Below are 124,428 nucleotides of genomic sequence, written 5' to 3'. Positions count from 1 at the left end.
AATGGCCGACCCAAGGCGGATCGCCGTCACGGGCGGCGGCGCCGTCGCCAGAACACGGCGGAGCCGCCGTGCCAGAATTTTAAAATTGGCCGAAAGGGCCCTGGGTCTGATTTGGGATTTTTTGGGGACATGTGCAGGTACCGAAAGTGTGTTTCAGTTTCTGAAAAAAAATTCAGAAAATCTAGGGACTGTCCGTAGGTGCAGTGAGAACCCGATTTCAGACTCCGAAACAAGTAAGGATCTCTCACTCTATTTTATATTACGGCATTAAAGCTTAATAAATGATAAAATGGTATTTATGAATTAATAAATATGTATAATTAATTAAGGTTGCTAATGGAGCTCGAATTTGATGTATTTTCGGTCAGTTGTTGTTTGATTTATTTTACAGTTTTAAATGCAGTATGGTGCCTGATATGTTTATTCTATAGTTTCGTATGCATGAATCACGATTTCATTTATCATGATTTGAATTATTATGAACCCGATGTTGTGTTGCCTTGTTTGGTGTCTATTACTAGTTTACGTGTTTATGTTTGATTAGATAATTGAGATTAGAAAAAATAGAAAAAGGTATGTGAATTGATAAATAGATAATGTCGACAGCCTAAGTAGATATCCTAGGAGATGGTGGACGGACCGGGTCTTTAGGGAACCCTACCGAGAACGTGGTCTCTCATATCGGATGGGGTATGGAAACTTTATGTGTTTTGGCGCCCATACCGGACGGGGTATGGGGACGGCCCGTTTCACCCTCATACCGGATGGGGTATTGAGGTTTATGGTTTTGGCGCCCACACCGGACGGGGTATGGGGACGGCCATTGAATTAAGTTATTAATGTGAATAGTTCGCGTGTAGCGGGGACCCCTATGGATCCCTATGGATACTAGTAGGCTGATAAAATAGGAAAATTGTTGCCTGATGATTGAAATACAAAAACATGATATGTGTTATGTTACAGCGTGTGCGTGATCTTATGATATTTATGATGTAATTATTTTCATAAATTATTTTCATGAATCTCACCGAGGTAGGTGGACAGTAAAGGGTTTTATTATTGATAAATGAGTTTGTTATAAACTATGTTCAATTGGTCATTTTTTGTTTTCTATCAACCTTTACTTCTGTGACAGTAAGATAGTGTGATGTCTTTACTGGGTTAGTGTAACTCATTCCTTACTTAACCATTTCAAATCAGTAGGGCTTGGTTCCCGAGCCCGTTTTGCAGGAAGACGGCGAGTAGAAGCTAAAGAATTTATTAGTCTTCCTTATAGCATTCATTCATAGTATTTCCTTTAAGTTAGTTTATTCTTTCATACGTTTAATTCGTTTTGGTTATTGTGTAAGGGATGTTAATCATAATATATTTTATTTTGCTTCCATACTTAGAATAAATATATACATTTTTTTTTAATTTCTGGGGCTGTTCCAGTTGGTATCAGAGCTGCGTTCCTCGGACCCGTCCCTTACACAATAATACTTAGAGGAATACCAAACTGAGAATTATTACTCAACCATTCCTTGTGAAATACAGGTGCAGAGAGATGAGGAGAGGGAGACCCTCACTAAACCGAGCAGCCCGGGATGATTCGCTTTGGGAGGATGTTGACAGAATATTTGAGATACTCGAAAGGATCATTGCTACTCAACAAGGTCGAGAGGAGAGAAGGGAATTACCCGACCCTCCCCCACTACCACAGTTTGAGCCACCGTTGCAGCGAGCGGATCCCGAGCCACCCCGGCAAGAGCCTGCTCCTCCACAATACCACCTGGCACCACTGCCGCAGTATAATCCAGTGCCTCAGCCATAGTTTTGCCTGACACCGCCATAGAATGATCTGGTGCCCCTTCTATATCAGCAGATGCCACCACACGGCCCCCCAGTCTATCCTCTGCCTGGCCCAGTCCCTCTTCCATGGGACCCAACTCCTTCCCTGATTGACCCGGGCTACGTAAAGAGGTATATGAGACTAAACTCTTCCACTTTTGCAGGGGAGTCCTCTTTTGAAGATGCCTAGTACTGGTTGGCGGAGACAGATAAAGCTTTCAAGACCTTAGGAGTAGTTCCTGAGCAGAGGGTTACTCTTGCTTCCTACATGCTAGTGGGGGAAGCAGATCGTTGGTGGGAGCTCAAACAGACCACCCTGCCCACGCCTGTCACTTGGGAGCAGTTCCTAGCAGCCTTTCATGCTGAGTACCTCCCCGAGCACATCCAACATTTAAAGGAGACGGAGTTTGTTCGGCTGGTACGGGAAAATATGACAGTGTCGGAGTATGCTCGTAAGTTCCTAGAGTTGGGCCAATACTCCCATGAGACATTGATGGATGAGGGCAGAAAGGCCAGGAGGTTCCAGTGGGGCCTCCGCCCAGAGATCAAGCGGCACTTATTGGTACTAGAGCTCAAGACATATTCAATTTTTCTCGCAAAGATGCAGATCGTGGAGACAAGTTTCAACACCCTTTCCCAATCATCAGTGAGTCACAGACCCTCAGTTCTACCCACAGACCAGCACCTACTGCGCCTGTCCTACAAAATAAGAGGCCCAGATTGGCGATCCAGGCTCCCCCTCAGGCTCTAGGGGCTCACATGGCAAGATCTGTCAACACTGCGGCAGGAATCACGGGGACCAACCATGCTATCGCCTCAACAACACCTGTCGCATATGTGGTAGTGTCCAATACTATGCGAGAGAGTGCCCGAGGAACTAGAACCAAGGAAGACCTCCTTTTCAAGTCAGGGTTTACAACCTCACACAGCAGGATGCCGACGCCAACCCGAACGTGGGACAAGGTATGTACACTATATGTGACCATATTGCTCATGTTTTATTTGACATTGGTGCATCGCATTCGTTTATTTCACATATTTTTGCTTCTAAACTTAATGTATCACCTGATAAACTTGATTCAATGTTGTTTGTGTCTACTGCTGGGGGTGAAACACTATTAGGGGAAGTTGTCTACAGGGCTTGTGCCGTGGAGATAGCAAATAGAAAACTGAGTGTAGACCTAATAGGGTTAGACACGGGGGATTTTGATGTAATTTTAAGGATGGATTGGCTAGCGGTGTATCACGCCACCATAGATTGCTTTAACAAAAAGATTGTATTCAATCCTCCTAATGAGGAGCCATTTACAAATTAATAAAATCATTTGATACTTATTCCTTGATGGCAAGTTTCTTTAATTTTTAAGTTCTTTAACCTTGCTATTTTCTCTAACTAGGTAAGCCCAAGAAGGAAATTTATATCCAAGAAATTCTAGTAGTCCAAGACTTTCCAGATATGTTTCTGGACGAAATCCCTGGACTGCCAGTGGACAGGGAAGTTGAGTTCACTATAGACCTACAACCAGGCACCCAGCCCATTTCGGTTGCTCCTTACCGCATGAGCCGCGTTGAGATGGAAGAGTTGAGGAAATAGATCACTGAATTGCAAGATAGTGATTTTATTAGACACAGTATGTCTCTTTGGGGTGCCAGAGTCACGTTTGCCAGAAAGAGAGATGGAACATTTAGACTGTGTATTATTATAGAGGATTGAATAAGGTCACAATCAAGAACAAATATCCCCTTTCCAGAATTGATGACCTCTTCGATCAGCTACAGGGTGCGCAAGTCTTCTCCAAAATAGACCTGTGATCAGGTTACCATCAGGTGAAAATAAGAACAGAAGACATCCCCGAAATGGCCTTTCGAACTAGGTACGGACACTATGAGTTCTTGGTTATGCTATTTGGGCTAACCAACGCCCCGACCATCTTTATGGACCTGATGAATAGGGTCTTCAGAGAATTCTTGGATCAATTTGTTATTGTGTTCATCGATGACATCTTGGCATACTCAAAAAGTAGAGAAGAGCATGCTTACCATCTAGCCCAAGTTTTGCAGGTCCTTAGAAAGAAGAAGCTATATGCAAATTTGAGTAAGTATGGATTCTGCCTTGAGCAGACCGCCTTCCTAGGACACATCATATCGAAGGAAGGAGTATTAGTGAATTACGAAAAGGTTGAAGTGGTACTTGGCTGGAAAAAGTTGACATCAGTCAAGAAGATCCGTAGCTTCCTGGGAATGACAAGTTATTACCACATGTTCGTCGAAGGATTCTCTAGTCTAGCGGCTCTCCTAACCCGGCTCATAAAGAAGAATGCCAAGTTTGAGTGGAATGAGGACTGTGAGAGAAGTTTTTCAGAATTAAAGGAGTGACTGACCACTGCACCCGTATTGGCTTTACCGAGTGGATCGGGGGGATATACAGTTTATAGTGATGCCTCCTATCTAGGCCTGGGTTGTGTCCTGATGCAGCATGGGAAGGTCATAGCCTATGGGTCCAGACAGTTAAAGAATCATGAGAAGAATTACCCCACCCATGACTTAGAACTTGCTGCAATCATACACGCCTTGAAAACCTGGCGCCATTATTTACACAGAGAGACCTTCCAGATCTATATCGATCATAAGAGTCTGAAGCACATATTCACTCAAAAGGATCTCATCATACGTCAGAGAAGGTGGATGGAACTCCTTAAAGACTATGATTGTGATATCTTGTATCATCCGTGTAAGGACAATGTGGTAGCAGATGCCCTCAGCAGGAAAAGTGCAGGTATCTTACCCACTTAATGGTTTCAGAACATAGGCAAATTGGGGCCACACAACAGGTTCGGCTTCAAGACTTGAAGAGAGTCGCATGTTTGGGCTGTCTGACTGTCCAGCCCGAGTTAATACAAAGAATAAGGGAAGTCCAGTCAGTCGACCCCACCCTAGTAGCCCGTTAGAATGATGCAGAACAGAGAGCGAGCTCAGAATTCTAAGTCTCTACTGATGGGTTACTCCCGTTCTAGGACATGGTGTGTGTTCCAGATGACAGTAAGTTAAAGAGAGACATCATGACAGAGTCCCATAGCTCCAAGTTTGCCATGCATCCTGGAAGCACCAAAATGTACCAAAGCCTTCGACCTCGATTTTGGTGGAATCGGATGAAGAGGGACATAGTTGACTTTGTATCCAAATGCTTGTTATGTCAGCAGGTCAAGATAGAGCATCATCGCCCAGGCGGGTTACTTCAGCCCTTACCGATCATGGAGTGGAAGTGGGAACATATCGCCATGGACTTTATAACGGGATTATCCAAGGCACGTTCAGGACATGATGCCATGTGGGTAATTGTTGACCGGCTTACCAAGTCTTCCCACTTCCTAGCCATCAGGATGACCGATCCCTTGGACAAGTTAGCAAGAATGTATATCGGAAAAATAGTCAGATTGCATGGAGTTCCAGTGATAGTGGTATCCGACAGGGACCCCAGGTTCACTTCTCGATTTTGGAGTAGCTTTCAGCAGGCCATCGGAACAAAGCTGTCTCTCAGTACTACCTTTCATCCTCAGACGGATGGACAATCAGAAAGGACAATCCGTACATTTGAGGATATACTCCGAGCTTGTGTTCTTGACTCTGGGGGCCATTGGGATGATCATCTACCCCTGATAGAATTTGTCTACAACAACAGTTACCAAGCGAGCATTGGCATGGCTCCGTACGAGGCGTTATATGGGCGCCCATGCAGATCACGGATTTGTTGGGAAGAAGTGGACGACGGAAAATTGTTCGTCCCGGAGTTGGTGGAGGAAACCACGTCTAAAATAGTTAAAATCAAAAAGAACATTCAGACGGCTCATAGCAGACAGAAGAGTTATGTGGACACCCGGAGAAGAGATTTAGCGTTTGAATAAGGCGACCGGGTGTTCCTTAAGGTCACTCCTTTAAAAGGAATTAGTAGGTTCGGCAGGAGGGGAAAACTGAACCCCCGATTTATTGGACCATATGAAGTCTTGGACAGGATTGGTACTACCGCCTACAGACTAGCACTGCCTCCGGAGCTCTCCAAGGTCCACAATGTGTTCCATGTATCCATGCTACGTAAGTACAACCCGGACCCCTCTCATGTCTTGGCTCATGAACCGCTTCCACTCTAAGAGGACTTATCTTATGAAGAAGTACCAGTCGGTATCACAGACAGAAAGAGCAGAATACTCTGCAACCGAGAAATATCATTTGTAAAGGTAGTGTGGCAGAACCACTCGCTAAGGGAGGCTACTTGGGAGCTAGAATCAGACTTTAGAGCCCAATATCCCCATTTGTTCGACCAAGAGTAAGATGCAAATTTGGGGGACCAAATTTCTTTAAGGGGGGGAGAGTTGTAACACCCAAAGATTTTTCTTTTATTTATTTTTATTTTTATTTTATTTTATTTTATTTTATTTTATTTTGGAATTTTGTTAATTTTATTTTATTTTAATAATTAATTTATAAGGTTTTAATTTAATTTAATTTAATAGAAATAAAAATAAAAATAATAATAAAATAGGGTAAAATTATTTTTTAGATTTAATTGAAATTGAATTTGGGAAAAAGGGGTGAAAATTTAGATTCTGGGAATATTTTTGAAAAGAAAATCGAAAATTGGGGGGTCAAAACGCAATTTAAAAAAATAGTACCACGTCAGCAGCCCGGTCAGCAGTCCCGGCCAACCAAGACATGCCGCGTGGCAGGGATGCTGACGCGGGAAGCCACGTGGGATGGAGACACGTGGGCGATCCGCGTGCGCGCGATCGAACGAGCCAATTCCATTCCCGTGCGCACGGATGGCCCAGATCAAAAGCGCGCATGGACGGCCCAGATCTCACGCGTGCGGACGGTACAGATTTGATCACACACGGATGGCTCAGATTGCATTGCGATGGACGGTTTAGATTTATTTTTAATTTAATTGCGATCGGACGACTTAGATTAAATCATGATGGATGGCTCAGATTAAAAGGGGAGGGTTATAAATAATGGCATCCATGCCCAACCCCAAACCCTAGCCACCAGAACCCTCACCGAAGAAGACGACCCAGCCATCGGAGGAACTGATAAATGGAAAAAGGTATGTGAATTGATAAATGGATAATGTCGACAGCCTAACCAGATATTTTGGGAGATGGTGGACGGACCGGGTCCATAAGGAACTCTACCGGGAACGTAGTCTCTCATATCAGACGGGGTATGGAGACTTTATGTGTTTTGGCGCCCATACCAGACGAGGTATGGAGACTTTATGTGTTTTGGCGCCCATACCGGACGAGGTATGGGGACGACCCGTTTCACCCTTATACCGGATTGGGTATTGAGGTTTATGGTTTTGGCGCCCATACCGGACGGGGTATGGGGACGACCCTAGAATCAAATTATTAATCTGAATGATTCACGTGTAGCGGGAACCCCCTATGGATCCCCATGGATACTAGTAGGTTGATAAAAGAGAAAATTTGTTGTCTGATGATTGAAATACAAAAGTATGATATATGTTATGTTACAGAGTGTGCATGATCTTATGATGTTATTGTTTCTCATAAGCTGTTTTCATGAATCTCACTGAGGTAAGTGGACAGTAAAGGTTTTTATTATTGATAAATGAATTTGTTATAAATTATGCTCCATTGGTCGTTTTTGTTTTCTACCAACCTTTACTTCTGTGACAGTAAGATAGTGTGATGTCTTTACTGGGCTAGTGTAGCTCATTCCCTACTTAACTATTTCAGATCAGGAGGACTTGGTTCCCGAGCTCGTTCTGCAGGAAGACGGCGAGTAGAAGCCAAAAAATTTATTAGTTTTCCTTATAGCATTCATTCATAGTATTTCCTTTAAGTTAGTTTATTCTTTCATATGTTAATTCGTTTTGGTTATTGTTAAGGGATGTTAATCATAATCTATTTTATTTCGCTTTCGTACTTAGAATAAATAGATACATTTCTTTTTTATTTCTGGGGCTGTTACACGAGCCCGGTACATAGGGAACCCTACTGTGAACGTTACCTTAGTCGGACGGAGCTAGGAAATTCCTTAGCAGCAAAGTTTGAGAGATATGGTTCACTCTTATACCAGACGGGATATCGAGGCAATAGAATATTTGATGTCCATTAACGGACGGGGTTTGGGGATGACTAGTTAATTGTTAAAATTGGATATTGGGTTCACAAGTAGGGAAACATCCTTATAGACCCTTAAAGGTACCCGTAAGCAAGTAAGAAAGGAAAATTGTCACTTGTTCTCTTATGTGTGAAAATAAAAAGTGGTGTGGATATGAGTTTTTATAGGTTGTTTTTGGAATACTCGTAACGGTATGTATCAAACAAACATCTTTATGCTAAATCTATTTAATTAAAACAAGGGCTTCATTAGCCGTTTTTCTGATTTTTACCAATATTCAATTTTTTGTATCTGTGATTAGTGTGATATTCTTACTAAGCTAGTGTAACTAGCGCTTTCATTAACCATTTCAGATCAAGAAAACTACTATCCAGATCCTGATCAGCAAGAGTTATTTATTCGTTTAAGTGTTAGTGAATGTTGTCATATGATACTTATTTATTTATTTATTTTTATTTACCATTTGACTTTTAGAATAGACATTCTCGTACATCTATTAGACATTCTAAATTATTGTGTAAAGAATGTAAACTCTAACTGTAAATTCATTTCTTTTAAGGTTCTGGACTGTTTACATAATATACATTTTAAACTTGAAAATTACATAATGAATTATGTTTCTGCCAATTCGCTTAATTTACATGTAAGAATTATATCTATAACGATCCCAGAAATCCAAAAGGAAGTATATAATAATTTAAGTGTGGAAGTAAAATAAAATGTTAAGGTTTACATCCCTTATACAATAATTTAAAAGTATTAAACAAACATTACGGAATGAATTCTCTGAAAGAAACATAAGAAATGAGAAAAAAAAAAGAAAATATAAAGTATCTAGTATTTACTCGCAATCTTTGTAACATCCAACATTTCATTATTTTTATTTTTATTAATTATTATTATTATTTTTATATAAATATAATTATTATTTATATAATTTTAATTTAATTTATTTAATTTTAATTTGATTTAATAAAAATAAAAATATTAATAATAATAAAAATGGTAAAAAATTAGTTAGGAATTTAATTGAAAATAATTTTGGAGAAAATGAGTAAAAATTTGGGTTCTAGGGTATTTTTGAAAGAAAAATTAGAAACCAGTGGCCAAAACACAATTTAGAAAAGCTGGTCAGCAGCCTCGACCAACCAGGACGCGCCAGGTGGCAGAGGCGCTAACGCGGGAGGAGCCACGTGGGCGATCCGTATGCGTGCGATCAAACGGTTGAGATCCGTTCCCGCGCGCACGGACGACCCAGATAAAAAACGCGCACGGACGACCCATATCGAATCGTGCACGGATGGCCCAGATTGAATAGTGATGAACTGTCCAGATTCACTCCCTATTTAATCGCGATCAGACAGTCCAGATTACAAGCGATGGACGGTCCAGATCAAAAGCGGATGGGTATAAATAACTCCATCCGCACCCAAACCCTAACCCTAGTCGCTAGAGCCCCTCGCCAGAGAAGACAGCCCAGCCGACGGGGAGCCGACCATCGCCATCCACCGCAGTACCGGAGCAATTTCTGACTGCCAAACGAAGTAAAAATTTCCCCTCTTGCATGAAATTCAATTTTAAACCTACCCATGGCTAAATCGGAGTGAAAGAACCAGCTGATTGGCCAGAAAACGCCGCCGAAGCTCAGCGGCGCTGTCGCAGGGTGTTTCAGAAAATGCCTCAGATGAGGCCCTTTCCGATTCCCGTTCGATGTGATTTTTCCACCGTTGTGACCACTGTTTTCTTCTCTACAGGTTGACCGAAGCAAAACACCCAACCACAATGTGAGCCGGAGGAGCCGCCGTACCGGAGAGCCCTACCGTCGGTGAATTTCAATTTTCTACATTTGTTCGGCCCATCAAGGGTCATAAGTCTGTTTTCTCATAGGAACCGGTACAAGTTCGGCTGAATTCAGCCTAAAACGCCTGAAAACAGCCAATCTGAGGCGAATCGCCGCCGCGGGCAGCTGCACCGTCTCCAGAACACGGCAGAGCTGCTGTGTCGGAATTTCAAAATTGGCCGAGTAGGCCCTGAGTTTGATTTTTGGATTTATTTGGGACACTTATAGGTACCGTAAGCGCATTTTAGTTCCCGAAGAAAAATTCAGGGAACCCAGGGACCGCCTGTAGGTGCAGTAACCTTCCAGTTTTCGGTGTCGAATCAAGTAAGGACCCCTCATCCTATTTTCTATCATATATGTGAAGTTTGAATAAATAATAATATTGTATTTTGTACAAATTAAATAGATATGCATAATTAATTATGGTTGCTAATGGAGCCCGAACCGGATATTATTCTCTGTCGATTTCTGTTTAATTTATTTTACAGTTTAATTGCTTTATGGTATCTGATTTATCTATTCTATGGTTTTAAATGCATATATCACTGCTTACCTCACTACTGTTTGATTTTGGGAATCTGAGATATGGTTGTATTGTTGGATGCATGTTACTTGTTTACATATTTATGTTTAAGTTGGTAACGGAAACTAAGGACAAATAGGAATGGGATATGATCTGATAAATAGATAAGATGACAGCCTCATTAGCTATCCTGGGAAATAGTGGATAGACCGAGTTCATAGGGAACCCTACCGTGAACGTTGTCTCATACCGGACAGGGTATAGAGACTTGATCATTTGGCGCTCGTACTGGACGGGGTATGGGGACGATCTGCTTCATCCTCATACCGGACGTGGTATTGAGGTTTAATGTCTTGGCACTCATATCGAACGGGGTATGGGAACGGTCTTGGAATTAAAATTGTTAAGAAAAATGGTTCACGTGTAGTGGAGACACCGTATGGATCTCCATGGATACTACTAGGCTGGTGAAACGAGAAACAGTGATGATTAGTTATTGTTAATGAATACGAATTTATGATATGTTCTATGTTACTGATTGTGTATGAAGTTATGATCTATATGATGTTATTGTCTTTATAGGTTGTTTTCACAGGTTCTCCAATGGTAAGAAAAAGGGAAAATGGTTTTATCTTTAATGAATGTATTGGTTTAAAATTTGTGCTCCATTGGTTGTTTTTGGTTTTCTACCAACCTTTACTTATGTGACGGTAATATAATGTGATGTCCTTACTGGGCTAGTGTAGCTCATCCCTTATTTAATCATTTCAGATCAGGAAGACCCGGTTTCCGAGCCCGATCTGCATGAAGGCTACCAGTAGATGCTAGATACTTTATAATTTTCTTTATTTTTTGAGTTTTTTTCAGAGAATTTGTTTCGTGATATTTGTTAGTACTTTTGAGTTATCGTGTAAGGGATGTTAACCTTAACTTTTATTTCGCTTCCGCACTCAAATTATTATATCTATTTCTTTTTAAATTTCTGGGGTCGTTACAATCTTCTTGCGGATCGGGCTCTGGAACTAGGTCCTCTTGATCTGAAATGCTTAAATAAAGGATGAGCTACACTAGCTCAGTAAGGACATCACACTATATCACTGGCACAAATGCAAAGATTGGTAGAAAATTAAAACAATTAATGGAGCACTAAATTTAGCAAATTCGTTTACCAATCATAAAATCATTTACCATTTACTTACCATTGTGAAATTTATGAAAACAAACTATAGAAGCAATAATATCATACAGATCATAACTTCATGCACGATCAGCAACATAGAATATATCATAAATTCATATTCATTAACAATAAACTAAATCATAACCGTTTCTCGTTTTACCAGCCTACTAGTATCCATGAAGATCCTTAGGGGTGTCCCCGCTACACGTGAACCATTTCTCTTAACAATCTTAATTACAGAGTTGTCTCCATACCCCGTTCGGTATGAGAACTAAGACATTAAATCTTAATACCCCGTCCGATATGAGGGTGAAGCGGGTCGTCCCCATACCCCGTCCGGTATGAGCGCCAAATGACCAAGTCTCCATACTCCTTCTGGTATGAGACAACTTTCACGGTAGGGTTCCCTATGAACCCGGTCCGTCCACCATCTCTTAGGATATTTAGTGAGACTGTTGTCTTATCTGTTTATTTGATCATACCCCTTTCCTGTTTTTCCTTAGTCCCCGTTACCAAATCAAACATAATCACATAAACAAATGAACATGCGTCCGGTAATATAATCATATCTTAAATCCCAAAATCAAACAGTGATCAAGTAAGGCAGTAATACATACATTTAAACCATAAAGCAGATAACCCAGATACCATCATGCTTTTAGACTGTAAAATAAATCAACAGAAATTAGAAGGAAACAATGTCCGGTTCAGGCTCCATTAACAATCCAGAATTAATTATGTACATCTATTTAATTTGTACAAAAGACCGTATTATCATTTATTCAAACTTCAAATCTATGATAGGAAATAAGGTGAGAGGTCCTTACTTGATTTGACACCAAAAAGCTAAATGGTTTACTACGCCAACGAGCAGTCCCTGGGTTCCTTGAATTTTTCTTCGGAAACTAAAACGTGCTTACGGTACTGGCGGCAGGGCTCTCCGATACATTGACTCCTTCGGCTCACGTTGCAGTTGGATGTTTCGCTTCGGTCAACCTTTTTTTGGCAGTCGGAAAAGGTTTCGGTGCGGCGGGGGGTGGTGGCGGTCGGCTCCCCGGCAGCTGAGTTGTCTTCTCCGGCGAGGGGTTCTGGCGGCTAGGGTTAGGGTTTGGGTGCGGATGGGGTTATTTATACCCATCCACTTTTGATATGGGCCGTCCATCACTTTGATTTGTACTGTACGATTGCGATTAAATACAAAATGAATCTGGACCGTTCATCGCGATTCAATCTGGGCTGTCTGGGTGCGATTCAATCTGGGCCGTCCGTGCGCGTGGGAACGGACCTCAGTCGTTCGATCGCGCGTACGCGGATTGCCCATGTGACTCCCCCCCGCATGGCCTCCCGCGTTAGCGCCTATGCCACTTAGTGCGTCCTGGTTGGTCATGACTGCTGATCGGGCATCTGACGTGATGTAATTTTTTAAAATTGCGTTTTAACCTCCGGTTACTGATTTTTCTTTCAAAAATACATTCAAAACCCAAATTTTCACCCCTTTTTTCTAAAATTATTTTCAATTTAATCCTTAATAAATTTTACCCATTTTTTCATTAAAATAAAATAAAATAAAATAATAAATAATTATATTTATTAATAATAAAAAAATAATTAAAAGAAAATAGAATTTAATTGGGTGTTACAATATCATTTTAGAGTTTTTTTTTCTTCATATTATTATATTTATGAGTGAAGGGAACATTTAAATTATGATCAAACTTATAATTTTAAGTGTGTATATATATATATATATATACACACATATATATACTTATATGGATTGTTCTTATGGTGGGTGCGGCCACCTCTAGAAAACCCACCATCTAGTAGCCCCACTAATGAAAAAGAAAACCAAAGAATCATTTATGCCATTTTATACTAACTAGTAACTTTTATTTTCTTTTATTTTTTTTCCTTCTAAGATTCTTACAAGTAATTTACTGTTTTATTTTTATTTTTCATCAAAAAATTATTTTTAAATTAATTAAATAAAATGAGTTTTAAAGTTCCCGGGTGACCATTAATTAATTTTAATTCTCTTATTATACATAATAAAATTATACCTTAAAATTTTGTATACTATATAAAAATCTTCAAATAATTGAAATGAATAAATTTTAACGAATTTATTATATTTTTTAATTGATTATAATGCGAGATTATTAGTTATAGAATTATAATTTAATCATTTTATTTCGAATAAATACATAATACAATTTAATAATTATTTATTATTAAAATAGTTATACAATATTTGATGCTTTAGAGATTGATTTGCAACGAAAAAATAATTAAAGATTAAGTAATAATAAGTAATCAAAAATTGAGAAATTTGTTTAATAATAATTATTTATTATAAGAGTAAAAATGAATTAAAATTTTACATGCAATTTATAAAAATTAAAATCTTATTTATCATATTTGGTAAGATGATTAAAATTATGCCTTATTACATATTTATATTTAAATAATTTGGAACTTTAATATTTTTTAAACTCAAACAGAAGAGAGAGATGAAATTACTAATAATTTAATTAAGGTAAAGTTTTATATTAGCTTTTGATTTATAATACATGACAAGAGAACTCTTATTTAATTTTAATAATTAAAAAATAAAAAAAAAAGCATTAAAAGAAGTAATAAATAAAATAAAATAAAAAGTGGGTTCTTTTCTTTTAATTTTTATTTATTTTTTGTAATTTTAAAATAAAATATTCTAATTTTATTTTTCTAATGTTGAAAAATCAGACAACAGAATAGAGCAGCCTCTATTATATATAATAAGAGTGAACTTTTACATAAGTTGCAGAGTTACAAACCCCCATACCCTCCAATCACATCTCACCGCCTTTAACCTCTCCTCCTTTTCTTCTTCCTACCCTCTCTCTCTCTCTCTCCCTCTCTCTCTGTATCTTCAATGATTTTAGCAATACTTGATTCGCTCCTTGTAGCTTGGTAGCTTACTTTTCAGCTTAATCTATACATATACACGGGACATAAATGTTGCTGCTGTAGATCTTTGGTTGATCATTTCAGATACTTGTCTTTTTTAATTTCTTTTTTCTTGCTTGCTCGGTCCTCAAGGAGAAAAAGGAAGAAAGAAGAGATTTTTTTTTTTTTTTTCAGGTTATGTCACTGTTTCCTTTCCTCAGACTGCCAGCTATTCTCATCTGTTTTTCCAATTTAGTGTTCCATTTTCAGCCTTTTGGGTTTCTGTTTGTTCTTGGGACTTTCCATTTTAAGCCCTTTTTGGGTTTCAGGTCTCTGCTTCCTGTTCCTTTTCCAAATCGGGTCACTGAAAAAAAGGGTTACAGGTCTTCTGCATGGCTTCTGTTTGTTTCCCGAGAAAATCAATTGGGTGTAGATCTCTATTAGTGTAATTTTTCATTTATTTTAGTTAATTAAATTTGGAAAATTTTCCTTTTTTTTTTTTGGTGGGTCTTCCTAGATTCCTTTAATTATGTCTATGCACATAAATAAAGCTATTCTTATTCCTTTCAAATGCGTCTTGATTTAACATTGATAAATTTTTTCTTTCTTCTGATACCCCATTTATCTTTCTCTCTTGCTCTGTTCTTCCCCTTTTCTCCAACCCCACTTCTGGCTCCCCCAAATCTGAAAAACAAACAAAATCCTCATCTGGGTACCCTTGAATTCTCTCCACTTCATCCCCATGTCCACGTAACTTCCCCGAGAAACTCAAAGTAATGAAGTATGAAATGGAAATTCTTTCACCAACTTCATATCTTTCCAGCTCAAGTTGGCTTCTTGAAGAGAGCAAGAACCCAACAAAATGGACTCCTGAAGAGAACAAGATGTTTGAAAATGCTTTAGCAGTTTACGATAAGGATACTCCAGACCGGTGGCACAAAGTTGCAGCAATGATTCCGGGAAAAACTGTAGGAGATGTGATCAGACAGTACAGAGAACTAGAAGTAGATGTGAGTAATATTGAAGCTGGGTTGATCCCCATTCCAGGTTACAGTACTTCTCCATTCACATTGGAGTGGGTTAATAATGGCTACGATGGGTTTAAGCAGAGTTATGGGGTTAATGGGAAGAGATCTTCATCAGCTAGGCCTTCTGAACAGGAGAGGAAGAAAGGCGTGCCATGGACTGAGGAGGAGCACAAGTAAGTTTCTCAGTTCATACTATACTTTTCTTCTTCAGTATTAATGGTGGGTGTTTGTCTTATATATGTTGTGTAAATATGTTGTACTCAAAAGTATGTTAAAAATTACTGCATCTTACTTGTGTAGTTATGGAGTGTTAGTTATAGATTTTGTTAGATTTTTAAGCTATTAACTTCAGTTATTCTTTGCTTATATATATAATGTATTTTTTATATTTTTTTAAAACATTAATAAACATTCTTTTTAATGTTTTATTTACATATTATTTACATATTACTGCTCTATAAATTTCTTCTATTTGTTTTAAAATAATACTGATATTTGACCTGTTTGAAATATGAATGAACTACATATTCTTTTTAATTATTAGAATTGATTAGCTAAATGAAATAATTTTTCAGTTTTATTGATATTTAGTATTCTTGGTAGAAAAATTTTGAATACACCAACTTGATGTGAGAAAATTTGTTCTTAAGATTAACTTAGAGGGAAAAAGGAAATTCTGAATGCATTATCTCGTCCAATGTGAATGAACAGGTTTTATTAACGAGAAAAATACTTAATCACAGGTCTTACATAACACTATTCATTGAAAGAAGATTTCTTTTATTGATTTTTTATTTTGGGTAGTTGATTTATTGATTTTTTTTTATTTATTTATTTGGGTTGTGGTGATTTTGATCATAAATTGTTCATGATTGTTTGCAGGCTATTTCTGATGGGTTTGAAGAAGTATGGGAAAGGGGATTGGAGAAACATCTCTAGGAATTTTGTGATCACTAGAACACCAACGCAGGTTGCAAGCCATGCTCAAAAATATTTCATAAGGCAACTTTCAGGAGGAAAAGACAAGAGGAGAGCCAGCATTCATGACATAACAACGGTCAATCTCGACGACATGAGAACTCCATCTCCGGAAAATAAGAGACCAGCTACACCAGACCAAGCTGTAGTATTTTCCGGGCAGCCTAATTCCGGTAACAACTTAGCAAGAACACATTTTTCTTGGAGTCAAACAGGCAGCAATGGAGCCAACACTATGAACTACAATTCTTCAATGCAGGCTAATAATAGTAATAACAATAAGATGGTCATACCCTCAAATTCTCCCTATGGAATTCACTCTCATGGGCTTAAAATACATGGCCAGAATCTTCACAGTAGAGGTCCTGCTCATTATGATTCTTACTATGGACCTCAAAATCTGATTTTCCACATGAATTCTGGTCAGCACTATTCCCATTGATGATATAAACATGTCATATATTTTTTTATTTGGAATTCTCAAATTACCCATTACGAAATTATCATGTTGTTGTGTATTTTCTTTTTTCCTTCTTGGGTTTATGTGAATATGTTATCAAGAACTTGAATTTCAAATTCCCTGAGATGAAACTTTCAGAGGGAAGATTCTCAATTGTTCTAAAATTCTATTGAATTATGCGTAAGAAGGCGGTGGAGAGTTTATCCATGAGGACAAGTTTAAGGGCATGTTACCCTACAAAAAAGCTATATAGGATTGTAAGTGGTAAGACCCTAGTTGTTTATTAGTATTAGAATGTATCTATATATATATATATATATATATATATATTGATCACAGGGTGATTTTTATCCAACTACTTTGATACCTTTAGATGGGTACCTCTATGATAAGATTGGTATTAATATGTACCTTCACTAAGTAAACCTATGGAAGAATTCATTTTCATTTGGACATCCAAATACACACACACACACACATATATATATATATATATAAAACGTATTGCATTAGTATGTACCTTCAATAAGTAAAGCTATGGAAGGATTTACGTGGGTATGGAGATGTATTTATATACATGTACATATATATAGAGAGATGTTATTATTTTATGATGCCTTAAAATGATCTTGACTTGCTATAAATTAACATTCGTAGTAATTAATTAGAGTAACATATAGTAACTGAATTACTACATAATGTCAAAAAATTATTACATAAAACTAATATGAAATGTTAAGAAGTTATGATAGAAGTATTATGCCTACCAGAGGTTCTTTATATTTATATATATATATGTATATATATAGACATAAATACCCAGATGATGAGCATCTTTTCTTGAGTTAATATACATATGTACATACATACATACATACATATATATACATATATATATTTATATAAAGCATTGGCTAATGTATAACCCAAATGAAATACAAAAAGAATTTGGAGATTAAATTCTAATTTATAAATCTAATCCCTTTCACTTTTTTATTTTATTACTTAAAAATATCTTTTTTGAAATAATTAATTTAATAAAATTTAAAAATTATTAATATGTAAAAAAATATAACTTTTAAAATCTAATGCCGGTGCCAAAATTCAAGACAAGAAAAGAGAATCCAATGTTGTTACTTTTTTTTTTTAATATACATATGTACATACATACATACATACATATATATTTTAATTTTAGATGTTTGGATTTTTTTTTATAATAAATTAAATGTATTTATTTATTTCTCTCCAATGTTAAATTTTAAATTATTATGTGCTTTTGTTTTTTTTTTAAATAATTAATAAGTAATTGAGGAATTCATGATTTTTTTTAAAAATTAATGTGTATATATGTATATACATATAACTTTTTTTTTAAAATTTTTTAAAACATAGATTATGATTCTAAGAGTACGGACACAACCCTACTAATTAATACCATAAAGTTTTTCACTGTATCCCTCATTGTGGAGACAAATTACATGTGTATATATAATATGTATGTATATGTGTATATATATATATATATATAACTTTTGTTTTTTCTTTCGATAACAAAAGTGCTATTATTGATTTTTTTTATAAATCTACTGTGTCACCTCAATTAAAATTTAATCAGTTAAAAGACGTATTTTTTTTATTTAAATACTATATTTTTTGATAGATAATATTTAATTTAATTATTAAAAATCTTTTAACATATTTATTAATTAAACTCTAAATTTTATTAAATTAAATATTATATTTCACTTCATTACATATTAATAAAATAGTAATTTTATATTTATAATAAATATGAAACTGTAATATTTAAATAAAACATAAAATTTTAAATATTTAAAATACTAACATGATGCATAACTTTTTTTTTTATTAAAAAGATTTCTTTACTTAGATCCAACATTATTAAAGTAAACGCGTAAAAGTTCATAAATATCTTAACAACGAATAAAAAAAATGTTCCGAATTTGGTTCAATTTTTTATGATTATAAATTTTTTGTTATCGTATAGGCCGTTATCTAAGTCGGTTAAAAAGCAAACATGGTGGCTAATAACACAACATAAAAAGCTCGTTCTCGACTTGTATTTCATGTACGAAAAATGCTAAACTCCTAATATTACTTGTAATGCTAATTTAAGTGTTAATCATATTATAACTTTTTTTTTAGAAAAAAATTGTGGGTAATATTATATATATATATATATATATATTTTTTTTTTTGCTAAAGAAATGTTTGGATGGTCTTATAGATTCTCTTTTGGCTAAAAAAATTTTAAATCTTGACTTTAAATTTCCTTCATTCTTTTTAGGGGAAAAGTATCTCCTCTCTTTTATTTTTTTATTTAGTGGATTTTGAACTATATCATCATCATTCAAACAAGACAAATTAATTAGTAATCATGATTACTTTGTTAAATCCATAAAAAGATTTGTCAAAACAAATGCATTTCTTCTTTAATTTTCATTAATTTATAGTAATGGGTTTAATTCTCCACCGTTTAAAATTTCTAATTATCAATTATGTATTTGTGATAATTGACATCCATATCAATCTCTATTATAATGCTCATTGATGTTATGGTGTGAATATTTTTCTCACAATTATAAAAGTATATATATATATATATAAAACATATGTTCTTATTTTCATTATTTAAATTTAATTTTCGTAAACTAATTTATAAAATAAAATTTTAAACGCACGTGATACAATATATAGAAAATATTTTAGAATAATTTAAAAAAAAATAGTAAAAAATTGATTTAAAAAACATAAGTATGTTTTAGTTCATACTAAAAACTGAATCAGACTGATAAATTTGATCTGCTTTTTTAATTTAAAAGTTAAAATAATAAGTACATAAATAATATGGATATATTCTTTAATATTTAAAATTAAAATATTAATATATAAATAATATTTTTAAAACATTAAATTTTTAGAGTAATTTCTCAATCTTTTTAAACCTAAAATCTAAGAATTGAATTGAAGATTTTCAATGCGGTCTAGTCCAAATTAAAATTATACCAATCTTGTTTTTAGTCGAAAAAAATTTATATTCGATTTTAATATGATCTGGTTAAATTCCGGACCCAAGCTTAACCTTAATCTTAAAAATAAAATACAAATGTTTTGAAGAAAAAATTTCAAACCATGTCATGATACTTACATAAAAAAACATCACTTGCAAATCCTTGTCACTTGTTTGGTTGCTAGCTACTTTGTGCCATTTCCCTATTTAACTTTCTTCTCAATATGTCATGAATTTCCCTAGTAAACCAAACAATGTCACCTCTCTATAATTGTATATATATATATTCATCCCTACCTTATACCCATCAAAAAGTTAAAAGAATAATGCAAAAAACATGATGGGCAAAATTGTAATTTCAATTATAACACTTTTTCTTTTTTTTGCTCTTCTCTGTTTGGGTCAATATAAAATGACAAAACTAATTAACACCACCTTTTTCAAAAGGAGAAATCTTTCTGCAACTTGTATGAAAAAAAGAAAGAAAGAGCACCCATTAATTTCTTTATTCTTTGTTTGGATGATCGCTATATATAATCTGGTTTCATCTCTATGCCTTGTATCATGTCATGTATACTTACACTTTCGGTCATCTTGTTTGTATATTTTCTGCAAAATATTCTGATTCCTATATATATATATATAGCTTTAGTGAATATCACAGTACTCATCTTGAATACCCATTGTAGCGCCCGGAAAATTAAAAAAAAAAAAGGGGGGGGGGGGCGGGGGGGCCACGTCAGCAGCCACGTCAGCAGACTCAATCAGCAGTTCCGGCCAACCGGGACCTGCCACGTGGCAAGACCACGTCGATCCGGGTATGCGCGATCGGACGGCCCAGATCAAGCGTGCGATCGGACGGCTCAGATGCAATCGCACGGACGGTCCAGATTCAATAAAAAACGGACGGCCCAGATTAAATCAAAATGGACGGCTGAGATCAAAAGGCAAAAGGGTATAAATAAGACCCCCACACCAGACCACAAAACCCTAGCCGCCTGCCCTCGCTGGAGAAGACGAACCAGAAGCCGGCCGCCGCACTGGAGGGATTTCCGACCGCCGATCGAGGTAAATTTTATACCCCCAACTCGTTTTTCCGCGCTGATTTCCCCTGTGGCCAAATAGGAGCCAAAATTCCGGCCAAACGGCCGGAAAACACTGCCGAAACCCAGCGGCGCTGCCGCGCCCCTCCTCGGTTTTTGCCTCCGATGAGGCCCTTCCCGGCCTCCGTTTAATGCAATTTTTATATCACCGTGATCACCATTCTTTTCTCTACAGGTTGATCGGAGCCGAATTACCAAAACACGAACTTCACCGAAGAGCCGCTGCACTCGAGAGCACTGCCACCGGTAAGCTTCGGTTTTCCGTAATTTTTTTGCCCCCCGAGGGCCCTAGAGTTGTTTAATTGCAAGGATCGATGCAAGTGTGGCCAAATTCGGCCGGAAACGGCCGAAAACGGTCAAACCGAGGTGAATCGCCGCCGCAAGCGGCGACGCCGTCGCCGGAGCACGGCGGAGCCGCCATGCCGGAATTGCGATATTGGCCGAAAGGGGCCCTGGGCCTAATTTGGGATTTTTTGGAACACGTGCAGGTACCAGTAGTGCGTTTCAGTTCCCCGGAAAAAATTCAGGAAAAATTAGGGACAGCCTGTAGGCGCACTGTGAAGCCGTGTTCGAACCCCGAAACGAGTAAGGACCCCTCACCCTATCTCTTATCACGGTATTAACGTTCAATAAATGATAAAACGGTATTCCATGAATCAGCGAATGTGTGAAATTGCTTAAGGTCGCTAATGGAGCCCGAGTCTAGTGTGTTTGTCGGTTAACTGTTATTTGGCCTGTTTTACAGTTTTAAATGCAGTATGAGGTTTGATGTTTTCATTTTACAGTTTCGTGTGCATATTTTACTATTTTACTGATTATGGATTGAATGACTGGGATATTGATGCTGTATGTTTGTCTGTTTGGCATAAATTATCGTTTTGCTTGTTTGTATGTGGATTGATGATGCTGACTGAGGAAAAGGGGAATGATAGATTATGTAAATGGGTAATTGTATAATGTGGTCAGCCTGACTAGATATCCTGGGAGATGGTGGACGGACCGGGTCCGTAGGGAACCCTACCGAAATTGTGGTCTCCCATACCGGACGGGGTATGGAGATCTTATGTGTTTTGACGCTCATACCGGACGGGGTATGGGGACGGCCCATTTCACCCTCATATCGGACTGGGTAATGAGGTTTATAGGTTTGGCGCCCATACCGGACGGGGTATGGGGACGGCCCTGGAATCTGTTTTTCAAGTGTTAAGGGTTAACGGGTAGCGGGACCCCTATGGATCCCCATGGATACTAGTGGGCTGGTAAAAGAGGAAAAATATGTTGTGTAACGATTGAATTACAAAAGGCTTGATAAGTATTATGTTATACAGTTCATATATGATTTCATGATGATAATAATGTTATTGCTTTCGTATACTGTTTTATGGATTCCATCGAGGTAAGTGGATGGTGAAGGATTTATTATTGATAAAAGAATTTGTTGTAAATTATGCTCCATTGGTCTTTTTGTGTTTTCTACCCACCTTTACCTCCGTGACGGTGAGATATCGTGATGTCTTTACTGGGCTAGTGTAGCTCATTCCTTATTTAATCATTTCAGATCAAGAGGACATCGTTCCCGAGCCGGTTCCGCAGGAGGACGACGAAGGGGACGCCTAAAGACTCCATAGTCATATTCGTAGCTTTTACTTTCAAGTTTCTCCTTTAGGTAGTTTGATCTTTTATATTTTGTGAGCACGTTTTTGGTTTTAGTGTAAGGGATGTTATTCAAATTTTGACTTCGCTTCCGCATTTGATATTTTTAATATACATTTTGTAACGGCCCCGGAAATTTAAAATGAAATATGTCTATTAAAAATGTCAATGCGGAAGCGAAGTCAAAATTCGATTAACATCCCTTACACTGAAACCAGAAAAACGTGCTCAAAATATAAAAGATCAAACTAACTAAAAGAGAAATTCGAAAGTAAAGCTATGAATATGACTTTGGAGTCTTTAGGCGTCCCCTTCGTCGTCTTCTTGCGGAACGGGCTTGGGAACAATGTCTTCCTGATCTGAAATGATTAAATAAGGAATGAGCTACACTAGCCCAGTAAGGACATCACGATACCTCACCGTCACGGAGGTAAAGGTGGGTAGAAAACACAAAAAGACCAATAGAGCATAATTTACAATAAACTCATTTATCAGTAATAAAACCTTTTACATTCACTTACCTCGGTGAAATTCATAAAACAATATACGAAAGCAATAACATTATCATCATCATGACATCATATAAACTGTGTAACATAATACTTATCACGCCTTTGCAATTCAATCATTTCACAATTACTTTTCCTCATTCACCAGCCTACTAGTATCCATGGGGATCCATAGGGATCCCACTACCCGTTACCCTTAATACTTGTAATCAGATTCCAGGGCCGTCCCCATACCCCGTCCGGTATGGGCGCCAAAACATATACGGTCTCCATACCCCGTCCGGTATGAGAGACCGCATTCCCGGTAGGGTCCCCTACGGACCCGGTCCGTCCACCATCTCCCAGGATATCTAGTCAAGCTGACCACATTACACAATTAACAATTTATACAATCTTCCATTCTTCTTTTTCTCAATCAGCATCATCAATTCGCATTTAAATAAGCAAAACAGTAATTCATGCCAAACAGACAACATACAGCATCGGTATTTCAGTCATTCAACCAATAATCAATAAAACAATAAAATATGCACACGAAACTATAAAATGAAAACATCAAACTTCATACTGTATTTAAAACTGTAAAACATGCCAAATCACAGTTAACCGACAAACACACTAGACTCGGGCTCCATTAGCGACCTTAAGTAATTTCACACATTCGATCATTCAAGAAATACCGTTTTATCATTATTGAACTTTAATACCGTGATAGGAAATAAGGTGAGGGGTCCTTACTCGTTTAGGGGTCCGAACACGGCTTCACAGTGCGCCTACAAGCTGTCCCCAATTTTTCCTGAATTTTTTCCGGAGAACTGAAACGCACTACTGGTACCTGCACGTGTTCCAAAAAATTCCAAATTAGGTCTAGGGCCCCTTTCGGCCAATATCGCAACTCCGGCACGGCGGCTCCGCCGTGCTCCGGCGACGGCGCCGTCGCATGCGGCGGCGATTCGCCTCGGGTTGGCCGTTTTCGGCCGAATTCGGCCACACTCGCATTGGTTTCTATGAATAAACAAACCTACGGCCCTCGGGGGGCCAAAAAATTACGGAAAACCGAAGCTTACCGGCGGCGGTGCTCTTGGGTGTGGCGGCTCTCCGGCGAGATTCGTCTTTTGGTGATTCGGCTCTGGTCAACCTGTAGAGAAAAGAATGGTGATCACGGTGATATAAAAATTGCATCAAACGGAGGCCGGGAAGGGCCTCATCGGAGGCAAAAACCGAGGAGGGGCGCGGCGGCGCCGCTGGCTTTCGGCCGTGTTTTTCGACCGTTTGGCCGGGATTTTGGCTCCGATTTGGCCACAGGGGAAATCAGCGTGGAAAAACGAGCCGGGGTATGAAATTTACCTCGATCGGCGGTCGAAAATCTCCCCGGTGCGGCGGCGGGCGGCGGCGGCCGGCTTCTGGTTCGTCTTCTCCGGCGAGGGCAGGCGGCTAGGGTTTTGTGGTCTGGTGTGGGGGTTCTATTTATACCTTTTTGCCTTTTGATCTCAACCGTTCATTTTGTTTTAATCTGGGTCGTCCGTTTTTTGATTGAATCTGGGCCGTCCGTGCGCGCGATTGATATGGGCCGTCTGATCGCGCGCACGCGGATCGCCAACGTGGCTCGTCCCCAGTCGACGTAGTTTTGCCACGTGGCAGGTCCTGGTTGGCAAGGACTGCTGACTGGGTCTGTTGACGTGGCGCGCGTTTTTTTTTCCCCTCTTTTCGGGCATTACAACTCTCCCCCCCCTTAAAGAAATTTGGTCCCCAAATTTGCCTCTTATTCTTGATCGAACAGATGGGGATATTGGGCCCTAAATTCTGATTCCAGTTCCCAAGTAGCCTCCCTGGGCGTGTGGTTCTGCCACACGACCTTTACAAATGAGATTTCCCGGTTGCAGAGTATTCTGCTCTCTCGGCCCGTGATACCGACCGGTACTTCTTCATAAGACAGGTCCTCTTGGAGTGGAAGCGGTTCATGAGCCAAAACATGAGAAGGGTCCGGGTTGTACTTACGTAGCATAGATACGTAGAATACGTTATGAACCCGGGAAAGCTCAGGTGGCAGTGCAAGTCTGTAGGCAGCGGTACCAATCTTGTCTAAGATTTCAAAGGGTCCAATGTATCTGGGGTTTAATTTTCCTCTCCTGCCGAACCTACTAATCCCCTTGAAAGGAGTGACCTTAAGGAACACCTGGTCGCCTTTCTCAAAAGCTAGGTCTCTCCTCCGGGTATCTGCATAACTCTTCTTTCTACTCTGCGCTGTCTGAATGTTCTTCTTGATTTTAACTATCTTGGACGTGGTCTCCTCTACCAACTCCGGGTCGAACAATCTTCTATCGCCTACTTCCTCCCAACAAATCGGTGACCTGCACGGGCGCCCGTATAGCGCCTCATATGGGGCCATGCCGATGCTTGCTTGGTAGCTGTTGTTGTAGGCAAACTCGACCAGGGGTAGATGGTCGTCCCAGTGGCCCCCGGAGTCAAGAACATAAGCTCGGAGCATATCCTCAAGCGTACGAATTGTCCTCTCTGACTGTCCATCAGTTTGGGGGTGGAAGGCAGCTTTGTTCCCATAGCTTGCTGGAAATTATTCCAAAACCGAGAAGTAAATCTGGGGTCCCTATCAGATACCACTGTCACTGGGACTCCATGCAGTCTGACTATCTCCCGGATATACATTCTTGCCAACTTGTCCAAGGAATCAGTCATTCTGATGGCTAGGAAGTGGGAAGACTTAGTGAGTCGGTCAACAATTACCCATATAGCATCATGTCCTGATCGTGCCTTGGGTAGTCCCGATACGAAGTCCATGGCGATATGTTCCCACTTCCACTCTGGAATCGGTAAAGGCTGAAGGAACCCACCTGGGCGTTGATGTTCTGCTTTGACCTGCTGACACACCAAGCACTTAGATACAAAGTCGGCTATATCTCTCTTCATCACACTCCACCAGAAACGAGGCCGCATGGTTTGGTACATTTTTGTACTCCCTGGATGCATGGCAAACCTTGAACTATGGGACTCCGTCATGATGTCTCTTCTTAACTCACTGTCGTCTGGGACACACACTCTGTCCTTGAAACGAATCAATCCGTCGACAGAGAGCTGGAATTCTGAACTCACTCCCTGTTCTGCATCCTTCTTGCGGGTTACCAGGGCGGGGTCAACTGACTGGGCTTCCTTTATTCTTTGTATTAACTCGGGTTGGACTGCTAGGTGGCCCAAACATGTGGCCCTCTTCAGATCTTGCAGTCGAACCTGCTGCGTAGCCCCAATGGACCTGCATTCTGAAACCATCAAATGAGCTAGGGTGCCTGCACTTTTCCTGCTGAGGGCATCGGCTACTACGTTACCCTTACCTTGATGGTATAGGATGTCACAATCATAGTCCTTGAGGAGTTCCATCCACCTTCTCTGACGCATGTTGAGATCCTTCTGAGTGAAGATGTGCTTCAAACTCTTATGATCAGTGTAGATCTGAAAGGTCTCTCCATACAAATAATGGCGCCAGGTTTTCAGGGCGTGTATGATTGCGGCAAGCTCCAAGTCATGAGTAGGATAGTTCTTCTCATTACTTTTCAGCTGTCTGGACCCATATGCTATAACCTTTCCATGCTGCATCAGGACACAACCCAGGCCCAGGTAGGAGGCATCACTATAAACTGTATACCCTCCTGATCCACTCGGTAGAGCCAGCACGGGTGCAGTAGTCAGCCGCTTCTTCAATTCTGAAAAACTCCTTTCGCAGTCCTCATTCCACTCAAACTTTGCATTCTTCTTTGTGAGTCGGATTAGAGGAGCTGCTAGACTAGAGAACCCTTCGACAAACCAGCGGTAATAACCTACCATCCCCAGGAAGCTACAAATTTCCTTAACTGTTGTCAGCCTTTCCCAACCAAGTACCGCTTCAACCTTTTCGGGATTCACTGATACCCCTTCCTTCGATATAACATGTCCCAGGAAGGCGGTTTGCTCGAGCCAAAATCCACACTTACTCAACTTTGCATACAACTTCTTTTCCCTGAGTACCTGTAGGACTTGGGCAAGATGATGAGCATGTTCTTTTCTACTTTTTGAGTAGACTAAGATATCATCAATGAATACGATGACAAATTGATCCAAGAACTCTCTGAAGATCCTGTTCATTAGATCCATAAAGATGGCCGGGGCGTTGGTTAGCCCGAACGACATGACCAGGAACTCATAGTGTCCGTACCTGGTTCGGAATGCCGTCTTGGGGATGTCTTCTGTTCTTACCTTTACCTGATGGTAACCTGATCGTAGATCTATTTTGGAAAAGACCCGTGCACCCTGCAACTGATCGAAAAGGTCATCAATCCGGGGAAGAGGATATTTGTTCTTAATTGTTACCTTATTTATCCCTCTGTAATCAATGCACAGTCTCAACGTTCCATCTCCCTTCCTTGCAAAAGTAACCCCGGCACCCCATGGGGAAACACTGTGTCTAATGAAACCACTGTCTTGTAGCTCAGTGATCTGTTTCCTTAGTTCTTCCATCTCGATGCGACTCATTCGGTAAGGAGCAACCGAGATGGGCTGGGTACCTGGCTGTAAGTCTATGGTGAACTCAACCTCTCTGTCCGCGGGTAGACCGGGCAGTTCATCCGAAAATACGTCTGGAAAGTCTCGGACTACTGGAATCTCCTGAATACAAACTTCTTTCTTGGGTTTACCTAGTTAGAGAAAATACAAGATTAAGGCACTGGGGATTAAGACAACCTGCCATTAGGGGAAAATCAGTACTGAATAATTTTATTAACTTGTAAATGGCTCCTCGTTGGGAGGGTTAAATACAATCTTTTTGTTAAAGCAGTCTATGGTGGCGTGATACGCCGCTAGCCAATCCATTCCTACGATTAGATCAAAATTCCTCGTGTCTAACCCTATCAGGTCTACCCTCAGTTCCCTATCTGCTATCTCCACGGCACATGCCCTGTAGATAACCTCTCCTAGCAATGTCTCCCCCCTAGCGGTAGATACAAGCAATAATGAATCAAGTCTATCAGGTGATACACAAATTTTGGAAGCAAGAACATGTGAAATAAAAGAATGTGATGCACCAGTATCAAACAAAACATGAGCAATGTGGCCAGAGATAGTATACATACCATGTACCACGTCCGGGTCTGCGTCGGCGTCCTTCTGGGTAAGGTTGTAAACTCTGCCCTGAATTGGAGGCCTTCTCTGATTCTGGTTCCTCGGACATTCCCTTGCATAGTGTTGGGCACTGCCGCATATGCGACATGTGTTGCTGAGGCGGTAGCAGGGTCGGTCCCCGTGATCCCTGCCGCAGTGTTGGCAGATCTTCCTGCGTGCTACCCCCGTAGCCTGAGGAGGGGCCTGAATGGCGGGTCTGGGCCTCTTACTGGGTTGGACAGGCATGGTAGGTGCTGGCCTGTGGAGCGGGGCTAAGGGTCGGGAACTTCCCGCTAGCTGAGGGTGGGTGTCGAAACTCCTTTCTATAATCTGCGCCTTTGCCAGGACTGCCGAATATGTTTCGAGCTCCATCACCAGTAAGTGCTGTCTAATCTCCGGGCGGAGACCCCACTGGAATTTCTTAGCCTTTCGGCCCTCATCCGTCAGTGTCTCCGGGGCATGTCGGCCCAGCTCCAGGAACTTACGGGCATACTCCGACACTGTCATGTTTCCCTGGACCAATTGAGCAAACTCCATTTCCTTTAGGTGTTGGATGTGTTTGGGGAGATACTCCGCGTGGAAAGCTGCTAAGAACTGCTCCCAAGTAGCTGGTGTGGGCAGGGTGGTCCGCTTGAGCTCCCACCAGCGCACTGCTTCCCCTATCAGTATGTAGGAGGCAATGGCAGCCCTCTGCTCAGGAACTACTCCCAAGGTCTCAAAAGCTCTCTCAATCTCTGCCAGCCAATATTGGGCCTCTTCAAAAGAGGATCCCCCTGCAAAAGTAGAAGGGTTCAGCCTTCTGTACCTCTCTATGAAGCCGGGGTCGATCAAGAAATGAGCGGGGTCCCGAGGTAGAGGGACTGGGACCGGCTGAGGGTGAACTGGGGGACCCTGTGGTGGCACCTGCTGATGTGGTGGGGGTACTGGAATGTGCAGTGGCGGCACCTGCTGGTGCTGTGGCTGTGGTACCGGGTCGTACTGCGGCTGTGGTGCCGGGTGGTACTGTGGAGGAACAGGCTCCTGCCGGGGTGGCTCGGGATCAGTCTGCTGTAGCGGGGGCTCAACCTGCGCTAGCGGAGGAGGTCCGGGTAACTCCCTTCTCTCCTCTTGCCTTCGTTGGGCGGCTACGAGAGCTTCCACCATCTCATATAATCTGTCTAAATCCTCCCGAAGTGAATTATCTTGAGCCGCTCGGTTTAGTGGGGGCCTTCCTCTCCTCATTTCTGTGTACCTGCATTCACAAGGAATAATCGAGTAACGACCAATCGGTGAGTATTTCTCCAAGGAACTATTGTGTAAGGGATGGGTCCGAGGAAATGCGGCTCTGATACCAACTGTAACGGCCCCAAAAATTTAAAATGAAATATGTTTATTAAAAATGTCAATGCGGAAGCGAAGTCAAAATTCGATTAACATCCCTTACACTGAAACTAGAAAAACGTGCTCAAAATATAAAAGATCAAACTAACTAAAAGAGAAATTCGAAAGTAAAGCTATGAATATGACTTTGGAGTCTTTAGGCGTCCCCTTCGTCGTCTTCTTGCGGAACGGGCTCGGGAACAATGTCTTCCTGATCTGAAATGATTAAATAAGGAATGAGCTACACTAGCCCAGTAAGGACATCACGATATCTCACCGTCACGGAGGTAAAGGTGGGTAGAAAACACAAAAAGACCAATGGAGCATAATTTACAATAAACTCATTTATCAGTAATAAAACTTTTTACCATTCACTTACCTCGGTGAAATTCATAAAACAATATACGAAAGCAATAACATTATCATCATCATGAAATCATATAATGTAGTACCCGGAAAGGAGGAGGAAAAAAAAAAAAGCCACGTCAGCAGGCCCGGTCAGCAGTCCCGGCCAACCGGGGCCTGCCACGTGGCAAGACCACGTCACTCCGAAGGGTAGCTACGTTGGCGATCCGCGTGGGTGAAATCCGACGGCCCAGATCAATCGCGCGATCGGACGGCCCAGATACAATCGCACGGACGGCCCAGATTCAATCAAAAACGAACGGCCCAGATTAAAACAAAATGGACGGCTGAGATCAAAAGGCAAGGGGTTATAAATAGAACCCCCACACCAGACCACAAACCCTAGCCCCCTGCCGCTCGCCGGAGAAGACGAACAAGAGGCCGACCGCCGCCACCCGCCGCCGCACTGGGGAAATTTCCGACCGCCGATCGAGGTAAATTTCATACCCCCGACTCGTTTTTCCACGCTGATTCCTCCTATGGCCAAATCGAAGCCAAAATCCCTGCCAAACGGCCAGAATACGCGGCCGAAGACCAGCGGCGCCGCCGCGCCCCCTCTCGGTTTTTGCCTCCGACGAGGCCCTTCCCAGCCTCCGTTCGATGCAATTTTTATATCACCGTGATCACCATTCTTTTCTCTACAGGTTGACCGGAGCCGAATCACCAAAACACGAACCTCGCTGGAGAGCCGCCGCACCCGAGAGCGCCGCCGCCGGTAAGCTCCGTTTTTCCGTGATTTTTTGGCCCCCCGAGGGCCCTAGGGTTGTTTTTTCACAGGGACCGATGCGAGTGTGGCCGAATTCGGCCGAAAACGGCCGAAAACAGCCAACCCGAGACGACTCGCCGCCGCTGGCGGCGGCGCCGTCGTCGGAGCACGGCGGAACCGCCGTGCCGGAGTTGCGATTTGGGCCGATTGAGGCCTAATTTGGGTTTTTTTTTAAACACGTGCAGGTACTGTTAGTGTGTTTCAGTTCCCCGAGGAAAATTCAGGGAAAATTAGGGACAGCCTGCAAGCGCACTGTGAAGCCGTGTTCGGACCCCGAAACGTGTAAGGACCCCTCACCCTATTTCCTATCACGGTATTAAAGTTCAAAATGATAAAACGGTATTTCTTGAATTAACGAATGTGTGAAATTGCTTAAGGTTGCTAATGGAGCCCGAGTCTAGTGTGATTGATGATTTACTGTTATTTGGCCTGTTTTACAGCTTTAAATGCAGTATGAGGTTTGATGTGTTTATTTTATAGTTTCGTGTGCATATATTACGTTTTTATTGGTTATGGGTTGAATGACTGAAAAACTGATACCGTATGTTGTCTGTTGGCATGAATTACGATTTGCTTGTTTAAAATGTGAATTGATAATACTTACTGAGGAAGAGGAAAATGAAAGATTGTGTAGACTGATAATCGTATTATGGGGGTCAGCCTGACTAGATATCCTGGGAGATGGTGGACGGACCGGGTCCGTAGGGAACCCTACCGGGATTGTGGTCTCACATGCCGGACGGGGTATGGAGATCTTATGGTTTTGGCGCCCATACCGGACGGGGTATGGGGACGACCCATTTCACCCTCATACCGGACGGGGTATTGAGGTTTATGATTTTGGCGCCCATACCGGACGGGGTATGGGGACAGCCCGTTTCACCCTCATACCGGACGGGGTATTGAGGTTCATAGTTTTGGCGCCCATACCGGACGGGGTATGGGGACGGCCCTGGAAACTGATTATGAATGTTAAAGGTTAACGGGTAGCGGGACCCCTATGGACCCCCATGGATACTAGTAGGCTGATAAATGAGAAAAGAATATATTGTATAATGATTGAATTACAAAAGGTGTGATAAGTGCTATGTTTTACAGCTTATATTATTCCATGATTATGATAATGTTATTGTTTTCTTATATCGTTTTCATAAATTCCACCGAGGTAAGTGGATGAAAAAGGTTTTTATGTTAATAAGCGAGTTTGTTGTAAATTATGCTCCATTGGTCTTTTTGTGTTTTCTACCCACCTTTACCTCCGTGACGGTGAGATATCGTGATGTTCTTACTGGGCTAGTGTAGCTCACTCCTTATTTAACCATTTCAGATCAGGAAGACATGGTTCCCGAGCCCGTTCCGCAGGAGGACGACGAAGGGGATGCCTAGAGACTCTGTAGTCATACTCATAGTTTTATTTTCGAGTTTCTCTCTTAGTTAGTTTAATCTTTTATATTTTAAGTACGTTTTTGGTTTTCGTGTAAGGGATGTTAACTGGAATTTTGATCTCGCTTCCGCATTTGATATATTTAAATACTCATTTCATTTTAATATTTTCGGGGCTGTTACATATAAACTGTGTAACATAATACTTATCACGCCTTTGCAATTCAATCATTTCACAATTACTTTTCCTCATTCACCAGCCTACTAGTATCCATGGGGATCCATAGGGGTCCCGCTACCCGTTACTCTTAATACTTGTAATCAGATTCCAAGGTCGTCCCCATACCTCGTCCGGTATGGGCGCCAAAACTGTAAACCTCAATACCCCGTCCGGTATGAGGGTGAAACGGGCCGTCCCCATACCCCGTCCGGTATGGGCGCCAAAACACATACGGTCTCCATACCCCCTCCGGTATGAGAGACCGCATTCCCGGTAGAGTCCCCTACGGACCCGGTCCGTCCACCATCTCCCAGGATATCTAGTCAGGCTGACCACATTACACAATTAACAATCTATACAATCTTCCATTCTTCTTTTCCTCAATCAGCATCATCAATTCGCATTTAAATAAGCAAAACAGTAATTCATGCCAAACAAACAACATACAGCATCGGTATTTCAGTCATTCAACCAATAATCAATAAAACAGTAAAATATGCACACGAAACTATAAAATGAAAACATCAAACCTCATACTGTATTTAAAACTATAAAACAGGCCAAATCACAGTTAACCGACAAGCACACTAGACTCGGGCTCCATTAGCGACCTTAAGCAATTTCACACATTCGAATTCAAGAAATACCGTTTTATCATTATTGAACTTTAATACCGTGATAGGAAATAAGGTGAGGGGTCCTTACTCGTTTAGGGGTCCGAACACGGCTTCACAGTGCGCCTACAAGCTGTCCCCAATTTTCCCTGAATTTTTTCCGGGAAACTGAAACGCACTACTGGTATCTGCACGTGTTCCAAAAAATCCCAAATTAGGTCCAGGGCCCCTTTCGGCCAATATCGCAACTCCGGCACGGCGGCTCTGCCGTGCTCCAGCGACGGCGCCGCCGCATGCGGCGGAGATTCGCCTCGGGTTGGCCGTTTTCGGCCGAATTCGGCCACACTCGCATTGGTTTCTGTGAATAAACAAACCTACGGCCCTCGGGGGGCCAAAAAATTACGGAAAATCGAAGCTTACCGGCGGCGGTGCTCTTGGGTGCGGCGGCTCTCCAGCGAGGTTCGTCTTTTGGTGATTCAGCTCCGGTCAACCTGTAGAGAAAAGAATGGTGATCACGGTGATATAAAAATTGCATCAAACGGAGGCCGGGAAGGGCCTCATCAGAGGCAAAAATCGAGGAGGGGCGCGGTGGCGCTGCTGGCTTTCGGCCGTATTTTCCGGCCGTTTGGCCGGGATTTTGGCTCCGATTTGGCCACAGGGGAAATCAGCGTGGAAAAACGAGCCGGAGGTATGAAATTTACCTCGATCGGCGGTCGGAAATCTCCCCGGTGCGGCGGCGGGCGGCGGCGGCGGCGGCCGGCTTCTGGTTTGTCTTCTCCGGCGAGGGCAGGCGGTTAGGGTTTTGTGGTCTGGTGTGGGGGTTCTATTTATACCCTTTTGTCTTTTGATCTCAACCGTTCATTTTGTTTTAATCTGGGCCATCCGTTTTTTGATTGAATCTGGGCCGTCCGTGCGATTGCATCTGGGTTGTCCGTGCGCGCGATTGATCTGAGCCGTCCGATCGCGCGCACACGGATCGCCAACGTGGCCCGTCCCCGGTCGACGTGGTTTTGCCACGTGGCAGGTCCTAGTTGGCCAGGACTACTGACTGGGTCTGCTGACGTGGCTGCTGACATGGCGCCCGTTTTTTTTTTTTTTTTTTTTTTCGGGCATTACACATTTCATTTTAAATTTCCGGGACCGTTACACTTATGATATATATGAGTGACGAAGCTCTATCCTGCAGCTATAGAGAGTTGTATATATTCATATGTGTTTATATATATATATACATATATATGTAGTTTAACTTGTGTGAGGTATATATTACGTGTAGCAATGAGTACTTTGATACTTTATGCCCAATGAATTTTAGTTGTTAAATTTTAAATATTTAATATAATGTTTTTATTTTTACCAGTTTAGTAATATTAATATTAATAATTATTAATAACATAATTTAAATATTATATACTTTTATTTTTGTTATTTCGTAATTATTCTAATAAATTTTTAAGACTAATGGTTTGACCTATGAATCGATGGTCAAATCAATAAGTCATTAAACCGATTCTAATAATTGTGATAGTGAAAGTAAATTGACCACATAACTTTGGTATTTTTGAGACCATCCCCCCTTATTAATACTAATTTTTTAACTTTAATAATTATAAAAAAAGTCGTAATAACTTTAATAATTTTAATTTTATTAATTTTCTAAAAGAATAATTTCATTTAATATTTTTATTTAATCGCTCTCATAATATTATAAATTTTTTCTGAAATAATAAAAATTAAATAAATTATTAATTTATTGTATTTACTCCCGTTAAAATAATTTAAAAATTAATAAATATTTTTTTATTAAAATTATAATAATTTAATAAAATAAAATTTAATTTGATTATCACAATCTCACAGTATACTAATAAATTAAATAAAATATTATGTATTAATTACTATCAGTTTATAATATAATTAAAGGGTAATGAATTTTTTTTTTTTAATAAAATTTAAACTCCTACCTTTCAAAAGTTTATTTTAAAAAATTATTTTGTTTTCTTACCATTAATATTTTATTAAAATATAGATAAAATTTTATTTATTTATTTTTATAAAATTAGCTGTAATCAAAGTAGAAATAATCGCTTTTAACTTATTATACAGCTTGAAGTTACCTTGAATATGTTTGTAGCTTCACTGGCCCCCAGAAATCTGAGATTGATTTGTTGAGGGATGGTGGGGGCTAATGTTATATATATACATATATATATATATATACACACACACATACACACATAAACATATATATATATATATATGTATAGTGTATATATCGAAGAGAAAAGAGTAATAAATCTCAACTGTCATTAGTGCTCATGCCCTCAATTAAAGGGCTATGAAAAAAAAAAAAAAAACAAAAGGAAGAAGACAGAACATACCATGATCAATAATATTATTAGTTGAGGGGTAGCTGGTGATTTGGCTGGAAATCTCATACTCAAAATCTTTCATGTTGTGATTTGATCTCTTTTTTGTGACCTGACTATTATTATTATATAATCCATGGCTAAGAAAAATCAGGTTCTGTCAAATTCTAATCTGCATATGGGTAAAAATCAAAATCTTTAACAACTGAGTAATTTGTCGGTAAGCAAGTATTGATTTGTAAATCAGATTTTGCGTACGGGTAAAAAACCATAATTTATAGAAGAGTATATTGTTCTAGAAGTCAAAGATATAGAGTATAAAGAGTGCAATAGTATCTAACAGAGCTAGAAATTGAAGATTTGGGGAAAAAGAAGACATGAATAGAGCTATTAAGATCTAATGGAGGTTTTTCCATTATTTTGAAACTCTGGAGACCAGACGAAGCTGAGAGAAAATGGCAGAAAAATAATGTATGCCATGATGAATGTATTAACACTTCTTGTAAATAATGAATCTAGTTTTGAGCATATCCTACACTGCAAGTTTCTGTCTTCTGATCCATGACACGGAATCCAACTTACAAACTTATTTTTATGCTCTTGGCATGATGAGATCCTCGAAACCATTAGGTTAAAAGCTTCCTCTTGCATGTCAACCCGAAACCAAGAGGAAACAAAGGGTCATATGAATTAGCTTTCGCGTTCATTGGCAGCTGTTCAACCTTTCTGAACCATGAGACTGGTAGTTTACCCGTGAAGTCATAATCTCCGAAGATAACATCAGTTATTCCCTCTCCTTCGCTCCCTGGCAACCAAGCTGCAATCAGAGCATCTACTTTTTCCAATACCTGTGGCTCCAGAACTAAAGGTCTCCCAGAGATCAAGATTGCTAAAGTGGGGATTCTGTCAGCAACCAAACTTATTACTTCACTTCCATCAAAAGGGATCACAAGCTCTGAATTATCGCCCAAGGTTTCTGCATACGGAGGTTCGCCAACAGCTACAATGGCAAAGGAAAAATCTTGACGCCTTAATGTTTCTTTTGATGGATTTTGTTCATAGATTATCTCTGTCTTGTCTCCCACTGCTCCTTTAACAGCATCCAAGAGTGTTGAGCCTAAAAAGTAACAAGCCCATGGTTCAGTATTGATATGAACTTAAAAAGACATTGAAAATTTATTTTGTAATATTGTAATGTAAGATGAAACTACGAATAGAAAATTAGAAGAAGATCCAAAATATTAATATAAGAACAGCAGCCATGTTAACTTCCACTACTTTCAGGGGCAGGTTGACGGACAAAGATAGTTCAAAAAGTAGAAAGACACTTTTATGCTATGTTTGGTTCTTTTCCATGTAGTTTTCAATCAATTCTTAGTTCTAATTCTCATGTTATTGATAATATATATAATTTAAATGTAATTTGTTGTCTTTGGATTCTAATCAGTCTTACCTTGAACTCCTTGACAGCAAGAATTTATCTCTCATCTTGAAATGTAGGAACTGAATTTTTACCCACTAAGGAATTTAAGACGGGTGTATGACTCAAACAAAAAAATTATCTTGCTGTTATGTATACTGAAGCTAATATCAAAATTATAACTAGATATTGATTAAAGATTGAATAGAAAGAATATCAGCTTGTTTACTTGAACCAAAGGCCGATCGTTTAATTGATATGATATTCTTTCAAGAAGAAGGTAAACAAGTTGTTTAAAGCAGAAACTAGGCCAGATTAATTTAAGAGAACTAAATACTGGAATTGCGACATATTTTCCCAAAACTTAATTACGGGCAGACACTAAGCATAAATGCAAACAATCTTCTGGTCATGTACTAGACAAATATGTATAAACAGTGTGTGTGCAAATATCTCCTGCATGTCCTAAATTCATTGACAGGAAGGTCGGGATTAAGGAAGATGGTAAATCCATTTAAAGAGACAAAAGTGCATAAAGCCATGCTGCTTACCGACTGTAATCCTTCCGCTGCCTCCAAACCAAGTAGCTGTCCACCCTCCACACTGATATCCCAGATTATCAGCATGTGTTCCAACTACTAGAATTTTCGTAGCATTTTTATCTAAGGGAAGAAAAGGTTCATGTGGGCTTTTTCCATTCTTTAGCAAGACTAAGGACTTGCGAACTGCTTCTCGGGCTAGGTCTCTGTGCTCCTGAAGACAAGTCAGAAAAAGACATACTGAATCTCAAATCTAAAATACTGACCATGTAAAGCTACCACAGTGTCTAAGTTGATGCTTTTCTTAAATTAGGCATTGACATAATCAGAAGGCCACATAGTTCAATTTGGTTAAAGTGGAGGGATTTTGTGCTAATGATGACAACACATTCAGATAATGTAAAATAAGGTGAATAGATTTTATGTTGAGTAATTTGGACTTTACCTTGCAACCAACAATATCTAGCAAAGATCTATCGGTGAAGGGATGTTCAAAAATACCAGAAACAAACTTCACCCTCAGTATTCGTTCGACAGCATCATCAATCCTAGAAATTGGTACCTCCCCTGATTCTACCTCAAATGTCAAATCCTCCACAAATTGTTCGTATTTGAAAGGCACCATCACCTGCAAAATTTCTTTCTTAGTTAGTGAAATTGAGGAGTAAATTACAGGAAAGATGCCTCTTCATGGGTGGTATACTCTACCATGTCAATTCCTGCATTAACAGCAGCAGCAACAGAGTTACGGTAGTTTGAGCCTTGAGGTTCGGTTATTCTGTCAACTCCTTCCCAGTCAGAAACAACAAAACCCTGCAATAGAACATTCCATGAAATTTACCACAGTGTAAAGCAAGTGTGGTTTATAGCAATTGCCTTCCCACATAATACAAAATCTTGAATTTTGCTCTGCCACTAATTCTAATGTTCAGGATGCAGTCGCTCATACTTGATCATTGAGTAGCAAGTTAGACTTGTCATTTAAATAACCAACAATCTCCTTTGACGGGAAAAAGCTTATTGTACCTTAAAACCTAGCTTATCTTTCAGAACTTCTGTCAAGAGAAAACGATCAGTATGTAGTTTACTGTCATTCCAACTATTATATGATGCCATAACCGTAGAAACTCCCTGAGAAATACAGTCCACATAAGGTGATATATGGATCCTCTCTAAATCATCATATGAGACAATGGTATTTCCCTCATTTATTCCTCTATCAGTACCCCCATCTCCAGCAAAATGCTTGGCACAAGCGATAACGTTTTTTCTGGAATTAAACAAGTAGATCAATGAGATTTTTTTCCGAACAGATATGACTTCTATTATTGATCTTCTGGTATTGCTAACCTATAATCAGAAACAAAAAAGAGAAAGAGAACTTTTGAAACAACTGATGTGAAAGGGAGGTGTAAAGGCTTCCTGATGGTACTCTCTAGTAAATAAAAACAAAAGTCTTGCTATTCAGAAATTTATAGAACCACAGATACAAAATTTTCTTGGCTGTTTACTTTTATTTAAATCTACCATTTATGAACCCAAGGAATTTAGCAAAGAAAGTATTTTGATGAAGAGAAACAGAATTTTGGGGGAAAAAAAAATGATGTAGAAGGGAGCAAATTTTCAGTGAAGACTTCCTGATGGAAATCTCCAGCAAATAAAAGCAAAAGTCTTTCCATCCAGTCCTGCAGGAAATTGGAGACTGTAATATCCAGATATTTACAGGACTACAGAAATAAAATTTTCTTGACCGTTTAATTACTATTTAAATCCACCATTTATGGGCCAAGAAAGTTAACACAGTATTTTGATGAAGAATCATAGCACCTTCCAGCTACAAAAGGATAGCCATTTGGGTGTCCTTCAGGTGGCTGTCCCTGCAAACCTGTCACAATGCATGCCATCTTCTTAACAACTTCAGTATCTTCGCTATAGCTTTCATAGCATCGTCCCCATCTTGGATCACTGCACACCTGTTAGAACCCATAAACATAAGCTGCTCAGCATTCTATAGTTCTTATATTTTGATTTCTGAAATTTAACAAAGCACCACAACTTCCTGGGTGCGTGTGATGTTTTGACTACAAAGATTAACTAAAATGAATTCATCAACAGATATGTAAATGAAATTAATGGAAGAAGGCTTTAATTAATTCAATAAAAATCCAAAAGCAACCATCCACCAAGTAAAAGGTGCAAGATTGTTGAAATTTGAGATTTTTTCTCTCAAATTTGAGGTCTTGTGTTTTACCATAGTTCAGATTTTTATCTTTTGATGAATTAGACAACAAAAGATAAAAATCTAAGCCATGGTGGCTTCTCTGGCCAAGAAAAACATTATACGAAATCGTTGCTGTCAAGCCCTTTATTAAGTCCAATTATCTATAGAAAACTCACCCTCCATCCTGAGCAGATCCTCCATCATTCACTCCAATCACCATTGATTGCTTTATCCATCATCTAGACCTTTTATCTTTCGCTTATCTAGATGCCACAAATGTACAAGCTTTATTAAGAAAGCTTAGTTTAATCCTAGATTGCTTTAGAGCCTAAATACGTAATTTGCCTTCTTTTGGTTATCTTTATTGTCCTGGACAACAGTACAAGACCTCTATGTACTTGAGCTAATTTAAACAAAAAATTTAGACTTCGCAACCATTTTCCTTTTCTGCTTTAGACTTTTTATCTTTTGCTTATCTAGGTGCCGAAAATGCATACAGCCCTATTAGGAAAGCTCAATTCAATCCTAGATTGGTTTAGAGCCTACAAAGGTATTTTTCTTCTTTTGGTCATCTTTGTTGTCGTGGACAAAAACACAAGATTTCTATGTACTTGGGCTAATTTAAACAAAAAGTTCAGACTTTGTATCCACTTAAACCAATGAAGGTTAAGACAAGAAGACCTATAAAATCATGGGTAACAATTGGCATGTGAAGCTATATGCAAAGACTAGATCATTTTAGGTAACTCAAATGAAATAATACTCTTTTGTTAAGTGATCAAGTCACTGCGTAAACTTGGAATTGAACCTTAAATTAGCTCCACAACCACCTCTAAGCGCCAAGGAAGTTACCACCAAGTTTGCCACTAAATAATATTAATCTCAAGAGAAGCTAATAAGCTTTAAAATTACTGTAAACTTTCACACATGATCCTCGTTATGCGAGAAGCTACCTTCTATTTCTTCTTTTTTTCTCTTGATAGGAATAAGAATCAATAGATAAAACAAAGAATTCGATTGACCAATTCAACTTCATCAAAATTTATTTATAAATTATTAGGAAAGAATAAAAGTAATTATTCCGATTTTATTGAAGCTAGAATCAAAAGATTCTACTAATTAGGATAGATTATAGAATAGATTAAGATAATTAAAAAAGCGTTAGTTAAATTATGATCCAGAAACAAAAAAATAATCAAACAATCGTTCGATGAAAAAGATAGAAATCACCCATTTTTCTTACTTGGGAATAGCCAGCTTGGGCAATCATTTAACCAAATACAACCATTTTCTTTTCTTTTGAAACCAAATATAACCATATCAAGTACAAGGTAATGACAAGAAACACAGAAGTAGATTAAAATCAATTTCCACATCTACATGAATCAATTTATTTGTGAAAAGTCTATATGAAATCATTTGTTTCGGAGAAATATGGGATTCTTTTTTTCACATAATCTTCAGGTTCAACCACTACGAACCCCCTAAAGAAAGCTGGTTACATTTGTAGAGACTTACAGCCACACATGGAGCAAAAGTCCACGGAGCACCGCTTGCCCTAACTTCAAGAGCCGTTGCAACCCCGATCCTCTGAACCAAGTCTGCATCTCTATTAAAAAAATTCATCTAATTAGCATACATTGTAAGAAGATTGACATGGAGAACAGCTACAAAATAGTCCTTTATCTTGCTTATATTAAAACTTCCGCTGCCGTAACTAAATGGTTCAACTTTTTTTTTTCCACTTAGACTACGTTTGAACAAATCAAGAATCAATGTGGAACTTATTTCCAAATATACACTTAGTTTAAATGGGAGAAATTTAAATTTTGGAATCACGGAAAACTAGATTTCAAATTCTATCAGAACATGATTAAGAATTACAAAACTAATGATTTCAAATTCCATTAAATTTGATAAAATCTATTAGTCATTGTTCTAATTCCACTTAAATTTCTTTCTGATATCAATTTTTATCATTTTAAATGAAGTTCGACTCATTTTTAATTAACTAGTGATGATTTTCAAATAAATTCCACAAAATTTGTTTAATTTATTAAAAACAAAGCCTTACACTCCCTTACACTCCTAGATCATCTTCATTGACCAAATAAAAAAGATACACGACATACGAAAGCAAGAAATTGATAAAGCTAACCCGGTGGCTCCAAGGCCAACATTTTGAGGGAAAATGGTGGCACCATAAACATTGTTGTTGCCATGAACTGCATCAACCCCATAAATAATCGGTATCCCAAGCCGTGACTTTAACGCTGACACTTGAAACCCATCAATCATATCCGCCCAATCAGATGACTCCGCCTTCTCAAATGGCCCACTCCCTCCTCCACTTAGTATACTCCCTGCAACCGACACCCACCAACTTTATGAAAAAATCCCCAAAAGAAACTTTAGGAAACCTAAACAGTCATTTTCTTTTAAGCTAATGATTCTGAAATATAACCAAGCGAATGCAGTCATACATGCACATAGATCTATATATAACATATATATATATATATATATATATATAGTTCGAAGATTTACCAAAGCCGAGGTTTTTAATGTTAGAGGGAGTGGCAACTCTGCACTCAATCTGGGTCATTTGGTAGATCTTATCTTTGAGGGTCATTCGAGAGAGAAGGTCTTGGACTCGAGCCTCCACGGATTCATTTGGGTTCTTGTAGACGCAATTCATCATTTCCCCTGCTTTGCTCGTCTCTCCTTCTTCAACAAATCAAACCAGAAACAAAGAAGAAGAAGAAGAAGAAGAGAGCAACTGTGGTTTGTTCTTCAATTGCTAAGCCAGAGAAGTTCCTGCTCTATGATTCTGCGTGAGAGAGACGATTGGTTGCGACTTGGGAGTAGTTGAGATTCGCTAATCAGAGTCGACGTTGCAAGCTGTAGTTCTTCGGTTGACTACTGTAGTAAAAACGTTTTCAAGTAAACGACAACGTTTTGTCAAAATTACAACATTAAAATATTTCAATTATATTTTTTAGAGTAGGACAATTTATTAGATATAATTTTTTAATAAAAAGAAATAACAGTTTTTAATTTTAAAAATATTTATCTCTACTTAAAAATTATACAGAACAAGTTCTCCACAAAATTAAAATAGCAAAAACCAATTAATACGACAATACTCCGATTATACAAAATTTAAGATTTATATTTAAAATAAATCCAAAAATATGATATTATTCATTAAAATATATATATATATATATATACTTAGTTCAACTGAGAAAGCATGGAAAATATATTAAGATGTTATATAAAAATTTTATATCAAAAACATAATTAATGAATTTTTAAATTCTATCAAAGTTAATAAAATTTACAATTAATTATTTTGATTTTATATAACACTATTTTTTATTTTTTTAAATATTTTTATAAATTTTAGTGTGAATAACATGTGAATTTACAAATAAGTTCAATTAAAATTTTAATAAAAATGTTAAATTAAATTATGAATAACAAAAACTTTTAATTTTAAAAAATATATAAAAGTTTAAAGCAAGATAAACCCTTTAAATTATAAATGTATACGTAGTTTCAAATTAAAATAAAATAATTTTTATGAAGATAATTTTATATTTTTCTATTAAAATATAGGTTTAAATTATGTCATGTGCTTTATGCACGTTTTTATCAATAGATTATGATATTATTAAATGTGTTGTTAAATACGTAAATATTATTTAATTATTAAAATATGTAAATTTTATTTTAAAAAATAATATAAAATAACGTTTTTAAGTTTTTTCAAAAATAAATATTTTTACAAATTATTATCCGCGCGCGTGTGGCTTCTGTCAAAGGTTCGGTCATGTTTGTTGTTGAGTTCCAAGAATGTTGAAGGTCAAACCACATGGAGATATTTCGGGAATTCCTCCGGTCAAACTTAAATTCCTCTCAGTTTCCTGTTTCGAAATTCTCTGTTTTATCTTTATCGTCTTCCCGATAAATCTCTAAGTCGGAATTCTACTCTGAAGTCAAAACCCGGAATCTCCATAAGATTTTTGGTCAAACCTATAGCTACAATCCTACTGTAACTCTATATCCGACTCCATGTTAACGAAGTATTCTAATATTACTTGTATGAATACGTTTGTTTAGTTGAAGCTCTTTACAGTAACCCATAAGAAGAAGTACTGAAGAAAATTATTAAAGAAAAGTTCAGTGTAAGCCGAGAAGAAAATCAAACATGCCAGCCGTCGCGCTGGTTGAGTCTGGTGGCGGGTCGGTGTTTCCGGCCAAGCTTACAATGCAGGTGGTCGTCTGCACCATCATCGCCGCCTTTGGTGGTCTTATGTTTGGTTATGATATTGGTATTTCAGGTATGTCTATCTAATATATATACGTATGTGTGTGTGTGTGTACGTATGTAAGACTGGAATGATATATGTATATATAATGGCTGTTACAGGAGGAGTGACATCCATGGATGATTTCTTGATCAAGTTCTTTCCCAGTGTATATGTGAAAAAGCACGCAGCTAAAGAAAACAATTACTGCAAATACGATAACGAGTATTTGCAGCTTTTCACATCTTCCCTCTATCTCGCCGCCATTGTCGCTAGCTTCGGAGCTTCTTTTGTCTGCAAAAGATTCGGCCGAAGACCCACCATTCAAGTCGCCTCCGTCTTCTTCGTCCTCGGCGCAATACTCAATGCCGCCGCCAAAAACCTCGCCATCTTGATCATCGGCCGTCTTTTTCTCGGCGCCGGCGTTGGGTTCGGTAACCAGGTAACTAAACTTTAACTTTATAATTTCTAAACAATATATTTATGTTTGAAACTGTAATAAAAATTCGAACTTTAAAAAAAAATGCAGGCAGTACCATTGTTCATATCGGAGATTGCACCGGCAAAATACAGAGGAGGACTTAACATCTGTTTTCAGTTACTGATAACAGTGGGAATTTTATTAGCCAACATTATAAACTATTTCACATCAAAAATTCACCCAAATGGGTGGAGAGTATCCTTAGGCTGTGCAGGTATCCCGGCGGCGATTCTCCTCTTCGGCTCTCTGATCATCGTGGAAACTCCGACGAGTCTGATCGAGAGAGGAAAGAAAGAAGACGGCGTGAGAACTCTGAAGAAGATCAGAGGTGTAGAAGATGTTGAAGAAGAGTTTCAAGCGATTTTATACGCAACTGAAGTAGCCAAGAAAGTGAAACATCCTTATAAAGAGTTAACAACAAAGCGTCGGAATCTTCCTCCATTGATTTGCGGAACAATTCTGCAGGTTTTTCAGCAGTTCACCGGCATTAATGTGATCATGTTCTATGCTCCTGTGCTGTTCCAGACAATGGGATTCGGAGGCGATGCATCACTGTTGTCGGCAGTTGTGACTGGGTTGGTTAATGCAGCATCAACAGTAGTTGCAATTGTTACTGTTGATAGAATTGGAAGAAAAGTTCTACTCCTTGAAGCAGCTGCTCAGATGCTTGTTTCCCAGGTAATTACTTTATATAATTTATTTTGAATATGACTTGATTCTGTGAATATTTTGATAAATATTTAAGGTATATTGTAGAAATATTCATGAAAGTTCTAATACTTTATTTATATAATAATTTACAATTCAATTGGTTTTGCCTATAAACATCGGCATTTTTAATGAACCATGTTAAATCTTATATTTTTTTATTTTACTCTGTACTTGATAAGATTGTGTGCATGTAAATACTTATTTTCTCAATATTTATGAAAAATATCATATAATTTTTTATCTGTTATACAATGAATGATAACATATATGTTTGTGGTTTAAATTTGTGCAGTGTATAATGGGGGCAATTCTAGCAGCAATGTTGAAATCCACCAATGCTATTCCCCATGGATTTGCAGTGCTGGTGGTGGTGTTGGTGTGTGTTTTCGTGTCTGGATTTGCGTGGTCATGGGGACCATTGGGATGGTTGATTGCGAGTGAAATCTTCCCGTTGGAGATTAGAAACGCAGGCTATTTCTTCGCGGTGAGCATGAACATGTTTTGCACATTCATCATAGCTCAGGCCTTTCTCACCATGCTCTGCCACATGAGGTCTGGGATCTTCTTCTTCTTCGCAGCATGGATTGTGGTGATGGGAGTTTTCGTGATCTTTATGTTGCCTGAAACAAAGGGTGTTCCAATTGACGAAATGGTGGAGAGAGTGTGGAAGAAACATTGGTACTGGAAGAGGTGGTTTAGAGATGAAGATTGTAGCCAGGAAGAAGAGATGAAGGAAGTTCCAGCTGCTGCAACCGAGGATAAATGAGTTTATAAGAATCAATTTATATACTAGAGGTTGCGGAAACTTTCGATCTTCTCTATAAGAAATTGTAAATTTAAGTCAGTTCTATGTGATCCAAAAAAATTTTTAGATATTGTTTTCGTTGTAGAGAAGCAGAAATGGCCAGCTAAACAGTTTCTAGAATTGATTATTATTTTTCAATACATAAATAGTTTCTGAAATTTTCTATATATTCTCTTCTACCATGTAACAAAATCATCCATCACCTTGCATACTGGTTGAGAAAGAGAAGAATCTTGTAGAAAATTCATCACATGGATAGTTTGTCTTAGAACTCAGGTTGATTGTGATTATCTTTCAACTGTTGAGTTATATATTAAAATTAGAACAAAGCATCATATAGCTATTTCAGAAACCAGATTGGGTATTACTAAAATCTTCAGTACATAATTACACTAATGTTCATATGCCAAGTAAAAAATGAAAGTTACTCAATTCACTTTGTGGAAACTATATATCTCCTGAATCTGGTGAAACGAACAGTTAATCTCACATAAATTCTATCATTCAAGTCGTCCATAAAACAAAAATAAGCATGTCTTCAAGAGTTGTTTAACTATTAATCTATAAATCCACACATGTATTCAATCCACACATTCAGCTAAGTAGACTTTGGACACGAGCAACATATTAATCTATAAATCACAAATTTGGTCTTTTTCTATCAGTATTTTAATAAAACTGTTTTTCACCATTGTTATTTAAAAGTTAAGAGAGTAATAGAACACCAGTACAATGATACACTTATCTACAAGTTTGATGTACAAATACATAATGATTCAAACCAACAAAGACATGCTAACTTCTCATACTACCGGCCATGCTATAAGCTGCCATAAAATAGCAAGTTAGCAACAAGTAAGTCCGACAACATCAGCCAAATTCTGTGTTCCTACTTTTCTCCTCTCTCCCATTTTATCTGTTCGGAAGAAGGAGCCCGACATGGTTTGCTATACTGTCTAATGTACAATCCACAATGCTATAAAACTACATACTAACTTTTCTTAAAGTACACAGGTTAGCGTATTTGCAGCTCCATACTCTGTGCTCTCAGAACTGATGAGTTCAAAGATTTCAAGGCCGTTTAGGGCAGGAAATTGGAAAATATATTACAAAAAAATTTCTATTTTCAGAAGACAAATAAAAAAATTGTGTTTGGGTTATCAAAAAGGAAAACACTTTTGTTAGAAAACTTTTTGTAAATTTTGAAAAATATCCACACAAAAATTTCTGATTTTCTTAGAAATAAAAAAGGAAAAAAAAAAAATCAGAAACTAAACAGCCAAACTAGTTTTTCAAAGCCTGATTGGAGGAGAGCATATATCACTTTTTGATTCACCTAACAACTTGTGAAGTGCAAACCCTTATTTTGCTTCTGTATGATCATCTTTCCCCTCTGTGTTTAGTGCCTTAACTTCAGATTCTACTGGTTCTATCAGTTCTGTACCCATATCAATGCCATCATTATTCAATTCCTTTGATTCTCCTTTTGTATAATCGGGTACTGTTGGCATTGTAATATCCTCCTGATCAATCAACTGTACAGATCCTTGAGTACCCATCTCAATGCCATCATGATTCAATTCCTTTGACTCACCTTTTGTGTCATCTGGTACTGTTGGCTGCACAGATTCTTGAGTATCCATCAAATTGCTGTTATCATTCAATTCCTTTGGTTCACCTATTATGTCATCTGCTATTTTTGGCACTGTAATATTCTCCTGATCAATTAACCTTACAGATTCTTGAGTACTCATCTCACTGCCATCATCATTCAATTCCTTTGATTCACCTTTTGTGTCATCTGGTACAGTTGACACTGTAATATTCTCCTGATCAATCGACTGTACAGATTCTTGAGTATTTTCTGCACCATTTAGACTATTATTTTCTCCAATTAAACTTGATATATGGGCATTGACTTCACCATCTGCAGTATCTTCTGGTTCAGATTCACTACCTTGTGCAGGTAACAACATTGTTTCTGGCATGGCTTCTTCTACTACTGCCTCTTTTGCACTCTGTGATGTGCTGAGATGGGTCAAGTTCTCCTCATAAGTCATCTTTTCTGATGCTGGTTCATTCTCATCAGACATGCTGACAACAACTGTTGTAGAATCATGAAGAAGATGATAGGGAGGTTCCTGCTTAACATCACAAAGGAGACAAATAATAATGAGACTTTTTAACAAAACCAATAACTGTTGTTGTGATAAATGCAATTTATAAGAATATATATACACTTGTTAGAAAAGGACATGAAATTTATAGAAATTCAGAAAAAAAAAAAAAACAAAAGTTTTAATTTCGAAGCTACCTGGTATAGCATATTTGACAATGTTACCTTTTCTTCAACAGCAGCAACCGAAGAGTCTATTTGATCAGCTTCAAATGTCTCTTTTGATTGGTAAATGGAAGCATCATGTTCTTCTGAAACATCGGATTCACCTGGAACATTTCCAATGGCTTCAAAATTTTCCTCACCGTCAGCTAGCTTTGTTTCAACTAAGATGCCTTTTTGTTCACGTAAATTTCCAGAATTGCTCTCTTCAGTGGTAACTGAGCTCACATCTTCATCATTTACCTTCAGTGGGTCACTATTAACTTCATCCGACTTTTCAAAATTTCCTTCAACATCTTCAGCATGTTTTGCATTAAAAATCTCTTCATGTGGTTCCACAATGTTAACCTGTTTAACAGAGAAAAGATATTGTTCTTCACCATTTTCAACAGACTGTAATGTTTCTTCATCTTTGCTCTTTTGCATTGCTAGATCATCCATGCTGGTAGTATTGTTTTCTTCAGTTAATTTCCCAGGAGAATGTGCAGGTACCTATTCAATTTCACAAAAGATTCTTCCTAATTCAGCATTTATGCACAGGATGATTAATTTAACTATTTACATAGACATGCTTAAAAAAAATATCTAAAGAATCATATGCAGATGAAAAGTATCAAATTAAAAATTTATGGAATCAAGACAGCACAATAACAACTAAAGGAGAAATTGTTTAAGTATAATTTTCAAATTATTTGCTTGCCATTACCTCCTCTATGTCCTTTGTTCTGAGGATGTGTTGATTAGAACTTCCATCTTCTGATTTTGATAGCTCATGGTTAGCTTCCTTTACCATGGCAGATGCTTCATCATTAGATTCGTTCTGATATCCAGATGGTTCCTGATCCATAACCGAAGCATACATAAGTCAAGCTATACGATAAAAGGAAATTTGGGTTCCCATATACATGAAATTTTAGTAGACAATACTGGAAAAGATATTTTCAGAATGAAATGTAGGATAAAGAGGAACAAGAGATCATATGAAAATGAGAGAATTTCTACTAAAGATAATATATAGATTCCCTAGACTTATTAAACACTTAAACTTCACAGGCTAACCTAGACCTTAATATTAATTTTCTTTCATGATGTATTGCATAAGCATATTACTAAATTGATACCAACCCATTTATCAGAATCGCTATTATTGGATGGAGAAGTTACTGAACTCTCAACCAAATGCTGTGTGCTTTCAGGTACATTTAGAGATAAACTTCCAGATGGCTGCCCATCCAATGAATTATCTCCTGCAGCATCCTCTGCATAAGAGGGTGGGCTGTCCATGTGGTCCCATTCCTCAAAATTCAACAATGACGTTTGATCTGTTGGGATTAGATCTACTAATACAGACCTTGGTGATGAACATGAACTTGAGCTGGTAGAAACTGCTTCAGTTGATTGTTCTACCTGCATAGTTAATGAAATAGAATCATCAAAAGTGTGGCCAATTCCAGAAACCATCCCTTCACCATAAATTTCCTCAACTCTGCTCGTGCAAGCTGCTTCGAAAATTTCATTTCCTTGATTTGGACTTCGGTTATCTCCTTCAGTATTGTTTGAATTGTCATCTTCCCTGATCTCTACCTCACTAGATCCTAGGTTAACATATTCAGTAGGCTTTGTCTGTTCATTTAAAGCTTCTTCCTCATTTAATGTTAACTCATTATCATCCCTGTCTTCAATTGGTTTCAAGTCCACCTTCTCGTGGATGACTGGCTCATCAAAGTCATAAGTGACCTTCATCTCTTCAGCAGATTTCTCAACACCATTGGAAAACTCCTGCATGATATCCAAAAGCTGCAAGTAACATTGCAAAAGAAATTTAATTACTTACCATATCCAGAGATAATAGATATTTGAACAATTCAATACTTAAAATAAGTACCTGAACATCTGGCACTTCAGAGTAAACATGAGGAGGTGGGAGAATGACTGGCTCATCTGTAGTATGCTGTGCTTTCTCTGAACTTCCAGGTGAGAAAGCATTTAAAGAAACAGAAGGCCTAGGGTCCACTATATTTTGAACTACTTGTATGACATGTTCCTGTGTTTTATTATCCATATTCATAACATGGCACTGGTCCTGAATCTTTTTAGATATTTCAGCTCTTAGAGATGACAATGAGCTTGTGTTGTTAAAATCTTGTTGAGCTACTTCTGCTGATGCTGTTGATGATTCAATTGGATCGACAGGTTCCTTGTTGATATCTGAGATTTCTCCTCTTACATCATATCCCTCACTTACCTCAGTTGTTTCTATTAGATTTGGTTCACCTTCCTCCATCCTTGGTAACTGATATGAGGCTCCCCATATCTCCTCGCTTCCAGAAGCAATATCTTTCTCAACATGATCCCCATCATATGTACATGATTCTCCATCAGCAGATAAATTTCCATCAACTGTTGGTGGAGAACCAACTTCTGAAACTTCCACTTGCAAATCAGACGCAATGGAATATGATGGGGTATGACAAGACATCTTACCTTTATAGTATCCGTGCCCATCATTAAGTTTGTGTGTATCATATGAATTTTCATACCCACTTATGAATTTAGGAATTGATCCATGGAGAGAGGTCTGGAAAGAATCACCAAATGCAAATGGATACTTGCTTACTCTTCGATTTTGATTTTCTGAAGTTTCAGTTTGGCTAAAAAAACCAAAGACCTGCTCCCTATCACTTGGCGAACTTGAAGAGTTTGACTCACTATCCTCATTTCTTATTGAATCAGTCTCCATTTGGACTTCACTTCCATTATTAGTTCTTGATTCGATGTGGTAGTTGTCTTCCCTGACCTCGCTGTTGTTGTTGTTTCCACTTCCTGTGGGCTCTTCGTGAATGACTTCCAAGGATGGAACTATCTCGTTGAGAGCTCGGCCTCCTTGATTAACAAAATCATGATTGTTTTCAATATTGGAAATGGGTTCACCCTCTTCAGTTATTTGTTCAACAATGTGTTTTGGGCCTTCGAAACCTGTAAGGGAAGAAATGAATGCTGATTCATTTTCAAAGGTAGTAGTGACTACAGATTTATTTACTGTGGGACAAATAAAGTAAGATGTAAGTAGTGTTAAATAAAATGGACAAGAAAGAACTATCTTACCTGACTGCCTTCTATATCCAAAGCATCCTGGTCTTTCTGCAGCCCATTTCTCAGAATTCAAATAGGAATCTGCTTTAGGATCCTGCTGGTCTTGCATAGGCTCTGATGGGTAAAGACCTCTGCAAAAGCTCTCATGCCTGCAGAAAAACATATCCTTCTGAGGAGCTACAGAAAATTCTTGTTGGAAACTATCTCCCATGAGATCTGGTTTTTCTTCTTGTGGGTCATAAGGAAGGTCAAAAGGGTTTCTTGCTGGTAACAAGATTGGAGGGGCTGAACCAGGCGTCTGTAAGCAGTCATCAGGGTTGTCTGGAGCATCAAAAGGATTACTTCTTGTGACTAAAATGGGAAGAATCTGGCCTGAAGGAACAGTGTCCATGTCTATCAGGCTTTTCTCAGCTGTTAGCTTGAACAATTTCCTTGCTCTTCGTCTCGCAATGAGGTTCTCCAGCCTTCTGTTTCTCTCCAGCTCAGAAATCCCGAGATCCATAAGGTTTTTCTGGTCATCTTCTGTCCATTCTACGGCCTTATTCCCATCTTCATGCACATCTTCTTCATCATCATCTTCTCCCAAGCTTTCTACCTCTGTCTCACCACCACCACTAGTGAGTTTTTCAGACAGCTCTACAGGACCATCAAATGACACCATATCAGGCTTTGAATTCTCAGAATCCAAAACCATCCCATCCTCACCACCATCAGATGAAACCAATCCAGGACCAAAAGAAGAATTCTCATTCTCCATTTCGATTGCTTTGGGTGACTCCTCAAACACAGGTTTTCTGCCAAGCAAATCATTATATAGAGTTGTCAAGATTACCTTATCTTTCCTCTCTTCACCCTCTTGTGGATCCCAATCTGTGCTCATCTCTTCGACTTTTCTTCTGGCATTTCGTCGAACGCTTCTCTGAGGCTTTAGGTAAGACCTGTCTCTTCTTTGTACAGCTTGATCTGCTGAACCAGCCATGGATTCAATAGATGATCCCCCTTTCTCCTCTTTCCCATCCTTGAATACATTCTGAAAATTGACCCTTCTCGAATTCAAACAATTTTGGGCATAAATAACAGTACAGAACAGGACCGGAGAGGAATATAACAAGAAGTAGAACACGGAAGGAAGGAAGGAATACAGAAGGAAACATAAAAACAAAACGCCTGAAAAAACTGGATGTTTCCGTACAAATTTATAAGTAGTGGTCACAGAAACTCTAAAAACCCTCCATAAGAAAAGCTGAACATTCTTACCCTCAATACCCATGTTTACTTCTTTCTGTAATCTTGAAATTCAATTAATAAAAACTAACTTGATAAAGACATAGAACTCGGAAGCCACCCTCTAAACTCGGCTGCTAGAGATCATAAAGTGAAACTATGAAACAAATATATAGAACAAACAAACCTGCAATTTCAAACATCAGAAATGAAACTGGATTAGGTTTTTGGATGAAACTAAACATGGAATATTCAATGTAAAGATCTCCGACGACTGATACCAGAATGTAAGAAAAATGAATAGGAAGGAGGTGAGTCTTATCAAAGAAACAGACAAATCTTTTGCTTTGTTCGCAGTAGCTTTGGCATATTGGGGATTTTTCAATTTTAGAAAATCTTTGTCTGGTTGACAGCATCTTGAAGATCCTCTAATTTAGGGCTTGCCTTTTCTATTTTTCTCTTCCCTGATTCATGGAATGCAAACGGACAAAATAGGAAACAGGTATATCTTAGGAAAACGAAATCGATAGCCCAAAACTTGAAGGGAATTCTTTTTTGTTTTGTTTTACTGACATGGGCCTCTACTTCTGAATCATTAGCAGAGTAGTCCTCGCTTTTTCTTGTATTTGCTTAATGATCCCTAAAATCTATCTTTGTTTTTTTTTTTTTCATTTTAATTTTAATAAGATAACATTAGATATACCATATAATACCTAAATAAACTTATACCCAACATTTATTACAAGCTTTTCTTTTTCTTTTTTGGGTTTTCATTTGTAAATAAAAACATATACAATCACATAACTCAAATTTTCTTTTCTTTTCTTTTTTTTTTTGGGACATTGTATATCTTTGATTTAATTTTTGAAAAATGATACTAAATTTTTATTCATTTTAATCAAAATAAACCATTGAAATTTACAAATATAATTTTTAAAATTAGTAAAACTCAATGTTTATTTACCACCAAGAACTCCTTGATTTAATGAGGACATTATACAACGCTTAAATAAAATTCAAAATAAAATTCTTACTTAACACAAACACTAAATAAACTATTCTTTGAGATATTATTAAAATTCGTTAATTGTGATTTTGTAGTTAATTAATATTAAAAATTAAATTCTAGAGTTCTTACAATACAGTAATTTAGTAGTTAAAATTTTTAAATTTTATTTAAAGATCGTGAATTCAAAACTTGTTAAACACGTAAAAATTATCGCTTTATGAGCGTATTATGAGTTAACGATAATAAATATGATAATATTTTATTTAACATGATGTAATAATACTTGATTTAGTATGGTAAAAAATTTAACTGTAACTCGTTAGTAAAACGGTAGAACTGTTAATCAAATTAAATTAAACTGTAGTAAATATTTCGTGCCGGTTATATTTCTTTAATTGAAATAATCATAACGAATTTAAAATCCGATCCAACATTTTCTTCAATTAAAAAGAATAGTATAAAATTAACATTATAATCATTATGAGTATACCTTATCTAACAAGTAACTTACATCTTCATGCTTTTAAGTAACTTTTATAGTTAATTATAACAATGAATTTGTATTGTTTGGAAAAAAGTTACTTTAATATTCTTTATTTAACAATAATTTTTTAACTCCTAATATATTTTAATTAAAATTTCAAAATTTGTTTACTTTGAATTCCTTTAGAATTTTATTTATAGGCCGACCTATAAACCATCTTGAGCCCAAAGGCCTTAAAAATCTAAATCTAGGGCCTCAATTTTTCCAAGCATGTGGTCACCAATGAAAATCAAGCATGTGGTCACAAGTTCCCCAAATGCAATCTTCCATTTATTTCCCCACACGTGTCGCAATCAAACGGCAGCTTCACGATCCCTCCAGTAACCGCGATGCCCAGAATCATACTTCTCCCGCTGATTTTCCTCCAATTTATGAAAACAGCCTGAAAGATAATCCACATAACGGAAAGTCGACGGTAAGGATCCCATCTCTCTTCTAATCCAACGGTGTGTATTGCATGTTGAGTTCCTTCACAATCTATCTCCATCCAATTCCCCCAGTGTCCGCCAGTCAGGTATTCTCCAAAAATTCTGCACGTACAGAACCCACATCCTAATTCGTACAATATTTACACGGCTATGTATTTATAACGTGGATAATTCCGATTTCCGTTTCCGATCTTTTGGATTTCTAGGGTTTTTCACATATGTCATCGGTTGAGTTTCTGCGACCAACAATCTATAGTAAGTTCCACGCGAGTTCGAATTCTAAACTATTATACTTACATGGGTTGAGCTTCTTCCACAATCATTCTAGGGTTTTTCACTATAACGTGAACCGGTTTTGCTGCAACTCATCCTCCTTCCCTGTAACGAGACCGTGCAAAAATTTGATTAAGATCTCGAGGAACCACGAGAGGTTCGATCTCTGGGCAAGTTTTTTGAAGAAGCACAGAGTAAGAGAGAGCAGGATCGTTGCTTGTTCCCAAGATGGTGATTCCAAGGCAGGGTCGAGTGAGAAGAGCGGGACGGAAGGGAATCAGAATCCATCGAGTTCGGGTTCGAAGCAGAGGAGAGAGAAGCGAGGGAAAGGGGGGTTATGGTGGTCAAAGGGAAATAAATGGCAGTGGCAGCCGATTATTCAAGCTCAGGAGATGGGGGTTTTGCTTCTGCAATTAGGTATCGTCATGTTCGTCATGCGGTTGCTCCGGCCCGGTATTCCATTGCCCGGGTCGGAGCCAAGGACGCAAACCACCTTTGTCAGTGTACCATACAGTGAGTTTTTAAGCAAGATAAATAGCAACCAGGTCCATAAAGTAGAGGTTGATGGGGTTCATATCATGTTCAAGTTGAAAAATGAAGGAAGCGGACAAGAGAGTGAAGTTAGCGGCGCTAGCAGGTTTCAGGAATCGGAATCGTTGTTGAGGAGCGTAGCACCCACGAAGAGGGTTGTGTACACGACGACGAGGCCTACCGATATCAAGACTCCATACGAGAAGATGCTCGAGAATGAGGTGGAGTTTGGGTCGCCGGATAAGCGGTCCGGTGGGTTTTTTAACTCCGCGCTGGTAAGTTATCGGTGCTCAAGTTATTTGGGTACTTAAGCAACGAGATGCGTAGCTAATATGGGCTTAAGTTAGTCATAAGAATTATGTGATTGATGAAGCTAAGTGCCCAAATTCCAACGTTGTCGATTTTCGCCATTATAGTAAACTGTCTTAACGAGAAGATATAACCATTGCTGTATCAAATACTCATCAAAGTTACGTTGCAATAATGGGTTGGACTTGGTCCGGTTATGTCATCCATTCCTCTGGTGTACATTGACATATGTGGAAATGGGTATCTAGTAGTTTTCTACCTGCAACTAGTAGACAAGCTAAGGGCTAGATCAGTATCCCTTTCGCGTGCAATTCATTTTTTTTTCGTTTTTTTTTTGTTTTTCCTCAGCTAGGAGCTGCATTCTGCGGAACCGTTTCTCATGGATGGATAAATTATGTTACTTGTGTAAATGAAGAAAGGGTCTTTCTTACAAACCTGAATAATAATTGAAATTGACAAAAAGTTGGGAACTTGAACCTTTTCTTTCTTGATTTAGAAAAATTGTTCACTTAAGATATAAGGTTTTTGTATCATGGTCTTTGCTTTGTTATTTGCAGATTGCTCTTTTCTATATTGCTGCTCTTGCAGGTCTCCTTCACCGATTCCCTGTAAGCTTTTCTCAGGTAAGAATCTTTATCCTACTGCTGTCTATGCTTTGAAAATTATGTTATCTTTTAGATTCTCAGGGCATTAAAAATATATGCAGCATTCTGCTGGCCAGCTTAGACACCGCAAGTCTGGTAGTCCCACTGGAGGAAAAGCATCTGAACATGGGGATACAATTACTTTTGCTGATGTTGCCGGTGTCGATGAGGCCAAGGAAGAGCTAGAAGAAATTGTGGTAAGCTAAATATTTTGCTGCTCCAATTTTTGTGCTTGTTACCCATCATATTCTTGTAGTTAATGCTTTTTACCCCATTGAGGACATTGTTTTATATGCTGATGTTTATGGCTGCAGGAATTTCTTAGGAATCCAGACCGGTACATTCGTCTTGGTGCTCGTCCTCCACGAGGTGTTCTCCTGGTGAGTTGAAACAAAAGAGAATCAGGGATGAAACTAAGTTTCTAGTGATCACCAAGATTGATCTTTTGGAACCTATGATATTATTTATCATTTGGAAACATCAATTGCTGGATGGGAAATCTCTTGCACTAGAAAGTATTTGGTGCTTACCTTAACAAACTTTTGTAGTTATTCATCTGAGTAATTTTGATTTGCAATAGATTAGAAGTTCTTTTGCAGCGTGTTTCTAAAGTTTCAAATACTTTAATCAGTTTTGTTGGGCCAGTATATTTGGATGGCTCTTATGATAATTTCAGAGGGTAGACTCCATAGGATGGCATTTTAGTCCTTGGAAACTATTATGACAGATTTCGAAGATTGCAACAAATTTTTGATCTTGCAGGTGGGCCTTCCTGGGACAGGTAAAACTCTTCTAGCAAAGGCAGTGGCTGGAGAGGCTGAAGTTCCCTTCATAAGTTGTTCTGCAAGTGAGTTTGTAGAGTTGTATGTTGGCATGGGTGCCTCCCGTGTTAGAGATCTCTTTGCACGGGCAAAGAAGGAAGCACCATCAATCATTTTCATTGATGAGGTTAGGATACTCAGATTTGTTACTGTCATTTGAAATCTGGTTTCACTTCTTGACAAATGTCACAATCTTATTGCTCCTTTTTTCCAGATAGACGCAGTGGCAAAAAGTCGTGATGGTAGGTTTCGCATTGTCAGCAATGATGAGAGAGAACAAACTTTGAATCAATTGCTCACTGTAAGCCCTCCTACATAGTTGTGTTTGCATGATCATATGCACTTTGATCTTCCTTTAGTGCATTCTTTCCCTATGGGGCGAAGCTAATCTGTTTGAAGTTTGGTTGCAGGAGATGGATGGATTTGACAGCAATTCCGCTGTCATTGTTCTTGGTGCTACAAATCGCTCGGATGTCTTAGACCCTGCACTTCGTCGACCTGGACGATTTGATCGAGTGGTTATGGTCTGTATAATGCTCTAGTGCATTTTTCTGAATGCTAAGCAGCTTCTTCTGGAACATCCTCTTAGTATTTTCTATATGCCTTTTCAGGTAGAGACACCTGACAGAACTGGAAGAGAAGCCATTTTGAAGGTACATATTACCAAGAAGGAACTTCCTTTAGAAGAGAATGTTGACCTTGGTGATATTGCCTCTATGACTACTGGTTTTACCGGGTATTCGCCTTCCATCCTTTTCATGGAATCAGAAGCTATTCCCTGTTTCTCACTCCCTGCATGTGGCTGACAGATTTTGAGCGTCCTTTTTTTTTGGGCATGGTGCAGGGCAGACCTTGCAAATTTGGTAAATGAAGCTGCTTTGCTGGCTGGAAGGAAGAACAAGCTTGTCGTTGAGAAAGTTGATTTCATTGAGGCTGTAGAACGAGCTATAGCTGTAAGTGCATCTCTTCCTCCCTCCTCAACGCTCCCTACTTGCCCCCAGGGTCCTTATCCTCTTGCATGTGCTATGTTCATTCTGTTTGTTGATTGTGCATGTGCTGTGGAACACTAGGTAAACTTGTTTTGCTATAAAATTGTAATTTAAAAGTTTCTCTTGTTCATTGCAACTAGAGAATGTTTCTTATGATGTGAGCATCGCTGGGAGTCTGTATTTTCACTCTATACTGACAGAACAGATGATTGAACTTTTTCTTGTTTAATGCTATGTTGTATGCCTCTTTTCATTTAAAAAATTGAGTAAATATTCAAATTTAGATTAATGGAAGAGAACTTGAGAGGTACTTCTCGTATCTTATAGGGGATAGAGAAGAAAACTGCCAAGTTGCAGGGCAGCGAGAAGGCTGTGGTTGCAAGGCATGAAGCTGGTCATGCAGTAGTTGGCACTGCAGTGGCAAATCTTCTTCCTGGCCAGCCACGTGTTGAGGTAAATTCTGGCCATTTATTTCTGGATGCTCAGAGTTTATTTTTTCCTTTGTTGCCTTGGTATATGTTTTGATTTACTGGCAACACTAGGTATTCTGGCGCCACAAAGAATATATTTATGCACGTGTAGGTCGATCCCACCATATGATATATCTCAATCTGCTTGATGATTATTTTTATTACTATATTTATTTTTCCTTTTCGGTCGAGTATTCATGTATGCATCATTGGATAATATGGTAACATCTATTATTTTACATGATTTTAGAAGTTGAGCATTTTGCCAAGGTCAGGAGGAGCATTGGGTTTTACATACATTCCTCCAACAAATGAGGATAGATATTTGCTCTTTGTTGATGAGTTACGTGGACGTTTGGTTACTCTTCTTGGAGGTCGTGCAGCCGAAGAAGTTATTTATTCAGGCCGTGTTTCAACTGGTGCGCTTGATGACATACGGCGGGCAACTGACATGGCATACAAGGCAGTTGCCGAATATGGGCTTAATCAGACAATAGGCCCTGTATCTTTGGCTACACTTTCTGGTGGAGGGATTGACGAGTCTGGAGGTGTTCCATGGGGAAGGGATCAAGTACTATATTCTTTTAGTTCCTTTGCCATTTTCCTTCTTATCTCCATCATAGTGAAAATTGATTCTCAGTAACTGAATGCAACAGGGTCATCTGGTGGATCTTGTTCAGGGAGAAGTCAAAGGATTATTGCAATCCGCTCTTGATGTGGCACTTTCAGTTGTGCGTGCTAACCCAACTGTTTTGGAAGCACTTGGTGCTCAACTAGAAGGTATTCGTTGCCACCTACATTTCATTAGAAATTTAGCCACCAGAAACTTGATTGCCATATATGTCATATATGCTTGGAGTGTTAAAGCGAAGTTGCATCTCTCTTTTTCATGTATTGTTTCTAAGAATAAATTTGTGCTGCTGTGAGTCTGGCATGTTACTTTTCCGCAATATCCTTGAATGAGGAGGATTATGTTCTTTTGTAAACTAAAAAGGAGCATGATGTTATTCATATTGTTATATTGACGGAGTCCCCTAATTGTTCTTTCTTATGAGGGGACTCCCCTAATTGTTTTCAGAACTTCCCATTTATACGAGAGGATTCCCCTAATTGTTTTGAGCACTTCCCTTTTGTATGAGTGGGGAGTGCCAATAGTGTGTCTTTTATATTCTATTCTTGATACTGCTTTTATACCCACTGGTTAATTAATTGCTTGTACTCAATTTTTCCTGGTGTTATAACAACTGTCTTTATCCAGCAAATGAGAAGGTAGAAGGTGAAGAACTACAAAAGTGGTTGAAATTGGTAGTGGCACCACAGGAGCTCGTAATGTTTATTAGAGGCAAGCAGGAGTCTCTTCTACCACTACGAGCAGGCTCTAGTTGACAACTACAGCTTGTCCTCAATGACAGAAACGTGAAAGAGAGGTTAGCAACTCATTCAAGTGATTAAGACATGCAAAAGGACCTTCCCCATATTTGCATGAACTCGCCCTACTCTATGCATCTGTATATTTAACAAGCTTCGGCTTTGTTGATACCACTACCAACCAGCTTGTATGTTCTCATTGCACTATTTTCGAGCAAAAACCTAGAGGAAAACAGGAAAGTTGGAAGATTTGTTGCATTCAGAGCTTTTGCAAGCATCTCACGCCCATAATCAAAATGTGGATACATGTGGATTAATTCTCTGTGCACTGGCTATTATTTTCAGTTGATGATAGTTTTAGGCTACTGGGAATTGTAATGGGTATTAGGCTGTATAGTAATAATATCCCTGATGATTTTCCTGTTTTGTTTGTTCCTAAAGGCTTAACTTACTGCAGAGAACTAATCTGCATATTTAACTTTGGAAATTACACGCATATACAGAAAATTCTTTTTCTTGGAATTTGGAGTCAATAGCATCCGTAAGTTTGTCCCTTTATCTGTTTTCCTAGCAATCACTGGCAGTCTTGGGCTTATTCTGTGAGGCAATTTGTTTAAATTTCTTGGTACTATCAAAATTGTTTGGAAATTTTCCTTTCCCTCGTGTAAATGTTCGGTATCTGATTTTGAGTTCAAGCAGATACAAGTTAAATATCGGGTTTGAATATGTTTCGGATTTAGTAGGAGGTTGACATAAAGTGCATGTTAAGTTGAACCGAGTTTAAGATGCTCACTAAAAATCTTGTTCAGTCTTACTGCAGCAAAAGTTGTGTTTCAGAAATATTAAACGTCAAAATTATTATATTGTTCATATTTAGTTAAAGATTTTGTCTAAGTTCATAGCACTTTGTTGATATAATAACATATACCATTGTATGTTAACTTACTTACAGTAAAATATTAAAAAATTACTGGAGAAATATTAACCTTTGGATGATCATAAGTATTTCTGGTGCCGGTATTTTATCCAGAAAGAAATGAAGGGCAGGGATGATTTTGGTCTGATATTTCTGGGATGCATTCAAAAATATCAACGTAGCATTCAGATAACGACGACCCCTTTTGTCTTCTACTACCACTTTCCAAGTACCAAACAATCCTGCTTTTACCATGTCACGATATATATACACACACACACACACATATATATCTATGTATTAAAATAAATTAATTATATTTATAGCACTAATCAACTCCGGTAATTATGTGCTCGTAAAAATACTAATTTCTTTGGGGTATATTTTTCTGTTAAATTATTATAACATCTCACCAGTATAATTATTAATGGTTCGAAAAATATACTCTGGATAGAGATACAGTGGCCGAAACGTATTGATGATACAAGGGTGCTAACCACATATTTGTTCAAATTTATTTTATTTTATTTTTTATATATAATGTAACTGTTATTTTAATTATTATGAAATCATTATTTTTTAAAATATCCGAAACATTATTTTCTTTTCGGAATGTATTAATTTTCGACATTTAAAATTTTATTACTAAAATACTAACTGTAATAATCGACAACTAAAAATTAAACAATAAATTTAATTTTCAATTAGAGTTAAATAAAATTAATTAAAGTTAAACCCTACAGAAAAATGGGGGGAAAGAATTGACGCTGGCCTAGACACGATCTTAGCCGTAGATTTAGTTGACCAGATGCAGTACGTGAAGGGTCTTGATTTTCGCAGCGAATAAAGCGACAAACCGGACGCCAAGAGAATCACGTGAGCGGCACGAGCCTCATCACATGCACGTATCAGATCAAGATAACTGTAAAGGGCAATATAGTAGCGTAAAAGATCCACGTCAGCATTCACTTTCCGATGCTTTTTTCCTGTGAGATGTCGTTATAAATCCAATGAGCTTCCTCCATGTACTCAGTTATCGCCAGAGTACTCGTGAGAGAGAGAGAGAGAGAGAGAGAGAGAGAGAGAGAAGAGAACGTGAATACTTTCGTCCTTCCAGGTTCTTCTCCTTGACCGTGAAACCCTAAGCATTATCTGTTTGCACAGCTCGTTTCAGTCTAAATTTTGTGTAGGTTTCGTTGTGATTTAGTTTTACTTGTTGCGTGTTGTTTTCTTCCTTCGTTATCTGTTTAAGTTCTGGTGGTTGTTTGGTTGCCGGGAAAAAAGCGAATGAAAATTGCACGTTTTAATGTTCCTCATTCTCTCATTTCTCGTGTTCTGTATCTGCAATTTTGTTGCGTGTTTGGTTGCCGAGAAAATTTGGGTCGAAATTTGAACGAAATTAGCTGCCAGACAGAGCATAAAAGGTTCGCTTTTTGAAGCTATCTGTTCTCTACCGCTTATCTTTGCTTGAAATGTGCGATATGTATACCTTGATGCATGTGTGCTAAGTTTAGTCAGGATTTTACGGAGGTGGGGGAGAAACCGAGATTTGTTTCAGTTGATAACTCCGGAATTTTAAATGATTTCTCATTTTAATAAATGTTATGCTTTTCCGTGATTTGCAAGTCCATACATCTCTACTTTGGTAAATTGCAACTGAGCTATTCATTTATTTTTAAAATTAGTGTTCTGTTGCTGAACTGTTTGAGGCTTTTTATTCAGTTGCCTCATGTCTCTGACCCCGATCTTTTTATATCCTACTACATATTAGCTTGATTTGGAGAGATGGCATCGGTGCATACAAGCTTGATGTCGGTTGTGTGCAAGAATGGCCATTCCGCTCCTGCAAAGTTTCCCAACTCTGCCTTCTTGACTGGGTTTGATGTTGTCGGGCGTGTTGCAACTGTGAATAGGAAGGAAACATGTCCTACCCACATGGCTTCTGGTCCTAAAGCCACATTAACCTTCGATCCCCCAACAACCAATTCAGAGAGAACCAGACAAAGGAAGAATACTGTCGATCCTGCTTCTCCTGATTTTCTCCCACTTCCATCTTTTGAACAGTGTTTTCCAAGGAGCTCAAAAGAGTACAGGTGCATCACTTATTCATCTTTCCTTAATTTTCTCATCGTTTATTTGGGTACAAATTCTATATACATGTATTCTATATACATCGTTTATTTGTTGGCTGGATTTAATGCACTTGTGTCCATGCCCACTTGTATATATGAGTATGCAATTCTTGACGCATGATCTACATTTCAGGGAAGTTGTTCATGAGCAATCTGGTAATGTACTCCAAGTTCCCTTTCGACGAGTCCACTTGTCTGGGGGCGAACCAGATTTTGACACATATGACACCAGTGGCCCTCAAAATATTAGCCCACGCATAGGTAGGGAGTTATATTTATTTTTCTCCTCTTTGGATCATTAGTCTCATCTTTTCAAGCCTTTATAGTTTAATATGTTCCATGATATACTGATCATATTTATTTTTAACAAATATTAATTGTTCTGCTGCTAGCCTTCGCATGAAGCCTACTTTTCTTCTTATGCATTGTAAGTCCAGGGATGGTACTTGTTTATTTATATATTTGTTTTTCGGGTGGGGAGCTGATAGTAATTTAAGCAGGAGAGGCATGCATTTAAGACAAATACCATAGGTAGGTGTCCGATCTATTTCTTCTATTAAGAGCTTGGCTTTTGAGCCAAGGTAGGAACTTCCTATATGGTTGTTTGGTAAGTTTAATTTTCAGTCAGCTGCTTCAAAACAAACAATGGAATCTGCAACTAGCTTCCAGCATCATAGTTGAAAATTTTTGATCTTTTTTAGAATACACGTGCATCAATTTAGACTGTACTAGCTGCCTCATTATGTATTAATATTTCTCTTTATTGCTTTCTGATCCTAGCTGTACTGTATGGAGCTTTGATCTGCCTGCATGAGCCATCACCTTTTGTTGTTTGTGAATGATTTTGTGAATAGGACTTCCTAAATTGCGCGAGGATTGGGTTGACAGACGAGAGAAGCTGGGTTTACCAAGGTTTACTCAGATGTACTATGCTAAGCAGGGAATTATAACTGAGGAAATGTTGTACTGTGCAACTCGTGAAAAGCTTGACCCAGAGTTTGTGAGGTCAGAGGTTGCTCGTGGGAGGGCAATTATCCCTTCCAACAAGAAGCACTTAGAGCTGGAACCTATGATTGTTGGAAGAAATTTTCTGGTCAAAGTTAATGCAAATATTGGAAATTCTGCCGTTGCAAGCTCTATTGAGGAGGAAGTATACAAGGTTCAATGGGCAACCATGTGGGGTGCAGACACTGTTATGGATCTCTCAACTGGCCGCCACATTCATGAGACACGCGAGTGGATCCTACGTAACTCAGCTGTACCAGTGGGCACTGTACCAATCTATCAAGCACTTGAAAAAGTGAATGGAATTGCTGAAGATTTAAGCTGGGAAGTTTTCAGGGACACCCTTATTGAGCAAGCTGAGCAGGGTGTAGATTACTTCACAATTCATGCTGGTGTTCTGCTGCGGTACATCCCCTTAACAGCAAAACGCATGACAGGAATTGTTTCACGTGGAGGATCCATTCATGCAAAGTGGTGCTTAGCTTACCATAAAGAGAACTTTGCGTATGAGCACTGGGATGATATACTTGATATCTGCAACCAATATGATGTGGCACTGTCAATAGGGGATGGGTTGAGACCTGGTTCTATATATGATGCTAATGACACTGCTCAATTTGCTGAACTTTTAACCCAAGGGGAGCTAACCCGCAGGGCATGGGAGAAGGACGTGCAGGTATCTGCATAACATGCACTGGATAGCCTCTTGCATTCAGTTTATAACCATTAGAAACTTTATTTCACCAGTGCAATACAGCATCGTTTAACACTACTATATGGCATGCACATTCGATTTGGTTCAGTATATTAATCAGTATTATTTTAATTTTGAAGGTGATGAATGAAGGTCCAGGACATATTCCAATGCACAAGATTCCTGAGAACATGCAAAAACAGCTTGAATGGTGTAATGAAGCACCTTTCTACACTCTCGGTCCTTTGACAACTGATATTGCTCCTGGATATGATCATATCACCTCTGCCATTGGTGCAGCCAATATTGGGGCTCTAGGTACAGCACTGCTCTGTTATGTGACACCAAAGGAGCACCTTGGGCTGCCAAATAGGGATGATGTGAAGGTTGGAGTTATAGCATATAAAATTGCTGCTCATGCGGCTGATTTAGCCAAAGGTCATCCACATGCTCAAGCCTGGGATGATACATTAAGCAAGGCAAGATTTGAGTTCAGATGGATGGACCAGTTTGCTCTGTCACTTGACCCCATGACTGCCATGTCCTTCCATGATGAGACTCTTCCATCAGATGGTGCCAAAGTGGCACATTTTTGCTCTATGTGTGGGCCAAAATTCTGCTCTATGAAGATAACAGAGGATGTCAGGAAGTATGCTGAGGAGCACGGTTATGGGACTGCTGAGGAAGCTGTGCAACATGGGATGGATGCTATGAGTGCTGCATTCCTTGCTGCTAAGAAAACTGTTAGTGGGGAACAACATGGTGAAAGTGGTGGAGAAATCTACTTGCCAGAGAGTTATGTTCAATCCTCTCAGAGGTGAAGGTCAGTATTCTGGAGCTTTTTTCTTTCTTCCATGGCCTACAAGGTGTATCTGCAGTCTTCTTACTCTAGATCTTATCAATTTATACCAACCTCCATTCTATGGGATTTCCCTACTCACTGTTAATGGAACTAGGAAGTAACACTGATATTTTTGCTTTATTCCTATTATTCCTCTTGGTTTCTCATGAGATTCCACAGCCAATAGTTCCGGTGCGCATAAGCTAAGAGTGTTTGGAACCTTTCTTGATGTTAGTTTCTTGGACGGTGGCATTATGATTCCGTGAAAATACATATCACCACATTTTTTAGGACTACTTCTTGCACCAGAATAATCTGATATTCTGAGTGTATCGGACTGGTTTTTTTTTTTCCAATTATTTTTTTGTTGCTGACAATATGGACGGTATCTTTATCCCAGATCATTGTACGAATATTTGTGCTCTTCCATCATTCGTAACACAAATTTCTTGTTGGGATTATCCACAGGTCATATGAACAATGGAAGTGGGTTTGGAATCACCTTTGAGCCATGATGCTACTTAGGCTTGTCAATAATGGTCGTATGCAACACTAGCATCAGGCTGTTGGTGAGTTTCATAGTTTGAGTCTGTCAGTGAAGCTTTAAGACTATCTTTCTTTGTTTTGAGTTATTTCCTATAGCCAAATAATAAAACTGTTGTTGTTTCAACTTTTATCATTTTGTGGGTTTATATTGACATAAGAAGCACCAGGGGTGCCTGTATCTGCCAAGCAATAGCTTTTAATTAATGGCTACGGTGAAAGCAGATCAGGCTGAGAAAGTCCCTTTGAACCTGAACAGGATAATGCCTGCGTAGGGAGTGTGCATTTTCTTTTTCTGTTTTTTTGGTTCTGTGCTTGAACAGGCGAGGAGCTTCTGCATCCATTCATGGCTTGATCTTAGCCGGTCAGTGTTTGGCAAATTCAGCTTTAATGGCCAATGGTCAGGCTTATTGATCCCAGTGGCTTGCCTTGGATATAACTGAAAATGGCAAGTGATGTTGCCTGCCTGATCAGTCGTTTGTTGCCATGATGATGAAAGGGAAATTGCCTTGTCAATATAATTCCATATGTATTCAATTTTTATTAATTTAAATTAAATTTCTGTTTTTTTTTAAACGAAGATGAGCATAGATATAGAGATGCGATTATGCCTTCAAATAAAACGATCGAGTTTTACACAAAATTCCAATTTGTTTTGAAGATAGTTTAAAAAGGTCGATATTCTTTGCAAAAATGATAAAATTGAGTTTTCGAACAATTTAAAGTGAAATTGCGATACCATTTTAAATTTCTTTAGAAGCAACTATCTGTTGTGTCATTTTTTTTATATATTTCATAGTTAAAATACAATTTAATTGACCTTCACTAGCAAAGTTTGTTCGTTTTAATAAACAATAACGATGTGTTTGGAAGAAATAAACCATTTTTTGGGGATGTGAACTCAGGATCCCATCCAATTTTGATTCCCATTGTCATTCTAATTTCAAGCCAACAAAAATCATCATTCCTTCCAAGGTCAGAGTCAACATTTCCCAGCCAGAGATTGAGATATTTTGATCCCGGACGAAGATAATTTAATTACAAAGTTAGAAATTTTAATTTGATAGTTTTTCAGACTTCAACATTTCAAAACTCTTACAAAGTGGGAGAGAATGGTGTATTTTAATGACTATAAATACGGCATCCAGTTTAATTATTACAAAGAAAAAAAATTATTCATGAATTTTATTCATATATTGAGATATTATTTTGAATTTCTATCATTTCGTAAACGGATCTCTGCTTTCTTTAAGTATGAATTTTCACAAAAAAAAAAAAAAATGAAGCTGTATAGATTTGGCATCACTCCGATTCGCAACCTCTACACGTACATAGCAAGAAGAACCATTAGAAGCAACCTACAATTTCTGATATGGAGGACAGGGGGGTCGGAACATAAGGACAAAACAGCAAACCACACGGCTAAGAACTGCAAAATCTAAAGGACAAAACAGATAGCCCAAAAGAATTGAATGAATACGCAGCAAAACAGTATCAATGCCAAAGGTGAGGGGTGAGAACTGGGAATCAACACTTGACCAAATTGCAATGTAGAATACCTAACTAGATATATTTGCAAAAGAGGGTGTGCAAATTGATACAAAAATACACAGAAAATCATACCAAAACCGGCCTGCAATAAAATGAAGCAGCACCCTGCAACAGAAATTACCATTAACTTGGGCACAGCAGTAATCTTCTCACGTGTCGCGCAAAGGATGCCAAGTTTTCAGTCAATCTAGAAAAGGATGATAACGTCACTCCTCTCTATCATTGTCCTGCATCAGTTCCTATTGCACATGTTGAAGAATGAGAAAGGATCAGTTGAAAATATTCCAAACTGACATCTATCTGGCTGATACAAGTTACCAATCTTTAGAGACAGTCGAAGGAAGATGGTCTGCAGGTTATACAATCACATTCCTAGTAAGGGCGAGTCCGTGATGATATTATTAACCATGAATACAAAGTTAAAAAAGCACTTATTTCTGATTCTGGATAATAATTACCCGCCTTCAAACCCGGTTTCAAAGCTCTGAGAATCCATTCATAGCCTTTCATAACAAGCTTTATATACGGCAACTCATAAGATTTAACAATGAACAAAGGACGCATGCTTTAATTCACAGAAGGGTGTTATATTTGCGTAGCAACATTACCATTCTACTTTTTACTGGCTTCATTATCTTCTGTATTTACTTCTATGTGATTGCCACTTCAAGCTATAAACCAATATTACTGCAGGAAAAGCTTCTATATCACATCACACCCAACATACTAATAAATGTTGAGCAAAACCACATCACTTCATACCATTGGGGTCCAGTTCTTTGGAGCTCCATAATCTAATTCTACTACAGCCTATTTGGTTCAATTCTCATCCAATTCATGTCTTCCATTAATTTCCATACTTGAACTCCCACTAGTTCATCCTTGATTCCTTTTATGACCTTTTTCCTTCTTTCTCATCCTATTTGTTATTACTATTTCCTAGTTAATTTCAACATCAGTCTTGAAATGGATAATTACAATATACCTTTTTTTTTTAATGTTTAAGCTTTCCTACTCCCTACTTGAATTTGGGATGATACATCTCCCACTTTGACAAGAGATAAGAAGTAAAATTCGATAGTACCTTCAAGGTTTAACGTTAAAAGATATTTGTAACCGTAAGCATCAAGATACTATCAAAAACTAATACTAGAACAACTAAATTTACTACCTTGATATGTAGAAGTTAATCAAAATTTACAAATCTGATGCACATTTTCATTCATATCTTTGGTTTCAAGTCCATAAATTTGCATTTCCACGAGTTATGTAATGAATCATGAAAATAACTAACTCTGAATTGAATATTAAATGAATTTAAAACTAAAAGAATACTTTCATTCAAATTTCTGTACTATTGTATTATATTATCATCTCTATTCCATAGAAGTATAATGTCAACCAAATTCAATATAAAAGTAAATTCAGATATGAAATTCACGATTCAATTCTACCTGTTAAAATTAGTCAAAAGTATTTAAGATGATGGAATGTAAGACATTGAATCCAAAAAAGAAAAAAAGAAAAGAAAAATACAGATATACTGGAATAAAATCACAAACCTTCATCAACACCTTCCCCTTCCTCTTCCTCTCCATCATCCTCCTGCTCATCATCATCCTCGCTTTCCTCATTACCCACCCCATACCTCGCATTCAAAAAATCCACAGAATCCGGAGTCAACACCAGCCTATCAGAATCCAAGACGTCAAACAAATTCAAAGTCCTCGGAGTCAACATCCTCAATGTTCCTATATTCCTGCTTGACAATATCACATTCTCTGCCACATCCATCATAAAAAACATAGCTTTCTCCTTCGGGTCCAATCCCCACCTCTTCATCGCCGCAATAAACTCCGTCGTCTTCGGTTTTTCAAACTTGTCCCCGAAATCCTCCACAACAACGGTGCTCTGGACGGCACTGGATAATGCCGTTGATATTGCCAGTCGCTTCTCCTTCTTGTTGATTTTAATGGACCAATCCCGCGGCTTGGGCCCGAATATGACCCCACCACCGGGCCGGAGCGGGGTTCTATTGGATCCCCGACGAGCCCGACCCGTCTTCTTTTGTGGGTAGGGCTTCCTACCGCCGCCGCTAACTTCACCCCTGGTGAGGGTGGAGGCGGTGCCACGGCGCTTGTTTTGCTGGTCAGTGATGATGGCTCGGTGAACAACAGCCCGGGCGGTCTCCGCCGGGGCCGACTTGAGGTCGAGGTAGGTCTCCCCGATCTTCTCTCCGGTGAAGGAGAGGATTGGGAGGGTGGCGAGCTCGGAGGAGACGGAAAGAGACTTTGTCGTTTGGGTTTTTAGGGAGCTGGGTTTTGTGAGAGAAACGAAGGTCTTGGGGGTCTGGTGGGGGGAGGAGAGGAAGAGAGAAGAGGAGAAGAAGGAGAGAGAAATGGTTGCAGAGGTAGCCATTGTTGAGGGGATAGAGAGAAGAAAACGCAGCAGGAACTGTTGTTATCCACTGACCATGGCCTATCCGTTGTGCATTTCCATTTATTTTTGTTATAAAATTCTCCTAATTTATGTCGGTTAACTTAATTAATGAAATATATATTTTTATTAAAAAAAATTATAAATATTCTTTTCTATTTTGTTATAATACACATGAAAAATCATATTAATCAATTAATTAATCACTAAAGAGGTAAATTTTATAAATTCTTTATCATTACACACAGCACAGCAAAAGACTGTTAATAATTAAATTAATGTATTAATCATATGTTAATCAAGTTTTAAGTTTTAAATCATCCGCAATCAGCATATTTATAAACTTTAATTAAATTATTAATTTATGTAAATTTTGAAAGTTTAATTTTTATTTTCGAAAATTTTCATATTAGAGAAGTGAAAAAAATAAATAAATAGAAAATCCGCGCAGCTGGTGAAATTACCAGCTGTTTTACTTCCCGTGAAAGCGACATTATCCCTTCTTCGCCGTGTATCTGTCTATTTAATTTTCTGCCTTCACGCTCTCTCTTTCGTAATCCTTCGCACTCCCGGCTCATTTTAGTAACAACCACCGTCTCTCTATCTCAACCGCCCAAAACGCACCGCATCATGGCAGCCTCTTCAAACCCCCTCGACTTAGACGTCACCGTAGTATCCGCGAAACACCTAAAGAACGTCAACTGGCGAAACGGCGATCTCAAACCCTACGTCGTTTTGTACCTCGACTCGGACCACCGAGTCGCTACCCACTCGGACGATTCAGGCTCCACCCGTCCCGTCTGGAACCAGCGTCTCACCCTCCCCGTTACTCGCCCGATCCGCGACTCGGTCCTTACCCTCGAGATCTTTCACTCTAGGCCCTCCGAAACTCTCAAGCCTCTCGTCGGCTCTGCTCAAATCTCGCTTGCTCACCTTGTTGACTCGGACGAGTCACCCATCTTGCTCCCCGCGCTCGAGCTGATCCGTCCCTCGGGTCGACCGCAGGGTAAAATCCGTGTAAAGCTCGTGCTCAGGGAGCGGCCATCTCCCCCTCCACCACCACCGCCATCATCGTCACCTCAATATCATGATGACTATAATGCCCCTCAAAGTAGCTATTATTACTCCTCTGCCCCTCCTCCCCCTCCTGTGGCAGCTTCTCCAGTACGCCCTTACCGGGAATACGCGCCCTCCCCGTACGCCTACTCTGATCAGTACTACTCGAGCTACTATTACGCTCCGCCACGGCCATTCTACCCTAGACCGCCCAATTACGGCCTGCCAGGTGGCCCCTCCGCTCCTGTTGATTTATCTTCATCGGATGATCACAAGCCGCCGCCTCCTCGAGCCTCCAATTATGGCATGCCAAGTGGGCCGTCGGCACCCGTTGATTATTCACCGTACGATCAGAGGCAGTTGCAGAAGGGGATGGGAGGATTGAGTTTGGAAGACGAGAAAGCTACAGATAAGGCTGAAAGCGAGACCGTAACAAAGGAGAGTTACACTTATGGCGGTGATTATCGCCGTAATTATTGAGGGTAATTAACGTTTTTAAGCTCTTATTAGAATCTAATATGTGTTTAATGTTATAGGCTGCTGGCTGTGTTTTAATTGTAATGGTTTGATGAACTATATCGCTTACTAGTGTATATATATGTCTTCTGATATCTGTGGTTTTCTTTCATTGCCTGTTAATATAGAATTCTAAGAGCATGAAGATCACAGTTGAAAACTTGAAAGCTATAAGTGACAATGTAAAATGAGATTATTGATCGTGTTTTCCCTTTATTTGTTTGCTTTCTTTTGATTGTGGCATTTTCTATGTTCTTTAATGCTGTTTCTGGAACTAGGTGATGGGTCTTAGGTTAGTAATTTGGTAGTTTACAATGCTGATTCTTGTACTTCTTTTAGAGGAAAACGGTAATTATATAAACAAGGCCCAAATAAAACGAAAAAAAAAAAAAAAAAAAAAGCTTTACATATTGCTACTAGAAAGCAAGATATCTAGAAGGTTTCTAAATGCTGTTCAGTGCTAAGAGGATGACCATTGAACGAAATATTTTAGGTGTCGAATCATTGGTTTCCATTGCTAGGAGAAGGAGACAATGCTATATGAAACCTTCCCGTTCCTTTCTTTCCAGATAACCAAGCGGTAGCCAATGTAATGAGGAAGATAACTCTAGACTTGCTCGTCACTGTGCCATCCCAAGCCCACGATTCATTGATGACCAAAATCGAATTACTGACATGCCATGACTAATTTGGGAAGGATAGACATGAATCTTATAACCTTCTAGTCTCTACACACCAAAGGAGATGGTTTGGGGATTCACATTTATGCATGTACATTGAGCACCCACAGAAAATGACTATGCCATGCTTCCTTAAGTTATCCATTGTGAGGATTTTACTGCAAGTAGCTTCCCAATTAAAGACAGAAGCATGAGAGGAAGCTTTTTTCTTCAAAATATACTTTGACGGAGATCTCATGATGATGCCATTTTGAGAAAGGAAGTTACTGTAGAAGTAGCTCGCTAAGGACAACCCGTTCTTTGTATATGGCCTCAGGCAGTCACAAGCACCATAGTCCAAATGGTAGGATAGAAGACTCTCCAAAAAAAATAGTCTTTTAACACATCCCAAGCCACAGGGTAGTATTCCTCAGCTTGCTAGAGCCTCCAAAGGAAATAGCACCTCTATTTGAATACAAATTAAGGAGAGGATTGGCAAATTGCATAGAGTACTTCTGACGAGAGCGGACCTTCTACCTTTAGAGAGGTAGATCTTCTTCTGACACGTTAATCTCTTCTCCATCTTGCTGGTGGGAGTACTAAGATCCTTAAACTTGACATTAAGGATGATGTAGGACAAAGTAGGATTGATTTGCCTATTTAAGGATATAGGGACAAAAATCTAGATATCACACCTAGTGTTCTTTAGACATCATATTTGAGAAATCTTAAATATCATCTTAACGATTTAATCGCATGAGACAGCTGAAGAATTGATAATTCCCAAAATATTTTATTGAACAAGTGACATCTCTTGCAAAAGTAAAATCAAGAAGATACTTATAATGCTTCCTAAGTAACATTTCTTGAATAGGATTAAATTAAGAAATATAAATAATAATAAGATTAGGAAGTATTACTACTAATTCACATAAGAAAACTAAATACTAAAAAGAATAAAGTCAATAAGGTTATTAAAAATATAATAATACACTTCTGAATGGGATAATAGTTCTATATTTAATATAATTAAATTTCAAAAAATTTAGGCAATTTGGACTCAGAGGGACGAGCAAAGATATTTGAAGTAGCGGAGCAACCAACAAACTAAATGTTTTCAAATTCATCCACTCCAACCGCGAAGAGCCGAATTTTGACTTATTCGAATTGATGAGAAGGCTAGATATTGCTTTGAAGCATGTAAAGATGGATATTATGTTCGTAAATAAATCCATTTTTAGGCATTCAAATAATATAAAGTACCATCTGTAAGTTAAGCGACTAAGCTCTTTTCTAGAGTCCCTGCTGCTAACGTGAGATCTTCAATGAGATTACAAGCTCTAGCTTGCAGAAGCATCCTCTCAAAAGCCTCCATGACATAAATGAAGAGAAATGAGAGAGAGGGTCGCTTTGCCTAACGCCTTTTAGAGGAGTGTAAGAATTTAGGATTCCTAACAAGGAAAATAGAGGAAGGGTTCGAAATGCATCCTTTGATTCATTTGCACAATTTGGGACAAAAAAACCATTCTCCTCAAAAGTAAACAAAGATCAGAGACATGATTATAAGTTCTCTCAACACCTAGCTTGCAGAAGCCCTATTATGTAAAAATGAAAATCACCACCTCATTAGCTAAAAGTAGCATCAAGAATTTGGTATCCTCCGCAAAAGCATTTTGGGCTTCCTCCACTACAAAAGCAACAACCCCACTTAATCTGCTGAGAAGAACCTTAGCTAAAAGTTTGTTGATGCACCCACCAAGCTAATGAGCTTGAAATCCTTAATATCCACTGACCCTCAATATGGGGGACCAACATGAGCCGGCTAGATAACTGAACCTTACCACCTTAAGACATTTGTTTTCAAACCAGAAAGGGGTTGGCCTCAGGCCCCACTTTATGCCATGAAGATGAATGTAAATAGGGTGTTGATCTGCAGTGACCTGCGGCAAGATCTTTTAAACTTAGTTTGGACACAGGACTTCCAAACTAGCTATCGCAAGAAGTCTACCAATTCTAGAGAAATTCTCACTTTCAGGCTTGACCCAGCTCCACTTGCCAACCATAAGAGCAAATTACGCATTGATTTGTTGATCCTAAACTCGTTGATTAAATCGTTTTTGCTCTCAAACATTTGTCTTGTCTCATGGTTTTTAGAATGTTCCCTTGCAAGGGAATTGGCAATATGGCCTGCCTTTGCTGCGGCTGTTTGATTACAGAAAACTTATGCAATATGTAATCCATAGCTCCTAGTGGCATGTGATGCCTGTATCTTGGAGTTGAGATAATTCATTCCTTTATGCATTTTTGCTTAGTAATAAACAACCTGTCTACTGTGTTTATATATCTATTTCATTCCAATTTTATCCTACTCATATTCATGTGTGTATTGAAAGTTTAAAAAAAAATGGTATGTACTGGTTGTACTCAGCATGGTGCTTTAGTTTTTATGTGAATGTATCTTATTTAAAGAAATATAAATAAATTGCTAAATTTTATAAGTATAGTTATATATTTTGTTAGATATGATTAAGTAATTATTTTAACTGTAAATATATGTCTCTATAAATAACAGACCCTTGGGCATATTGTGGTTAAATCTCATTATTATTATTCATTTATTTAATTTATGTTTAGATTTAAAATAAATTATTAATTTATTATTTGAACCTTATAACCTACATTTTTTATTTACTCGAAGTCATTTTTTTACATGTAAGTTTATTAAATTATAAAATCATTTCAAAATTTAATTTTTTTAATGTAATTTTTTTTTGTAGAAATAACAAAGTTCTTACCATTTTATTTGGGAATATAAAAAAAAAATGAAATATTTATGTTTAATATTTAGAATTCGAAAAAAAAAATCACAAAAAATTGTTATTGCAAACTTTTTTTTTTTTCTTTTTTAATGTATTTTATTATCACTTAAAAAAAGTTTATAAAATTTTTTAAAATATAATTTTTTATAGAAATAACTAAAGTTCTTAGTGTGTTATTTGAGGATATGGAAATTATAATATTTATATTTAAGCACTACAAATTTAAAAAAAAAAATAGAAAAGAAATTTAGTACAAATTTTTAATTAAAAAAGAAATTATTACAAATATCTTTTTCTTTTAGTACATGTTATTATATTTATTTGAATTTAAATAAATATATTTTTTTATTAAATTTATAAATTGAATATATAATTATTATAAAAAGTACAAACTTTATACCAAAACTTTCACAATTATATATGAACTGAAATAATTTTATAAATTTAAGAAGTAAATTATAATTTTAAAAAAAATTTAAATCAAACTTTAATATAAAAATAACTAAGGATTAAAGCAGTAATTTCCACTTAAATTTCTAGTTAATCGTTAATTGAAGTTTTTATATAAATAATTATTTATTCAGAATATAAGTTTTATAGGTTTAAATTATTAAATGTTATTTTAATTTGAGATAAAAAATAATTAAAAACACAATAAATTACGTATAATCCTATACCTATAATAAATTAATAATATTTTTTTCTCATGGCAGTAATTTAAAATATAAATTTAAATTCAAAAAATTTAATTAAAAATATATTTTTAAAAAAAGAAAAAAAGGGTTTATTACCTTCCTCCTTAATCGACGAGGTAGTTATTGTTTTCTGGCACTTCACAGTGGGAGACGGACTCGCCGGTACCATCTAACTCGGTGATTAAGACTTGGCGCTGTCTGAGCGCGTGAGATTATGCGCCAAATTTTCAAGTAATCACTGATAAATCTCCCCTGCCTTACCCACAAATGAAAACCTAACAACTCAAAATTCTCCCGTAAATCTAATTTCCATCTGTACAATCTTTCGACCAAGCTTTGACTTTCGATTTCCCCGGAAGAATTCTGAATTGTTCTCTTCGAAAATGGCGAGTGAAGATGCTCGAATCTATCACGAGAGGCAGAGATTGCAATTTTGTCTCTTACACTCGCTCAACAATCTCTTCCAGGTTTTTTTCTTGATTCTTTTTAACCGAAGCTCTGTTTGGTTGGTGAAAAAATGTAATCAGATGAGCATAGAATTTATCATTTTCCGATTGTTCAAATTTATTTGGAGGTAAACAAATGGGCTACCATGAGAATCCATATCCCCAATTTGTTTATAAAGCAAACTGCTTGTGCTTAATTCAGTCAGGATAACTAGTTTTCTAGGGCAACAAAAATATCGATTTTTGTTTCTTTTCCAGTAATTATTAGTGTTAATTTTTTATTATATTCATGCAGTGTCATCACTGCATTATGAATTTTTAATTTGTAATTCAGAAAAGGGATGCGTTTACTCGAGCAAGCTTGAATGCAATTGGTGAGAAACTTGTTGCTGACGATCCAAACAGAGAAGCTTGGACACCATTATCTTTGCTCTTCAAGCCTCATCATAACTCAATTACAGGAAACTATGACATAAATGTACTCATTGCAGCCCTTGAAAAGGAAGGGAAGACAGTAATTTGGCACGACAAGCGAAATGGAGCTTCTTCCATTGATCTTGATGGGATTGATGTGGAGGAAACTTTGATGGGTATTGTGCTAAATGTTCCCGTGAGGCGGTATGGAGGGATTTGGAGAGGCAGACACTGGGTTACACTGAGGAAGATCAATGGGGTTTGGTATAATTTGGATAGTGATCTTGCTACTCCTCAGTCTTTTAAAGATAGCGAAGACGTTCAGGAATTCTTGGATAGCATCATTGGAATTGGTGGGGAGATTTTGCTTGTCATGAATGATAAACAGTGAGTTTTATTGATTTGAATCATAAATTGTGTGTTAAGAGTATAAAGAAATAATAGATTGTCCATTTGAAATTATTAGTTATCTACTCTATTTTTGACGACGGAGTTAGGTATAAAATTTGTTTACTTAAATTTTAGCATAAGATATGGTGGATCTCAAGATCTATGTTTCGTTTTAGAGTATAAATAATAAATAGAGCTCTTTTTCATGGGTTAAGCTTTTGGAAAATTGGTCATCTAACTTATTATTTTAGACTGTGATAGACTAAGGTTGTGCATATCGCATCCTTTTAGATTGATCATTTTATTTCAAATTATCAAAATATCTTACCTGATGGATTTTGATCATCGATTTTAGCCTAATAGATTTGCAGGTGAAATCAATCTGTGAGCTTCTGACCCAAGTCATTATTTTACGCTGTGATTAGAACTTCTGAACTTTTTTCATCATACCCTTCTTCTAATTTTACCTGTGTTGAAGACTACTCTGTAACTCTGCTCTAAGCAAAGCAGATGAACGTAAATAATTTAGTCTTGTCTCTGATAAATAGAGATGGATATGTAGCAGTTGTAATCAGTTTGCATATATTTTAGTGAGAATTTCTTATTTTGCCTAATGTGAGTTTCTTCTTATCTTGGTTGTTCTTCTCTTTAATTTACTCAAGTTATAATCTTTCTAAACAGAAAATCTCCGGAAGGTATATAGCTCCATACATTGACTACAATACCTAAATCCGAAGATGCTCAAAAATCCTTTCAATTTCTTATTCAAGAACCATGATCTTTGGCTCCGGAACTGAATTATTTTCTTGTAAGTGAGAAGAATTCCAAGATTCATGAAAAAGAAGTTTAATTAAAATGAATCAGAATTTATCTTGTACGACGATCCATATAAATTAAAAAATTTTAATATCTGTAGTAACATAAATTTAACTTACATTTGGATAAATTCAGAAACTTTATTGAAGTTGGTCTGCAAATGTAATCTTAAAATTCAATTAGAGGATATTAAGCTTCAAATTAATAAATTTGAAATGCTTTGTTCTGAGTTTCACTAAAAAGAATTTTCACAACGTAATAATCGAATTGATTTTCACTTCACCAATGAATTTAATAAAAAAATTTAACTTTAATTCCAAAAATAGTAATAAATAATACACGATGCAGTGCTCAAGGCAACAATGAAGAACCATATATTTCCAAACAAATAATAATCACATATTTTCATTTGCAAACAGTGTATAATTTATTTCTAATCACTGGTTAAGCCTGCACTAACCCCTTGTTTTAACATAAGTGGAGGGTTCTGACGGGGAGACAGTTTCCTTTATTCTTTTGGTACCCACCATTGACACCTATTTTGTTTTTGGTCACAACCTCAGTTGAAAAGACAATAATCTTCCATCACTAATTGATTTGGGAAATATATATGCTTAGTTTTTATTGTAATAGTAACTATATATACATGTATATATACACACGCACACGGACGCAATGTATATATATATATATATATATATATTTGATATAAATCATCAAATCACCATAACATATTTCCACATAAAGTTACCAGTCTCTGGTATGTACTTTGTTCGCGCAGAAGAATTGATTGCCCCCCATCAGAGACCTCCCAACAGCAGTAAAAATCTCATCTTTCAGTTTGTAATCTTGCATAAAGAGCATCTTGCTGTTCAGTAAAATAAGCTTATAAATTGTAGTACGCTCATCTTAACTTTTTACTATTTGTTAAGTTTGAAAAATAGCAAAATATATAGTTTTATTTTTCTGGGTTTTCAAGATTTAATACATCTGGTTTAATTTTTTTTTTTGTAATTTCAGTAATTTTATTTTAACCTTTGGTAAAGCAATATATTATATGTTTTGACTATGTTCTAATTGCAATTTTATTTTTTTAACAAAAATGTATTATATTATATTTAATGTTTATAAAAGAGTATATTACATTATTCCACTGCGTCGAAGCTAAAAGTGAGCTGCAAGTATACACTACTCATGCATGTTTCAAAAGTTACCAAAGAGTAAAGACTCAAAACCATTATCTGTGTTTGAATTTGATTACACCAAACCTTTCGCTACTCTTAAATTTACGTCATGTATATATATACGTGTGTGTGTGTGTGTGTGTACATGTGGGTATGTGTATATGTAATATGTGGATGTTTATTGTGTACACATTTTATTTTCCTACTAATCTTAGTATGTTAGGAGTTAGGACCCTCTGTTTTTATATGTCCAAAATGACTCCCACTTATTCTATTCGCTCTGCTTTCAATTTCTTCCTTTGACATCATCTATAACATTCTGCTTCTCCTCTGTCCAATCCAACCCCATCAATGGCGGCAACCTCAACAACAGAAAGTACCCAAGTTACTCGTAGACCAGCTAAAGGAAAAGAACCCGATTCCCGGAAGAAAAACTCGATGGATCGAAACAGGGGAATTACCGGTAATTGCGGATTAAGGCTTCCCAAACGATCAGAACTCTCACCCCTCCCGTTCTTCAAGCATCTTAAATCCAAAGTTGCAAAAGGTATGCGTTTTATCGCAATGAAAAAGAGAAAATCTCCAAAAATTTCTTCGTCTGGGAGATCGAAACCGTTTGTAACTCCTGTTGATTCTCATAGAAATGAGGCCATAGAAGACTGCATTGAGTTCATCAACTCTTCTTCATCTTTGCCAAGATCAAATTCTGTAACATCTTAAAAAAATTGTCTACAAACTTCCTAGTTAATAATGTTGTCTCGTGGACTACGTATATCATCTTATTCCCCTATGTGTACAAAAGTTACTTCTTCTTTATCAGAAATCTGTATTGATCCATGAAATATTTGTAAACCCATCTTATATATTGTTAAAACAAAGAATTTTAATCTTATCCTTTTCTTTTTTAGAGGATATAAACCTCTGCAGAAACCCGGATTCGGATCCGAAAAAGCTAGAATTTAATTTAATTATACTGGTGTTTTTCAAGAATATCCTCTGTTTTCATCAATTTTGTCCATGTCAAAAGGCAATATTAATTGACATGTTTCATATACTTTCTTCCACTAAATCTTGAGAGAGAAAAAAAAAAAAAAACCTAGAAGACTTGTTTCTGGGATTGAATCTCGTTCGCGATCAGAAAGCTCGAGAAATTTTTCTCCAGAAAAAGAAAAACAGAGAGTCGGGCAGAGCAAAAACAGGACAGAACAAAATTTAATTAAAATGGTATTCTTCAAGAATGTCCTCTGTTTTTATATAGTTTGTCCAACTGAAGAAGCAACACTAATTGACATGTTCGATATACTTTCTTCAAAAAAATCTTGAAAGAAACCAAAAAATACCTGTCTCCGGGATCCAATCTCGTTGTCTAATGAGAAAGCTCATGAAATTTTTCTTGAGAGAAAAATAAAAACAGAGAGTAGGTCAGAGCAAAAACAGGGCAGAACAAAATATAGATGTACATGTTATGTTTGTTAGCTTTCTTGATACTGTAATGGCCAAGCATGCCTGGCTATATGCAGGACAGAATCAAAACTTGACAATTCTGCTTGTCAGAATTCAGGTTAACCTCACTCGCCGCCCATCTTCGACAACCATCAGGTCCGCACGTGAGTAACCAATTTGCATCCATGATCGAGGGGATTTGTCGTCAAAAATTTGAATCTGTTTCGATTCGCTAGGATTCTCGTCTGCAGTATAATCAAAAAGCAAGAGGCCAGCTAATTTGCTGTCAATTCATATCGAAGTTGACATGAATAATTTGGTTTCAAATTGGCTGCAAAAAAATTGGAAGAATGTCGTTGTTAGGACGCGAACGAAGGAAACAAACAACGAAGTACAAGACATAAATTTTACGTAGTTTGATTGCGTCGATTTATGTTCACATAAAAAATAATGTACAAAAAACACTCGAAAAAACTAGAAATCGAATACGAAATTAGAAGCAAAACATAAATTTATTAAAAAAAAAAGTTAGTACAATATTATATGTAGTATAATTATGATATGAATCTTAGCAGTTAGCAGTCATAATTATCTTCATCGTGTGACTTACCACTTACATACTTTAGGCCATGGCAGCCCATAAAAACAGGGGTGGGTTCTTTCTATTTATATTCTCAAATGATTCCCATTACCTCTTTCTTTCACTACTTAAATTACTTTTCTTAATTGGAAAACAAAAGGCTCTCCTACAATATATACATATATGTCTGTATACATGTAATTGGGGTACTAAGCTAAACAATAAACAAAGCCATAGATTCTTCTGGCTAAGCTCCTTTATTTGCTGCTACCCCAAGTTAAGTGATGCTATGAATTATGAAAAGAATGGGTGCTATCTGGCTTCTTTACACACACACACATATATATATATATACACAGTCTATGGTTAAACAAAATGCAAATACAAGTGTTAAACATTAGAAATTTCATTTATAATTGGAAAAGTTATTTGGGTGGAGAACAAGCTCCACAGATGAACCAAGAGACACTAACTATTTTATGTGTTACTGAATATAGAAAATATATTTTGTGTACATTCGTTAGTAGATTTTATTATAATTAGTGTATATCGGTAATTTTATTAACAAAATAAAATATTCTCTCGCATCGAGCATGACACATTTTACTGTAATTCAATAATTACCTACTATAATTTCTTAATAATCAAATGATTGTAATAACAAAGTTAGCTCATATGACGGGTTTAACCGAGTTTATTAAATTATGTATCTTATTGAAGATGCAAAATTCGTTATTTTATAAGTGTATTATGAATTGGTGATACCCGACTTATGATATTTAATTCAATAGGATCGAGAACTTAGTTCAGTAGTACATTAATAAGACTGCAGTGATCAATTTAAAGTTAAATTTCAATTAACTTATTGCGTTTATCGATAAAAAATATTTAATAGCGGCTATATTTTTTTAATTAGATAATCACAACTTATTAAAACCCTTGTCTAATCTTTTTTCGATTAAAAAATAATAATTGTATAACAAAGTTATTGAATTACTACTATACACTATCTTTTCCCCTCCATGAAATATAGAAATCCATAGGTATTACTCTCTGTTGATTCCAGTTAGATTCAAAGCTCATAGCCACTAAATCGAATGTCTGAACAGACAAAACCATCACTAGCATACAGCCATATAAACTCTAATCTTAAATATACTCAGATTTTCAAGGACTAATTAGGTGGAATTCAAATGTATGCAAAACACAGTAAGGCTGCGTTTGGTTAAATTCTCATTCAATTTATAATCAGAATCTTAGTTCTGTTTAAACATTAACTTAACCAAACACAAGCCTAATAATTGGATTCAATTCATATTCCAACAAAATAAAATAGATATGTATATATATATATATTGAAGTGAAATTGCAGTGTAATATCATATGGAGAGACAAGGGGAAATCAGAGCTCAATAAAAAAGCTTCAAGAATGAAGAAAAATCAACCCACCAAATTTCAATTTTTTTTTTTTTTCTTTAGAAAAAGAAAGTTCAAGATTTCATTTCTTGGCAAACAGACCACCAAATCCACCCTTCTTCTTCTGGGGAACAGACACAGAGTTCTTGCGGCCATTGTTGGAGGATCCCTCATTCTTTTCCTCCACCTTCTTCAGAATGGGATCAGTTTCATAGAACTGATCTTCCTTCTGCAAGTTCCCCAGAACCCAATCCAGAAAACCCTTTTCTTCTTTCGACCCACCTACGCCTTTCGCTGCTGTGGCCGCATAAACTCTTGTAGTTGCAGGAGTGAAGGAAATCAGCATGGACGCCATTGTTATCTTCTTATCTTCTTCTCTCTTTACTTTATCAAAGAAGGATGGAGTTTTTTCGGGGAATATTGGTGAATATATTTCGTTTTGGGTATGTTTTTCAGATCAATTTTGAGCCGTTGGATGATATCAGGGAGTGTTTCTGGCACAAGTTCTCCACAAGTGGCTTATCTTTATCTTCATGGTTTGCCATTCTTTTTCTTTCTTTTTTTTTTTTTTTTTTTGAGAGAATGAAAATGGAAGGAGGGGATGATTATTTTTGGTTTGTAGTGGATGTGGGATTGACACGTGGCAAAATGATAGCCCATAGCAATTTCCCTGGTGAGCTTACCCTTTATATACATACACTATATGAATACCACATACTATATGAATACTTATATATATCTTTCTCTCTATAGTCATATCTAAGGTTACTATTTGACCCAGAAATTACTTAAACTTATAAAACGACCCACTTAAAAGTAATTTAGAAATAGTGGAAAAAAATGAATAGGGTTGGTGGGATTAAAATTAAAAGTAGGTTTTCCTTAAGAAATGGCAAGAGAAAACGTAGCCATCTTTATTTTCTTCTCCTCAAAGTTTCTTCTTCAGTATAACTACTTGTACAAAGAGTGTCAAAGTCAATTTCTCTAAATATTGGTTTTATATATTTCATTCATTCAAAATTCACTATATGTGTATATATATATATATATATGTATACTATAATCATTTATTGATTTATGTTTTTCCCAGATTAACCCATTTTCTCTGTATGGATCAACTGTCTTTAACCACTCTCTGTTTGAGTGAATTTAGGAGACCAGAAATATATATATATATATACATATACATATATATAACAATTTACAGTGATTTGTATATCATAGTTAGTTTCTAGTTTAGGACCATTACGATAATATTATCCTACATATAACAAACATAATATAAAATTGACATTGATTATATGTGTGAATGTTTTATGTGCACACGCAATGCTAATGATCATGTTATATAATGGTAATTTAAATAGTGTTGATAATGGTGTTCGATATATACTTTAGCATACAGTATATATAGATATATTCCAATGTAGAAGACTTATATGACATTATATAATACATTATTTTATATTTGGTGCACACAATATGATAGAACATTAAATAGTTTTATAACAATAAATATAAATTTTTTGTTCTTATCTTAAGTCCAATTCCGACTAAATTTGAGTCCAAACTAAAATTAAGTTTTTTTTTTATTTTAAAATAAATCATATCAAAATTGAAGTTAGTGACAAAAATAAAATTATATTTACATTAAATTTAGAATTATTTCTTAAATTAAATTTAAATTATATCTCGTACTTAGTGAGTTCAAAATTATATTATTTCTAAGTCATGTTCAAGATAATCTTGATTAACGACGTACTTCAAAACCAATTAGATTAGGGATCTTATTAAATTATATCATATTATAAATTTGGGTTTATACTTGTTTTTAAAATTGTCTAAATTATATATATTATATATGAATGTTAAGTATGATTAAGAGTCCTGACTCATTTTGAATTATATCAAAAAAAAAAAAATTTATCTTCTCTAAAACAATATTTACTATTGACAAAAAATATTATTATTTAATAAATAACTACTCACATTATGCTTACAAAATATTATTTGTATGTATTGAACTATGATGTGATAATATAATTAGGCAAATAGTATATATTAATTATAACTATATACTTTTTTTTTTTGAAAAGTACATACTTATTTTTTTTTAATTTTTTAATCCTTAACCACTTAAAATCACATTGGTTTGTATAAAAACTTTTTAATTTAATAAGAGATTATTTTTATTATAGAAATAATTTTTTAATAAAAATTTACATATCCATTAATTATAAGATACATGAACTTAATTATAGTATAACAAAATATAACCTTTAAATAAATACATAAAGAAGTATTATACCCAAATTCATAAAAAAAAATTTTATAGAGAAATAGATATGTATCAACATATTAAATAATTTAATGATAATAAGATTTCTTAATATATATATATATGACACTACTTTTTATATTGAATTAAAATTTTCATTTTTTAAAACTTGTTAAATTAAAAGTTTAGAATAATTATTTTATTTTTAATGTTAACTATCAATTACAAGTATTTTGTTACTAAAAAAAATATATGTAAAATCCAATTGCTCTTATTTGTAATGAACCAGAAGCAACCTTAAGGACTTAATTAACAAATGGTGATTATTTCTTGAATGATTTTCTGCATGGTTAACTTTCGTGTTCATATTTCCTATCAACCCAAGAGCGAACCCCTACATGCATGCACAAAAACTTCTCAACCACTCCTCCTAAACCTTTCTCATTATATCACTACTATATATACCAACCCTCCCTCGTCGTCTCAATCAGAATTTCCCTGCTGCAAAACCTTCAAAACTGATCACCAACTCTGAGCTCATTCCATCAATGGAGACCACCCTTTTCCTTCTCTGTCTATTGGCTGCAATATCGGCTTATGCTTTCTGGTTCTATCTCCTAACTCAGAAGTTAACTGGTCCCAAAGTATGGCCGCTTGTCGGCAGCCTCCCGGCTCTCTTCAAGAACCGGACGAGAATGCATGACTGGATTGCCAGCAATCTCAATGGAGCTGGTGGATCAGCCACTTACCAAACCTGCACCATTGCGCTGCCTTTCTTTGCCCACAAACAAGGGTTTTACACAGTCACTTGCCACCCGAAAAACATGGAGCATATTCTTCGAACCCGGTTTGATAATTACCCGAAAGGACCCACATGGCAAAAGGCGTTTCATGATCTTTTAGGGCAAGGGATCTTCAACAGTGATGGAGAGACGTGGCTGATACAGAGAAAAACTGCTGCTCTTGAGTTTACAACTCGGACACTGAGACAAGCAATGGCTCGGTGGGTGAACCGGACGATCAGGAACCGGTTGTGGGTCATTCTGGACAAAGCGGCCAAGGAGAAGCAATCGGTCGATTTGCAGGACTTGTTGCTTCGTTTGACGTTCGATAATATTTGTGGACTCACTTTTGGAAAAGACCCAGAAACTCTCTCGCCTGAGTTCCCGGAAAATCCGTTTGCCGTCGCGTTTGACACCGCCACGGAAGCTACTCTGCAGAGACTCCTCTACCCTGGTTTTTTATGGAGATTAAAGAAGCTTTTTGATTTTGGAGGTGAGAAGAGGTTGAGAGAGAGTCTCCTCGTTGTTGAAGATTATATGAACCAAGCAATCTCAGCACGTAAAAACTCCCCATCAGATGATTTACTCTCACGTTTTATGAAAAAAAGGGACATTGACGGCAACGCTTTCCCCACTCCGGTCCTCCAACGCATCGCTCTGAATTTCGTTCTCGCGGGCCGGGACACATCGTCGGTGGCCCTGAGCTGGTTCTTGTGGTTACTCATGAACCACCCAGAAATCGAGAAGAAAGTCGTTCACGAAATTTCAACGGTTCTCAGAGAGACACGTGGAGAGAATCCCGGGAAATGGGTGGAGGAGCCACTAACGTTCGACGAAGCCGATAAGTTGGTGTACCTCAAGGCGGCACTGGCGGAGTCTCTGCGGCTGTACCCGTCGGTACCGCAAGACTTCAAGTACGTCGTGAATGACGACGTTTTGCCTGACGGCACTCCCGTCCCGGCAGGTTCGACGGTGACGTATTCGATTTACTCGGTGGGGAGGATGAAGGCGATATGGGGCGAGGACTGCGCGGAGTTCAGACCGAACCGGTGGTTATCGACGGAGGGAGACCGGTTCGAACCTCCGAAAGATGGATACAAGTTCGTGGCGTTTAATGCCGGACCGAGAACCTGCTTAGGCAAGGATCTGGCTTACCTGCAAATGAAGTCTGTGGCCTCTGCGATCCTGCTGCGTTACCGGCTATCTCTGGTACCCGGTCACCGAGTGGAACAGAAGATGTCTCTGACTTTGTTTATGAAGAACGGGCTCCGTGTGTACTTGCAGCCTCGCATTCTTGCATGAAGAAGAAAATTGAGCAGTGAAAGCGAGAAGGGTAAAAAGATAAATTCGGTGAGTCTAGAGGGTATTATTGTCATTTCAACAGTTTAAGAAGGTTATGCAAAAGACAAATTTTAATTGGTTTCAATGTTATTGATATACTTGGGTTGGAGGGCATTGTTGTCATTTTGGTTATTTGCTTGTTTGGGTTGGTTTAATTTTCTTTAGTGTAGTTTCGAAAAAGTGTTTGTTAATTGTCATATATTATTCCACGTCAGTTGATGTGGGCTTTCTTTTATGTTTTGTCAATAAAACTACAGTTAATTATAAAATAAACCATATTACATGTGTGTGTGTGTGTGTGTGTATGTATATATATATATATAAACCCTTTTGTTATTGTATGTGAGAATCGTCTGAGGTTATGTCTGAAAATACACTTGAGATCAGTTTTTGTAATTTTCAAATTTAGTCCAAATGTTACCACACAGAAACCACGGGATGTAGTAATCGTCCAAGCATTTCAACTAGTTCGACTCCAAATATAAATAAACTGTTGCATACAAAAATTAAAGACTACCTTTGTATAAATATATATTTTATAGGAAATTAATTTACCATTTCTTAATTTAATAGATATATCTAATCTAAGTTTAAGACTCAAGAAACATTGAATTTGCAGGTAGGCACAACAAAAGAAGAAAAATTCTGGTGTGTATAGTTTTGGCTTTGGATTACAACATTTACAGGCTATAGTTTTGGATTTCTTTATAAATCATCTACTTTTTGCCACTGAATGCCTCGTAACTATTTCAACCAAAAACCCAGAAGCAGTGCTATTAAACCCTAAGCTTTACTTGTTTGCTATCCAGAATTGCAATGAATCAAAATCTTGGCCAGTGCTCCAAAGCAAAGAATCTTGAATGAAGAATCCTTCGATTCTTCCCCTGTTGACTCTCTCAATTGATAACATCTTCTTTCAACACAATCAATTCTTGGTCTCTTATATTAACTTAAATTATTGCGAGGGGCCTCAGAGCTGCTGGATGCTATACATATCAAACCATCCAAGAACTAATCGATTATTTTCTCACCGGTCGAGAAGAGATTCCAGACAACAGTTCCAACCAAGTAAAGCCCCACAGAAACCTTGAAAACATCATCCCAGGAGCCTGAAAAATTTTTATTTGAAGAGGATATACATAAAGATCAGTTAGAAGATATAACTTTAGACTATGTTGAAATAAACTCAGGAATTTTATAGAACTTTTTGTAAATCCATGCTTAATTTATTAACTTCATAACAAAATTTCATGTGCAATTAGATAAGTACCAAATTGATGCAATTTGCAGTACAATATCTCAATTCCTTATGAGATTATCTTTGATCATTTAAAAAACTATGCATATATGACAAAATTTCTGAATTTTACAAATGGATTTTACAAACCATTCTAAGAATGATGGCCATCGTTCTGTATTTGAACTATATGCAAATTTATAAATAAATTTTATAAAGTTTCTGAATTTATTTCAAATATCGTTCTAAAAGAAGAGTGAAAAATCAAAGAAACTGAGAAAATCGATAAAGCATAAGGAGAGTCCAGTTGCTAGCGACTAGAAGATGAAAAAGCCACTAACCATGTTGCAAAATGTAACCGGTTGCTGCTGTACCGAAGACACCTGCCAGAACCCCAGCAGTGTTTGATAGACCAAGTAATACGCCCTGAACAAAGAAGTGGAAATGAAAGATAGTACTTGGCTTCTAAAATGCTTGGAGGACTAATCATATTGGCTTGGAACAAATACAAAATTTTTGTAGAATTAATTTGCAAATATATATTTACTTCATTTAGAACAATACTGATGACCTTTTCTCAAATGATAAAAATTAATCCTATATAGTGTTTCAAGCATTCCAAATTCCATCACAAATAATTCCATACTTATCATATTCTAATATAATTTATATCCCTGTCCACTTAAACTACATGTGAATTATACAAGTGAAAATCTCCAAATTTACGAGTTTGTTCCAAACATAGCCAATATTTTAAATTCAGACTCCATTAGATGATAACTAATGTAGGTATAGCATAGGTTAGCAAATGAAGACTTAATTAAGATTTTCTTGAATATACTCATGCATATCCTAATCTGAGACATCAATATTCAGATCATCTGTAGACATACTTACAGAGTATCGGGGGGCAATATCTTGATGGTTGGAATATAGACCAGATTGTGAAAATGCATCAGTTCCCTATTTAAGGAAATGAGAGCAAAGACAACCATCAACTTAGGTAGTAAATCAGAATAAACTGTCACTTTCTGTGTCAAAAAGGAGAGAGCAATAAATGTATAAAAAACAGCCAAGTAAGTCTTCTACGTTTGGTTGCATATAAGCTTTTGAATTTTGAGAACAACCATAAGCATGTAGGGCTAGCTATTTGGCTTCTAGATTACCAAACCATAGAATTCAGAAAGATAGGAAAATAGAAATTTAATAATGACAGAATCTGTAATCCATTTTCTAACTCTTCTATGAATGGGAAATTATATAGATTACAGACTAATGTACAAATTGGAATCCAAATTTCAGGGAAAGCAACTTAAAGTATTCGTTTTTCATTTCAGCCTAGGGTAAGAAGTAAACCTGACTGCATGCCATGCATAAAACTGCCATAGCAGGAGAATTAACATGGCTCAACTGTGTTAGAAAGAAAGCAGGGCCAAGAAATCCAATTGATTGCATGATCTGCAATAGAGTATGGGGGTTTCAGTTAGCCATACAGATAGTCAAAATACCTAGCAAAACCAGAACGAGCAGGGGGATGGAGAGGTTAGACTCACCATCTTTACCCCAAGACACTATCTACCCTTCAAGAATCACCGATTAAAGCAAAATACATAACGGTAGAAAACCACAGTATATGTCAAATTCATCAACTTTTTTATTATAGACAAATTCGTATATCGTTCTCAGCAAAATTGTTGTGTGGAACTACAGTGGTAAAGCATCACTGAACTAAAGATGCAATGTGAAAATATTCAAATAAAAGGATGCACCATCAAATTGAAAAACATACCTTGCGGACTGTGGTTACAGGTAAACCTTTGCTCACAAGTGTATCAGCAATCCAGCCTCCAAGGTTAGCAGAAAATGCCATTGTAAGCCAGGGCAAGACACAGAAAAGCCCTGATTCTGTCAGATTGAACTTCAGAACCTATCCAGAAATGTGCAGCAATTAATAATTTTGGTTAGTTTTTGGCTTCATAAACTGCTCGCCGATAAGTATGATGGAATTTAAACCACTAGCTTTAGCAGCATATATATCGGGTAAAAAGTCACAGGATAAGCAGAACTTTGAAACTTCATGCGCAAAGAAGCATGTTTGTGGGAAATCACATGCTTCAGTAAATTGTAACTTGTGAAATAATCTTAACGTTGGCCATCAAATGTTAGAAAAACAGTTAGAAGTACAGATTGACATGATAAATTTGCTATTAAATTCAAGAGATGATGTTAGAAGTTATTATTTCACATTAGAAAGAGAAAAAAAGAAGTACTTGATTATAATACGTCGGCATCCATGTTAGAAGAATAAAAGTTCCCCAGTTATGACAGAAGTGACATCCTATCAGGGCCCATACAGGAGGTTTTGACAAGATTAATCTCCAAGGTATTATTTTAACAGGTTCTTTAGAAGCACAGTCTTTGGCAATTAGCGATCTTTCTTCAGGCCGCAGCTGAGGGTCTTCAACAGGTGAACTTTGTGCCTACAGAAACAAGTAACAGAGAGGATAGTATTTTGTAATATAATATTTGGATAATATCAAAAATTAACTTTAGAACTAGCTAGCATAGGCTGCCACGCAAACTATGATATGCTTAAAGTTGTTCGTGACATGTGTAATATTGCAGGCTAAGAACCTTAAGAATGTTGGTAAATGAAATATCTCAATTAAAGACCCAATGATAGTTATTGAAAGCTCTAACATGTACCTTATTTAACCACACGGAAAACCAAACTATCCCTAGAGAACCAAAAGAGTAAAAGACAGATGGCCATCCAAACTGATGTATTAGGAATGGTGAAAATGCCAGGCCGGTAACTGATCCAAGGTACATTCCACTGTACACAAGTGCTAACGATCTACTTCTTTCTGCCACAGGAACCCATTTGGACAATATATTATTCATGGCAGGCATAGCAACACCCTGCAAGAGAATCAAATTTTCTGAGTATCAACAAGAAAAACCATCAATTCATGTTTTTCCTCGTTAGAAAAATGATTTCCTCCGCTAGCATTACTGAAAGCAAATATCATCAACGGGCAAGAATGAACCAACCTCCCCTATCCCCATAAAAGCACGAGAAACAAGCAAGAATGGCAGCCCAAGTTTAGCAGCAACAGGAGTGAGAGACGTGGCAATTGACCACCAAACCACCCCAAATCCCAACACCAGCTTCCCGCCCACTGTATCTGCCCATATCCCACCGGCAATCTGTCACTAACAACAAGAAGTTAGGGTAAAATGCAGACTCAGTGTTAATGTTTTTTCCATACCATTGCACTATAATAGCGGAGAAACATGAAAATGCAAACCAATTCTGATTGAGAACGTGTTCTTTACCTGAGTGAGGAGATATCCCCAAAAGAAAGAAGACTGGATCAAACCCACAGTTGCTGGATTCCAGTTAAACTCTGCCGACATTGGAAGTATAGCAATGCTCATGTTAACCTGCAAAACAGACCCTACTCAAAGTTCATAACTAAAAATTACTAACAGAATCCTGACAATGGTAGTAAAGTAATAGAAACGAATATAACAGGAAATACTTTCTTATTCCACAATTTGTACTTCTTCTAATATATATTACTGCCATTTCCGGTTAGAACATTGATAATGAGCTCAATCACAGTACGTAGTCTGTCAATTTTCTAGCAATAGCGACATATATAGAGCAAAACCATATCAAGATTCCCATCAGTTCCAATGCTGCTTAAGTAGCTTTACTTCCAGCATTTAAAAGCAACAGATAATTAAATCTATAAAATTACTACTACAGGTTGCATGCGCAATTAAGAAGAAGCCTAGCTTACTCTGTCCATATTGCAGAGCAGAAAAGCGGAAAAACAAAGAAGCACGATAACCCAGCGTTTCGGTAACTCCTCCCACCACGGAACCGAGCTCTCTTGGTCATCACTCCGCAAAACGACGTCATCTAACGAATCTTCAGACTTCACCGATCTCGGTACCGACTTCGATTCCACATCCGCGTAAACTTTCACGTTCGTCCGGGCTGAAACCCGGAAAATACTGCACCGCTCTTGCGACCGAACGCGAGCCCGAAACAGAGCTCCCGAAAAGGAATCGGAGCGGAGAGACTTACTTCGGACCAAGATGTCAGGCGGGGCTACGAGAGAGAGGAACTTCGGAGAGTAGAGTAGAGCTCCCGCGTCCATGGCGCTAAAGGAGCCAGAACTGATCACCACTCCACGGTTACAGAGATTTTTTAAAATGTTTTTTTCGGAGGAGAGAGAACAGGAGCGATATTTAGTGGGATTGGTTAAGGCTTTGACACGTGGCGGTCGTTAGGACAGGATTGGGTTTGTATAGGGGTAAGATGTAAATACCCGAAAACGGGCTCCCGTACTTATTGGGCGGGCCCCACGTTCATTTTTGGGGCTAAACTTATTCTGGTTTCGGATGGGCTAATCCGTGGGCCCAATCATTAAGGAAAATATGTTGAGACTACTTTAGCTTTTTGGGCTCTCTAGAGTTTTGGGTCTAATACATTTTCTAATGCTTGACCAAAAAGTTGGAAAATCAAAATAATTATTAAATAATTTTTCTCTTCTTCTTCAAAAAAAAAAATCAATTATCTTCTTACTAAATCAATCAAAGAATATTATTTTATCCTTTCTTAATTCCAGAACAAGACGAGCAAAGACAAACAAGGTGGATTGGACCATTTCTGAAAATGAACTAAGAGTCATGAAAATTATGGGTCAACTAGAGCAGTAACTGCAGAGTCACTGTGGCTCAGTAGCCACGAGCCACTGGGTCCGTCGTGGGTCAGAGCCGAGTACCAACCAAGCTAATAATTGCTACAACCAGCCACGGGGGTTTGTGGGTCACCCACAAAACATGCTTAGAATCATAAAAACAAAAATTTCTCATCCCAATTTTAAGGGCCCAACTCCCTGTCATCTAATCATGTGCGGTATTATAATTCATTATTTTAATTTTCTAATTCAATTGGATTCAAAAGCAAATATTTTTTATTAACCTTTGAGAATTTTTAGTAATTTTTTTGTTGTTTTATTTTATTCATTAAATTTTGAATTTATTGACATTAGTGAAACACTAAAATTCGTAAATTATATTAATAACTTCTTGTAAATTTTAAAATATATATATATATATATAAAAAACATGTTAAAAAATTTTAAAGCAAAAAAGAAAAGCCAGGCCCACGCCCACCAACATGATCAGTATATTTGATGTACAATATTCGTATCATATATTATTTAGTGTGAATTTAATAAAGATAATATTAAATATTAATAAATAATAAAGTAAGGAATTAATCGAAAACTCCTCGCATTTTAATGTTTATTCTTCTTTTTTTTTTTAACCAAATTTTTATATATTTTAATAATTATGTGATATTTTTAGACTAATAATAATAATAGAATTAATACTATTATAATTTTCTGAAAAATATAAACAAAAATATCAGTCTATGATTTGAGGGAATAATTAATATCTCATGCGTGGTATTAATTACAAGTCTTATAAAATAAATATTATTTAACGCAAAAGTTAAAGAAGAGATGATGGTGAACATAACAGCACATAAAATTATAAATGGCCCCACTTTTTCTTTTTTTATTTTGTTAATTTATATTTATTATTAATTTATTTTTAATTAATTATTATTATTTTAACTTAAAAAATTTAACCACTACATAATATATGTTTCGCACCATCAATTTATATATTTTAAAAGTTACGCAAAATTTATATATTAATAATAATAATAATATATTAGTGAAATTTATATAATATATAAATTATTAATTTACAAATTAATTAAATTTATAAATTTTTTAATAATTAATAAACTTGATCATTACTTTGAAAAAAAAAAAAAAACTTCTTTAAACCCATATAGACCAAATGATCTCCTTTTGTTTCTAAGATCAAATCAGTCAATTTAGTGACCGTTTACTATCATTCAAGATTACCACATGTGGGGTTATAATATTTAATATTATATGTATTCCCACATAAAGCATATTAATTATATAATGTCACCATACATAGAAATGATTGCAATGTTGCTCAATATATATATATATATATATGTAAATGCATACGTGAGAATTTGATTACATTTTTTCTTTGTTTAGACATATATATATCTATTATTGTAATATTATTTAAATTTATTACTTGTTTATTTTGATTATTTCTGCCCATAAGTTTGCTTAGTTAATAATAATAAATTAGAAGATATTAGTGTGTTTAAAAATAATTTTAAAAAAACTATATTATATACACTTACATAGTGTATATTGTAAATTCAGTCGTTGTTTTAAGAGTAATAAGTAATAATAATGTCGGCAACCGTCTTTTGTGCAAAGGTAGACAATTAAAAGGCAAAAGATATCACATTGGCCAGCTTGAAAAGATAAAGGAGGAGGAAACTGCATCGCCCTTCTCTCACTTCTTCCACTTCGCATTTTGGTCAAAGTCAACGAATTGCTTCGTCTTTTTTGTTTCATAAATCAACATATTACTTCCATCCTGCTTTCACAAATTTATATTATATCTCTGTAATTAATTAGTGGGTGCACTTAGTATGGTAATATTCCACGGTAACTAATCTTAAAAGTAACAGTAAAAAAAAAAAAAAAGAAAGAAAGACTTAAAACGCAGAGTCCTAAAAATTCTTTTAAATAAAACGACAGCGGTGGGGTTTTTGATCAGGTGACACGGCTCAACGAACGGGGAACACGGATGCATCAGCAGAATTTTCATCGGGCTAAAAAAAAAGATCGTCTGGGCCCACCCAGAAAAAGGCATATTGTACTATATCAAGATCGTGTGGCCCACATTAAATCAAATTACCACGCCTTAAGTAATTAATTTACCGCTTTCTCCCCAATTTAGCGCGATATTTTGCGGATAAGTTAAAAAGACACCAAACCTTGAAAGTTAACGCCAATAATTACTTTAGTGCCAATTACAATCAGACGTCAGGGAATATTGCTCCGTGTTTTCTGCTAAATTACGAAAATGACATTCATCTAAGCTTATTTAACTATTGAATTTAAAATACACAAATAATAGAATATGTATTTAGATAAAAAAAAAATTAAATATTTTTTAAAAAAAATTTTATTTTTAAATGGGTTTCTATATTTTAGATCAATTATGAGTTTTTAAAATATTTTAATAAATTTAAAATATTTGTAGTGCATTTATAGTACATTTAAAGAGCTAATTACTCCATAATTAAATTGGAATTTGCACGTATTATTTTTATGGTTTAATCAGATTAATTAATATTAATTAATTTTTTTAATATAACATAATATATAATATGCTTATATTAAATAAGAATTAAGATAATTCTTTAATATAAAATAGAACAAAGATAACTATTAAAATTTATTGAGTAATGAATTTAGTTATTAGCAGAAACATGCAAGCCTATTTATTTAGTTTAATTAAAAAGAAACCAAATAAAATAAAATAAAAATGGAAGGGGCTATTATATATATATATATATATATCTTCACATGATAACTTGAGATGCAATTTACTTGATATACAAAACAACAACATTATTGATATATATATATACATATATATATATATATGTATGTATATGCAGTTCAGTTAACTCTCACTTTTTATGTCATTTCCCGAAAATTAGGCTTTACCAATTTTAATGTCAGGATCATGAGATAAACAAAAGTTCATGACATGCCTGGCGACAAGAAGAAAAAAAAAAAAAAACGGTTTATTGCTTGGTTAAAACGGTGTCGTTTTATTAATGCAAATTACTTTATTAAATGTTAATTATTAAAAATATAACAATATCATTTTTTAAAAAGATATAACTAAATTTAATATATTTTTATATAAATAAATAATATTATTCTGCTAACAATTTTTTTAAAAAAAAGAAAATATGACAGCATAAAATGCATTGAAGTAATTACCTGGAAGTGCCATCAAAAACGCCAAATTCTGCACTGAAAAAAATATAATTATTTTTCCCCCAAAAAATTCCAAAACTTTCCCCATTTTAGTGAATTATTAATTGGAAATCGGAATATTATTTTATCTTATTTTAAAAAATAATAATGGGTTATTAATAATAATTATTGAAATTTGATTATTTAAAATTATTATTGTGGCTCATTTTTTAATGCGGTATATTAAAAAATTATACTATGAAATTTATGTATAATTCACTGCTAAATATATATATATATATATGCTTATGTAGCTTTGGAGCTAAGTAACAGAATATATTATCAATTTAACTTATAATAAAATTTAATTACTTTCTTAACCGTAACATTTAGGCTTCTAATGACCATATGATTTACCTTTTAAATCAATTTCATTTTAACATAATTAGGTATTCAAATTAAATTAGGATAACTCTCAATCATTCCCCTAATGAAAGGGCCAACCATATAATATGGTATGTATATACATATAGTGAATGTTATGTGTATACACCTCAATTTTCATTCTTTTAACGATCGGACCCAATAAATTTAGGAGTATTTTTTTTATTAAAATAAAGTTTAAATTTAATTTATTTAATTTAAATTAAATAGATATATATATATAAACTCCTAATATGTACAATATTTAAATTGAATTTTGTAATGTAAAAATTAGCTTTGGATTCTTATTGAGATGGGGTATACGTATACGTATATTTGGAAGTACTCCCATGAGTGACCATGTTGGGTTTTTAATTTGTATAAATAAATTTAATTTAAATATGTAAAGTCAAAATTTTAATTATTATTTTTAATGAAGTGGCGAAATGGCCGGTTAGGAGGGAGGTCCGCACGTGCGAAGCCACGTTCATGTCACGACTGACAATGGTAATACGCATTTCTGATTTCACTGCATTGCATTATCAGTTTGTAGGTGTCCCACGTGCCCAATCTTACACTGTCCTGGTAAGTTTGTGAATTCTATATTTTAAATTATTTTATAGAGTATTATTATTTAATACAAGTAAATTTAATTTTTATATGAAATAACCAAGAAAATTAAATAAATATATGTCTTGTTCGGATTCAATACCCTTTTAAAAATAAAGATAAATATTTTAATATTACCTTAAATTTATAAATCACGTTTTGAAATAAAAATATAAAAATTACGTTGAGAATATTAAGAGTAATAAAACGATATATAAAGTATGATTAATCTGAATTTATTGGTCTATTCTTAACTAATAATATTACAAACGATATGAATAATATCTTGTTATAAATAAATGATAAAATAAGAGATTATAATCGTATTTAACAATCCAACAAAACTAAATTAACTCGGAAGTAGTATTAACAAGGGCACTAACCATATTGATGAGTATATAAATGATACGTAGGAATATTACAAAATAAAACTAATAAAAAATAATTTATTTTAACGTACCAAACAATTTAAAGAACTACAAAATATCGATAAGAGTTTGAAAGTATCTATAAATTAACCAGTTAAACGAACTGTAAAAGCATTATTAGATGTAGTGATTGTGAGGCAATCAATACATGTCCACACATAGTAGCTTGGAAGTATCTATAAATTGACTCGTTAATGAATTGTAAAAACATTGTTAGATGTAGTGATTGTGAGATAAGCAATACGTGTCAACACATAGTGGGACCAATAATAAAGATACAATTAATAGAGAGGAATTTTAGATTAGGTTCTAAATATGTACCAATAATTTTAAAGTTGAGAGATACGAGCACTGAGTAAGCAATTCAAAAATATAAATATATATTTAAATAAAAATATTTAATATCATAACTCAATAAAATATATAATAATTTTTTTTTTGAAATAGTTGAGTAAGAAAATAAACGACTTCTAAATAATGCGATAATTATTTAGATTTAACAAAGACTTTCAATTAAGAGCACTAACTACTTGATTGATATCCATCTCGATGAAAAGATATCTATCCGTTGTGCAAGTCAAAAACATATTTAGCCTGAAATAGAGAATTTAAAAATGTAAAATTACCATATCTGTTTCAAAATAACTGATTGTACATGCATGATTTAAGATAAGATTATTTAAGATAGGATAACGAAAATTAAACTACTTATCAGAAAATTTTGAATTAGAAAATTGAAATTGTAATGTACAAAAAAAAAGAAAGCAGGAAATAAATAAATATAGAAATTCAGTTACTTTCCGTTAAAGGTCGATACGCCTGGTTCTACAGCCTTCTTCTTCCGGATACTCTTTCGACGATACACGTAAAATATATAATCTACATACATGGACTGATTATACTTGCGCAAGTTATCGTAACCCGAAACGAGAAAATGAAGCTCATCAAGCTTATTACACAGAGAGATATCATGGAGATGCCATGAAGTTGCGTCACAACTACTCTTAACCCTTTATTCTTCTCCTTTCCTTTCTCATTATTCCCTCCATCTCTCCATCTTTCTCTCTCTCCACAGAAGCTATTGATGGGCTAAACTCCAGCTCCATGACTTGAAACTTGAAGCTGTAAACCAATGGCAGCGAACAATAAACATTTCGGGTCGGTCTTCAGCAAGTTCCTCTCTCTCTTTCTGCTGTTACTCCATCTTGGGTGCTTCATTTTCAGTGCTAAAAATCAGGATCCTCACCAGCCGTCCAAGAAACGCAAGGTCTCTCATCTATCTCCTTCTTCTTCTTCTTCTTCCTCTCGGCTTAAACCCCACAGGGCTCTCTCGTCTTCCTGGTCGTATCTCAAGCGCGTGTTCTCCTCCTCCAGATCCTGCAAAAACAGCAGCCAGTTGCACGCGATCGCCCCGGTGTTAACGTCCGCGAGATCTTCTCAGCAATCCCTGGTTTCCATGGTCGCACCCGAAAAAACTCACGTCTCGGACCTCAATACAGTTCCGACTCCTCCACTCAAAAAGCCAACCGGGTCTTGCCCGGAATCCGATATCTCGGCCGACACCCAGTTCTTACCCCTCCGCAACGATATCTTCCCCTGCACTGCCTGCGGCGAGGTTTTCCAGAAATCCCATCTCCTCGAGCAGCACCAAACGATCAAGCACGCGGTATCCGAGCTCATCGATGGCGATTCGGGTAAGAATATCGTTCAGATAATATTCAAAACGGGTTGGACCAACAAGACGAGGGACCCGGAAATCCATCGGATTTTGAAGATCCACAATAGCTCCAAGATACTCGCGAGGTTTGAGGAGTACAGAGAGTTCGTGAAGGCCAAAGCGGCTCGAAACGGCGCCGTTAAGAGACGAGACGAGAGGTGCATTGCCGACGGTAACGAGCTCCTGAGGTTCTACTGCTCCACGTTTATGTGCGATTTGGGACTCAACGGGAATTCCACCATCTGTAACCAGCAGTACTGCAGCATCTGCGGGATCATCAAGTCCGGATTCTCGCCTAAGTTGGACGGAATTTCCACGCTGTCGACCGGCTGGAGAGCTCACGTGGCAATCCCCGAGGACATCGAGGAGGAATTCGGTTTCATGAACGTGAAGCGAGCCATGCTGATCTGCCGGGTCATAGCGGGTCGGGTTGGATCCGAAATCGATGACGTGGATAAAGATGATGGCGGATATGATTCGGTGGTTGGTAGGGGTACTACTTGCGGTATGGGCCATATGAGAATGGACGAGGAAGAGCTCCTGGTGTTTAATCCAAGGGCTGTGCTTCCTTGCTTTGTGATTGTGTACACCGTGTAATGGTGTGAGTGTGATCACATATCATATTTGGCTATGATCATGTGTATGTAATCTTAATCTTCTTTTATACTTCTCTTTGGTTTTCTTTTTCTTTAATTTAACCCCAGCTGTTGATTTCGTGATGTGTGGTAGTGATGCCGTTTACAGTTTCCTCCCCACCCCCCCTCTCCCCCTTCTCTGCGATTGTTGATCTGGAGCCGGTCGTCGGTCACAGGAGAATTGGTCGGAGCCCGTCGGTCATTTTCCACCGTTGATCAGATTCTAATCCGATGGTGCCAGGTGTAGGTCCCACCTGTTAGAGCGCGGAGAGGGCTGTTTTTTGGTAGTTGGTGTCTAAAATCTAAATCAGAGTAATTAAAGTTTAGATCATGTCACGTACAAGTAAAATGAAAATGCTAAGTAAAGCGCAAGTCTTTTTTTAAGTTTGAGATATTAGTTTTCCAGAAATTATAATTTAAAATTTTATAATTTGTAAATCTTTTTTTTTTTGGGTATAAATTGTAATCTAATTTTCGTTCTTAAACATCTTCTGTGTATACAAATACATATGTATGTATGTATTATTGAAAATTTCTGGCAAATGACTTGTAAAATGTTCCCATTTGCATTTCATTTTAATTTTATAATTTATCCAAGATAAATTTTGTAAGAATGTCCCAACTTATAATCTAGTCACAAGTTTTTTAAAAAATCACGAGAATGAAATAAAATATACTTAATATATTATATTAATGTAAAAATTATTAAAAAATAATAATATTTTAACTATTAAGGTTAATGGTATATTTATTAAAACATTATTAAAAAAAATTATTACGTACGTCAATAAATAAAAATATCTTATAATATGATTGATACAATTTTAGATTTTAATTTTATAGTTTTATTATTGAATTAAATTGAACTAATTTAATTTTTTTTTACATATATATATATATATATCTGAACTCTCTAATAAATTATTGTTACAAAAGCACATAAATTTTACTGTGTAAAACTCTTGGACTAGATTGCTAATATTAAACTATGCTTTTCAATATTTTATTAATAATTATATTAAATAAAAAATATGAATTATATTCTAAAAATAGTACAAATTAAATCCACATAAACTTTCATGTAAAAATATATTTTTTATTGATATATATATATATATATATGCATAGATAAATTAGTGTCTTATTTTCTTCGATGAATGATTTGTTGCGTTTTAAATTAAATTATTAGATTATACCTTTTTTTTTATTTTAGTTTATTTATTTTATAGGTTAATTATGTTGATATATTATAAGAAATAACTAAATCATGTGATATAAACACACAACTTATATATATATATATCATTTTAAGATGTTTATTTTGCAAATCTAATAGACCCGACCCGTTAAACCGGACCCACGATAAGTTCTGTGCAAAGCTGCAAGTAACAAAAACGGAGGCCATAAATTCCGCGCGAAAATGCTCATCCTCCATTTAAATCTCAACACAATTGAAAAAAACACTGAATTTGTTCCCTTCCGATCGAAGTTTTGACAGAGCGCTCACCGTCATAATGGGTGGAAAATGCACAAATTGACTTTTCAAAACCTCGAAATCTGTTCTCCTCTTCGCATTATTAAACTCCATGGGCGTTCCTGGAATCTCGCTCTCACTTGGAGCTGCTATTCTCCTTCAAATGAGGCCACAGCGTCTCTCTATCTCTCTCTCTCTCTCCTTACAGCTTCCATAGAATCCACGCGTCTCTCTTCTTTATCTCTCTCTTTCTTCTCGCTTCTTGTTCAGGTTTCCTGTTTCGCTTTGCGTGTGCTCCGAAAAGGTTTGTGGTTTCAAAATTTATCGTTCTCTGTATGATTCCTTCTGCAGGCTGATGCTTTTTGGTTTTGCTAACGGCGCGCATTATGGATCGAGTTTTCTTAATCGGTCGAGTATCTGGTGCATTTATATATATGTATATATATATACATTTTTATGTTAGTTCCTGCTGCAGTGGAGGGATTTGCTGAACTTCTCTGATCAGTTGAAAAGTAGAAAGCGAATATCCTCTGTGGAAATATAAGCTTTACGTCGTTGGAACTCGTTTTGGGTAATAAGCTATTACGTTTAAATTTTAACATTAAGAGTTTATTCTTTGTTCAATTTTGCTTGATAATAGTTGATAATTTGGAATTACTTCTGATTAGAATGTTGGGAACCGTAAATTGTATCATATGCTTTGCTAATTTGAAAGACTGATTTAGTTCAAGCTAAGCATTGAGCTTTTACCTCTCCCGAATTGATCGTTAATTGTTTTCTCCGAAGATGTTGTTAGTGTTGCATTTAAGGTGTTGTTAGCATTTAAACCATAGCAAGAGTAGTTCAAAATTAGAGCAAGCTAGGAAGTTTTAAACTGTTGATTTGCGTTAATTAACCATAATGAGAGCCTTATTGTTTCTCAGCATAAATATTTAAATGAGGAAGTAGATGCATGTTAGCTTGGGACTTTCTTAAGTATCGGCACTACTGCTCTCTTGAAGACTCTGCTTATTTTTTACTTGTTAAAAGGCATAATTTATGTTTACTGAACAAAGGGTTTAAAATCTGAGACCTTTTACACTGATTGTTTAATTGCTTTACTTGTTTTCTATTCTCTGATTTTCAGTTGGCAGGCTTGTGATGTCTGATTTTAAGTTAAATTCAATTATTTCCCAAGACCCCAAGGAACCTGCAGATTTGAGCTTTTTGGGTGATGAAAGGGACAATGCGGTTTACAAAATTCTTGATCATATTCGCAATCAAAACAATGGCTTCATAAGCAACATTTCAAAAAATGTTGAGCGTAGAGGTTTGAGCGACAGGTTGATTTCCCTTTCCACGCATCCCTGAAGTACACTACTATGGAATTTCGTTTCTGTGCCCTAAATTTTTCCTTTTTTCATTTATGTTTTATTTTTAAGTTCTTATTCTGTTAGTTAGATCTCCAAATCTACCTAGGTTTAGTGCTAGCATATTCTTGTTATGTATTCAAATTTAGATGAGCGGATAACGATGTACCTTTTAATGGATTGGATAGTTCACTACAGAGCTGTGCAAGCTCTTATAGCTCTTCTGAAGAATCTTTGGATAATCTACATACTTGTATGACTAACAGTACAAATGTGTAGAATTAATTGGCCTCGTTTTACTTCACAATTTACATTCACCATAATTGTCAAATAATTCTGATCGAAGTTGCTAACTAAAAAGATAGTAGAAGTACAGTATAAATGCAATGCATATCAGTGGTTTTTTAACCACTTCCAAAAAGCTTAGTGCTTGTTTCAATGCAGGTTTTTCAGACAAAATCCAGCAGCTTCTCTTCTTGCTGGCCGAGATGAAAAGCGGGAGCATAGATCAGGTCTATCAGGAAGAAGATCTGGAGCATTTTTGTCTGGGGCGGCTTACTGTGTCTCTTCTTGCAGCATGATACTTTTGAATAAAGTCGTGCTTTCAAGTTACAATTTCAATGCAGGAATATCATTGATGTTTTATCAAGTATGTTTGTTACTCTTTATTAACATGCACAAATTTCTTTTCACAAATTCTGCAAACAAATTTCTTTTTGCATCAAATTTCAAATGTAGATATAATTCTTCTCTATTCCCCCTTTTAGGTTCTTCTGTATTATCGCTCGTAGTCTTTGTTTTTACTTGTAGATCATAATTTAGCCAATTACTCTGTACTTCAATGCAGAATTTAATCAGTTGTCTGGTTGTGGCTATCTTGGATATCTGTGGAGTGGTTTCAGTGGAAAAGCTCGATTGGAAGCTGGTCAGGGTTTGGACCCCTGTTAATCTTATCTTTGTTGGCATGCTGGTTTCAGGGATGTATAGGTACAACTTCACACTTAGGACTGAAAATGGCTCTTAAAATATGACATATGGATCCTACCATAGAATTCCACATCTCAGATCCACCTGCTTTTTTTATATTTTTTATGCATTTTTCTTTTTCAGTTTGAAGTACATAAATATTGCAATGGTGACCATTCTGAAGAATATGACGAATATTTTAACAGCACTTGGAGAAATATATATGTTCCAGAAACGTCAGAACCAGAAAGTTTGGACTGCCATGTTTATGATGGTAAATTGATACTTATAGTTCCCTATCTCTCTGGACTTCGGTTTTAAATTTTATTTATGATAGTGCAGTTCTCAAAGAAAAGTTTTATTCATTCTGGTTGTGTCTGTTCTTGTCAAATGAGTTATTTTAGGAGAAAATGAATAAAATCTATTTACTGTTGATGATATATTCAGTTTCAAAGAACTAATTTCATATTTGATTTGCTTGTGCTTTGCTTACTGCAGATTATCTCTGCTATCAGTGGTGGTGCCACAGATCTATCTTTTGATGCAACAGGTTATGCATGGCAGATTACAAATTGTGTTTTGACAGCACTTTACTCGGTAATTTTTAAGACCCGTTGGTAGATTTATGAATTTGTTTCCGGGAAATCTGTAATTTTGGATTTGAACTGTCAGAATCATGATTTTTGTGCAGAGATCTCTATCATTTTAGACTTCACAACTAGCCTGAAAGATTTGTACTTTGTGACAGCTCACTCTTCGGAAAGTTATGGACAAAGCAAAGCAATTAACAAAATCAGGATCTCTCAATGAAATATCAATGGTGTTACTGAATAATTTGTTGTCTCTACCTCTTGCCATCTTCTTGATTCTCTTATTCGGTGAATTAGATTATGTAATTAGTTTGTAAGTAAACATTTCAAAAACTCGGACTTCACATATTTCTTTGTTGTTTGCTTGATGGAACTGGGAGCTCATTGATCCTGACAGTTTATATCATAATCTATACAGGGAAGTAATCAGATTGCCAATGTTTTGGATAGTAGCAACAGCAAGTGGACTGCTTGGGCTTGCTATTAGCTTTACTTCTATGTGGTTTTTGCATCAGACAGGCCCCACCACATACAGGTTAGTGTTCATGCTTTTATCTTTTTGCACCAAAATTCATTCTGTTTGTTTTCTGGAGTGCAGCCTGTAGTTCAAGTTTATTTTTAATTTATATGTTTAACTATTGAATATATCAAATTTAGTCATAATTTATGTATTTAATGCATAAAAAATATTTTTAGTAGATATTGAACGGATTTAGAATTAGAACATGCTTCTTTCATTCAAAATAGTATTAATCTTGTATCATATTTTTACCTTTATTTTATAGAATTAAATTTGAACCAAGCTCAACTTAATAGATGCAAAATTCAAAAAGTGTATAGATAAGAAATTAAATTAGGCTTGCATTACTTACTATTTTCAAGAAGGTCACAAGCCAGATTGTCAAAGAAGTTATCTATCATATACATGTCTATGCTGCATCACTAAATTCCTCTTGCTCACTCTTCTTTTTATTGATTGCTTTTCCCTGTTCAATCTATCAGTCTGGTAGGTTCCTTAAACAAGGTTCCCATCTCCATTGCCGGTCTCGTGTTGTTCAAGGTTCCGCTCAGTCTGCCAAACATGTTCAGCATACTCTTTGGTAATCATTGGATATATCACTATTACCATATGAATTAGCATACTCTTTAGTAATCACCGGATACAAGACTCTGTTTTACTGTATGAATTCACCCTTAGTTAATTAGCATTACTTTTAAAATATGTTTGGAATAAATTAAGATTTATCTTAAAACTTATTTGAAAATTTAAACGTAATTTAATTACGAGAGAATAAAAGTTTTATAAAAAAAAATAATAAAATTCGGATGCTTTTTATCACAGGTCTGTTAGCTGGAATGCTCTTTGCCAGAGCTAAAATGTGATAATGGATGCAATGTTGGTGAATGGAATACTCTTGTTCACATCAAATTTGAACAGCAGTCTGCCCCTTTTGATAAGTTCATTTCCCTTTCCTAGAAAACAAATTTGATTGATCAGATTATATACATACATATATATACGTGTTGATGTCACTGCAGATTGATTACACTTGGTCGTTATTTTTCCATTAAGAAAAAGAGGAGAAGTGGAAAATACAGGGGAATTAAGTATACTTATCTTGTCCAGCCTTACTTATAATTTTCTTTTTATCATTTTGTAATCAGACTGTAGATTTATAATTCCAAAAGTTTGATGCTATTAGAGATGACGAGACAGTTTATGGCGGTGTAAATGTATCGGTTGTTGATAGTGCAGGCACCGCTTAATGTAACTATATATATATATATATATATATATATCTCTATAATTTTGATTAATATAACAATTACTTTGATAAAAATTCAAACATTTATGTAATGGATTAATTATATATGAAAGACACTACAGTTGGATTATATCTGTCTGCAATCCATGTCTCCTTCATTTTCAGGTTATATCTGTTTTTTTTAATCTTTTGAAGTACGTTGGAAATTACTGTCGCTGTAGAGTTTAAATTGTATATTTTTATATAACGAGCCGAATATTTTTGTATAAATATGAAATATTTTAATTTGAAATCAATTTAACGATATTTTAAATCATCTTATGAAATTCATATGTTGTAATTATATTTTTATAGTGATTTGAACAATTGAAATACTTGTGTTTATAATTTAATCAATAGAATAGGTATATAACAATGTATACAAATAGAAGTACTGTTCGTACGGAAGAGCTATCAAAATGGAATTCCATCTCCATCCGTAATTAGAGACTTATAGCAACGAAACCTCTGTTGGAATAGGTTGATATTGTAGTGACAGAAACTTTTCTATTTTTGTCCGTTACTATTAAATCATTTTTCTTGTTTGAAATAATTATAAAATGTATATATATTTTATCCGACATAGCAAATTTTATTTATAAAATTCAATAGAGTATCATTTTAAGTTAATAAAGTGTAAATTTGTAAATAAATTTTTTTAAAAAAATTCAATATCTTCCAAACATATTTTAATACAAAGAGAATTAAAAGGGCCGAAATGTGTATAATAGAATACGAATAAGCAACATTTGTAAAAAAAAAAAAAAAGCACCCAAAAACATGCCACAAAATCAACAAAAACGTTCCGCCAAACATAATAAAAGCCTTTTTGCTTAAAAACTGCTTGTCTTTTTTTTTTTTTTTTTTTCTCGGTTCCCAAACAGAAAAATCCCATATTCAAATATTATTAATAATGTATAATAGTAGGAGAATTAACCCAAATTAGCTACTTCACCAACTGAACTTGGGTCAAATTCATTAATCAATTCTTAACTAAAGTTGCTACACTGAGAAATCTGAGAGGACGAAACCATTTCTATCAAATCCATCTCCTTCCTCCCACAACTTGAAGAAGAATTAGTAGCTGCTTGGCATGCAAGGAGCTGGTCATCAGTAGCGTGATCACTGCCGTTGCAGCCGCCATAACCGAGTAGGAAATTGGAAGATGAAGGATACGAAGAAGTTGCAGAGTACCCATTTAAAAGAAAAGACAGGTAGAGGTCGGAATGCAGGTGGGTTGTCTGAGTATTATTATTATTCTCTTCTGCAGCTTGAAGATGATTATAGTAATCCGGGTACCCAGTTTCAGCGAGTTGCTGTTGATGATCATGACGTACTCCATCATTGCCAGCAGTAGAGGTGGTGGTTACAAGATTATGATCAGCATCAAATGATTCCGCAAGAGCTACCTCCATCAATGGGTTACTGTTATCATCTATTGGGAAGACTCTATTGTCGTGATTTGAGTATAATTGATGGTAGTGATGAGGATCGTTTGCGAACAAGTTTTGTATGAACAGCAACTCATCATCACATGCAGTGTTGTTATGATCATAACTCAACAATGGAGCAGGAGAAGAAGCTGAGTTAGAAGAATGATAGTCATTGGTAATGGTGGATTCAGATTGTTCAGGCAGATTAATCTGGCGAGCTGTGATGAAGTGGGTTGATGAATTTGTAGGGGTGAGGAGCTTAGGAGATGACTGGTTTAGGGTTTTGCTTCTGATATAGTCTTGAAGAACAGAAGACTGAGGTTTACCATTAGGGTTTTTATTGTTGTTGTTTGGGGCTGAAGATTGCCTGGTTTTTCTCCTTGAATTTTGTTTTCTTTTTGTGGCATTCCAATGGTTCTTTATTGAATTTTCTGTTCTTCCAGGAATCAATTTTGCAATCTCAGCCCACCGGTTGCCCACTTTTGCATGAGCTTTTACTAACATCTTCTCTTCTTCTTCACTCCAGCTATCTTTCTGCGAACATGAACAATATAAATACATACATAAGATGCACATATTTGTGTATTATATGTATCAAAAAGACGAAAATAGCTAGTAAAAAGGCGGATAACAAGGACGGTATTGTTCAAAAGTTGGAATTGAAGACTCAAAAGTACTGTAAATCGTGCATAAAGATTACAAAAAAGCACGACAATTGATGATGACTATCAATGGCGTTTTGGTTTAGAGAAAAAGCTTGGATCACATGCAATGTAGTTGTGTATGTACATCCCCTAGAAAAGATTGCGTGTATACATACCCATACAAAAAAATATATTTTTGATGTGAATGTGAAATAGTGAAGCTTCAGAAATAAAATGATAGCCATGAAAATTAAGCACTGTGTTTGTAAGCTAACAAACTATATAGAAACTTTTACTTGAGTACCCATAATTTCTTTTGATATTAGGTTTATTCAGTGTAATTAATAATAAAATATGTAAGAATCTAAGGACAAAATTCTCAAATATTTTACCTTATATATGTACAGATCTTATGGAAATAAATATATCATCATTAGCAAGTGTATGAAGCAAGAATATTAACATGTACAAAGAAAAACAATATACATATATATATATATAGTACACATACATATACACATGGTTAACATATCATAGAAGAGAAAATATAGAGGATAAATATATATAAATATAATAATAATTAAGAAAGGAAGAAATAAAACCTTGATGTCAGGACGAAGATGGTTATGCCATCTCTCTCGACACTGTTTTCCTGCTCTTCCATCCAGCTTCTCGGCTATCTGAGCCCATTTTCTCACTCCATATTGCCTCACCAACTTAATCAGTTTTCTTCACAAACAAACACAAAACCCTAAATCACATCACCACCAGTACCGCTTCATATCAACCGTACAAGCAAGAAAAATCATTGCATAAGAATTATGTTAGTGTATGATATATATATATATATATCTAACACAAAACTTATTAAATTATGTAACATGATAAATCATTGATCAAGATTCAAGAACAAAACACAAATATTATATATAGGGAATATGAACAAATATAAAAGAATATGAAATTATGTGGCTCTTTTTTTTAGTTTTTGTGTGTTATATATGCATGCATGTGTGTATATAACCTGTCTTCTTCATCTGTCCATTGGCCTTTGATCAAAATCACAGAAGACGCTTTCTTGCTTCTCTTCTTCCCAGCAACTTTCCTTTCTTTCAAACCCATTTTACGGTTTCTTTTATCCTGTCTGCTACCACTCCAATTCAGATTACTTTCTCCTGAATAAAGCCCATCAACAAAGCTGTCCTCCTGGTTACAATTACTCGGCAATGGAGAAAACCTACCTGCGCCCACACCAGTACTACCACCACTACACATAGAGAAACTGCACATCCCATCTGCACAAATCACATTCTCTTTTTCCTCGACCTGCTGAGATCGATGACGATCAGTTTGTTTTTGTACAGAAATGATTTGACTTTGACCCCACAAGAACCTGTCTATGGCTGTCAATGGCGGACTGGGTTTGTACAGAACAGGCTTATTCTGTAAACTTCCACACCCACCGTCAACACCTCCTCCTCCTCCTTCTTCCATTGATGGAGCTGATTGAGCAAGGAAGCCGGAGAGAAGAGAAATAAATTTTTCAGAGGGCGTTGAAATTTCAAAGTTAATATTGTTAAATACTATACGCTTGAATATTGGGTTTGTCTTTGTCGTTCTTTAAGAGGGAAATTAACACACAACCACGACAGGAGCTGGACACAAAGCTTAGAGCAAGCCTTTTAACGTGCCAGATGGCTCGAGAGCCGTTGATCATCGAGTAGATCCAACGGATGAGAATCATTTTTGGGTGTAACTCCTGAGCTTCCTCTCTCGGACAAAAAGGAAGGAGAAGTGGAGAGATTAGTGGGTTCGTTATTAAACCCAGAGAGGCCCATTTAATTTAATCATTTTCATTTCTTAAAAATTAATTATTTAATAATGATATGCGCACTCCCGGGAATTAATAAGATCCATTGAAAAGACACTTTTGCCCTTGTGGTTCCCGTATGAAAGAAGGGCAAAATTAAAATTTAAGGGTGTGCCCGCAACAAAAATTTAATTAATGAAAATTTATAATTCAATTATTAGGGAGAATTACATGGATGTAATTTGGTCGATTGAGGTTTTAGTGTACAATTATAGAGAGGGTAATTTAATTTAATTTAATTTAATTTGTGGGGCTATTTATTTCTCTTCAATTTTGTAATAATAATGTGATTATAATTTTTAATAATATGATTACTATTTTTAAATGATATGATTATTATTATTATTTTTGGATAAAATGGTAATAACCCAATTATTTATTTTATAAACATAATATAAAAAATTAGGATAATTTTGGTCAAATCACACAAAATTGAAATTCCCAAACCCTCAATTTGGAGAAAAAAATTTTGAACCATTAAAAAGTAAAAGATTGAAATCATTCCCTATCATTTTCACCCAAATAAGAGAATTTTTCTCGAATATTTTTAATTTTTTATTTTTCAAAAATATATTTATACGTGGCATATATACGACGGATATTCAAAGTATTAGTGTAAATGATAAAATAATAATTAAAAACATTTGTTATTCTAATTAATATTTTTTAATAAAAATTAGTATATTTCAAAAATTATATAATTTTACACACCAAATAATTCACATTATAACTAGAAAACAATAGTCACAATTAATTAATTAAATTCCTAAACACCCTTAGGAAGATTTGCTTTCAAATTATTTTTTTAAATAATATATATATATATATATTGCTTTCAAATTAATGTTATAAATGTATACATACATACATATATATGTGTGTGTGTGTGTGTGTGTGTATATATATCAAATCAAACTTTGCTGAGGAGGTCCAATTCGACTTCAAAATCTCAGCTCTTATTATCTCAAGGCCCAAAAATAAAACAGGCCCGAATGTTATTCAAAATCGTATCTTAAAATTTTAGTCTTAATTATAGGTTTTTTTTTTTTTTTTTTAAAAAAAAGAAAATTATAAAATTACATTTTTTGGAAAATATAATTAAAATTTTAATATATAAATTTAAGAGATCATAAGATGTTTACGTAAAGTAAAATACAATATATATATATGTATATGTATTTATGTACGGTGAAGAAATGAACATTGAATTATGGGCTAGTCGAAGAAGCAGACATGGGAGTAGCTTACCATCCCCATCCCTTCACGTGGTCAACCGTCACTTTCTGCTTGCCCTTAAATCTCTATCCCTAGGACGACTACTACATTCGGATACATATATACATACACCCACGTAAATATATATATATATACACACACACACATATATATAGATACACACATAGTGGGTCTTTTTATATGCTTTTGAATTATTCCAAGTAAACTGTGCTTAAAACTTTTACTGTACAAATCGTATGGTTAATATTTTTCCTTCCTAAAGCTTAAATCGTGAACTATGCTTAGAATTGTATAATATATATATATATGTATATGCAGACATATGTAGATATATATATATATATAGTTACGTAGAGTTGCACATAAATGTAGGATATCCACGTGTCGTACCAAAATATGTTGCTCGATTCACTCTCCATGTAGTCTCATGTGAAGATGTTTACCCACTTTTTTATGGATACAATTAATTTAATTACTTAATTAAACTGAGCTAATTAAAATTGTTTAATTTTAATTATAGGATACCAAGAGGAATACATTCAACATCGCACGTGCATGTTCTCTTACGATCGTACATATCCACCGACTTAAACTTGATTTCGTACTTAAATTGTTCGATTAATCATTAATTTACGACTAAAATTATTCTTAATTTAATTATATAAATTTCTGTACGTATATTATTCTTAATTGTTGGGTTGAATATTAAATTACTAAGTCGTGGAGAGAGGAAAAAGTGGGTTCATGAGTTTCTTGAAGATAAAAACTTCTTTTTTGAAGTCGCTTAGCCTTTAAAAGGTAGAGACGTGATTTACATTAATATAAAATTAGTATTTAATACTAATTATATAATATGTGTTGACGTAAATGGGTGACGGTCACGTCTAACATGAACCGTGTAAGCTTTTCTATTGGAAGTTAACTTCACTTTATGCACTAAAGAACTCGTGATTTAGGGTCAACAAGTCAACCATTTAGACAATATCTTTTAACCCGTTATGACTTACTTTATTAAAAATTTTAATTACTATAAGAATTTGTTATTATTTTATAATATATTTATAAAGTAACAAGTTTAATATTTTTAATAATATTTAAATTCATAATTTTTAAGTAAAGTATAATAATTTTAGTTATTAAGTTACTGTACTAATGAATAATTTTAAATTATATTATGTGTTTCAAAAATAAAATATTTAAAAATAATTTAAAAGTCTTAAATGAAATATATTTACGAAATTATTTATTATGTTGATAGGAAACATATGTTGCTTTTAAAATCTCAAGATGCATCCTGTGTATTAAAAATAAAATAATTTAAAAGTTTTAAATGAAATATATTTAAAACAATAATTTATTTTTAAAAATATATATATTTTTATTAAATAATTTATAAGTTACTTTTTAATATTTAATAATTTTATATTATTAAATATGAAAGTAGAACTTGTCAAAAAAAAAATGAAAGTAGAATGTTTAAAGTTATCCATAAGCAGTTAAGTATATGCAATCTTTATGATGATTTATATATTTTTACAATGTTATATTTTTTAAAAGTATATAAGTTTGAATAAATTTAGTTTAATGCTAAATTACCATAAAATGCATTTTAAAGTAGTCGAAGAAAGAGTTAGAAATATTTATGGTAAATAATATATTTTTAAGTAGAGTAAAAATATAAAAGTTCGAAACTTAAAAGTTAATAAACTTATAAATTAAATACGGAAACGAAATAATAAGGTTTAGTGTTTATATACCTTACACAATAATTTAGAATGTCCAATAGTATTATAAGAATGTTATTTCTAAAATAATAAATGAAAATAAAAAAAAATAAGCAAAAGGCAAATAACTGAGTATTCTAAAACGACTTTCACTAGTTTCTGAAATGAGTTCGGGTGATGAACTTATTCACAACCCTCTTGTTAATCGGGATGTGGGTCTTAATTTTTGTGATCTGAAATAATTAATAAAATGGTGAGCTACACTAACATAATAAGAATATCACACTGCTCATCCATACAAAAAACTGAAGGTTGATAAAAATAATAAAAATAACAAATAGAGTTATTGATTTAAGTAAATTCATTTATCATAAATAAAACTATTGCGATATTTTCAAAATCGAACTATAGAGACAATTACTAAAATAATATTCTAATCTCATTTTCGAATGAGTAATAACAACCATTTTTTTTATTTTCTTACTGGTATTCTTGGAGCCCATAAGGATGTCCCACGATGCGTGAACTAATATTACACATTGTCAACTAACTGGTTGTTCTCATACTCCATCCGGTATAAGTACCAAAAATACTATTCCTCAATACCCCGTCCGGTATAAGAGTGAATCAGGTTGTTCCCATACCCCGTCCAATATGAGCGCAAAAAATATCATTCTTTGATACTCTATCCGGTATGATGCAACGTTCACGGTAGAGTTTCCTATATACCCAGTTCGTCCACCATCTCTCATAATATCTAGTAAAACTATCATTCATTAATTCACATGGCCAATCAATTTTTTGTTTGTATATTAATTTTTAATTTCATAAATCAACCGTAAATTACGCAAGACAAACAATATATATATATATATATATTAAGAAAGCACAATTGAATCATTCAACCATTTCAGTATATCATTATGTATTTAAAGTTGCAAATTTAATAATCAGTTACAAAGGACAACAAATAAATTATTAACTAGTTCTGCCTCCATTGGTAATCTATAATTATTCTCAAAGTTTTTTAAGTTACACAAAATACCATATTACCGATTATTAAGCTTCAATTCCATAATAGAGAATAAAGTGAGGGATTCTTATCCGAATCGGTGTTCGAAATATCGAACTTTTTACTGCGCCTACTGACGGTCCCCGGATTTCCTAAATTTTTCTGTAGAGATTAAAACATGCTTCATGTACCTAAAAATACTTTTAAAAAATCTAAAATCGGTATTAGAATTTTTTTCAGCCAATTTAAGAATTCTGGCACGACGACATTGTCATGCTCCAACGACGGCACCGCTGCCTGTGGCTTCAGTTTATCTTGGTCTAACTGTTTTCAGCCAGTTTTGGTTTATTTCAACCGGTTTTATACCAATTTTTATAAAAAAACACATTAGGGGGCCTCGATTGGCCCAAAAAAATTAAATAATGAAAACCTACTGGCGACAGAATTTTTAAGTGCGGCGGCTCCGCCGACTTACCTTCGCGGTTGAATATTTTTCTTCGATCAACCTGTAAAAAATAGAACGGTGAACACCATAATGGAAAAATCGCACGAAACTAAAAACATGAAGGGACTCATCGAAGGAGGTTTCGAGTTTTACTCGCGGTTTCTGGCTCACCCGCCGTTCTTTTTACTCTGATTTGGCCACGGAGGTACTCGGAATCAAATTCCAAGCGGATAGGAGAATATTTACCTTTTTTGACGGTCGGATGTGACCCTGGCGCGGCAGCAAACAACGGTCGGCTCCCTTCTCTAGCAACTTGTTCTTCTTCTTCGTCAGGAAGCTAGCGATTGGAGGTTTAGATGCGGTGTGATGCGAGATATTTATACCTGTCTCGAATTAATCTAGATCGTTCATCGCATTTGATCTCGACCGTCCGATCGTGTTTAAAGAAAAAATAAATTTGGACAATTCATCGCGATTTGATCTCAACCATACAATCGTGTTTAGAGAGGGAATGAATATGGATCATTTATCGCATTTAATCGCGATCGTCTGATCGCGCCGGAGGAAGAAACGGATCCGAACCATCCACGCGCGCAGGAACACTTCTGAGCCGTCCAATCCCCGACACAGATCGCCTACGTGGCCTCCTGCATAGCACCGAGTCAGCGTACTTCTCCACGCGGTGCGCTCCGGTTCGTCGAGGCTGCTGGCTAAGCGGTCTTACATGGCGCAACTTCTTATTAATTGCATTTTGATATCTAATTTTCGATTTTTCTTTCAAAAACACCGTATGAATCCAAATTTTTACATTTTGTTCTCAAAATTATTTTCAATTTGATTCTTAACCTATTTTTTTTTCTAATTTCACATTAAATAAAAATTATTAATTTTAATATTAAATTTTTATACATTTTTTATTTTTTAAAATTAATTTTAAACAAAATTTCGGATCCGATTATTACAATAAAAACTATGATAAAATGTATAAATGGTTTGGAAATATAATTGAAATGGAAAAAATAATGCCATTATATTAACAGTAACTAAAAGTTTAATTACATTTTTACCTTTTAAGCTGTGTCACCAACAGAATATCTAAAAAAAAAAGACTGTGCAAAGAAGAAAAATTAAGTATTTCTGAGCAAATCTCGATCCAAGTCAAACCCACCATCTTTAATTAATTGCTCCTCTTCCCACTTTTCACGTGCAATAAAATCTCCACCAATCTCTGATCACGTGTGTCCATTACTCTCAGTCACGTGCCTGATTTCTTCAAATCTCCGAAACAGTCGCCGCCACTAACACCCTCCACTAACTTCACCGATACTTTTCCTCCGCCAAACATCTTACATCCCGGAAAATCAAAACTGGAAATTTCAAACAGCAACCCCACGAAATTTTTATTTTTTAAAAGAGATCAAATGAATTACTATCTCTTTTCTACTTCTTCTTCTTCTCCTCTGAGAAATTTTTCTTGTATTTTCTTTTTTCGGGTAAAGAAATGACTGGGACCAGTGGAAGATGAGGAAAAATAAGAAAGAAACAAGCAAAAGATGGGGTGGAGGAGGGGTAAGAATATTCTGTGGCATAATGTGGGTTTTCTGTGTCTGTATCTCCGATTTCTCATTCTCTCTTTCTGGGATGCTTTTTTTCTAACAAAAAATTTATGGGTAAATTTCAAGATTCAAGATTCAAGTTTGTTTGGTATCTGGGGAATCGAGAGGGAAACAGGTGTCGTCTCCGCCAGTGTTCCAGAGAAAATGGGCGTAGTTGGCTGCGTAGTATGAGTTGGAGGGATCGGCAGAGATGGCTTCCAAGTACGCCTCCTCAGCCGCCCACAGTTCCTTCTTTACTACCCATAAGAATAATGCGTACTTGCTGTATGCCTCTGGGTCGACCGGCTCCACTCCTAATGCCCTCTTGAAGTACTTCTCCGCTCTGTTTTACACCCATTAAAAGCCAAATTAACAAACCTCATCACCAAAAGCAAATTACTTTACTTTAAAGAAAATATAAAATAAAATGAATCTTTATGATACCAACAAAAAAAAAAAAAAAATGCACCACAGATTTCCCTATCAATATTCAGAGCAACCCAACCCCAATTTTATTAACTAAATGACAAGGTATCCTATTCTGATTCTGTACTTTGTTGTTAAACACCGAGATCTCTGGGCTAAAAGACCCGATTTTAACTAAATTGAAAGACGGTTAAAAAGGGTGTAATTAGCTTGAAAGATATTCTAAGTTGAATAAATAGTAAAGATTTTTTCATACCTTTCATAATCACGAGCAACGAGATAGAGGAATTGAGCGTAATTGGCGAGCAGGAGAGGGTTGTTAGGTTCTTGGGCTAATCCTGATAGGTAGACAAGCTCTGTTCTGGAATACTCCACGTAATCATCGGCTTCAATCTTGGCATTCACGGGGGAAACTAATCTCTGCATCGTTTCATGATCAAGCCCCTGGTCTCTCAATGAAGCTTGCATTGTTTCAGCTTCTTCTACAATGGAATTCCATACACTCAACTCCTCTTCTCTGCTGCTGTCTTGCCTTGAAACCGACTCTGTCTCTCTCGTCGATCCAAATGACGACAACTGCGAAGCGCCATCGGGAAGGATGGTTCTAAAATGGTTGGACTGGTCAAATAATCCGTCGCCGTCTGTCCCGCTAGCGACCGGCGGTGTTTTCCCGCCACCGCCACTGTTACCGCCTATGGAGGTTGACTTCCCACTAGAGGAAGATGAAATGGAGAACGACTTGATCGATGAAGTATCAAACTTTCGGTGCTTCTGATCCTGAGTTTCCATGATGGATGATATTGCGCTCTTCGCGGCGTAGGATCCGGGTGGGGGAGATGCAGCAATGGCAGTGTTGTTTCCCATGGAATAAACTGTGAAATTCGCCAAGAGTATCATCACGTACACCATTAAAGTCGGCGTGTGTGAGAAGACTTGCTGGAAGAGCCATACGAAGGAAGCGTGCATCTCCTTCTGGACCCGATCGAGAATCCCATGTAAATCCTCGTAGAAAAGTAACTCTCTCATTTGCAAGGTGAAGCTGTGAAGCTCCCGAATAATGAACACCAAGGACGAAAAAGCCTTTTTGACTGAGCAACAAGCTGATTCTCTCGCCTCTCTAAAATCCTCCTGCCACCGGATCTTCCTCTTTATTATCCGAAGAGAAAGCGGGAGATCAACACTGTTCGCCTTCCGTTCGATGGTCGAATCAGGGACTATCTCTCCCCATGGTGGCTCAACGGAGTCCAGTACAAAGCTGGGTACCTCTAATCGAAAACTATCGAAACTATTCACTATGTTGAGGTTCAGGTGGTCATCGGAATCCCGAACTCTCTCCGGTTGCCAGTCCGAGGCCGAGTTGTCATCGTTTGCAGTTTCATCATCTTCATCGTCACCGGAGACTTGGAATCTGAGAGCCAACTCTTGAATCTTCTTCGAGAATTCCTCGTCGGAGAAAGACTGCAAGCTTGCACTACAAGCTCTCCTAATAGGACGGATTCCGCTTGTCAATTCTTTCGGCGAAGCAAGAGATTGAGACCTGCGGAGCTTCGCCGATCCAGTCCCAAACAGAGCCGACCGCTTGAGCCTATGCGGGACTTGGAGGCAAAGGATAGCTGTCTCCGCTCCTACTCCTCTTCCTCGACGGCTCCTTCGTTTTGACGCGGGAGAGGACATTGCAGAGGCAAGGGTCTGCGAGGAAGATGGAGACTGAGGAAGAATTGGCTGTGACCATTGCAAATAAGCAGCGGCTACTTCCACTCCCATTCGAGAAGGAAAAAGCTGAGATGCTTCGAGAAATTAAGTGCAGTACGGAGATGCCACGTTGAGTAGACTTTCTACGAATCGAAATCCCGAGAAAGTTTGCAAGAAAAGAACTTTCTCTGCCTCCGAACAGAAATCAAGTGACTGCTTTTCTTCCCTTTCTAACTCCTTGCAACTCTTCTTTTGAATATACTATTAACCTGGAAAATCAAGGAATGACAAGCAAATAAGTCTTGACCACTCAAAACCGAACAATTCAAAAGCATTCCCCTCCCTATCTCCATGGCTCTCACTCCCATTTTCCCGGAAAACGCAAGAAATTTAAAACAAAATGCAAAAAAAGATGTTCCATATCAAACGCCATAACCACTCATTGCAGTCTCCCAAAAAAATCGGATCGGAGAAATTAAAATTGCCACCAGCACAAAAATCAACAAACTCAAAATCGGCAAAACTCTTTTACATTAAAAGAAGAAGCAGCAATCTTACTTTCGTTAAACCAGCACGTAAATCGTCGATTTCTCTTCTCTCTCCGACCAAAACTCCGGTGAGGTTGATATTCGATCGCGATTTATGAAGCGAAGCACGAACGTAGCTTCACTTTTTTTCAGCAAGAGAAATAGGCGCTGTGTCTTTATATACCACAACCCCAAATGGAAAGCTTCTTTTCCTTTCAACGAATCATAAGAAAAAAATAATAATTAATTCAATAACCGAAGATAATTTTCAAAAAAATCTAAACTGGGTAAAAGTAATGCCGGTAAATGAGTTGTAAATAACCGGTGTGATATATACGATCTAACGGGAAGCGTACGGAGTACTCTATCTGGAGATACCGGTGGCCGGTCAAAAGAGCATATTAAGGGGGGAATGCTAAAACATGACAGGATTTTTTCAGTCAAACGCGGCGTCTTCATGATCCAACGGTTCTTAACTGAGCCACGTGTCGATAATCCCGCCATCGTCCTGATCTGTCCAATTAGAACCCGTGATTAGCCGAATCGTGAAGTTCCTCCGTTGACACGTGTCCATTCAGCAACCTTTTTTAATTACACGGTCACTGATCGACAGCGTAGAGTATTTGTACACCGGTGTGAGAGCAGTGATTTTCGGTATTTAGATCGCACGGTTGAGAAGTCAAATGATAAAAATTTTGATTAACTAATAAAATAATTAGCGTCGTATTAACAACAACACTCTATTAACTAATTTTATCTTTATTGCATCATAACTTATGTTAATCTTGTTTTAGTTAAGAGTCAATATTTAAATTTCTATTTTAAACGAGAATTCTAATAACTGGTCAAAATTCATTAGTTCTTATTAAGTAACATATATTATTCATACATTCAAATTTAATTAAATATTAAAATTATTTATATTATATTTTGATATAATTAATAATTTTGAGTATGGCATAATCATAGTCCTTTATAATTTTGAAAAATATATTGTTTTGACACAATAACTATGATTTATAATTTACTTAAAGATAAATATTTTATAACTATATGTATTAGCGATTTAAATAATTTCAAAATAATTCATAAATTTAGCTAACTAAACAACGGGTAAATGTTATTTTCAATTTCAAATGAGTCTTCAAATCGAAATTTGATTTTGAATCAACACAATATAATGAGAGACTATATATACATTAAATTAGTTCCTAAAAATTTGATCATCAAATGTTTATATTATATTTACAAACATGTCGTATAATAAATAATAGATAAATTTTTTATTAGTCTATGTACTATTTTTTTTTTTTTGTTCAATTTGGGTTATGTGTTAATATTGTGTTAAATTAATCATTATACTTTAAAAATATTTGAATTTATCGATATTCGATAATTAGTCATTGACACCATTAACACACGATGTTATATGTTATTGATTTTAGTACATGATAGTTCATTTATTTAAAAAAAAAAAGATGCATAGATTAATTTGATGCAAAATTAATGTACGGACCAATTAAAAAATAATTTAATAATTTACTCAAAAGAATACCCAATAAAGTAATTAAAAAAAAAAAAGGACGGTTGTGTTTAATTGTAAACACGTGCTCAAATTGGATTGCTTAATAAATTAAGGTGTATAAATTATATTAATTACAAATATGAAAGAGGACAAGGGATAAAGAAAATAGAAATATAAAAATATCTACCAGTTGGAGGTGGAAGAGGTAAGGAACGGACGGTTGAGAATGAGAGGCCGAAGGCCAAGTTGGCCGAACATTTTGTCCCAACGCGCTGACAATTTAGAGAGAATGGAGACTGCTGATGCCGACATCCTCAAAACATCCTCGTGATATATATTTAACGGCTGATATTCAAATATGTTTTAAAATTATTATTAAAAATAAGTGAATGTATTACTATATATATATTTTAAAAAAAAAATTTATTAAAAGAATAAGGAAAACGTTTTTATTTTATTTTATTTATGTATAAGTTGATGTAATAATATTTTTCAAAATAAACTATTAAAATGTTTAAATAATTTGAATTCATAAATTTTATTGATTTATAGTTTATGTATTTTACAACCATATAGTTTAAACTATGATATTCAACGTCAAAATTTAATGACATAAATTGTTGAATTTTGTTCGATATGTGAATTTCGGTATGCGTATCGTATTATTAATTTAATAAATTCGTTTAAAATTGATCAAATACGATTAAATAGTATTAGATTTTAATACATCATATTTAAGTAAGAATTTGTAATGTGCAGATACTATTTTTATAATATTCTCGTTTTATGATATACGAAATGTGAATTGTAAAAGTTTGTTGATATAAATAGCGGTTATGATATCTGAATCACAAGTTCGTTATTTTATATTTTTTTAAAATTTCCTTACCAAAAAAAATTAATTTTTAAAGTATCGTGTTGATTCAGAATATTCTACTACAGAACGCGAACAATTATTTCGTTATAAATTTAGGAACACTTTGTACTTACATTTTTTATTGATTCAATACGAGATTGAGTGTTTATATTTACATATATATTAATTTAAAAAATATTTTTATTCTAACATAAATGTCAAAAAATATTAATATATCAAAAATATATTTGTTTTAAGAAACAAGTTATCTAAATAAATGGTTTGAAAAATTAAAATAAATTTAGTGAAATAATTTTCAAAAAATAATAAAAAATCAAGGACTATCTTTGTAATTAAATATATATTTTTTAGTCACGCTTGAATTAGTGCTATATATATTTATTTGACACTTGATTAATGTTTATTTTGATTGTCTTTTTCCGTTCATCATTTTGTCACGAAACTATAAACAATAATATTAGGCGGCGGCGCCTAATATTATATAGTCAATAGTGATACATATTTCCATATTGAATAATAAAAATACAATGGTAGACTAAGTAATGATCTTCTGAATTTTATTTTGTGAAGATAATATTCCATAATTAGATATGAATTTAAATAATTTTATATTAATTTTGATACAACAAAACTAAATTTATGAGTAAATAATTTTTTAAGTACAATATGGTGTGTGTATATATATATAATTGCACTAAATGAAAGTATAAATTTAAATCTATAACATAAACAAAAATTTAAATAATTATTAGATTAAAGTCTGTTAATTTTTAAGTGAATAATTTAAAAACTATCCTATATAATTATTCAATATTTAAATTCCAAAATATCAATATCAATTTTTTTTTAATTTAAATAGCTAAAATATAAAGACCCATAACTTAAATGGAAAAAAAATTATAAATTAAATACGGAAACGAAATAATTGAGTTATGATTTACATTTATTACACAATACTTTATAATGTCTAATATGGCAACGTGAATGTATTTTCTAAAAAAAAATAAACAAAAATTTAAAAAATAAACGAAAGACAGATGACTAAACAATATTATGACGACCTTTAATAATTATTGAATGGAGTTCGGATAGTGAACTATTCACAACTCCCTTATTGATCGAGATCTGAATATTGATTTTATTGATCTGAAATAATTAATGAAGGGATGAACCATATTACCCCAGTAAAAATATCACAGTGATCACATATATAGAAAAATGAATATTGATAAAAATAAGAAAAACAACAAATGGAGCCCTTATTTGAATATAAATTCATTTACTATAAAGAAAGTAATTTATTTCATATCGTGTAAGAAGTTTTTCATAACGATAACATATGAAAACTTATATTCATGTACTATTATTTATCACATAGAAGATAATAATAACGATCATTTTATATTTTTACCCACTTACTGGTACCCTCAATAGTCTATAAGGATATTCTCCTACTCGTGAACCCAATATTCAATTAAACAATTAACCGGTCGTCCCCATACCCCGTTCGGTAATGGGTGTCAAATATTCCACCACCTCGATAATCCATCTGGTATGAAGATGAACCATATCTCGCAAACCTTACTGGTAACGGACTTCCCAACCCCGTCCAATTGAGGCAACTTCCACGGTAAGGTTCCCTATGTATCGAGTTCGTCTGTAATTTATCGGGTACCCAATATTTTCATTATCATAACAATCAATCATGCAATAACCATATCTCATTTTATACATACAGTTCATCTAGATAACAATATAGTTTAACACAACTAAATAATCAATGATCGGAATAACGGCACGCAATACTGGGAAAACAAATAACAAAATAATCAAAAGAACCCTAAAAATTATCAATTGAGTTTTGTACAGTATAATAGTAAATAAATATAAGCAATTGAAAAAAAAAATAAACAGAAAATCGAAACGACTGTGACCTAACTGGTTCCGTCTCCGCTAGTGACATGTAATTATTTGTAAGGTTCTCTAATTTTTTATTAAAACACACAATTATTAATTATTAAGTTTCAATTTGCCGTAACGGAGAAAATGATGAGGGATATTTACTCGAATCATTGTAAAAAATACTAAACTTTCAACTGCGCCTATTGGCGGTCCATTAATTTCCTGAATTATCCATACGGAATTCAAAACATTTGTCACGTATCTAAAAATGCCATAAGAATCTAAAATCAGTGAAAAAAATCATTTCCGGCCAATTTCAGGGTTCCAGCACGGCGGCACCGCTGTGCCCCGACAATAACATCACTGCCCGCAACAGTAGTTTGCATCGGTCTGGCCGTTTTTGGTCAGTTTTGGCAGGTTTTATACATATCTCTACGAAAAAATACGTTAGAGGGTTTCGGTTGACAAAAAAAAAAAATCAGAAAACAGAAATATTCCGGTGGTGGGATTTTCCAGGTGGGGGAGCTCTGCCAGCTCCCCTTCGCGATTATGAGTTTTTTTTCGGTCAACCTTTAAAAAATAGAACGGTGAACACAAATGTGGAAAAATCACACGAAAGAATAAACAAAAAGGTACTTATCGGAGGAGGTTGCGGGTTTTGCCCGTGGCGGCGGCGCCAGGCATTATTCGCGATTTTCGTCTCACCTACCGTTCGTTTTGCTATGATATGGCCATAGGAGGTGATCGAAATCGAATTTCGAGCGGGTAGGAGAATTTTTATCTTTTTTGGCGGTCGAAGGTGGCTCCGTTGTGGCGGCAATCAGCGGTCGGCTCCTTTCTTTGGCGACTGGTTCTTCTTCTTCGGTGGGAGCCTGATCGCTAGGGTTTGTGTCCAGTGTGATGTAGAATATTTATACCCATCTAGTGTTAATCTGGACCGTTTTACGCATTTGATCTCAACTGTCCGATCGCGTTTAAAGATAAAATGAATATTGACCGTTAATCACGATTTGATTTCAACTGTCCAATCTGTTCAAATGGGGAACAAATCCGGGTCATCAACGCGCACGAGATCGATCTTGGGTCGTTCGATTGCACACACAGATCGCTCACGTGGCATCCCTCGTGGCACCGACGTCAGCATACCTTGCTAGGCGCTCCAATTCATCAGGATTATTGACTGAGCGGTCTTACATAATAAATTTTTTTTTATTTGTACTTTGATCCCTAATTTCGGATTTTTTTTTTCAAAAACACCAACTGAACTTAAATTTTCACTTATTTTTCTCAAAATTATTTTCATTTTCATCCATAATCTATTTTTTCATAAATTCAACAAAAAATAAAATAATTTTTTTATATATTTAAAATATTAAAATTAATTTCATACCAAATTTCAAAGTCGGGTATTACATT

The 124,428-nt window shown here is 36.0% G+C and overlaps 16 protein-coding genes across 25 annotated transcripts; 9 read left to right on the top strand and 7 right to left on the bottom strand.

Annotated features, from left to right (window-relative positions):
* The first annotated feature begins 14,911 nt into the window (after window positions 1–14,911).
* Window positions 14,912–17,072, top strand: LOC110810047 (Homeodomain-like transcriptional regulator). The gene is made up of 2 exons (XM_022036086.2): window positions 14,912–15,643; window positions 16,353–17,072. The coding sequence occupies exons 1-2, from the start codon at window positions 15,219–15,221 to the stop codon at window positions 16,888–16,890; spliced, it is 963 nt and encodes a 320-aa protein (XP_021891778.1). The 5' UTR covers window positions 14,912–15,218; the 3' UTR covers window positions 16,891–17,072.
* Window positions 17,073–35,855: 18,783 nt separating this feature from the next.
* Window positions 35,856–42,555, bottom strand: LOC110810026 (uncharacterized). The gene is made up of 9 exons (XM_022036056.2): window positions 42,193–42,555; window positions 41,804–42,008; window positions 41,164–41,254; window positions 39,252–39,397; window positions 38,451–38,694; window positions 38,133–38,237; window positions 37,870–38,052; window positions 37,437–37,638; window positions 35,856–36,582 (listed from the first exon to the last, which is right to left on the bottom strand). Exons 1-9 carry the CDS (start codon window positions 42,344–42,346, stop codon window positions 36,092–36,094), a joined length of 1,821 nt encoding a protein of 606 aa, XP_021891748.1. The 5' UTR covers window positions 42,347–42,555; the 3' UTR covers window positions 35,856–36,091.
* A 942-nt stretch (window positions 42,556–43,497) lies between these two features.
* Window positions 43,498–46,145, top strand: LOC110810009 (sugar transport protein 8-like). Its single transcript, XM_088214212.1, has 4 exons — window positions 43,498–43,991; window positions 44,081–44,400; window positions 44,488–45,117; window positions 45,443–46,145. Exons 1-4 carry the CDS (start codon window positions 43,859–43,861, stop codon window positions 45,914–45,916), a joined length of 1,557 nt encoding a protein of 518 aa, XP_088070338.1. The 5' UTR covers window positions 43,498–43,858; the 3' UTR covers window positions 45,917–46,145.
* A 475-nt stretch (window positions 46,146–46,620) lies between these two features.
* On the bottom strand, window positions 46,621–53,128 carry LOC110810032 (uncharacterized). 2 transcript variants are annotated; one of them, XM_088214211.1, is made up of 7 exons: window positions 52,892–53,128; window positions 51,399–52,797; window positions 50,179–51,269; window positions 49,419–50,090; window positions 49,000–49,131; window positions 48,270–48,785; window positions 46,621–48,096 (listed from the first exon to the last, which is right to left on the bottom strand). In XM_088214211.1, the coding sequence occupies exons 2-7, from the start codon at window positions 52,654–52,656 to the stop codon at window positions 47,317–47,319; spliced, it is 4,449 nt and encodes a 1,482-aa protein (XP_088070337.1). In that variant the 5' UTR covers window positions 52,657–52,797; window positions 52,892–53,128; the 3' UTR covers window positions 46,621–47,316. The 2 variants fall into 2 exon arrangements, with proteins under 2 accessions (XP_088070337.1, XP_021891758.1); XM_022036066.2 differs by having other exon boundaries at window positions 48,297–48,785; window positions 51,399–53,127.
* A 1,482-nt stretch (window positions 53,129–54,610) lies between these two features.
* Window positions 54,611–60,518, top strand: LOC110810023 (ATP-dependent zinc metalloprotease FTSH 9, chloroplastic). Its single transcript, XM_022036053.2, has 13 exons — window positions 54,611–55,670; window positions 56,262–56,327; window positions 56,411–56,545; window positions 56,663–56,728; window positions 57,111–57,296; window positions 57,384–57,470; window positions 57,580–57,693; window positions 57,781–57,905; window positions 58,014–58,122; window positions 58,486–58,611; window positions 58,879–59,199; window positions 59,285–59,408; window positions 59,887–60,518. The coding sequence occupies exons 1-13, from the start codon at window positions 54,810–54,812 to the stop codon at window positions 60,012–60,014; spliced, it is 2,448 nt and encodes an 815-aa protein (XP_021891745.1). The 5' UTR covers window positions 54,611–54,809; the 3' UTR covers window positions 60,015–60,518.
* A 1,359-nt stretch (window positions 60,519–61,877) lies between these two features.
* On the top strand, window positions 61,878–66,703 carry THIC (thiaminC). 5 transcript variants are annotated; one of them, XR_015817301.1, is made up of 7 exons: window positions 61,937–62,098; window positions 62,684–63,005; window positions 63,178–63,305; window positions 63,899–64,725; window positions 64,884–65,566; window positions 66,053–66,153; window positions 66,298–66,703. XR_015817301.1 is itself a non-coding variant. In XM_088214208.1 (6 exons), the coding sequence occupies exons 2-5, from the start codon at window positions 62,698–62,700 to the stop codon at window positions 65,562–65,564; spliced, it is 1,944 nt and encodes a 647-aa protein (XP_088070334.1). In that variant the 5' UTR covers window positions 61,878–62,029; window positions 62,684–62,697; the 3' UTR covers window positions 65,565–65,566; window positions 66,053–66,703. The 5 variants fall into 5 exon arrangements, 4 of the variants coding, with proteins under 4 accessions (XP_088070334.1, XP_021891746.2, XP_088070335.1 ...); XM_088214208.1 differs by having other exon boundaries at window positions 61,878–62,029; window positions 66,053–66,703; XM_022036054.2 differs by having other exon boundaries at window positions 66,053–66,703.
* Window positions 66,704–67,582: 879 nt separating this feature from the next.
* RPL4 (ribosomal protein L4) lies at window positions 67,583–70,183 on the bottom strand. 2 transcript variants are annotated; one of them, XM_022036014.2, is made up of 2 exons: window positions 69,241–70,182; window positions 67,583–67,917 (listed from the first exon to the last, which is right to left on the bottom strand). In XM_022036014.2, the coding sequence occupies exons 1-2, from the start codon at window positions 70,094–70,096 to the stop codon at window positions 67,898–67,900; spliced, it is 876 nt and encodes a 291-aa protein (XP_021891706.2). In that variant the 5' UTR covers window positions 70,097–70,182; the 3' UTR covers window positions 67,583–67,897. The 2 variants fall into 2 exon arrangements, with proteins under 2 accessions (XP_021891706.2, XP_021891705.2); XM_022036013.2 differs by having other exon boundaries at window positions 67,889–68,027; window positions 69,241–70,183.
* A 411-nt stretch (window positions 70,184–70,594) lies between these two features.
* LOC110810022 (Calcium-dependent lipid-binding (CaLB domain) family protein) lies at window positions 70,595–76,777 on the top strand. Its single transcript, XM_022036050.2, has 2 exons — window positions 70,595–71,652; window positions 76,640–76,777. Exon 1 carries the CDS (start codon window positions 70,745–70,747, stop codon window positions 71,648–71,650), a length of 906 nt encoding a protein of 301 aa, XP_021891742.1. The 5' UTR covers window positions 70,595–70,744; the 3' UTR covers window positions 71,651–71,652; window positions 76,640–76,777.
* On the top strand, window positions 75,937–80,001 carry LOC148268989 (josephin-like protein). Its single transcript, XM_088212280.1, has 3 exons — window positions 75,937–76,326; window positions 76,640–77,106; window positions 79,427–80,001. The coding sequence occupies exons 1-3, from the start codon at window positions 76,243–76,245 to the stop codon at window positions 79,827–79,829; spliced, it is 954 nt and encodes a 317-aa protein (XP_088068406.1). The 5' UTR covers window positions 75,937–76,242; the 3' UTR covers window positions 79,830–80,001.
* A 2,448-nt stretch (window positions 80,002–82,449) lies between these two features.
* LOC110810037 (thylakoid soluble phosphoprotein) lies at window positions 82,450–83,074 on the bottom strand. Its single transcript, XM_022036073.2, has one exon. The coding sequence runs from the start codon at window positions 82,901–82,903 to the stop codon at window positions 82,631–82,633; it is 273 nt and encodes a 90-aa protein (XP_021891765.1). The 5' UTR covers window positions 82,904–83,074; the 3' UTR covers window positions 82,450–82,630.
* A 2,231-nt stretch (window positions 83,075–85,305) lies between these two features.
* CYP86A1 (cytochrome P450, family 86, subfamily A, polypeptide 1) lies at window positions 85,306–87,140 on the top strand. Its single transcript, XM_022036074.2, has one exon. It carries the CDS (start codon window positions 85,375–85,377, stop codon window positions 86,908–86,910), a length of 1,536 nt encoding a protein of 511 aa, XP_021891766.1. The 5' UTR covers window positions 85,306–85,374; the 3' UTR covers window positions 86,911–87,140.
* Window positions 87,141–87,583: 443 nt separating this feature from the next.
* PHT4;1 (phosphate transporter 4;1) lies at window positions 87,584–92,425 on the bottom strand. Of its 4 annotated transcripts, none has more exons than XM_022036081.2 (10): window positions 91,996–92,423; window positions 91,526–91,633; window positions 91,241–91,396; window positions 90,893–91,108; window positions 90,457–90,666; window positions 89,976–90,113; window positions 89,543–89,644; window positions 89,080–89,149; window positions 88,528–88,612; window positions 87,584–88,058 (listed from the first exon to the last, which is right to left on the bottom strand). In XM_022036081.2, the coding sequence occupies exons 1-10, from the start codon at window positions 92,356–92,358 to the stop codon at window positions 88,046–88,048; spliced, it is 1,461 nt and encodes a 486-aa protein (XP_021891773.1). In that variant the 5' UTR covers window positions 92,359–92,423; the 3' UTR covers window positions 87,584–88,045. The 4 variants fall into 4 exon arrangements, with proteins under 4 accessions (XP_021891773.1, XP_021891772.1, XP_021891775.1 ...); XM_022036080.2 differs by having other exon boundaries at window positions 89,084–89,149; window positions 91,996–92,421; XM_022036083.2 differs by lacking the exon at window positions 89,543–89,644 and having other exon boundaries at window positions 91,996–92,425.
* Window positions 92,426–98,471: 6,046 nt separating this feature from the next.
* Window positions 98,472–100,463, top strand: LOC110810008 (zinc finger (C2H2 type) family protein). Its single transcript, XM_088214207.1, has 2 exons — window positions 98,472–99,925; window positions 100,015–100,463. Exon 1 carries the CDS (start codon window positions 98,701–98,703, stop codon window positions 99,880–99,882), a length of 1,182 nt encoding a protein of 393 aa, XP_088070333.1. The 5' UTR covers window positions 98,472–98,700; the 3' UTR covers window positions 99,883–99,925; window positions 100,015–100,463.
* An 866-nt stretch (window positions 100,464–101,329) lies between these two features.
* On the top strand, window positions 101,330–106,032 carry LOC110810007 (GDP-mannose transporter GONST2-like). The gene is made up of 11 exons (XM_088214206.1): window positions 101,330–101,698; window positions 101,870–101,965; window positions 102,521–102,716; window positions 103,188–103,392; window positions 103,591–103,730; window positions 103,854–103,983; window positions 104,208–104,306; window positions 104,458–104,612; window positions 104,718–104,834; window positions 105,302–105,399; window positions 105,642–106,032. The coding sequence occupies exons 3-11, from the start codon at window positions 102,535–102,537 to the stop codon at window positions 105,680–105,682; spliced, it is 1,167 nt and encodes a 388-aa protein (XP_088070332.1). The 5' UTR covers window positions 101,330–101,698; window positions 101,870–101,965; window positions 102,521–102,534; the 3' UTR covers window positions 105,683–106,032.
* Window positions 106,033–107,012: 980 nt separating this feature from the next.
* On the bottom strand, window positions 107,013–109,697 carry LOC110810006 (transcription factor MYB119-like). Its single transcript, XM_022036032.2, has 3 exons — window positions 109,206–109,697; window positions 108,784–108,910; window positions 107,013–108,071 (listed from the first exon to the last, which is right to left on the bottom strand). Exons 1-3 carry the CDS (start codon window positions 109,673–109,675, stop codon window positions 107,094–107,096), a joined length of 1,575 nt encoding a protein of 524 aa, XP_021891724.1. The 5' UTR covers window positions 109,676–109,697; the 3' UTR covers window positions 107,013–107,093.
* A 5,776-nt stretch (window positions 109,698–115,473) lies between these two features.
* Window positions 115,474–118,897, bottom strand: LOC110810028 (Tetratricopeptide repeat (TPR)-like superfamily protein). Its single transcript, XM_022036058.2, has 3 exons — window positions 118,740–118,897; window positions 116,746–118,450; window positions 115,474–116,406 (listed from the first exon to the last, which is right to left on the bottom strand). Exons 2-3 carry the CDS (start codon window positions 118,251–118,253, stop codon window positions 116,160–116,162), a joined length of 1,755 nt encoding a protein of 584 aa, XP_021891750.1. The 5' UTR covers window positions 118,254–118,450; window positions 118,740–118,897; the 3' UTR covers window positions 115,474–116,159.
* Between the last annotated feature and the right edge of the window lie 5,531 nt (window positions 118,898–124,428).

Source organism: Carica papaya, chromosome 2 (assembly GCF_054855325.1).
Source record: "Carica papaya isolate Zhongbai chromosome 2, ASM5485532v1, whole genome shotgun sequence".
In the NCBI taxonomy this organism is placed as follows: Eukaryota; Viridiplantae; Streptophyta; class Magnoliopsida; order Brassicales; family Caricaceae; genus Carica; species Carica papaya.
This window is presented reverse-complemented; position numbering and strand designations above follow the sequence as displayed.

Coding starts and splice junctions, on each gene's coding strand:
- LOC110810047 (XM_022036086.2), top strand. CDS start 15,219: ATGAAGTATGAAATGGAAATTCTTTCACCAACTTCATATCTTTCCAGC. Junction 15,644..16,352: donor TGGACTGAGGAGGAGCACAA/GTAAGTTTCTCA, acceptor GATTGTTTGCAG/GCTATTTCTGATGGGTTTGA.
- LOC110810026 (XM_022036056.2), bottom strand. CDS start 42,346: ATGATGAATTGCGTCTACAAGAACCCAAATGAATCCGTGGAGGCTCGA. Junction 42,009..42,192: donor CATTAAAAACCTCGGCTTTG/GTAAATCTTCGA, acceptor TGTCGGTTGCAG/GGAGTATACTAAGTGGAGGA. Junction 38,695..39,251: donor TATCCTTTTGTAGCTGGAAG/GTGCTATGATTC, acceptor GTTTAATTCCAG/AAAAAACGTTATCGCTTGTG.
- LOC110810009 (XM_088214212.1), top strand. CDS start 43,859: ATGCCAGCCGTCGCGCTGGTTGAGTCTGGTGGCGGGTCGGTGTTTCCG. Junction 43,992..44,080: donor TTATGATATTGGTATTTCAG/GTATGTCTATCT, acceptor TGGCTGTTACAG/GAGGAGTGACATCCATGGAT. Junction 44,401..44,487: donor GCGTTGGGTTCGGTAACCAG/GTAACTAAACTT, acceptor AAAAAAATGCAG/GCAGTACCATTGTTCATATC.
- LOC110810032 (XM_088214211.1), bottom strand. CDS start 52,656: ATGGGTATTGAGGGTAAGAATGTTCAGCTTTTCTTATGGAGGGTTTTT. Junction 50,091..50,178: donor CTGAAGTGCCAGATGTTCAG/GTACTTATTTTA, acceptor TGTTACTTGCAG/CTTTTGGATATCATGCAGGA. Junction 48,786..48,999: donor GAACAAAGGACATAGAGGAG/GTAATGGCAAGC, acceptor GAAATTGAATAG/GTACCTGCACATTCTCCTGG.
- LOC110810023 (XM_022036053.2), top strand. CDS start 54,810: ATGTCATCGGTTGAGTTTCTGCGACCAACAATCTATAGTAAGTTCCAC. Junction 57,471..57,579: donor CTTTGAATCAATTGCTCACT/GTAAGCCCTCCT, acceptor GTTTGGTTGCAG/GAGATGGATGGATTTGACAG. Junction 57,694..57,780: donor GATTTGATCGAGTGGTTATG/GTCTGTATAATG, acceptor ATGCCTTTTCAG/GTAGAGACACCTGACAGAAC.
- THIC (XM_088214208.1), top strand. CDS start 62,698: ATGGCATCGGTGCATACAAGCTTGATGTCGGTTGTGTGCAAGAATGGC. Junction 63,006..63,177: donor AGGAGCTCAAAAGAGTACAG/GTGCATCACTTA, acceptor TCTACATTTCAG/GGAAGTTGTTCATGAGCAAT. Junction 63,306..63,898: donor AAATATTAGCCCACGCATAG/GTAGGGAGTTAT, acceptor TTTTGTGAATAG/GACTTCCTAAATTGCGCGAG.
- RPL4 (XM_022036013.2), bottom strand. CDS start 70,096: ATGGCTACCTCTGCAACCATTTCTCTCTCCTTCTTCTCCTCTTCTCTC. Junction 68,028..69,240: donor AGGGGAAGGTGTTGATGAAG/GTTTGTGATTTT, acceptor TATAACCTGCAG/ACCATCTTCCTTCGACTGTC.
- LOC110810022 (XM_022036050.2), top strand. CDS start 70,745: ATGGCAGCCTCTTCAAACCCCCTCGACTTAGACGTCACCGTAGTATCC.
- LOC148268989 (XM_088212280.1), top strand. CDS start 76,243: ATGGCGAGTGAAGATGCTCGAATCTATCACGAGAGGCAGAGATTGCAA. Junction 76,327..76,639: donor CGCTCAACAATCTCTTCCAG/GTTTTTTTCTTG, acceptor TTTGTAATTCAG/AAAAGGGATGCGTTTACTCG. Junction 77,107..79,426: donor CTTGTCATGAATGATAAACA/GTGAGTTTTATT, acceptor TCATCTATAACA/TTCTGCTTCTCCTCTGTCCA.
- LOC110810037 (XM_022036073.2), bottom strand. CDS start 82,903: ATGGCGTCCATGCTGATTTCCTTCACTCCTGCAACTACAAGAGTTTAT.
- CYP86A1 (XM_022036074.2), top strand. CDS start 85,375: ATGGAGACCACCCTTTTCCTTCTCTGTCTATTGGCTGCAATATCGGCT.
- LOC110810008 (XM_088214207.1), top strand. CDS start 98,701: ATGGCAGCGAACAATAAACATTTCGGGTCGGTCTTCAGCAAGTTCCTC.
- LOC110810007 (XM_088214206.1), top strand. CDS start 102,535: ATGTCTGATTTTAAGTTAAATTCAATTATTTCCCAAGACCCCAAGGAA. Junction 103,393..103,590: donor TATCATTGATGTTTTATCAA/GTATGTTTGTTA, acceptor ACTTCAATGCAG/AATTTAATCAGTTGTCTGGT. Junction 105,400..105,641: donor CATGTTCAGCATACTCTTTG/GTAATCATTGGA, acceptor TTTTTATCACAG/GTCTGTTAGCTGGAATGCTC.
- LOC110810006 (XM_022036032.2), bottom strand. CDS start 109,675: ATGGAAGAAGGAGGAGGAGGAGGTGTTGACGGTGGGTGTGGAAGTTTA. Junction 108,911..109,205: donor TGGACAGATGAAGAAGACAG/GTTATATACACA, acceptor TTGTTTGTGAAG/AAAACTGATTAAGTTGGTGA. Junction 108,072..108,783: donor ATCTTCGTCCTGACATCAAG/GTTTTATTTCTT, acceptor TCATGTTCGCAG/AAAGATAGCTGGAGTGAAGA.
- LOC110810028 (XM_022036058.2), bottom strand. CDS start 118,253: ATGGGAGTGGAAGTAGCCGCTGCTTATTTGCAATGGTCACAGCCAATT. Junction 116,407..116,745: donor GTTGCTCGTGATTATGAAAG/GTATGAAAAAAT, acceptor GGTGTAAAACAG/AGCGGAGAAGTACTTCAAGA.